At 46.1% G+C, this 144,179-nt stretch overlaps 1 protein-coding gene across 1 annotated transcript; it reads right to left on the reverse strand.

Moving 5' to 3' along the window:
* Nucleotides 1-40,299: 40,299 nt before the first annotated feature.
* LOC138796417 (vomeronasal type-2 receptor 26-like) lies at nt 40,300-99,157 on the reverse strand. Its single transcript, XM_069976014.1, has 7 exons — nt 99,100-99,157; nt 86,033-86,101; nt 85,862-85,886; nt 84,899-85,181; nt 68,992-69,771; nt 63,955-64,024; nt 40,300-41,207 (listed from the first exon to the last, which is right to left on the reverse strand). Exons 1-7 carry the CDS (start codon nt 99,155-99,157, stop codon nt 40,300-40,302), a joined length of 2,193 nt encoding a protein of 730 aa, XP_069832115.1.
* Nucleotides 99,158-144,179: the final 45,022 nt, after the last annotated feature.

Genomic DNA, 144,179 nt, shown 5'->3' on the forward strand with positions numbered 1-144,179 from the left:
GGGAGGTAGAGACAACACACGACAGTGAGCCCTAAGCTGAGCCCACTCACTGTCCCTACCTACTTGCCTTAAACATCCCTAGGTAGCCACGGACAACCACGAAGGCGGTCCCTGCTCTGGTATAGGTGTAACACAGAACAAGACAGACAAGCAAACACAAGAGAAAGTCCACAAGCCAAAGTCCAAACCAAACGGGCAACGCAGTACAAAATCAGTAAACAATCGGATAGTCAAAGGTCAGGCGGGAGGTCAGATAACAAGTAAATCAAGCAGAGGAATAAGGTACAGGGATCACAGGAATAGACAGGGGGAGCTGGGAAAAGGGTATGAACCTTAATGGCCAGCGCTGAGAGATTGGCTCAACTTTCTTTTAAGAGGATCAAGAGCACGGTCCGGATCCCGAATGGACCGGTGCTCTGATCCTCCAGGTTCCGGACAGGCAGAGGAAAAAGTCGATCAAAGGACTTGCTCAGCTGCAGTAATCAAGTCTAGCAGCGTCTGAGTAAATTCTGCATTGCCGGATGCTGAGAAGGAAATGGGGGTGTCCCACTAATGCAAAAACAGGCTTAGTTCACACCAGGCTACTGCACACTCCTGACATCAAAATAAAAAATCAGGCCTAACACAGCACGGCGGTGAGAACTCAGTAAACAAGGTAGATGAGGCAGGCGTGGAACCTCCCAAAAATTTGGCCTGACACAGCATGGCGGTGAGAACTCAGTGAACAAGGTAGATGAGGCAGGCGTGGAACCTCCCAAAAATTAGGCCTGACCCAGCATGGAGGTGAGAACTCAGTGAACAAGGTAGATGAGGCAGGCAAGGAACCTCCCAAAAATTATTATCTTGCTACTTGTAATACATGTAAATTGCAATATGTAGGTAACACCAAGAGGAAACTCAAGGTTAAAATTTCAGAACACATAACTGATATGAATTCAGCCACAAGAACATTCTCCAAAAAATCCATGTCGGGTTTATCCCAACACTTTAGTGAAATACATGGTGGGGAATTAACCTCCCTTGATGTACAGGACATTGAATATGTCCATAAACCATCCAGAGGAGGCAATTGGGTATACCTACTACAACAGCGTTAGGCGTTCTGGATCCTACACTTAGATACCATCTGGTTTAAATTTTCGTAATGATTTAGCATACTTTGTGCGATAAACTGCATTTTTATGTTTTTGCATTATTTTTCATGATGTATCTCTATGTACAGCGTTCACATGTAGTGTCAGATATAGCAAACTCTTTGCTTGTGGCACATGATGGGTTAAAGACAGCCGTACTTTCTGTAACCACACTCATACAGTATATGAATAATACCAAATTAAATCTGAGATTCACTAGCTCTGGAGCCAAGGATTGCACAGATTTTCTTGATCTAAAATTGCAAGAAGATATATAGAAAGGGACGGTGATCTCCTCAATTTATAGAAAATCTATCTCTTGCAATAATATCTCACATGCAAGAAGTTGTCACTCTAGGCATAAAGTGGCAGCTATCCCCAAAGGTGAATATCTGAGAAGAAAACCGGCATGCTTTAGGGACTGCCACTATAAAGATAAAGCTGCAAATATAGAAAAATGACTCAGAGCTAGACCCTATCCTACCGGGATGCTGGAAAAAGCTAAAAAAGAAATTGACGAACGGGATCATGAGTCATTGTTCTTTTCAAGAAGAAAAAGGGAATGATGAATTACAAAAATTAATATTTTCCACTTCATACAGTGATCAATTTTTTGCCATTAGAATTTTTTTTTTTTTTATAAATATTTACCCATTCTCCAACAAGATGAAAAACTCAATAGTATACTAAAGGCAGGTGTAAATGTGCTACCTAAGAGAGGGATCACCATAGGTAACTTAATCTCACCAAACTGAACCAAAAAAGAGTATTCATAACAAAAGGGTCTGGTTGTACGATGTAATATATGCAAAACAATATAAAAAAATTGAGAATTATGCAATTCAGTCCTTTATTAGCTGTAATTCAGATCATGTCATTTATAGTATGTGACAAATTTTATATTGGTTGCACAATGGGGAAACTGAAGGTGAGAATTGCTGAGCACTAGAGATGAGTGAACCTCGAGCATGAGTCCATCCGAACCCCGAACGTTCGAACTCCTAGTCCACGCAATTCATTATCTTTTTCTGTTAAAGTTACGCCGAAAACCTACTCCAGTCCTCCGCTGGCGTAGGTTCTCGGCTGTGCGCACCGGCGCGCACGGGATTTATGTAGAGGCAACATAAATCTCCGTAGCGCCGGAGCTGCGGGGGCATTTTTAAGTCCGGCACAGAAAACGCCGGACTTAATAAATGTCCCCCTTAGGTTCTAGATTTCCGAATGGATTTAATTATAAGTCTGGTCTAATTTATATTTATTAATTGCCTTTCCCCTGTCTCCGTAATGGACATCACCCTCCATACCACTAGGTAGCGCTACCTGTTGCTTTGCTAGTAGACTAGTTCAGCTGAGGTCCTTGACACGTTGAGATTCATTAGGCCTCACTGGTGTTTGCAACAGGTAAGCGAGATTTACTGCTCTAATTTTTGTATCTGCCCTTCATGTGTTTAATGGATCTCTATGTAGTGACTGAGACGTGTGAGACATCCAAACATGTTGCACCTTATACCTATGGAATAATTTTATCTGTGGTTTTCTAATAAAAGATATCGTTTTTACGGGATTGGACTTGCCGTGGATCCCTTTCTTTTCATTTATTGCAACTTATCCAGTGAGTCCCTAAACATCAGCCGCACCGCCCGAACCCCAACCATTGTATAGGGGTAGGTTCACATTTATATTCTGGTTAACCCCTCAGTGACCGCGGCACGTCTTTTCACGCCTGCCACAAATGGGCTTTATTCTGATGCATACGCCTTTTAACGGCGGCTGCATCTGAATAAACCGCCGCCCGGCGGCGGCAGCAAAGCCGGGGATCAGCTATCGCTGTAAAAGCTGCTCCTCCACCCCCCCACCCCCCCGAAACTGCCTGGAGCGGAGGATTCTCCGCTCAGGATAGTTTAACCCGTTAAATGACGCTGTCATAGCATGACAGCGGCATCTAACGGGTTCTGGTGGCTGCGGGGCATACTTACGTGAGCGTGATGTCCCGCGGCGCCGTCCGGTCCCCCAATGGTCTCCATGGAGATCCCGGGGGCCTAATGAAGGTATGGCCGAGCAGATTGCCTGTCAGCATGTAGCTGATACACAGACAATACCCTGCATTACACTGTATCAGGGATCAATGATCACTGATCAGTATTACACTAGTGTACAGTAATGTAAACTAGTGTAAAAGTGAAGAAAGTGCACCAAACACACAAAACACCCCCCAGCCCCCCTCCCCCATAATAAAAATGCATTACATTCCCCATACACAATAAAATGTTACATAAAGCTGATCAAAAACACAAATCCTATACATATTTGGTATCGCCACGTCCGTAACGACCCAATCTATAAAACTATATCAATAATTATATTGCACGACATACGCTGTAAAAAAAATAAAAATGAAAACAGTACCAGAATAGCTGTAATTATAGTGCTTGGAAATCCCTATATTGTAATCCGTCTTCTTCTTCCATTTCTTCTTCTTCTTCCATTTCTTCTTCTTCCAGCCATTTTTCTGCACGTAATACAGCCCGAACCGCTTTGCGCACACACTCCGTTCAAACTGCGTTTCGAAGCCCTCGGTGGTGTGTGGTGTGCTATCTATTTTTCGTTTCGATCGGATTTGTCGTTTTTAAAAAATTTAGGTTTAAAGACCCCAAATTTCCCATAGAAAATAATGGGCCATTGCAAATAATGGCCACACTCTAACCGCTGACAGCCAATCACAGCACATATGCAAATAGCTGAAATATAGCAGCCAATAGGAATTCTAAGGTCTCGTCAGGCAATGTATCACACCATCCACAGTCACATGTCCACTATTGGCCAATAGAAGATGTAATATATGGAAGGTCCTTAACGATTTTGTCTCACTGACATGAGTAAGATTGTCATGGTAACCGAGCAATGATCTTTACCATTATAAGTACTCAGATCGCTCTTAAAGGGACCCAGGTCGCCCTTAAAGGAACGCAAGTCGCTCTTAAAGGGACCCAAGTCTCTCTTAAAGGGATGGGAGCCATGTCGCTCTTAAAGGGACCCAAGTTGCTCTTAAAGGGACGGGACCCAAGTCGCTCTTAAAGGGTCGCATGTAGCTCTTAAAGGGATTCAAGCCGCTCTTAAAGTGACGGGACCTAAGTTGCTGTTAAACGGACGGGATGCATGTTGCTCTTAAAGGGACCCAAGTCACTCCAAAAGATATGGGACCCATGTCTTTAAGAGCGACCTGGGTCCCTTTAAGAGTGACCTGGGTCTCTTTAAGAGCGACCTGGTTCCCTTTAAGAGCGACCTGGGTCCCTTTAAGAGCGATATATGTCCCTTCAAGAGCGAAATATGTCCCTTTAAGAGCGACCTGGGTCCCTTTAAGAGCGATATATGTTCCTTCAAGAGCGAAATATGTCCCTTTAAGAGAGACCTGGCTCCCTTTAAGAGCGACCCGGGTCCCTTTAAGAGCGACCCGGGTCCCTTTAAGAGTGACCCGGGTCCCTTTAGGAGCGACCTGGGTCCCTTTAAGAGCGAAATGGGTCCCTTTAGGAGCGAAATGGGTCCCTTTAGGAGCGAAATGGGTCCCTTTAAGAGCGAAATGGGTTCCTTTAGGGGTGAAAATGGTCCCTTTAAGAGCGACCTGGGTCCCTTTAAGAGCGAAATATGTCCCTTTAAGAGTGAAATATGTCCCTTTAAGAGCAAAATGGGTCCTTTTAAGTGCGACCTGGGTCCCTTTAAGAGCTATCTGGGTCCCTTTAAGAGTGAAATGGGTCCCTTTAAGAGCAACATGGGTCCCTTTAAGAGCGACCTGGGTCCCTTTAAGAGCGAAATGGGTCCCTTTAAAATTGACCTGGGTCCCTTTAAGAGTAAAATGGGTCCTTTTAAGAGCAACCTGGGTCCCTTTAAGAGCAAAATATGTCCCTTTAAGAGATAAATATGTCCCTTTAAGAGCAAAATGGGTCCTTTTAAGAGCGACCTTGGTCCCTTTAAGAGCGAAATGGGTCCCTTTAAGCGTGAAATGGGTCCCTTTAAGAGTGAAATTGCTCCCTTTAAGAGCGAAATATGTCCCTTTCAGAGCAAAATGGGTCCTTTTAAGAGCGACCTGGGTCCCATTAAGAGTGAAATGGGTCCCTTTAAGAGCAACATGGGTCCCTTTAAGAGCGACCTGGGTCCCCTTAAGAGCAAAATAGGTCCCTTTTAGAGCGACCTGGGTCCCTTTAAGAGCAAAATAGGTCTTTTTATCAATGAAATTGGTCCCTTTAAGAAGACCTGGGTCTCTTTAAGAGTAAAATTGGTCCCTTTTAAGAGTGATCTGGATCCCTTTAAGAGCAAAATGGGTCCCATTAAGAGTGACCTGGGTCCCTTTAAGAGAGACCTGGGTCCCTTTTAAGAACGACCTGGGTCCCTTCAAGAACGACCTGGGTCCCTTTAAAAGCGAAACGGGTCCCTTTAAGATCGCTTCTAAAGGGACCCATGTCGCTCTTAAAGGGACGGGAACCAAGTTGCTCTTAAAGGGATGGGACCCAAGTCGCTCTTAAAGGGACGGCACCCAGGATTAAAGTTAAAAGGAAGTCACTGGTAAAGGGGCGCTCTTTTCAAGCACTATGTATTTGCAAATCTAGTTTAACAATTCACTTTAGAAAATACGTCATAAAAGAGATCAAAAAGTCATACACATATAAAACTTGGTATCAAAAAATAAGCAAAAAATAAGCCCAAAACCAGCTCTATCGCGCAAAAGATAAGAACGCTATGGATCTTGCAATGCGGCAACAGTTTTTGTGGGTTTTTGCTAGGAAGATATTTCTATTGCGCCAAAGTGGTAATAGTTAAAATAAAGTACACAAATGTGGTATCGCTGTAACCGTAGTGACCCAGAGAATACATGTATTATGTTATTAGTGACCGCCGATACAGATTTTTACGGCGATCAGCAATGGGCTCTATTCTGCTGCCATCAGCTCTTTATGGCGATGGCACAGAATAGTACAGCAGCGCCGGTAATTCCCGCAGCCCGGAGGTGGAGGAGAGCATGGGGCAATGATTGGAGACCACCCGGTGTGGTCCCAGAACAAGTGATCAGCGGCAGTAGTGGATTATAAAAGGGGTGTTCCGGTCGGCAGCCCGGAGCCCTGAGCTCCTGGGGGGCCCATGAAGACTTATACTTTCAGTGGTGTACTGTCTCCTGGCTACATTTCTGCCATGATTTGCAAAAAATCACAGCTTTTTTATGGCAATTTTGCACAAATCAGGACATCATGACATTATCTATCCTGTACTATGAACACCGAGCTAGTGCCGCCATAGTTACAGTGGGGTGGGGGGGCCCAGGCTTGGTGAACAGCCCGGGGCCTATGGTAAAGTGAATGCGCCCCTGTCAGTAGTGGATTATAATAGGGGCGTTCCGGGCGGCAGCCCGGGGCCCTGAGCTCCTGGGGGGCCCATAACCACCCAAAAAGACTTATACTTTCAGTGGTGTACTGTCTCCTGGCTACACTTCCGCCATGATTTGCAAAAAATCCGTTTTTTTAATGGCAATTTCAGGACAAATCAGGATATCATGACATCAGTGCCGCCATAGTTACAGTGGGGTGGGGGGGCCAGGCTTGGTGAACATCCCGGGGCCTATGGTAAAGTTAATCCGCCCCTGCGATCAGTGGTATACACAGTAGTATATACCGCTAATCGCTTGTACCAGGACCACACCGGGTGGTCCATGATCATTGCCCCATGCTCTCTGCCACCTCCGGAGATGGAGAGTAGGGATCAGCGAATATACAGTAAAGGCAGAGCGAAGCGCTTCGTTTCCTATCTGTATTCCGCTCATCGGGCTGCGGCGATCCGCCCTGCGCTGCTCCTCCGTAGGTGCTGGGAAAAGATAGATCCCGTTTAGAGCCCATTTGGAGATGGAGCCCGTTTAGAATAGAGCCCATTATTGACCGCCGTAAAAATCCATATCGGCGGTCACTAATAACATAATACATGTATTCTCTGGGTCACTATGGTTACAGCGATACCAAATTTGTGTAGTTTTTTTTTTAACTATTACCACTTTGGCGCAATAGAAACTATCTTCCTAACAAAAACCCACAAAAACTGTCGCTACTGTACATTACAAGATCCATATCTTTAGCTTATCTTTTGTGCTGGTTTTGAGCTCATTTAGTTTTTATTGCTACCAAGTTTTATATATGTATATGACTTTTTGATCTCTTTTATGACGTATTTTCTAAAGCAGATTGATAAAATACAGCTATTCTGTAGCTGTTTAAAAAACAAAAAAAAATTACAGCCTGTAATATGTGCCATATATTTAATTATATAGTTTTATAGATTGGGTTGTTACGGACGTGGCAATGCCAAATGTGTTTTTGATCTGTGTTATGTAACGTTTTTTTGTATATAGGGAAAATAATGCATATTTATTATTGGCCTTCATTAGGCCCCCGGCATTACTATGTAGACCATCGGGGGACTGGACAACGACGCGGGACATCGCGCCACTTAGATGCCACTGTCATGATTTCACAGCAGCATTTAACAGGCTAAATTACCCTATAAGTTTCAGAGAGATCAGCTGATCCCCCGCTCTGCCACTGCAGGGGGGCAGCAAAGCATTACGATATGTACGCCATTTTTTTTATCCCACCATGGGGACTTTACTGTAAAATTGCCTGATTACAGGCATATTGCATTACAGTGCTCATCAGCAGTGCAGTGCAATCTGCCTGTAATAGGCGAAGCTGATCAGACTCAACCTCAGGCTGAGCCTGACCAGCTTCCATAGCTGTGACACCAGGGGCCTTGGGGGAAGAACCATCAGGGCTGTGTGATCTCACCACACAGCCCCGATGGAAGACGAAGGGAGGACTCTCCATTCTTGCAGCACGATCGCACAGATCGCAGCACCTATAAGGTTAACTGCTGAGATCCGGGCTGCATGGGGTGCCCAGCTATCACTGACAGTTCCCCCCCCCCCCCGGAGATGACATGGGCGCAGCTCCTGTGCCCATGTCATCCCTATTACGTACCGGCACGTCCATCTGCCAGAATGGTGTGCAGATTTGGGCGTGCCAGTACATGATCCCCCGGGAAGGAGTAAATATCCTTGAGATAAAGTGACGTTGTTACATGGAGCTGGTGACAGCGAGCGCATTCCCCACACTTGTCCTCATATCCCTGGCTGCATTGTGCTCTGGACTGGACCTTGTGCACCTTCTCCTGCTCTCTGTTCTCTCTGCTCTCTGTGCTTTATATATGGAAATGGTTTTCTGGGGAATCATTTTCCATGCATACCTATGATTAGGCAGCTAGGGAAAAAAAACTCTCCTCACCTTCCCTGCTCACAGCCCTTCTGTACTGACAGGGAAAAGTCTGGCTGCACAGCAATTCCTGGTGTTGGTGGCAGTACAGACAATAGGTAGCCATAGCGGTGTTCCCCCTCAAGGACTGATCAGCTGACCCACCACTTCCCTGTACCGACACTGACACAAGGAAGTGCTGTACATCAGTACGGGGCGTCAGTGATAATGGGGGAGCCAGGACAGTGAGTATTCTTTATTTCACCTGACTGAGATTAGTTCTGCACTGAAATTAATTCCTAGAATATTCCTGTAATGAAAATCTGCACTTTCCACATTTTTACTGTCACAAACGATAAAACATTTTAGCTGGCAGTGTACAGTTCTAGTGCAGAATATATAGTCAATGACGGGAAAAGACATCCAACAGAATAAGTATAAAAAGGTAAGTTAGCGTAATAATGAGCAGAGATCAGGCCGGCCAGAAAGACGTCTCCTTCCTTGTAATATTCATATTCAGGCTCAAATTTACGCAGGCGGCATCCAGTATTATTGTCTCCATGAGATATTACAGGTAGTCAGAATATAGAGAGATTAAATACAATAAGAGCAGGAGAATAATTCATGACACAGACAAGGTCTCCGCATCCAGTAGATCCTCACAGGACAGGCACGGCAGGCAGGCTGCCGCTGCTTATATTCATTGCCGGGGACCGATTTAGACTCATACACAGCAGCGCAACAACCAGAAGCGTAAGAACAAAAAATTAGGGGTGGAGCCGGATGCCGTGCTGAGAGGACGTGTGCTGAAGAGCTCCGTCGGGGACAGCCACATTACGGGTGCTAAACACGCCTGGAGCCCACCGATACCACACCTATGGGGAGAAGAGGCACCTAGAAGAGCCAGGGAAAGGCTCCGGCCACGGGGGGTCCCGCAACTGGCCCCTTGGACGCTTATTTGGCCGGAGATCTGCCGGGATCCGGCACCAAGATGGCGCCGCCAGCACTAGCTGACCCACCACCACCCCACTCTCCTCCTTATACTCATAACACGGCGGGAAGAGACTCGGACCGGGCAGCTCCTCGGGACGAGGGGGACAGATCCATAGACGGCTCAGGATCCCCTGAGAGCAGCCAGAGTCTGCAGGACTGCGCCACAAAAGTGGCGGCGGCCATCTTAGACTGCACGGGAGTGGAGTCGGCCTTGCCACATGCAGCAGCTTCTGGTACAGCCTCGCAGCCCACCCCGCTGTCCCCTCCACTGCCTCCTAGACCCCCGAAGCAGGGGAAGTCACTATTAGCCCCACATCTCTCCAGGCCCCAAACCATGTTGCAGGACTGGTTCCTTACCGACACGGGGGAGAACACACACAACCAGCCTGGCCATACCCCGGAACACCTGATTGCCTGGGGGTCTCCCCCATCTCCCCCTCTGGCTATAATAGATGCAGACACTGCCCTGCCGCCCTCTGTGCAGTCGTACCTGGAAAATATTCCCACAAAAGATGGTTTCAAATCTCTTATCGAGGAGGTCAGAGCTGCGTGTAAAGGAGAAATTGCAACGCTGAGACTAGATTTGCAGGGCCTTGGACACAGGGTAGATACTCTAGAAACTGACCATGATACAACCAGAGCGTATATTGCCGTTTTACACACTACTATTCAGGCACAACATGAGGCTCTGTATGACTGTCAGAAGCATTTGGAGGATCTGGATAATCAGGGGAGACGCCACAATATTAGGGTCCGGGGCCTCCCAGAGCCAAACCAAGGGGAGGACTTGCGCAATAACTTTAACACCCTTTTCAATCAAATCCTAGAGGCTCCCCCGAACCACGTGGTGAAAATGGACCGAACGCATAGGGCCCTTAGACCCAAAGATGCTGGTGCTCAACCGAGGGATGTGATCTGCTGCATTACTGACTCTGAGCTCAAAGAGTCTATTATGCAAAATGCCAGAAATTTGAGATCTATATGCTTTGAAGGAGTCCAAGTACAACTTTTACCGGATCTCTCATGGGTTATGTTGCAACAACGTTGACTGCTGCGCCCCCTCCTGCGTACCCTGCAAGAGGCCCGTATTCCATATCACTGGGGCTTCCCCTTCAGCCTCAATTTACGCTACAATGGAGTCACTGCGACTCTTCGTCATTCTGCAGACCTTCCGCGATTTTGTGACACCTTGGAAATCCCTCAGCCAGACCTCCCGGACTGGAAACTGCTGCCCGCCAAACCACCTCCTCCCCCAGTGTGGGAACAAGTTCAACCCAGAAGACACCGGAACCTCCAGCCGCTTTCTCCGCCTAGTAGTAGTAGTGGTCGCAGGCGCCCCCGCGTCTGACTGTAACAGAGATAAGGCTCCATGACCATGACTCTAATGTTATTTTATAGCGGTTCTGTTTGCCTTCATATCTTGCTGGCTCCAGGTTACCTGTTCATATAATTACTGTTGTTTTACTAAATGCACCTTTCAGTTCTACAATCTTTATATCTATGCACTGGCTGTCCCTGTGGTAGCTAGACGGTTATTGTTTTATTGTCCCTTGAGTGACTCCTCACTCTTAGTGAGCTTGATAGATATTTCCAGTCTTCTCTGCGAGACATCTGCTCTGAACCTCCCCACCTGACAGGGTCTTTGTCGCTCCTGGGGAACCCCTTTGGTGTTCCTCCGGGTAGACATACCTCTCCCCCATAACAATGTATTTCCTATGTACACCCTGTCGGGGACTGTCCATACCTGGCTGACAGTCATATCCAGTTGGATAATGTTTGTTTTTAAAATTTTAATGTTATCTCTTTTTGTTTTTGTTTGTCTTGTCCCCCCCCCCCTTTCCTCCCTCCCATCCTGCAGTGCTGGTTCCCTAGGACCTTTGGAGATGCCCAGGCCTGAGTTCGCTCCTTGTTGGGAAGCCCAGACGCCTGACTCCACCGGGTCTTGGACAGGTGACTACTCTTTCTCCCCCCACTCGATGTTACCATGGTGCGTCTAGTATCTTTTCATGTAAAGGGGCTGAACTCTAACCTGAAGAGGCGCCTGCTCCGTAGGGAATTGAAATCCCTTCGAGCAGACATTGCATTTGTACAGGAAACGCACCATGATAGCACCAGCTCCTTTAAGTTCGCCCACTTTCAATACCCTACAGTTCATGCTGCTATATTAGATAAGAAGAGAGCAGTGGTAGCTATCTTAATTTCCAAATTATGCCCGTTGTCAGTTATATCCACTGAGTCTGATCCCTTGGGGAGATATGTAATCCTTAAGGAAACCCTACAGGGTACCCCAGTTCTCTTGTGCAACCTCTACTGTCCTAATACCGGCCAGATACCCTTCCTAACCAGACTCTTTGCGAAAATTGCCCGAGTGCGGTCTACCATGGTCTCCCCGATTCTTCTTATCGGCGGAGACTTTAATGTCCCCCTTTCTCAGACGACTGATCGTGCCGCACATAAACCTGGTCCCCTGCCTCGCACCCTAGAGCAAATGTCTCAGAAATTTCGCCAGTTGACACGGAAATATGACCTCTTTGACCTCTGGAGAGTGAAAAATCCCACTGCAAGGCAGTATACATTCTACTCGCACCCACATGCTACCCACACACGAATAGACTACTTTTGGGAAATATTCTGGGCCTACGCCTGACTGCGGGAGCAGATATCCCTGGCATCACGTGGTCAGATCATTCACCAATACTACTTGATCTTAAAACCTCGGACACTCCTCGTAGAGTCTGCCATTGGAGACTCAATGATCTGTTAGTTAAAAACCCGGCCAAGAGGGATTTCCTGAAGGAGTGTAAGCGTGATTATTTCTCCAATAACTTGGGAAGTGTCTCCTCCCCAGCCATGCTTTGGGAGGCTCGCAAAGCGGTTCTAAGAGGGCATTGTATCTCACTATCCTCTAAGATGAAAAAAGACGCGCATGCTCAGGCCTCAGATTTAGCGGCCCGGATTCGCTCTCTGGAGGACAAATTGGTAACTGCTCCCTCCACCTCAGTTCTAAGACAACTAGTAGAAACCCGCTCGCGCCTTAAGGATCTAGCTGTCCTGAAGGTGGAAAAACTACTCACCTACGCAAAGCATAAGTACTATGATAAGGCAAATCGAGCTTACTCCCTGCTGGCCTCACAGTTGCGCGATACAGCAGCTGCGGCCGTCCCTTCTGCTATTAAACGTAATGGAGGCGACTTGACACATGATCCCAAACAGATTGCAGAGACCTTCGCTGATTATTACACTTCCCTCTATTCCCTCCCCCCTTAGCTCCCGAATGACCCGGACGCGAGAGACCGGGACCTACAGGCATACCTTTCGAAATGCCACCTCCCCACAGTTGGAGCCGAGGACTTGGCCGCCTTGAATGCACCCATTTCAGCGGAAGAGTTGACAGACACGATTAAGGATCTGCCTAATGGTAATGCACCAGGACTTGACGGTCTGCCATACTCCTATTACAAAACTTTCCAAGACATACTGGCCCCTCACCTGCTCACCTTATACAATTCCTTTCTTCAAGGCTCCCCCGTCCCTGTTAGAATGTTAGACTCGTATATTACTGTAGTGCCTAAACCCAACAAAGAGAGTAGAGTAGCATCGGCTAAAATGACGGTCCTCCCCAAGCTCTTATATCTGTTCGAGACCCTACCCATTCCCGTAGCTAAATCGTATCTTAGGTCCTTCCAATCAGCCATACTGCGGTTTATCTGGGGGGGGGGGGGGGGAGGCGTCACCGCATTTCTGCCAAGGTAATGGTTTCCAGCACTTCCCGTGGAGGTCTTGGGGTGCCAGACCTGAATAGGTAGTACCTGGCGGCCCATCTGCGCAGGATCCCTTCCTGGACGACCCTATGGCCATACACGAAGTGGACAGCTATTGAAAAACTGTGGTTGGCGCCCTTCCCTCACCCGGGAGCACTCATCTGGCAACTTCAGGACACGGTCTCAGACAAGGCCTTACTAGGCCCAATGAGGCTTGCACGAGCAGTATGGACTGAAGCAAAACGGATGGCCTCTCTGCAGTCTGTTCCTTCTTTGCTTGGGTCTTTCCTGTACAACCCTCAGATTCCTGGTAGTTTAGATGCTGAGACTATAGCCCCATGGCTGGCTGTAGGTCTTTTCCAATATGCAGACTTAGTGGACCCATTTAAACGCACCCTCTTACCATTTCCAAAGCTGAGGGATAAGTTTTACCTCCCAGCCCAGGCCTTACCCTTCTATGAGAAAATAAGCGAAGCAGTCACAGCTCTAAGAGGAAGTGCCCCCTTCCCTAAACCCTCAGTTTTCGAATATCTCTGTAAAACGACCAAAACCACTAGAGGTCTCATATCTGAGATTTATAATCACCTATCTCCAATACCAGATGACCCAACGACAGCACATGCTTACATGTCCAAGTGGGAGACGTATGTGGGGCGACCAATTGCCTATAGCCTTTGGCAAATAATTTGGTCCCAGGCTGCAAAGTCTTCGGCCTGTGTTAGCTATAAAGAAAACCAATACAAGATACTCACACATTGGTATCATACGCCTGACTTATTTAATCGTATTTTCCCGTAGGTGCCTCCCACATGTTGGATATGCGAGCAGGATAGAGGGTCACTGCTCTACATATTTTGGGGCTGCACACTCCTGGCGCCATATTGGCAAGAGGTCCGTGGTCTCATCCGGAGCGTGCTCCGCATCGATATCCCTCTAGATATTATGACCTACCTACAAAATGTCCCATCCAAGCAACTGCGTAAACCTGCTGCTAGGCTTCTCCTCCATATGCTTACCGCAGCCAAATGTCCTATATCTGCTAAATGGAAACAGACACAGCCACCCACCCGAATGCAACCTTTCTGCCCTGAAGGTCAATGCCACTGACAAATTTCTAAAAGTTTGGGAACCCTGGGACGCCCACTTTGGAACCTCCACTGCTCCCTAATGTCTCTTCGCTTGTGTGTGTGTGTGTCTGTCTGTCTGTCTCAGTGTTGTTATATGTTGCGATTTTAGGTTTGGTTACAGTTTACTGAACCAGGTTGTTCTTCAAACCCATATATTGGCCCTGAGGAAGGCTCCTCCTATTTTTGAGCACACTCACTAACTACTGGATGGCCTTTTGAATCCGCCCCTTTTTTAGCTTCTGTTTTTTCCAGTCTCTTCAACACAGAACTTTCTCGGGCAACAGACTGGTCAGATGGAAACTCTACAAAGGTTATAACAAATTGCCCCAGTGTGTGCCTTATGATGTCTAGGTCACCAGGTTTCGAAAGAGGATGGACATTCTGTAAAATTAATGAGCCTACATATTGTATTTCATGGATGGCCGTTTCTTTTGTTTGTAGTTGTGCATCTTATATGTTGTACTGAATTGTTACATGTCTGGAAAAAAAATTAAAAAAATTGACATAAATAAACAGTTAAAAAAAAAAAGAAATTAAATAAGTAAAATTTGTGTAAAATTATCAGTGTTCTCTACAGAAAATGTGCTCAGGCTTTAACTCTTTTATGTGCTTGGTTTGAAGACCTTTCTCAGTGGGAATGCGAGTTATTCCTTTTCTGTGAGGTATCCTGGGGTTGGTGAGATCAATCAAGAACTACTCACATCTCCAGGTCTACAGTCTTGGAAAGTGCTATGGAAAGTGCAACAACAGCCGTGATTAATGCAAAAAATACATTGTGTTGAATCAGTGAAACCCCAGATGGAGTGTATACACATAGTACGAATACCAGCCGCAAGAAAAAAATAACATGTCAGTTTTGTGCGGCCGCTATTCATAGAATAGTGGCTGCACAACACTGACAGTTTACACAATGGAGCGTGCGTTGTGTATGTTGTGTGAACCCGGCCTCATAGTGTACACACATTGAATTGTTATTCTTAACGTCCTTATGGTTCCGACCCTCAGTGTAATGACAATATTCTTAAGACCCGAGAGGAGGCATCACTGGACTAAGAGAAACAGGTGTGGTGGCTGCTAACAACTTGGCCAGTGAAGTTAGTGTTGTGACGCCATCGCTTGTCCAGCACACAGGTGTGATGTTGGTACCTGTTTTGTTGTGTGGCCGGTAGTGCTCCCCAAATGGTCAGTAACCTGCTGGGTTTGTTCCGGTTGTCGTGGCAGACCTGAGTGGCAACTGACCCACACGGACTGTCGGTAACGGCACCCACAGAGAGGGGAAAAATAACCCAAGGAGTGCAGTGGTGCGTATAGGTGCAGGTGCAAGCAAAATATTACCCAGTTATATAAAAATATAGAAGTTTCACTGTAAAGTTGTTCAATAGAACAGTACACAGTTGCAAAAAGTGATCTTGACACACAGAAGTACTTGACCTTATTGCTTGAAGAAAGTGCTTTAGAAAAAGTGAGGAAGAGAGTTGTAGCGGTGCTTGTAGAGGAGAGGAGTTTACCCAAGGAGCCCCAACCCAGTGTAGCTGTGTACTCTACCAGAACTTTGGAGATATCTTTGTGTAATGTTACTTGTACTTGTGTATAGACACTGTCTTACCACCTTCTGCCTTGTCCTATCCAGGCTAGTTCCTTTCATGTTAAAATTCCCTAAGGGGACATAAAAAGTTAAAAAAAAAAAAAGTTTAAAAAAACATGTCATAGCCCCTCCAACAATAAAAGTTTAAATCACCCCCTTTCCCATTTTATAAATAAAACACATGAAAAAATAAACTATAATACTTATTTACAGTATATTTATACAGTATATTTGGTTTTAGTTTTTCTATTGTAAATGAAAAATACCAATATTAGGAAAAATGTGCTGTTTTAATTAAATATTAACTGTTACAGGGAGCGGTATTACTGCCACTAATACCGCTAGCTCCCTATAATATTTACTTAATATAGCATATTTTCCTTCTAATTATGTTTTTTTTTTTTTTGTTAAATAAAAAAAGCAAAACTGATGATTTACTTTAAATATAAAAATAGACAATTTAATTCATAAATGAAAGTGGTGCTGTCCACAGAGTGTAAGAGGTTGAGTATTGTTGTAATAGCATCACTACTTACCCTCTTGGGCTGTACAGTAAGGAGCACATGCCTCTTTACAGTACACAAGCAGGGAATCCCCTCCTAAAGCTGTGATTCCCTGCCTTACAGGGTCTCCCACCCAGAGGCAGAAAGAGTGGGATATTTAAAAACCTGGCATAGGAGTTACAGTTCCTAGGGCTTCAGCCCCTGGTAAGACTTTTCTGGCACTGCAAACACACAAAAACACAAAAAGTGCAACAGCTCACCGCTAATGGCAAGATACAGAGTGAATACAGATTTAAAAAAAAATAATAATTAATAAAAATAATAAGGCTCTTAGTTACCATTTGCAAATAGTGTAAACCTGGACAGGACGGGACAGGACCTACACTACACTGTACTTTGGCCTCTCCATATCTCTATTCGCTCTGTATCTTGCCATTAGTGGTGAGCTTTTGCACTTTTAGTGTTTTTGTGAATTTGAAATTCGTATGGACTACATTGATGACCAGTGGACTTTAATGTTTAATAAAATGGTCAACGAGGGGTGTGGGGGTGTTTTTATTTCAATAAAAAAAAATTCTAGGTTTGTTGTGTTTTCTTTCATTAACTTACAGGCTTAGTAGTGGAAGATGTCTGAAAGACGGAATCCATTACTAAGTTGGGGCCTGGTGTTAGCCGGTATGAAATGGCTAACACTAACCCCCCCAAATTTACCCCAGTACCCAATGACACCAGGAATACTGGGAAGAGTCGGGTGGCAGTTGTCCCGAAGCGTCAAAAATTGACGCTTCTGGACTGGGCGGCAGCAGGCTGGTATTATTAGGCTGGGGAGGGCCAAAATAAATGGCCCTTTTCACCCTGGTACTACTAGGCTGCTCCTGTTTGGTTTTTAACCTGGCTGGTTATGGAAATGGGGTGGGGAATCGTATGTGTGTTTTTTTTTAAATTATTTATTTAAAATAATAATAATAATAATAATTAAAAAAAAGCCGGATGGTAGTGGATGAGGCAGCCTGGAGGCAGTCCTGCCCTCTGTCAGTGTGGGAATGCAGGGAGGATGTTAAGCTGATCGGCAGAGGTACTTCTCATAATGTACTGTCTCCTGGCTGCTCTTTAGCTATGATTTGCACAAAATCTGCGATCTTTGCTTAAACCTAAACAGCAGCCAGAAGACAGTACAGTTACTGTCTCCTGGCTGTTACTGTAGAAGTTGAGGGACCTTGATATGTGACTATGATGTCACGGCAGGTCCTGTTTGTCCACTGCACTATAGTGGAGGAAGAAAGAAGATACAGGTGTGTGGGAAGGGGAGGACAATCAGGTGTGCCCAGTGTGGGGAGCAGGGTGAAGGGTGCCCAGCCTTGAAAGAAGGTACAGGGTAATCAGTCTGTGGAGGAGGTACAGGGTGCCCAGTCTGGGGAGGAGGTACTGGGTGACCAGTCTGGGGAGGAGGTACTGGGTGACCAGTCTGAGGAGCAGGGTGAAGGGTGCCCAGTCTGGGGAGGAGGGTGCCAGTCTGGGGAAGAGGGTGAAGGGTGACCAGTCTTGTGTGGAGAGGGAGGCAGGGGGTACAGGGTGACCAGTCTGGGATGGGGGAGACACACAAGAGAGTTGGGGTCTAGTGTCTATTAAGGGGTCTGGTTGTACATTGTTCTATACTTAACCCCCCAATTACTGTCATCTTTAAATATATATCACATTTATATAAACCTTATCTACTGTCAGGAACTTACCTGACCACACTCCAGCGACGTCCTCTCTGGCTGGATCGCAGTGCCGCCTCCCCACCCGGGGCCGCGTGACGTCACAGAGACCCGACGGCATCCCTAGTTACCGACGGCGCCGCGGCTCCAGTGATGTACAGCTGCCCAGCTGAGTAGTATAGTGCTCATCTGGCTGGCGTCAGTGTTTAGAGTGAGTGGTAGACGTCTTTTCCACTTGCTCTGTAGCACTGCAGATTACTGTGATCAGGACTTAAGAGTCCAGACCAATCACGTTCTGGTCCAGGCTCCTGGTCCTGTATTTAAAGAGCCAGTGGTCATTTACTGATCGCTGGCTATTAGGTTAATTCCCTGGTCCCAGCTCCCCTGTGTCTATTCCTACAATCCCCTTCCTAAATCCCTTTGCTTGCTTGACTTGTTATCTGACCTCCCACCTGACCTTTGACTACCTGTTTGTTTGCTGGATTTATACCGCGTTGCCCGTTTGGTTCTGACTTGGCTTGTGTTTTTGTTTGTCTGTCTATCTCATTTTGTGTTCAACTTACTCAGCATAGGGAATGCCTTTGTGGTTGTCCATGGCCACCCAGGGCCGATTGAGGCAAGTAGGTAGGGACAGTGGGTGGGTTCAGACCTAGGGCACACTGTCTTGTCCTGTCCATACCTCCTTGTCCTGACAGAATAGATAGCCTACTGTCATTTGCATGGACAACAGGACCACCATGACCAATATAGTGGACAACATGGTGCAGGAGCTGGCTGTAAGGGTTCAGGAACATGAGATGGCCCCTGGACAGTTTACTATGACCTCCCCAGCACCTCCTGAGCTGCCCGTCCAGCTCCAATAAAAATTTACGGGGGACAGGAGAAGCTTTTGTGCCTTATGGGAGGGATGTAAGTTGTTCTTTAAGTTATGTCCTTGCTCCTCTAGAGGCTCAGAGGTAAGCATAGTTATGTCCCTTCTCCAGGGGCCGCCGCAGGAATGGGCCTTCTCCTTGCCACCTGACTCTCCCGACTTACTGACGGTTCACCAGTTCTTTTCGGCATTGGGGCTGCTTTATGACGAACCTGACAGAGCAGCCAATGCCGAGCGTCAGCTGACAATGTTTAGACAGGGCAGAAGTCCAGTGGAGGACTACTGTTCAGAATTTAGGCAGTGGAGAGGCCCTTCCACTTGAAACGACTCTGCTCTCCGGTTTCAGTTCTGAGCGGGACTGAATGACAGTTTGAAGGACTTGCTGGTGGCTTATCCTACTCCTGACACTCTTGAGGAGAGCATGACCTTAGTTATTCGGGTAGACTGACATTTAAGGGACACACAGCAGTAGAGCGGTAACCCAGACCATCCCAGAACCCTCTTGTCTCCGGCCTCCTTCCCTAAACCTTCCCCTCCTGCCTTAACTATGCCGGAGGAACCTATGCAGGTAGACTCCACCGATTGCAAGGTCAGACGAGCGCACCATCTGCAGAACAACTTGTGTTTATATTGTGGAAAAGCAGGACACAGAGTTTGGCAATGTCCTGCCAAGTTGGGACCACCGCCAGAAAACTTCAGCACCTGAGAGACTATAAAGGGGGTCCCTCAGGCACACAGGTAACCTTCATCCAAAAGAATAAGTTACTTTTGCTCATTTCCCTGGTGTTGGGGAAAACATGTATTTCTGGGTATGCCCTGATCGATTCTGGGTCCTCGGCAAATTTTATTAACCCTATGTTTTTCTCTGGTTTTGAGGTATGTCCCCTGCATCTCAGGAGTCCAGTTAGTGTTACTGAAGCAAACTCTGCCCCCTTTGCCCAAGGGGATGTACGGTATATGACCCCCTGCCTGAAAGTCAAGGTGGGGTCTGTTCACGTTGAAAACCTTGATTTTCTTCTCATGCATAATTTGTCTTCTGATGTGATTTTGGGATTGCCCTGGCTGGAAGCACATAATCCTGTCTTTAAATTGGTCCAGCAGGGAACTTGTTCGGTGGGGGCCTAAGTGTGCTTCCCACTGTATTGCTATGTCTCTTGCGGAATGCTTCCCTGGGTAGGGGGAGATACCAAAATTTGTATCTGATTATGCGGATGTATTCAATGAAAAGGCGGTGAACGGATATAGTAATTGAGAGGTCATGAGAAAACATGTCTGATAGATTAACTTCTAGACGACCCTGGGCGTACCTGTACGTCCTGGGCCGCCTAGGGGACTTCAGAGAGGTGCCGCTCTGAACCACCGCGGTCCCGGGTGCCGCTTGTAGCCCGTAGAACCGCAGCTGTTAGCGGGCATGGTCCGATCGCCATGCCCGCTAATTAAGTTTTCAGATGCAGCTGTCAAAGTTGCAGCTGCAAATGAAAATTTACTGAAGCCATTCCCTGGTGTCCCCCCCTCCCCGCAATGCGATCGCGGAGGGGCGATCCTTTCTTGTGACCTAGACCGGGGTCTTTGCCGTAATGGCGCTGATCCCGGCTCGGCACTCTATTGTCTTCTGCTGCAGCAGCCGAAAGCAATTGAGTGCCGAACTCATGGATCTATGAAGTATAATTATACTGCATAGATCTCAATGAGAGATCAATGTGGCTATACTAGAAGTCCCCCAGGGGGAATAACCCTAACCCCAGGGGGAATAACCCTAACTCCAGGGGGAATAACCTTAACCCCGGGGGAATAACCCTAACCCCAGGGGGAATAACCCTAACCCCAGGGGGAATAACCCTAACCCCAGGGGGGATAACCCTAACCCCAGGGGGAATAACCATAACCCCAGGGGGGAATAACCCTAACCCCAGGGGGAATAACCCTAACCCCAGGGGGGACAACCCTAACCCCAGGGGGAATAACCCTAACCCCAGGAGAGAATCTAGTGTAAGTGTAAAAAAAAAAGTGTTGTTATTAATAAAAAGCCCCCTCCCCTAATAAATGTTTGAATAACCCCCTTTTTCCCATGTTATAAATAAAAATAAATAAACTTGTTTGGTATTGCCGCGTGCATAATCTCCCAAAATATAAATTTATTTAATTCCTGATCTCGCATGGTAAACGGCATTAGCACAAAAAAAATTCCTAAAGTCCAAAATTGCCCATTTTTGGTCGCATTAAATCCAGAAAAATTGTAATAAAAAGCAATCAAAAATTTGCATACGCGCAATTAAGGTACTGATAGAAAGATCACATCATGGCACAAAAAATGACTTCTCACACAGCCCCATAGACCAAAGGATAAAGGAATATTTGTTAAGAATGGTTTGAATTTTTTAAAAGCCATCAAATAAAATAAAAGTTATACGTGGTCCATATCGTTGTAATCGTAACGACTTGAGGAACATATATAAAAAGTCAGTTTTACCCCAGGGCGAACAGTGTAAAAATCCCCAATTTTCACCACACATTTAATTTTTTTCTGCTTAAAAAACTCACCCTGTCATTGCAAAGTACAATTAGTTGCGCAAAAAATAAGGGCTCATGTGGGTCTCTAGGTGAAAAAATGCAAGTGCTATGGCCTTTTAAGCACAAGGAGGAAAAAAACAGAAGTGCAAAAATGCTAATTGGCCCAGTCCTCTAAGGGTTAAGGTGCAAAAGTGCTACTTCAGGTCCCCAATGTGGTGAGTATCCGAGCACTTTACACAATAAGGAATAAATTTGTTTCCAGAATGAGCGTATTTTCCGACATGTTTACCATATATTGGATAGGGTACCAACTTCTCTCCAACAGAGATTAGAACGTGAGAGGTATATCTTAGAAAGCTTATGCGGCGTAAGATACCATCTATATAAAAGTTAATGTGAAGCTTCAAGGTGAGTAGCACAGTGAGAAAATTTGTTGCTATATAGGAAAGTAGCTGACCATTGGGTATTTGAGAATGACATCTGCAGATCCGATTCCAATTAATATTTAAAGGAAAATGTGGAGGATTTCGGTTTTAGAGCATTATATGCTTTGGAAATACCATGAAGAACTTGGGAGGTACTCTTGAATAATATTTCATACGTGCGCACGGGGGGGGGGGATGGGGGGGGGCTGGCTGAGTTAGTGAGTGAGGAAACAAAATGGCGGAGCTGTAGATATTTTAAGAAATCTCTGTTGGAGATGTTGTGTGACTGATCTATTTGGTTAAAGGAACACAATTTCCCATCAACTAGTAGATCCTTTAGAGTTCTCAACCCCTTACTTGACCAATCACTATAGTTTAAATTCAGAATGCAGGATTAAATGACCTCCATGGGTAAGTCTGCTAGCCTAGTTGGAATGAGATCATGGTTAGTTGCAGTAGTGGACCACACTTGGGTGGTTGCTTTAATAGTGAGGTATGGGGTAGTGGGTGCTAGGTGTTTTGGTTAGGGTCCTTTTCATTTCCACCCATTGTTTTGAGTTATCAGTGATACACATATGTTTTGCCTGGTCAAGAATTGTGGCATGGTAATATTTCACTAGGTTAGAGCAGCCTAACCCCCCTATTTTAAGAGGCACACAGAGGATCTTTTCGGAAACTCTCGCTCTTTGCCCATTCCATACGTACTGTGTGACATTAAATTGTTTTGCAGGCGACATATACGTGCTTTAGGAAGGGGGTGGGTAGTTTCTAAAATAATACAGAACTTTGGGGAATAAAATCATTTTCGTAACGGCCATACGGCCTATCCAAGATATGGGCATAGACGAAAAGTATTTGATGTCTTTGTGAAGGGATGGGGTAAGAGTATTGCCCAGATAGGGGATTTGTCTTTGTGACCAAGGGAAGGGAAATCGTTGTTGGAGAAGTTGCTGTGTGGGGTTTGGGATGCCCATGTTCAGGATAAGGGATTTTGTGCTATTTACTTTATAATAGCTATGTTTACTAAATTCTTCCAAAATTTGCATTGTTCCTACAAGAGATGATTCTGGTGATGACAAGCAAAGTATGACGTCATCTGCAAATAAATCAATACAATGTTCCTTATTGCCAATCATAATTCCCTGAATAGTATTTGTTTCTCTAAACGTTTGTGCGAGTGGCTCCACAACCATTGTGAATATCAGGGGTGACAAAGAGCATCCCTGATGGGTGCCATTGGTTATGCAGGACTTGTCAGATAGCTTACCCGAAGTGATTACCCTAGCAGATGGTGTGGAATATAAGGCCATAATTGCTCTGTGAATATCACCTTGTAGTCCAAACTTGTGAAGAACTAGACCAAGATAAGCCCAGCAAACTCGGTCGAACGCCTTCTCCGCATCAAAAGTGAGGAGCAGATGTTGTAGATGTTGTAGATGCTCTACAACTGATAAAGTAATTATTGATGAGCGAGCATGCTCGTTGGAGCTTGGTACTCGTTTGAGTATTAGGGTACTCAATGGTGCTTGTTACTGGGATGAGCATCTCGCAATACTCGAGACAATGGCATCTTCCTCTTCCATCATGTTTGGCGGCTTTTTCTCAGCCAATCATCATGCAGGAGACTTTTTGGGAGCTTGTAGCATCACGTGGGAACCCTACATGTCGATAGCAACGATTGGCTGGCCAGACCAGATGACCTGGGCATATAAGTATCTGGGCCGGCTGTGTTCACGTCAGACGCAGGCTGGAAGAGATTAGGGAGAGAGCTGCTGTCTGTCAGGGAGAGTGTTAGGCAGGGAATTAGCGTTCCTGTAGGCAGGGATACTAGAGAAAGAACCCAACAGCCCATGTAAGGGCTTAAAATCTTTATTTTTTTTATTACTCCAGACTGCTGGCTGGGACTTGCAGTGCAGCTACCACGATCTTAGCAGCACACTGTGGTGAACAACTGCTGGCAGAAAGGGGACAGCAGGTGCTGCATACAGACCCCAAAGAAGTCCTCAGTACTATTATATTTTTTGTGGCTGGTGCTGCTGCTGTTGTACATTGTATTGCTGTGATTTGTAGTACAGCTGCATAGAACCTCACTGCTGATTGTGCTGTGTAACAGGTGGCATACACCATATACCACCACTTACACACAGACTATGCGAAAACCTCCAAAAACTAGTATGACCAGTATATTTTTCATCTACAGCAAGTCAGCAGGGTTGCTTTATTATTTCTTAGTGCAGCAATATCCAAGCTCACTGCTGATTGTCCTGTGTAAGAGGGTGGCAAACACCATATAGCATACACCATATAGCAGCACTTACCCACAGATTCTATACGACAACCTCCATAAACTAGTGTGGCCTTTTTTTTTTTCCTCATCTGCAGCCAGTCAGCAGGGTTGCTTTATTTTTTAGTGCAGCCATATCCAACCTCACTGCTCATTGTCCTATGTAACAGGTGGCATACACCATGTAGCACCACTTAAACACAAACTCTATACGACTACCTCCAAAAGTAGTCTGAGTAATATATATTCTTGGCATAACACAAGATGCGGTTAGTGTAAGTTCAACTGCTAATGACTTGACGAGGTTAACCTATGTGGTGTCTATGCCTTAAAGACAATGGTATATTTAGTAAAGGAAAAAAGAAGAATCTAGGTCCTCTAGACAAGTCAATGAGTATGGTGAATAATTACAAATAGTGTGATATAGAGATATAGTTTACTGGTAGACAGGGGCGCCGCAATCATGAGGCGACCTGAGTCGTCTGCCTCAGGCGGCGCCACCAGCTGTCTTCATGGGGGGGGCATTCAGTGGCAGATTATAATATGAGCGGTTCGGGCGGCCGCCCACATTATAATCCGCCACTGATCGTACCATGTACCGGAGTCCCCCCGCGCCCGGACAGCATCTGTAATGAGATGCTGTGAGCAGGGGAGACTGTATTCATAAGTGCCGCGCTGTAATGAATCAGCCGCGCGGCGCTTATGAATACAGTCTCCCCCGCTCACAGCATCTCATTACAGATGCTGTCCGGGCGCGGGGGGACTCCGGTAAATGCATTCCACGTCCGTGATCCGTCAGGATCACGGAACGTGGGAATGCAGCCTTAGTCCCCCGGCTGATGTGCGGCTGCCGGAGGTGTCCCATCCTGTCTCCGGCAGCGCGCACATCAGAGAGATCCCCGTGCGCCGGAAGTCACAGCCACAGGCGCACGGGGAGCTCTCTGTTGCGCGCGCTACCGGGGACAGGACGGGACACCCAGGGCAGCCGCACATCAGCCGGGACCAGACCAGAGAGGCTCGACGGGGGAACGGAAGGCAGGTGAGTTGTGTGCTGTTTTTTGTTTTTGTTTTATCTGCTGTGCAGGGGGGGGGGAGAGGGGGACCATCTATAAGGGAGGGGGGAAAGAGGGGGACCATCTATAAGGGAGGGGGGAAAGAGGGGGACGATCTATAAGGTAGGGGGGAGGACCATCTATAAGGTAGGGGGAGAGGGAAGAGGGGGACCATCTATAGGGGGGGGGGGGACCATCTATAAGGGAGGGGGGAAAGAGGGGGACCATCTATAAGGGGGGGACCATCTATAAGAAGGGGGGAAAGAGGGGGACCATCTATAAGGGGGGGACCATCTATAAGAAGGGGGGAAAGAGGGGGACCATCTATAAGGGAGGGGCGGGAGGGGGACTGTCTATAAGGGGGGGGAGAGGGGGACCATCTATAAGGGGGGGAAGAGGGGGACCATCTATAAGGGATGGGGAAAGAGGGGGACCATCTATAAGGGGGCATCTATAAGGGAGGGGGGAGAGGGGGACCATGTATAAGGGGGGGAGGGGGACCATCTATAAGGGAGAGGGGACCATCTATAAGGGAGGGGGAGAGGGGGACCATCTATAAGGGGGGGGGAAGAGGGGGACCATCTATAAGGGGGGGGAGAGGGGGACCATCTATAAGGGGGGAAGAGAGGGAAGAGGGGGACCATCTATAAGGGGGGGGGGGGAGAGGGGGACCATCTATAAGGGGGGGAGAGAGAGGGAAGAGGGGGACCATCTATAAGGGGGGGGAAGAGGGGGACCATCTATAAGGGAGGGGAAAGAGGGGGACCATCTATAAGGGAGGGGGGAGAGGGGGACCATCTATAAGGTAGGGGGGGAAGAGGGGGACGATCTATAAGGGGGGACCATCTATAAGGGAGGGGGAGAGGGAAGAGGGGGACCATCTATAGGGGGGGAAGGGGACCATCTATAAGGGAGGGGGGAAAGAGGGGGACCATCTATAAGGGGGGGCCATCTATAAGGGAGGGGGGAAAGAGGGCGACCATCTATAAGGGGGGGACCATCTATAAGGGAGGGGCGGGAGGGGGACTTTCTATAAGGGGGGGGAAGAGGGGGACCATCTATAAGGGGGGGGAAGAGGGGGACCATCTATAAGGGAGGGGGAAAGAGGGGGACCATCTATAAGGGGGCATCTATAAGGGAGGGGGGAGAGGGGGACCATTTATAAGGGAGAGGGGACCATCTATAAGGGGGGGGGAAGAGGGGGACCATCTATAAGGGGGGGAGAGAGGGAAGAGGGGGACCATCTATAAGGGGGGGGGAGAGGGGGACCATCTATAAGGGGGGGAGAGAGGGAAGAGGGGGACCATCTATAAGGGGGGGGGAAGAGGGGGACCATCTATAAGGGAGGGGAAAGAGGGGGACCATCTATAAGGGGGGGGGAGAGGGGGACCATCTATAAGGGAGGGGGGAGAGGGGGACCATCTATAAGGGAGGGGGGAGAGGGGGACCATCTATAAGGGGGGGGGGAGAGGGGGACCATCTATAAGGGGGGGGACCATCTATAAGGGGGGGAAGAGGGGGACCATCTATAAGGGGGGGAAGAGGGGGACCATCTATAAGGGGGGAAGAGGGGGACCATCTCCTAAAAGATCAGCACCCTCCTCTCCTGACATCCTCTGTGCTGCTGTGTCCTCTCCTATAAGATCAGCACCCTCCTCTCCTGACATCCTCTGTGCTGCTGGGACTTCTCCTATAGGATTAGCACCCTCCTCTCCTGACATCCTCTGTGCTGCTGGGACCTCTCCTATAGGATTAGCACCCTCATCTCCTGACATCCTCTGTGCTGCTGGGACCTCTCCTATAGAATTAGCCCCCTCCTCTCCTGACATCCTCTGTGCTGCTGGGACCTCTCCTATAGGATTAGCCCCCTCCTCTCCTGACATCCTCTGTGCTGCTGGGACCTCTCCTATAAAGTCAGCCCCCTCCTCTCCTGACATCCTCTGTGCAGAAAGGGACCAAACATTATGTTTATTGGGGACAGCAGTGGGGGGGGGGGGGGGGGGGCAGTAGTGGATTATAATGTGGGCGGATTGACGGGGGGGGGGCATCATTCTATAGTTCGCCTCGGGCAGCAGAGAGGCTAGAATCACCCCTGCTGGTAGATAATCAGAATATAGTATATAGCATATAGCAAATGGCATGATAAAAAACATATATTATATAACAAATGACATGATAAAACACAAATAGGCAAAGGGAAAATATGTAAAATATATAATATATCATAAATGTATACCAGAAATGAAAAATGGAAAAAAAAAAATATATATATATGGCAAAAAAAAAAAATATCTAAAAATAAAAAATGAAAGATAAAAAAATGAAAAAAATGAAAAATGAAATAATTGTAATAAAATAAAAAGTGAAAAAACAAAAATATGAAAAGGATAAATATAAAAAGAGTTTATAAAAAGAGTTTATCAAATTGTGCACATAATTGGTATAATAAGTAAACACTTCCTAGGTCAATTCATCAATTCATCAGCATACTGTGGTAAAGTTCATAATTGGCTGTAAATCATATAGTTATGACAGAATTCATAGTATGAATTGATGGCGCTCATTCAGCACTTGGTTATGCCAAAGTTCATGAATGTGCACTACTTAGACTCAGTTGTAGAGTGATAGATGGTGGCATTCATGTGGCAAACTGTTCATACGGCAAGTGAGCCTGACATGTGGCTAGCAGGAACAGGCTGGATAATGATTATCGCACTTGTATAGCGGTGTGCATTCAGTTGCTAGTACATTCATGTGGTGTATATTACACCTCTCACCGTTCCTGCGAGATGGAGGGTCCCCGGAGCGGCTGACTTGTGCGCTCGGACTTGCTGGTCTTTGTTTGGCTGTTCCTATTGCTGGAAGCGTGTACTGCGCTCAGCCCAGGTATTTATGTAGATCGGAGCTCCGTACATGCGCAATGTGTTGTGTTGCCCGCGGGACCTCGTGCTGATGTTGGCGCCAAATAGATGCTTGAAAGGCTATTAATGCGGTGAGCCTTTGAGCATTAGTTTTGCTGAATGTTCATAAATAGAATGTTCTTAGTAGCTCGACGCGTTTCGATACTTTCTTAGTATCTTTCTCAACAGCAAAAAAATAAGTAATGGTATAGTCCTGGTATTAGTGGGTATATATGTGTAGCGGGTTGGTCCTGATTGGTTAGATTTAATTGCAATCTAGTGATTACCAAAGCCCGGTGTGCATAATATACAGGCAATTGTCGAGATCCGGTATGCTTTCATCCTGGATTAATTATGATTGATAATAATATGGATTAACCAGTAAAATGAAATTCAAACAATACAATAGATCTGTACATACACAATGCTTAGGATATAATGAATATATTTAGAACAAATATTTTACAACAAGGAGACGTAGCTACAAGGTATTGTTCTTATTGTTATAGTGCTCTAACCAATAGAATTTTTCAATGTGGATAGTCTAACCGTACATAGATGGTATACCTTTGGGCTGGTAAATACATACAGATGGTGTTTATATTATATCATTTAAAGTCTGTAACCTTTAATAAAAATAGTACAGATAGTTACAGTGTTATATGTATAATCATGTTGAAAAAGTGGTATGGCTTGCAAGAACATAGAATTGTGTAGATGATGTTGTGTATATATCTACGATGTGGATATTTTAGCTTCAAACTTGAGTTGTATATTAGGGATAGGGGAGGGCCCCTAGGGATCAATCCCAGAGCCCGTCACCGCGCTGATAGGCAGCCGGGCAAGTGACCGGCTGTGAGAGAGAGCCCCAGAGGCCGTGGTCTAGAGAAACTGAAGATTTCTAGTTCTGTGGGGGTGACTACATTGTGTCTATGTCCAGAGCAGAATCTCGTTTCATTTACGATTTTGAAACAATATCCCCAAAAGGCCTTAATGAAGAACGAGAAATCTTCAGTTTCTCTAGACCACGGCCTCTGGGGCTCTCTCTCACAGCCGGTCACTTGCCCGGCTGCCTATCAGCGTGGTGACGGGCTCTGGGATTGATCCCTAGGGGCCCTCCCCTATCCCTAATATACAACTCAAGTTTGAAGCTAAAATATCCACATCGTAGATATATACACAACATCATCTACACAATTCTATGTTCTTGCAAGCCATACCACTTTTTCAACATGATTATACATATAACACTGTAACTATCTGTACTATTTTTATTAAAGGTTACAGACTTTAAATGATATAATATAAACACCATCTGTATGTATTTACCAGCCCAAAGGTATACCATCTATGTACGATTAGACTATCCACATTGAAAAATTCTATTGGTTAGAGCACTATAACAATAAGAACAATACCTTGTAGCTACGTCTCCTTGTTGTAAAATATTTGTTCTAAATATATTCATTATATCCTAAGCATTGTGTATGTACAGATCTATTGTATTGTTTGAATTTCATTTTACTGGTTAATCCATATTATTATCAATCATAATTAATCCAGGATGAAAGCATACCGGATCTCGACAATTGCCTGTATATTATGCACACCGGGCTTTGGTAATCACTAGATTGCAATTAAATCTAACCAATCAGGACCAACCCGCTACACATATATACCCACTAATACCAGGACTATACCATTACTTATTTTTTTGCTGTTGAGAAAGATACTAAGAAAGTATCGAAACGCGTCCAGCTACTAAGAACATTCTATTTATGAACATTCAGCAAAACTAATGCTCAGACTTCCGGTTCCGGCACGGAGATGTGAGGACGCGCAGGAAGAGCTCCCTCACGCCATCCCAACAAATCGGCATTTATACCTGAAAACTGCCCTCGGGCGAGATTCCAGCTGATACCTACCTTCTCCTCTACACCCGGGGAAGCGATTTCTGTATGGACCGCTTCGTGACACGGGTCACTGCAGGCTCCCTGATAACTGCGCCACACCACGAGACCTTGCCTCTGCGAGAACAAACCAAAATGGCGGGCGCTACAGAGAGAGACGGGATACCAGCTAACCAGCAGGTACTATCTGATCTTAGACAAACAGATCAATGCCCGCAGATAAGCGAAGCATGTGAAGACCTTGTTCTTCTCTCTCAAGACTCCCAATTCCCATCTCTAATAGATCACCCAGGCATGGCTACTCAGGGACTGAACTCACAGGCCACTGTACTGCCTATAAACTATAAACAACTGGCCATCGCTGTAGCAGAAAGGCTAGCTCCTGATCTGAAGGAGACCATGGTCACTACGATATCTGCCTCCATGCAGGCACTGCAACAAGAAGTAGCCCGTAATACAAACCGCATAGGAGATCTTGAGCAGCGCACAATGCAGGTAGAAGATACTGCCTCCAGAATGGCTATACAAGTCAGAAATATGCATATTGAAACGTCCATGCTGAAGGAAAGAATAGAAGATCAGGAAAACAGGGCAAGGCGCAATAATCTGCGTCTTGTGGGACTGCCTGAAACTGTGAAGGCCCAACAACTTAAACAGCTATGTGAAAACGACCTACCTGAGGCTCTAGGGCTGACACCAGCAAGAAAGGTCGAAAGGGCACATCGCATGGGGCCTTACCTAAGAACACCGGACGTTTCTCCTGAACTAAATATGAGACCGCGACAGGTCATTATGCGATATTTAGATTTTAATGACAGAGAAGACATTCTCAAGGCATTTCGGGCAAAAAAGACTCCGCTGCTCTTACATGGAGCCAAAATACTCCTCTTTGCGGACTACTCCGCGGAGACCACAAAAAAGAGACGGGCCTTCAACATGGTATGTTCTACGTTACACAAGGATGGGATAAAATTCCGTCTGCAATATCCCGCCACGTTGAAAATTATACATACAGATGGCACAACTCGTTCATTTACTTCACCCAGAGAAGCGGCAATTTACATAGATGAGTACCATCACGGCGACCAACTAGTAGCCATGGATCAAACGTCTTCAGCATCCCCGGGGCCTACTGACGCGGCCAGCCCTGAGAAGAAGAGACGCCGACCGGCGCAGAGACTAGACACCTCCACACCGTAAATGATCTTGAAAGCTCGCAGATTGTGAATGCTAGCAACATGCTAGAGAGATGATATCCTCGATGAGTACATCGTGGACGCTCCTGGGTACTCCGGAAGGGCAAAATTCCCCCCCCCCCTCCCCTCCCTCACCCCCTCTTCCCCCCCCCCCTCCCCTTCCCCCTTCCCCCTTCCCCCTTCCCCCTTCCCCCTTTTTCCCTTTCCTCTCCCTGCCCCCCCCCCCCTTACCTCAGCTGATTCTTCTTAAGTGGATGTGCGTTTATGAGGGACAGTTCTCCCTCCGAAACAAGTGAAGTCAAGTGCGTTAATATGTTTGGGTCGGGTATCCTGCACCGACCTCCGAGCCATCTATTGGCGCTTTATATGTTTGTGTTTGTTTACCTCTATTTTTTTGTAGTTAAGGTCTCTGCTGCAATGATGATGACATCTCCTGTGACCAGGTATGAGCCATTTCGAGATATGCTCTCCCCCGTCATGTTTTTTTCCATACACACCTTGCTTTATTCTCCATTGAGAGTACTCTGTAGGTATGTTAAATTTTTCGGGAATGCTTTAGATCCAAAGTATACTAGTTTATGCATATAGTTTCTTGGAATGTTAAGGGGTTGCGCTCCCCCCAAAAGCGCATGATTGTCTTACGCCATTTAAAAAAATGTAAACCTGACATAGCCCTCCTTCAAGAATCTCACTTAGAGGAACCCGACTACTTTAGAATGCGGAAGCTCTGGGTTAAGGACGTCATAGGCTCCCCCTCAGTAGGCCGCAAAGCTGGAGTATTAATTTTACTGCACAAAAATTTTCAATACACCCTAATTAGCTCCCACAATGATCTTGAAGGAAGGCTATGTCACGTAGTGCTGGACACGCCATCAGGCAGGATTAGTATATATAATGTATATGCACCTAACGGTGACAATTCGGTTTACTTTTCCAGACTGGAGGCATCTCTCCTTGCGGATGTAAATGCCGATAAAATAGTTGGAGGAGACTTTAATTCTGCTTTACATCCTCAGGAAGACAGGTCTCGGACTGGAACAGGTTACACCCCTACCTTGCCTCCCCCTCGTGAGAGGGTACTCCCTAGGTTGTTGGAACACGCCTCGCTGGTAGACCCCTGGAGAGCTCTGAACCCTGCTGAAAGAGCATATACATTCTACTCAGCCACTCAGATGACATGGTCCCGTATTGACTATATACTGCTTAGTCACAACCTATACTCTCGACTTCTTCAAGCCCAGATAGAACAATTAGTCATCTCAGACCATGCCCCGATTACTGTAACACTTAGAGATAAATATCCAAAAGGGACGGATTGGCTGTGGCGTTTTCCAACAACATTATCCACAGACGGAAACTTTAAGTCGTTGCTACAGGCTTGGTGGCAGGAATATGCGTGGGCAAATGCGGACCACACCCGAAACCCCCCATTATATTGGGATGCCGCGAAAGCAGTTTTGAGAGGACGAATAATTTCATATGTAGCAGGAAAAAAAAAAGAAACCTTGAAAGCCTACAACGAAGCCAGTACAAAATTGCGTAATGCATATACTTTGTTCCTACAGATCCCGTCCCCAACCTCTAAACTAACGTGGGAATCAGCCAAGAGAGAATTTGATGACTGGGCGGCACAAAAAGAGGTATTTTATAGGTCTGAGATGGAGGCCACATTGCACCAATACGGCAACAAAGCCGGTAAACTCCTAGCTAATTTAGCAAAAGGACGCAAGTCGTTGCATCATATCCCTTCCCTGTACGACAAGGACAAAAAAAACCTTCTCACCGATCCAAAAGCCATCAGCGACCAACTGGGCTCATATTTTGCACAACTTTACTCTGATAGTGAGGCCCCACTGCCTCTTGTAACCCTACTAGATAAAGTTCCCCTCCCTCAGATAACATCAGAACAACTAGACAATCTTAATGCCCCCATTACTCCCCGAATAGTACTAGCCACCATAAAAACATTAAAAAACAATAAAGCCCCTGGCCCAGACGGGTTTGGGGGGGAATTCTATAAACTCCTAGGAGACCAAATTAGTGAGACACTATCCACCCTATACAATGCATTACTGCAAGGCACACCATTACCAATCTCATTCGAGACATCCTATGTAAAACTTCTCCCTAAAGACAACAAAAACTTACTTGACCCAGGATCCTATCGCCCTATATCGTTAATCAATACCGATTTAAAACTTATGTCTAAGATTATGGCCGATAGGCTCTCCGACATAATGCCCCATCTTATAGCCAAAGAACAAGTAGGATTTATCAAGAATAGATCAGCTGTCACAAATTTACGGACTGTCATAGCAGTTCTCGACAGAGTACATCTAACAACTTATCAAAAAAGTCACCCAACATTAGTCACCCTTGACACGGAAAAGGCTTTTGACAGCCTAAGATGGCCATGGATGAATAAGGCCTTGGATGCCTTTGGTATCACAGGGGCTTTCAGATCTCTTTTATCCCTCATGTATACCTCCCCAAAAGCCAGGATATATACTCCAGGCTATCTATCCCCCGTTATCCCACTAAAAAGGGGCACCAGACAGGGCTGTCCGTTATCGCCATTACTTTTTGACTTAGCCTTAGAACCGCTAGCGAGATATCTTAACTCTGGCGATGTTTTCACGGGTATTAAGGTCGGCAATATGGCGATACGGGCAGCTCTGTTTGCAGATGATGTCATTATCTTTTCTGACGACCCCTGGAAAGATATCCCTGGAATTATGACAACACTCAGTGAATTTGGGGCCTACTCAGGCTTTAAAATAAATAACTCAAAATCTGAAATACTACCTCTAACATCCCTCTCACAGACGCAATACGTGGCCTTATCACAACTAGGTCTGACAGTAGCCACCTCTCACATTACCTATTTAGGAATCAAAGTAGGAAGATCCCCACATTCATTATACGCACTAAATTTCCCCCCCTTAATAAAAAAAATCCAATCTGAACTCTATAGATGGAATTCCCTCCCCATATCCTTATTAGCAAGATGTCACCTCATCAAAATGGCTAGCTTCCCCAAACTCCTTTATCCCCTACAAACACTACCACTACTTCTCAAACGTTCAGATATCAACACCCTCACGTCCACATTCACGAAATTTATTTGGGCCGGTGGGAAGGCGAGAATAGCGCTATCCAAACTATTTCTACCTAAAGAAAAAGGTGGCATCAATTTCCCTGATATAAAAGGTTACAATGTGGCATGCCTTTTCAGACATATACTGGACTGGAAACACAATACTTGTATCCACTCCAACACACCTCTAGAAAAACAACTAGCGGCCCCTTGGGACCTTATGGCCATAGTACATGGCCCTTTATCCTCTCTACCGCCAGTCATCAAACACTCCCTAACCCTGAGAGACACTATCTTAGCCTGGAAAGCTACGCGCCTGAAATATGGCCTGTCGGTGAAATGCTCCAAACACTTCCCCCTCTGGAATGTTCCTGACTTCTCTCCTGGTTGCGAGAGTTCTATGTTTAAGACATGGAAAACAGCTGGGATTTCTGTATTAGGCGATCTCTTGCATCCAGTAGAGCGGAGGTGGTTAACTATGACTGAACTGATTAACGCACGTAAAATTTCCCCGACAGGCTTCCTGCCTTACTCACAAGTAATATCATACTTTTCTAAAAGGCTAACTGATATATCCTCAGAAGCGTCAGACAACGATTTCGATAGTCTTTTCCAATCACCAACCCCTAATTCTATTTCAGATCTGTATAAAATAATGGGTACAGTCTTTAGGTCCCCTCAGGCAGCCCAAATAGGCAAGAAATGGGTTACTGCTCTAAATTCTCCGCATATCCTATCACATATACCTACTAGTATAAGAGATTTTAGAAAACATATTGTCAATGAGAAGTGGAGAGAAACCCAACTCAAGCTATTACATCACGCTATATATGCGTTTGAACTCCCCCCCTCCCCAAAATTACCACACAGGAAAGCTGAATGTCCTAAATGTGGCAAACCCAAAACGGACCTCCTACATGGAATCTGGCAATGCCCACGCTTAACGCGATTTTGGGCTGATATATCCCACTTGCTGCAACAAATCTCTGCTTTCGCGACACCTCTGACCCCAGTGGAAATCATCTTCCATATCACACTTGATGAATCTGAGCCGGGGGAATCATGCAACCACCTCCCAGCAATGGTACATACTATTCTAATGGCAGCCAAACTACAACTACTGCAAAAATGGCTATCTAACTCTCCTCCGCTAGTTGATGAGGTCCTAACCTCACTCCATTCTCTTTTTCTCACTGAAAGGCGACTAGCATTACGTAATAAGGAACAACTAACTGCATCCCTATTCCGTAAATGGAGAAAATTCATATGTCAATTCCTGCCTATACCTGAGCTAAGAGATATAATGAGTCCTTTTCGCCAAACTACCTGGTACCTGGAAGCGGACCTAAAAGGTACTCTGGGACTCCTGAAGGTTGCATGACTCCCCAGAATCAGATAACATTGTGGACTGTAGCGGCTATATCTTCTGACAATGAGATACCTAGATTGTTGGGAGAGAGCGTGATGGCCTTCTGACCTTGCGAACAGGACATACTACCGGTCACAGGAGATTCTACTAACTCTACCTTAAGCACTTATTATCAAGAGACAGGTTATTAATGTTATTTGTTTATTTGTTGAGTTTTCAACTCTATACTTAGTCACAGGCATAATTCTGTAAAATGTATACACCAGCCTTGTCTATAGATAGATACGGATAATTGCACATGTGTCATGATATTATATATTTGTTCGATACAACAAATGGTGTAATATCCACTTGTATGACTTTGTAACTTGTGACTATGCAAAATAAAAAATTGTGATTCAAAAAAAAAAAAAAAATAAATCTGCTGCTTGAGATTTCAAAAAAAAAAAAAAAAAAAAAACAAAAAAAAAACTAATGCTCAAAGGCTCACCGCATTAATAGCCTTTCAAACATCTATTTGGCGCCAACATCAGCACGAGGTCCCGCGGGCAACACAACACATTGCGCATGTACGGAGCTCCGATCTACATAAATACCTGGGCTGAGCGCGGCACACGCTTCCGACAATAGAAGCAGCCAAACAAAGACCGGCAAGTCCGAGCGCACAAGTCAGCCGCTCCGGGGACCCTCCATCTCACAGGAACGGTGAGAGGTGTAATGTACACCACATGAATGTACTAGCAACTGAATGCACACCGCTACACTAATGCGATAATCTTTATCCAGCCTGTTGCTGCTAGCCACATGTCAGGCTCACTTGCCGTATGAACAGTTTGCCACATGAATGCCACCATCTATCACTCTACAACTGAGTCTAAGTAGCTCACATTCATGAACTTTGGCATAACCAAGTGCTGAATGAGCGCCATCAATTCATACTATGAATTCTGTCATAACTATATGATTTACAGCCAATTATGAACTTTACCACAGTATGCTGATGAATTGATGAATTGACCTAGGAAGTGTTTACTTATTATACCAATTATGTGCACAATTTTATAAACTCTTTTTATATTTATCCTTTTCATATTTTTGATTTTTCACTTTTTATTTTATTACAATTTTTTCATTTTTCATTTTTTTTATCTTTCATTTTTTTATATATATATATTTTTTTGCCATATATATATATTTTTGCCATTTTTCATTTCTTCTATACATTTTATGATATATTATATATTTTACATATTTTCCCTTTGCCTCATTTGTTATATAATATATGTTTTTTTATCATGCCATTTGCTATTTGCTATATGCTATATACTATATTCTGATTATCTACCAGTAAACTATATCTCTATATCACACTATTTGTAATTATTCACCATACTCATTGACTTGTCTAGAGGACCTAGATTCTTCTTTTTTCCTTTACTAAATATTTTCTTGGCATGCTGTGATCTGTAGTGCAGCTATCTCAGTCTCGACTGTGCAGTGTCCATAAAATGGTGAACCCCCGGGTATGTGTCGAGGACAAGGGTGTGGGTGTTGGGTTCCAAAGTTGTTTCATGTATCCAGTGTCCTCTTCTGGATTGTAATTTCAGCTTCCCCTCACCTGTATAGGTGTCAAAATTAACCCGAACATCTCCCATTGACTTTAATGGGGTTCGAGCTCGAGCCGAACTTCACTACTGTTTGAGGTTCGTCTCGAACTCGAACATTTTACTGTTCGCTCATCACTACCAGTGAGGGGTAAGATTATACATTGTTTTTCTGTTTGCTTCCTAGTCCCTCACTGTGTCTCTAGTATACAGTATGTGCATAGCAGTGGGACACTGTATTAGCGTGGCAGCAGCTCAAGTACACAGCTCGGCCATGAAGCTGATTCAGTACCTCCCACTAATACTACTAACCCCACATAGTGGCATTTGTCCTGCTTTGTCCATTGTGCTCTATACGCACTAGTTACTCTAACAATCTTGAAAATATTTTTTTTTGAAGGCCTTAGGGAAGAGACACTGGGGGGTGGGGGTGGGGGGGTGGAATGGAAATCATATGTCTATTTCTCACTTTTATTTTAACACTCCCCCCCCCCCTTCCTCATTGCTTTTTTTAACTTTCCAGAATCCAACCAAGGACAACATCTGCAACATGTTCTCTAGTGGGTGTGTGGGAGTTTTCTCCATGTTTTATCCTTCCACATTCTAGGATATTGTTAAACTTGTCTGCTGTATTTAAAAAAAGGCCAGACATGTTCACTCTTGAGGTATGTTAACCACTTAGTGACCAAATAATAAAAAAAAAACATTTTTAATGGTCGCCATAGCCATTTATAAGACAGGTTATGACTATTATATACTAGTCAACTAGTCAAAGTAGTCTACCTTAACATTTTTCTTTATTTGGAGAGGTAGGTTTTTATGCTATTAACCCCTTCAAGACAGAGCCCTTTGATGCACAAAAGTCCGGGTCAAATTAATGCAATGTTCCTCCTCCCCCTTTAAGAGCCATAGCGCTTTTATTTTTCCACCTACAGGGCTGATCGGGTGTAATTTTTTGCGCCATGATCTCTAGTTTTTATTAATTTCATATTGGTGTAACAGAAAAATTTTGATCGCTTTTTATTAATTTTTTTCTGATATATAATTTAATAAAATCATTAATCCTCTTGTTTGTTTGTTTTTTCATTTACGACGTTTACCGTGCGGGAACAATAATATTATATTTTAATAGATTGGACAATTCTGCACAGTACGGTATGTAATATGTTTATTTATTGTTTTTTTTTATATTTTTATTTTTATAATGGGCAAGGGGTTTTCTTATACTTTATACTTATTCTTAAACTTTTTTTATGGCACGTTTTTCCCACTTTGTTTCACTGTCAAATATGCAATCATTAGATAGCATATAGTGATCTATGCTATGCCATAGCATAGCATAGATCAGTGTTATCGGCAATCTATGTATAGAGCCTGCCTTAGAGAAGACTCTATACATGGATCGTCAAACCGACAGGACAGAGATAAGGAGTTTACCCCCGCCTGTCGCCACAAGCGATCGGGACCCCCGCAGCACTCAGTGACAGATGCTTGATCTGTCACTGAGCACTTTAAATGCCGTGATCTATAGCGATTGTGGCGTTTAAGGTGCTCAGTGACAGATCAAGCATAAGGGGTTAATGAGACGCAGCTGCGGGATAGCAACTGCCTCTCATTACCTTCGGCCCTGGACACACACTGATGTGTGTGGGACCGCTCTCACTGCAGTAATCTTGCACACATCAGAAGCCCCTCAGTCAGGAACGTATATATACATTCCTACTGCATGGGGTATGTGCAGTAGGAACGTATATATACAGATTGCTGACGGGAAGGGGTTAACCATGGGAAGAAAATAAACATTAGAAATGAAGTCTATATGGTCTCCCTGGGACTCCCACTTTGGTTCACATGCTACCGGGTTTGGGCTCCCCGGCCCCATTCGCCAGGTCAAAAAAAGGTTTTCTGTTAACAAAGATTCATTTGGAGGCCAGAAGCAGAAACCTACATGCCGGGCTTGGAGAGGTTTGCGGTGTCCTTCCATGGGAATGACATAGGCTTCAGATTTATATTCAAGATTGTAATTGTATCTCTTTTCTAGATTAAAAAATAAATAAATAAAAAATGGAAAATGAATATGTTTTATAAACGTCCTACAACCAACAGCTAAGTGCATTTTCTACCCTGGGTTGAGGGATTCCAAGAGGCCAATACCTTATGGAAGGGAGAAATTGATTCTCAGATATAGAATCCTCCTGGATGACATTTTTTTTGTCCAGAAGTTACCCTGAGGATACCCTATGTAGTGTGGTAATAGACAATGTTTGCTTGTAAACAATATACAGGATGAATAGGAGATTCTAATGGCAAACATAGGTTATAATATAGCGGACATAAATCGCTCACTGGACAAAAGCCATAATGGAATTACACACAGAAAACATAAAAAGTAAGCCAATCAAATATAAGGACAATGAAGATCTTCAGATTTTTTCTGTTACAATTTCTAGACACCATATTTCATTTGCTGATCCCCAGAGACAGTAAAATGGAAATCCCCAGATGTGACCTCATTTTGGAAACTACTGCTTCAAGGAATTTATATCCACCACTTTAAAGTTTTGCCAATGGAAAACTAGTGGTGGGCAAAGTCTAAATTCTTTAAGTGTAATCTTAAAGTGTAAATTCTTGTGTTTTGTTCACAGGAACATGTCGCTGCTAAGAACCCTCACTGATCAGGAGATAGAGCCAGGAGAAATGACTGGTAGCATATTTCACCCAATGGCTCTCAGCAATCTTTATCCCATCACTCCATTGTACGTCTATAGAGCAGCGGGACAGAGATGACTAACAATTGGAAATGAAGCATGTAACCGCAGGCTTCTCCCCACTTCTCCTTCTCCTGATCAGTGAGGGTCCAAGCAGTGAGATCCTTACCCTTATATACTTTTAACATAGTAATATATATTTTTTAATGGCAGGTACAATTAACATTCTAATGTGAAGATTATGTAATGTGATCTGTAGCATGATGAAACAGTTCTAGGCAAATTTTAATTTATGACTTGTTCTTCTCCATGATGATGTTCCTTGAGTTCATGTTTGGTTTTAAAAGAAGAATAAACACTTTAGGGAAAAATATACAACCAAGTATACCGGCACATGAGGTGAGTATAGCAAAGACCTCCACAGCCACCATGTATTTCCCCCTGGTGCTCAGATAAGCCGGGATCATGGCGATCCAGACACTGCAGAACACCAGCATGCTGAAGGTGATGTACTTGGCCTCATTGAAAGTGTCCGGTAATGTCCTCACCATGAAAGCCAGAACAAAGCTCACCGCTGCCAGGAACCCCAGATACCCCAACATGGAGTAGAACCAGATATCTGACCCTGCATTACACTGAATGATGATCTTCCCAGGATAAGTGTGATGGTCAAACTCTACATATGGCGGAGACACCAGCAGCCAAATAACACAGATGAGAACTTGTACAGAAGAACAAACCAAGACCACAGAATTAGATACTTTGGGTGAGACCCACTTCAACCAGACACTGCCCGGTTTGGTGGCTTTGAAGGCGATACAGACTGTGATGGTCTTGGCCAGAACAGAAGAGACACCAACAGAAAAGAAGATCCCAAATGATACTTGTCTCATCATGCAGGTGATGTCCACAGGACGACCAAGAAAAAAGAAGACACAGAGGAAGCTCAGCAAGATGGAGACCAGGAGGATGAAGCTCACAGTCCGGTTATTGGCTTTAACAATTGGAGTGTCCCAGTAAGAAATGAAGATTCTTAATGTGAACAATGTTATAGCAGAAAAAAATAAAGTCAGTGCTAAGAAAATATAAACCATAATGTCCTTCTCGTAAGATAGAAACTCGTAGGTTTTGGGGACACATTTCTCTTTCTTCTCATCAGGCCATTCTTCTTCAGGACATTGCTGGCAGGATTTACTGTCTGTAATTATAGGAAACAAATATTATTGAGAGAGTGAACATACAATATTGCTGCTTCACCGTACAGTGATTGCCACAGACAATCACAAATCTATCATATATATTACAAACACATTTTCACCCTAAACACTATAGAACATCCTAGAACACTGTGATGAAACACTCTGGAGATAAGTAGAATTATAGTCCTTACTATTTATTCATAGTTTGCAGACACATTATCAGCTCATGTAGAATATATAAAGTGTATTCATGATATCTGGACTGCAGGGTGTGTAGCTGTAAACCTTTCCGGGCACTAGACCAGCCTAGAACACTCACTGCTTATAAGCTAACTGTGTTGTTGGGACATTCCTGCAATAAGTAACAAAAAGCGTGGAGTTACATAGTTACATAATTACATAGTTAAAAAGGTTGAAAAAATACTAGATTCCATCCAGTTCAATGTATATCCCTACTGTGTTGATCCAGAGGGAAGCTCAAACTCTCACGAGACAGTCACCAATTGCCCAACGACAGGGATAAATATTCCTTCCCAGCTCCATTATGCCAATCAGAATAATCTCTGGAACAGCGTCCTATCACATGTAATCTAATGCTTATAACTTGTCATTTTATATTTTTTAAGAAAACCATCCAGGCCTCCCTTGTACTTATATAATGAATTAGCCATGACCACATCATGTGGCAGAGCCTCCCATATTCTCACTGATTTCTCCTCTTTTCAAATCCATTCCTGATTTTGGCTTAAAGAAATCTGTCAAATAATCTGTTGGTGTAATAGGGCCCTAAGATGTCCTTTATCTAAATACCCCAGAGTTTGACAACCTGTCTTGGTCCTGTAACCCCCCCCCCCCCCATTCCCTTAATGACCTTTATTGCCCTCCTCTGCACCCGCTCCAGTTCAGCTGTGTCCTTCTTATATACCGGTGCCCGGTGCTGTATACAGTATTCCATATGTGGTCTGAACAGTGATTTATAAAGAGGCAAAACTATGTTCTCATCCTTAGCATCTCGGCCTCTTTTGATGCACCCCATTATTTTATTAGCCTTGGCAGCTGCTGCCTGGTGCTGATAATTAAAGTTGAGTTTATTGTCCACTAGAGATGAGCGATTAGTGAAATATTTGAAAGTTTGAAATTCATTTCGAGTAGACTGCAAAGTTTGACTATTTAGTCGGATATCGAATCCCATTAAAGTCTATGGGAAATAATGCTCATAACTTGGTGATCTCCAAGTGGTTGAATAAGGCTTTCCAAGTCCACAATGGTAATGATGCAAACACTGCTGGAATGCAACTGGGACAGCAGGGGAAACATGACTGGGTGCATCTAACAAGCTCAAGTCACAGTCAAGCCACTACCACAGCCTGTATACAATACACTCCAAACACAATATAACCTCTATGTAAAGTGGAAAAAAATACATAGAAACCTTCTTTCCTCTACATTAGCATGGACCGAAGGCCACATTTTAAACAAAGGAAACATTTTCCTGCACCCCTTTAAATCACATTGCCTATGAAAACCACAGATGGCATAGGCAAGGAGGAAATCTAACAGCACCCACCGCTAACTGTCATTGGTGATGTGGTCAAACGCGTCCTCTTTAAAATTAGCTTCTGAAGCGGTGAGTGACCCGACCTGGCCCGGTGTCACATCTAGCCGTTATAGCTGTGAGGATGGTGAGTCATGCGTAGAACAGCAAAAGGTGGGAGGAGGCAGTGGGATGGCCAGACGTAGAGGACAGCTCACACGGAAAAGACAGGGTAGAGCCAGCAGGGCCGCAGCTTTTCCCCGTAGCAGGCCCCTATGCAAAACTTCCTCATTCTTCCTTGGTGTTGAGATATTTTAACGTGTTCGCGGACAACAAATTGACTGCGGTTTGCCCACTGTGCCATTCTAAGATGAGTAGGGGTTCTGAAAGTAACAACCTGGCCAACAGACCTGTGCCAACAACCTGTGCCAGCGGGTGCCCCCACACCCTTTTACCCTGTTTTGGGTGCTGGCACTGCAGTCCATACCACCAGATGGGACACATGCGCACATGCTGAATCTGCCTCCTTTTTTTTCATCTGCTCCATCGCTTTCTTCTTCCCCTTCACCTGCACCATTACTTGGCGCGTCCCTTCAGTTGCCCATCTAAATCATTCGATTGCAATCAGAAGTACACGTCCACTTAACCCCATGTGCAAGCATTAAATGGCCACGTTTCCAAACAGCTGGCCCTGGAGATGTTGCCATTTTAGGCTTGTTGAAACTTAAGCCTTTTCCTACCTGATGGTGGCTGCCCTCTCTTGCTATTTTGTCCCTAGCCATCACTTTTTTTCCCGCTGTGCTGTCCCGCCTTCCACCAGCAAGTGTCCCGTAACATGGGACAGGCCCTAAGTAATGCGGTCAACACAAAGGTCCACTTGACCACCGATATGTGGACAAGCGCATGGGGTAAAGAACCCTACATCTCCATGACAGCACACTGGTTTAACTTTGTGGAAGAAGGGATCAGGTCCCACCCTTGGCTAGCCTACTAATTAAACCCCCCACCCAAGATTGCAGGCCCTGGTTCTGTCAGAGTTTCCACAAACCTTTGAGAAAGCTCTGAGAACCCCCTTCCTCCTCCCCCTTAACGTGGCCCTCAGCCGCTAGATGGAAACGCTGCAACAATGGCGAGGGGAGATGTCAACAGGCTGTGCTGCATCTCGCGAGCTTTGGCAAGAAAAATGACAGCACCTCAGAGGTGCAACACGCCATAATGCAGGAGACTGAACTGTGGCTCTCAGTGCTGCAGCTAGGACCAGGCATAATCATGTGTGATAATGTCCATAACCCGGTAGCAGCTCTAGTGCTTGAAGAACTCCCATGCCTGGGCCGCGTTTTTAGCTTGTTGTTAAACTGTTTTTGAAAAAAACTTTCCTGAATCTGCCAGAGCTACTGTTGAAAGTGCACGACTTGTGCGGGAACTTTGGTAAGTCAACTGTAGCCACTACTAGCTTGAAGAAACTGCAGCAATGCTTACATTTGCCATCTCATTGCCTTTTGTGCATATTTCATATTGAACAGGGTTTGGGCGCAGTAAGGAGTATTAATGGAGTATCAGCTTCAAATCCTCCATGTGCATCCCGCTCAGCTTCCGCAGTTCGCTACCCATGAGTGGCCATGGATGTGCAAGTTGTTGCGCATCTTTAAGGAGTCAATACAAAGGGTGAGCTACAATGACACTATTGTAATCTTGTAAAATACCTGGGAAACATTCAAAATTTCTAAGGGACTGCAAGCACTAATAACCTGAAAATGACAACAGAAACAACAAACAAGCTGAAAAACAATGAACTGAACCTCAAAAATGACTCTAAAACCCCTAAAATTCACATAATACCCCACTGACCATGATGTGGTCTAGTGTGACCTGGCCCCTAACCTCATACCTTTGCGCTAGCCTTCCGCATTTCAAAAGTTTATATTTTTTAGATAAGGGATATATGTCCTGTGCAAAACTGCTAGCTAACAGTAGCATTAGCTAAGCAAACACTGAAGTATAGACTATATTTAGAAAAATGGACGTATGAGGCCAGCAGATACGTAGCCTTTTTTCCCCTTTAAATTCTTTCTTTCTTTTTTTTTTTTTTTTGCTTATTAATATGTGCAAGGCGCTACTGTATGTACTGCACTGCAACAATTTTGAACTAAAAGCAGCTAAGCAAACACCAGTGTATACAGTATAGGTAGAAAAGTGGACGTATAATGCTAGCAGATACGTAGCCTTTTTTTTCTTTAATTTTTGGGAAGGTTTTGTTTACTCTGCGTAGAGTGCTATGTACTGCACTGCGACAATTTTTAGCTAACAGCAGCTAAACAAGCAGTGGCGTAAACAGTATAGTTAAAAAAAGGCTACATATTTGCTGGCGACATGAGTCCATTTTATTTTTATTTTTGAAATATGCACAGAGCCCTATGTACTGCAACAATCTTTAGCTTACAGCAGCTAAGTGGCATATACAGTATAGGTAGAAAAGTAGACGTATGGCGCCATAAAATACGCAGCCTTTTTTTTTTTTGGTCTTTTTTTAATATGCACAGAGCGCTATGTACTGCACTGTGACAATTTGAATGTTTCACGTATTAGACCAACACAGGTGTATACAGGAAAATTATACACTGCCTGCCTGTTTAAGTAGCTGATGCCTGGTAATCTGTGCACTGTATGAATAGTGATTATCAAACAGTAAAATGTTTGTGTTCGAGTCGAACCTCGAACAGTAGTGGTGTTCGGTTCGAAGTTCGACTCAAACTCGAACCCCATTTAAGTCAATGGGAGATGTCCGGGTAAATTTTTAGTTCTATATATGATAGGAGAAGCTGGAATTACTATCCAGAAAAGTAAATTGGAAACATGGAACAACTTAGTGAAGAAAATTTGGCTCTAGGAATGACAGAAAATACTTAATTCCTTTCAATGGATAATTAAGGGAGCAGAGTTGAGATAGTGACATAGCAGAGTTGAGGTGGTAAGGTAGTGACGTAGCAGAGTGGAGGTGGCAGTGACGTAGCAGAGTTGAGATAGTAATAAAGTGACGTAGCCGAGTTGAGGCGACAGTGACAGCAGAGTTGCAGTGGTAATGATGTTTAGGCGATAGTAACGTAGAAGAGTTGAGGCGGCAGTGACAGCAGAGTTGAGGCGGCAGTGACAGCAGAGTTGAGGCGACAGTGACGTAGCAGAGTTAAGGTGGCAGTGATGTAGCAGAATTGAGGCGGCAGTGATGTATCAGAGTCGTATCTTGTATAGTAGTCAGTAAAATGGAGATCATTCAGCTTTGATATTGGAAAGATGGAAAGCTATGGGTGGGCTATGATTTTTTGGGGGATACCCTAGTGAAAATTACACTTTTTGCCATTAAAAAAAAGATTTAGCAAGAGAGAGAACTCTTTTTCCTGGATATATATCTGTATGACAATAACACACAGTGCATATATATATATATATATATATATATATATATATATATATATATATCTGTATGACAATAACACACAGTATATATATATATATATATATATATATATATATATATATATATATATATATATATATATATATTATATATATATATATATATATGACAAAACACACAGTATATTTGAATGGTATTTCACCCCAAAACTGGCAGAAATAAACTTTTATACACTCAGGAAAGATGTAACTGAGTAACTCCTATGTACGATTAATAGATTCTAGTGATGAGCGAACATGCTGGTTCGAGTATTAGGGTACTCGATGGTACTCGTTACTCAGACAAGCATCTCGCGATACTCGAAAAAATCTCATGATCCGTTTTGTGTAAGTTTGGGCGCAATTTCTCAGCCAATAAACATGCAGGAGACTCTTTGGTACATCCTGCAATCACGTGGGGCCCATACATATCGATAGCAGCGATTGGTTGGCCCGATCAGATGACCCTGCCATATAAAAATCGTTGCCACCGAGGCTCGGCTCACATGCATGCTGGAAGAGAATAGGGACAGAGCTGCTGCTGGTCAGGGAGAGCGTTAGGGAGGGAATTAGCGTTCCAGTAGGCAGGGAATACTAGAGGAAGAACCAAACAACCCTTGTAAGGGCTTCAAATCATTTTTAAATTATATTACTACAGACTGCTGGCTGGGACTTGCAGTGCAGCTACCATGATTTCAGCAGCACACTGTGGTGATCAGCTGCTGGCAGAAAGGGGACATTAGGTGTTGCATACAGACCCCTAAGAAGAGCTCAGTACTATTTTATTGGGACCACTGGTATATTTTCTGATTTCTGTATTTCTTACACAAGCCATGGGAAGAAAGAATATGCAAAGTAGCTCTCACACCTCTTAAGCAAAGAGATATCCCTTCAAGTCAAGTCTCGCTCAGTCAAGGAGCCTTAGAACATTGACTAGAGATTTTATGCCAAGCCAAACTATCTCTCCAAAAGGAAAGATTTCCCATCTGCAGATAGCTATTTCGGGTTTTTGACCCTCATCAGTGCAGAGCAGGGTGTTGGCTGGCTAGTGAGAGGTCTATTGACGTGGGTCAAAGGGGGTAATGACTCTCCTTTAGGAGAGCCCGTCTCAAGGACGTGTGGAGACTTACAGACCATTGCTGCTCCACTAGGAATACACAAGCCATATCTAAGTTCACTACTGCCTGCACAGTGTAAAGGGGGTGTCACAGAGTGTGTAGGTGCAGCCACTAACACATTGTATACCACAGCCCCCCAAAAACTAGTGGGACCCCTAGTATATTTTCTGATTTCTGTGGGACCACTAGTATATTTTCTGGTTTCTGTATTTCTTATGCAAGGCATATCTAAGTTCCATACTGTGCAGTGTCCATAAAATGGTGATCCCCAGGGGTAAGGGTCGAGGACGAGGGCGTGAGGTTCCAAGCGATGCAGTTGGCAGAGGCTGTGGTTCAGGGCAGGGTGACACAGCACCCGTTGAGGAGGGAGCAGTGGCACACCGCAGATATTCACTCTCTAGCTTCTTCGCCCAACTTACGGGGTCTCAAGGTAAACCGATATTAAAACCGCAGCAGTGTGAACAGGTGATCACGTGGATAGCGGATAATGTGTCCAGTAACTTATCAACCACCCACCCAGTCTTCCACGAAGTCCACCCACGCTACCCAATGGAGTGGAACCCTTGCTCCAGCAGCTCAGCCTCCTTCCCCACATCCTGGCCCCTCCAGGCAAAGAAGGGATTCAGATCTACCACCACCACCATGCTCCCAGAAACTCTTTTCTGGACCCTTCCCTGAGTCTGAGCACATTTATTACAGATTTATTACAAATTTATTACAAAATCGTAACAAAAACTGCACAGTGTTTTGCTCATTCTGGAAAGATGAAGCTCAGTGAAACACAACTCTGGAAATTGTCCAAAGGTTGCAACAATATCTTTCTCCTTATGGCTGGGTTCACACTACGTATATTTCAGTCAGTATTGTGGTCCTCATATTGAAACCAAAACCAGGAGTGGATTAAAATCACAGAAAGGATCTGATCACACAATGGTGAAATTGAGTGGATTGCCGCCATATAACAGTAAATAACGGCCATTATTTCAATATAACAGCCGTTGTTTTAAAATAACAGCAAATATTTGCCATTAAATGGCGGCCATCCACTCAATTACAACATTGTGTGAACAGAGCCTTTCTGTGTTTTCAATCCACTCCTGGTTTTGGTTGCAATATAAGGACCACAATACTGACTGAAATATATGTAGTGTGAACCCAGCCTAAGAGTGGATTATTGGTTTTGTCTGCCCATTCCCTGCCACAGGGGCCTGCAGAGCCTTGCACTGCAAGGAGATACATACTCCTCTGCCTGTGAAGGGGCAGAACATGGCAGAAAATTGCCTTTCAAAAACAGGGAAAATAAAATGAAGGAAACTGACCTTGCCCATCTTTCCAAATGAAATATGAGAAGGATCTTTACATAAAAATGTACAAACATGTGTTTCTTTTATTACCAAATAGTGCTACAATGTATAATGTACAACTTTGCTGTCTCATTCTGTGTTTGTCTCTCTCACTCTATTTTTTGTACACTTTTGAAACCGAGTGGCAAACTTTGTCAGTATTATGTTCTTAAGTGTGTGTCTGTATACAGACCTGTGTGTGTGTCCGTATACAGACCTGTGTGTGTCTGTATACAAACCTGTGTCTGTCTCCTGGCATAAAATGATAACAAAACAAAAGAGGATAAAGGGGAAAAAAATCAGACCCTGCTCAAACTAAAGAAACAAATGACAATTCTAGTTGTTGGGCAGCACATAATTAGTAAGGCAGGACCTCAAGTGATGATCCCTTTGCATTGCCAGATCCTCAAGGAATTAGAACCCAGGATGTCTGAGCCACATAAGTTCTGAAGTTATGTTGAGTATTGTGCTGAGACAGCCATACCCCATGAACATCACATGATGCAGGGAATGTTACCCCAACTGCTACAGTCATAGTCAAATTCAAACTCAAAACAGCGGTGGGGGGAGAGGTGGTGAGTCACATGATGCAGGGAATGTTACCCCAACTGCTACAGTCAAATTCAAAGTCAAATCCAATTTAGCATCCTTGTCCTGTCTATTTCGAACCATTTTATGTGTGGATGTCATCTTACGGGTGTCCTCTGCCGTATTTTCACCAGTACCTTCTACCTTCTTTGGATGTTGCTATGTTGTGTCAGGCAAAGTTTTTGGGTGGTTCATCATATGCTACCTCTGTTTTAATGGTTCCCTGTGTTCTCACTGCCATGCTGTGTCAGGCTGAGTTTTTGGGTGGTTCATATGCTACCTGTGCTTGAATGGTTCCCTGTGTTCTCACCGCTATGCTGTGTCCGGCTAAATTTTGGGGTGGTTCATATCCTACCTCTGTTTTTAATGGTTCTCTGTGTCCTCATGGCCATGCTGTGTCAGGCTAAGTTTTTGGGTTGTTCATCATATGCTACCTCTCTTTTAATGGTTCCCTGTGTCCTTACAGCCATGCTGTGTCAGACTGAGTTTTTGGGTGGTTCATATGCTACCTGTGTTTGAATGGCTCCCTGGTTTGGCATAATGGTGCGATTAGGCAGCCTCAGAGGCATCCATACACTCTGCCCCTGCTGTTTCCTGTCCATTTCCGTTGTGTTTCCATCAATTTCTGAGGTTAACAGGTTTTCACATGACCTACCCTCTACCAAACTTGGCTCCCCTTACTCGAAACGAGCACTTGAGTATCGGGAGATAATCGTCTCGAGTAATGAGCACCCGAGCATTTTAGTACTCGCTCATCACTAATAGATTCGTATGACAGATGTGGAAACAGTTTTTATACTATTATTCAGCTATGGACTTTTGGGCACTGAGTATGAATTAGCAAATAATGGAAGTCACCCAGCTTTACCAAACCTAAGGGTCCATTTACACAGAAAGATTATCTGACAGATTATCTGCCAAAGATTTGAAGCCAAAGCCAGGAATGGATTTGAAAAGAGGAGAAATATCAGGCTTTTCTTTATGACCTGATCTCTGCTTATAGTCTGTTTCTGGCTTTGGCTTCAAATCTTTGGCAGATAAACTGTAAGATAATCTTTCTGTGTAAATGGATCCTGTCTTGCTGTCTATGGAGAGAAATAGGCTAAGTCTATGCTTCTCCCTAAGTCCCTGAGCTTGTTACTAAATACCTGAGCTTGCTAAACACACCACTACCTACCTTCCTACCTACCTACCTACCTAAACTTAATAGTGTAAGCAAGCAGGCAGACAGAGAGCAGTCTGTACAGCACAGTAAGTGAGCAGAAAATCCAGAACACATCACAGTGAGATATATATGAAATGGTCATGTGATATTAGCAGCCAATCAGACCCCTATACATCAGCAATGACATTTCTGACACTCCTATATGCTCTGCCCTGATTGGCTGGCAGAAACACGCTCAAATGCGAACACTAATTCGAACGAACAGTAAAATGTTCGAGTTCGAAAAAAATCGAGATGTTCGAGTCGAACCTAACTATTCTTGAACAGTTCGATCAACACTATTTTTGAATACAGGTATATGCTGTGGCTCTAGCAAAGGGTTTTCGGGTCTTGCTTGTCTAAAATGTCTGCTCAACATAAGGAGATTAAAAAAGTACTACGTGATAACTGGGGGATCCTCATGAACGACCCCATCCTAAAAGATCTGGTGTTAGACAAACCACAATGTGTTTTCCGAAAAAACAAAACGATTAAAAACCTTATCGCTCCATCTGTTCCCAAAGTTCAGAAAAATAATTCCATACAAGTTACGAGGGGTTGGCTATCTGTACCAGGCAGCTACAAATCTGGTAGTGCACGCTGTAAGTGCTGCACTCATATTACACATAATAGGAGGAACATTGAAATCCCTGAGGAGGATACTCCATTTATTATCAAACAACATCTGCCGTGCAATTCAAGTTTTATAATATACATGATAGAATGTCCGTGCAATTTAAAATATATTGGGCGGACAAAAAACACGCTTAGACAAAGATTAAATAAACATAGGTTCAATATCCGCCATAATTATTTATTGCACGGCGTCTCAAGACACTTCTTAGAAGTACATAATAGTAACCATGAATTATTACGTATTACACCTATAGAGAGAATTTTCAATGAAGATCACAGGACTCTCTGCCACAAAAAGATGTTCGGGATTTTCAGAATGAATTCTATGAACCCTCACGGGTTAAATAAATCCTTGGAACAGGTATTTTAATTGATCCAATCACTACAGCTCCTTACGTCTAGTATATAGATAGAAGAGGATGGATGTGGGTATTGCGCATGTCCACATATCCACATATTAATCTGAGACCCCAATATTCATATTCCAGAGTTTGATTATATATATATATATATATATATATATATATATATATATATATATATATATAATCATCATTATAGTTATTTTACCATATTATTTAATTACATTTATTTAATATCATTCATGAGATTACCCCTCCTTATGTCATTTAACTTTAGATATAGTTATATAGTTAGGGGACTATTAGTTATCCCCCTTTACTGCTACATTTATAGCCCTATTCCATTTTGCATATATGGGATTGCCTTTCAAGCAATCACCTAAATAAATTTATCCTTTTTTTCTTTCAATTTACAGTAGTCTTTTTTGCTGTTTGTTTTTAATAAGTTTATTGATATCTTGTTAGAATATTTGATATTTGGGATTGCAATTTTAGCAAATTTAGTATGTTTTGAATGTTCATTATTAGAATATAAACTAGGTCTTATGCATTGTTCATTGTTTTGACTCCATATATTATTAAGAATGATTACTTTGTTTTACAACTACATATACGCTGTTATATATACGCAGTTTATTATATTGTATCCGGTCAACTTTTAGTTTTGGAGATACGTGTCCGGGGTGGAACGCATGATGAAACGCAGGGCATTTCCGGTCTGGCGTCTGAGGTGGAACGCATGGTGGAACGCAGGGCATTTCCGGTCTGGCGTCTGAGGTGGAACGCATGGTGGAACGCAGGGCATTTCCGGTCTGCCGTGCGCCGCGTCACTTCCGGCCCGGCGCGAGATCCATACAGCTCTCCGGTGATCATGTAAGCAATCATTACTATAAAAACTCTATGCGTTGTAAATACTGTTGGCTTGAAAAAAGGTGGAATTAATAGCCACTGAAACGCGTTGCCGTTCACATTTGGAATAAACCATTTCTTGGAATATATGCCTGCTATATGCCTTCTGATGCCATTTGATATCAAGCGTCCTGGAGGGGGTTAGGTCAGTGCCAATGATCTTTCCCCCACTGTGAAGTAAGTGGATTATATCGCTTTTGGAAAGTTTTCCACCACACTATACATGGACGAGTGTCTATCTCTGAGCGCTATCGTTTCTTTTTTGCGTTTTATTCTGTCCCACACAGCCGCGGCGCCGAGCAGGTAATGTATGCTCCAGGCCAGGGGCTGCTGGGGGTTATTCTGCTGTGAATATGTAACCCCATAGACCTTCACACTACATGGATTCGCAGCGGATCCGGTACGTGTGAATCCGGTACGTGTGAAGCTACCCTATATCTGAACAGAATGTACTGTGCTGTGTCTTCTAGGAGCCCTAACAAGAGCTTTTGTTGTCCTTCTGCCTAAAATCTGCTAAAACCTATCTCTCCCTGCTACACACACTATCCTTTTCTAGGACCAAGATATCATCTGACGACGAGCAGGAAATCCAAAGTTGTTATACTATGGAAGTCACACAAGTAAGGCAGCCAATAAATGGAGACCACTTGGAGGTCACCAAGTCCACCATGACACCTTAGAAAATGATGCCAACACGACTGGACTGATCCCTCATAAATCCATGCTGGTGCTGGGTTATAAGATTATTTTCATTAAGATACTCCAGTATATCATCCCTTACAAGCCCCTCAAATACTTTACCTACTAAAGATGTTAGACTTACAGGCCTGTAGTTTCCAGGATTCCTTTTTGACCCCTTCTTGGATATCGGTACCACATTGGCTCTGCACTAGTCATGTGGATTAATCCCTGTCTAACATAGTACTTAATTCCTACAAAACTCTGGGATCTGGGCCCGGTTACTTAATGAAAACTCTCACCAAAATGGGCACTTTGAGAGTTTTACAGGCATTATTATTGGGCGTGTATATATATAAAAGCTTATATAAAAGCTAGGACTCAAATTTCTCATTCCAAAGGGGTCTTAAAATAGGTAACAGACATTTTACGGTGCCTATACACCTTCAATAACTGTTTTCAAATGATCTCTTCTGTCTTCCCCATACAAATACGGATGTAGCCACTTTCAACATGATTCCTGACTCGTTAAACTTTTTAACGCGTCAGGATGTTGGTTCAGCATAGTGATCTAACTGTAATTCAACACTTTGCCAGTAGGTGGCAGTATAACAGCTAAAATGAAGGATTTAAGCCTGATAGGATCGCTAGTGCCGCTAAATAGAGCTCCCTGTAACACTTTACATTTAATTAAAACAGCAAGTATTCATTCTAATCATGCTATTTTTCATTTACAATAGCAAAACTGAAACAAAAGAGCTCAGTTCTTAGTCACCCTACAGTAAGTGAGAGGTTGTGGGGTCCAGTGGCGGATTATAATGTGGGCGGTTTGGGCGGCCGCCCGGGGCCCAAGGCTCCGGGGGGGCCGCGCCGCCCACATTAAGATCTTACATAGCAGCGCCAGCAGCACATCACTTTCGGGGCCCAATGGGCCCCCGAGTGATGTTCTGCTGTGGCGCGCTGTTGTCGGAGTCCGCCGCGGCACCGCCCCCTCTCTCCTTGCCGTCTTTGCGGTGCCCGTACTTCTCTCCTGGCGGCGTGATGACGTCACATCCTGCGCGCCGCCAAGCAGAGAAGTTCGGGCACCGCGGGGCTGCACCGTGAGCTTCCGGCCTGCTCTCTCTGCCGGAAGCTCACCCTGGCTCCCTGCCGCCCGACTATACCCCCTGCCACCCCGCTGTACCCCTTGCCCCTTAGCTGCTCTCCATGCCGCCCCATCTTCTCCCCCTGCTGCTACCCCCATCATCTTCTCCCCCTGCTGCTACCCCCATCATCTTCTCCCCCTGCTGATACCCCCATCATCTTCTCCCCCTGCTGATACCCCCATCATCTTCTCCCCCTGCTGTTACCCCCATCATCTTCTCCCCCTGCTGATACCCCCATCATCTCCCCCTGCTGCCACCCCCATCATCTTCTCCCCCTGCTGCTACCCCCATCATCTTCTCCCCCTGCTGATACCCCCATCATCTTCTCCCCCTGCTGCTACCCCCATCATCTTCTTCCCCTGCTGATACCCCCATCATCTTCTCCCCCTGCTGCTACCCTTCATCATCTTCTCCCCCTGCTGCTACCCTTCATCATCTTCTCCCCCTGCTGCTACCCTTCATCATCTTCTCCTCCTGCTGCCACCCCCATCATCTTCTCCTCCTGCTGCCACCCCCATCATCTTCTCCCCCTGCTGCTACCCCCATCATGTTCACCCCCTGCTGCTTCCCTGCCTTCCCAGCTTCCCCCCCCCCTCCCCGGCCTCTGTTGCCCCAGCTTCTCCCCCTGTCACCCCCAGCTGCCTCCCTTCCCCAGTCACCCCCAGCTCCCCGCCTGCAGTTGAGTTGGGGTTGGAGAAATCTTCATGATGCTGCGCCAAATAGAGAAGAAAGGAAAAAGTGAGCGACGGCAATCGGAGAAGACGTCACCTGTGAGTCATTAGTAACTGCACTGTAATCACTTATATAGTGTGCAGAGCCTGTGTACCATTGGGGTCTAAATGGGTCAGTGTTTTGTTTGCGGTAGTGTACTGACACAGCCCTGCGGTCACTACAGTACACTAGCACAAACTTTTAAACTAGAACCCAACTACAACTGCAGGCACTACAACTCCCAGCATATTATGAGGGCTGCAGACTGTCAGTACATGCTGGGAGTTGTAGTGCATGTAGCTGTTGTAGTTTGGTCCTAGGTGCATTATACACTGGATTCTTTGTGGCATATAAGAATACATAGATCTGTGGGGGCTCAGTGTAGGGAAGTGACCCCAGAACAGCACTAATAGGAGATAGAATAAAAACATCCCCCCTATCCCCTATTAGTGATGTTCTGGGGTCACTTCTATATACTGATCCCCCTCAGACCTCTGTATTCTTATATACCCCACACAGCCTGCTGGGGTGGCTGGGGGGGGGGGCCAGGTTGGGTGGACAGCCCGGGGCCCAGGGTACATTTAATCCGCCACTGGTGGGGTCACTGCACTTAGGTGCTTCACTGTATATTTTGCACTTGAACAAATAAAGTACAACTCTCTGCAACACGTGCTGGATTACCGATTTTTTTTCAAGAATTGTCAAGTCACGCATTGGCCAATGCGAATCCAGGCACCAGGGAGATACTAATCGGTGAGCTGACACTATACTTCATTAAGTATTATATCCATCACCAAGAATCCCTATTGATAAAAAAAGGCTTGCTATTTGGAACCACGAAATGTGACATTCATTAACTGCACTTCATGTACAGTCTGTGAGTCATAGAGAGAATGGGGGGAGTAGCAGTTAGTTTTTAATTATTTCCTCCAGAGAAGAACATCACTGTATATAGACTATATTCTGCACAAACACTGTGCAAAACGATCTGCAACTCTGAAGAAAGTAATTAAGAACTAACTACTTCTCCCATCATCCTCCCTACGCACAAACTGCAAATCAATTGCAAGAGTGACAGGCAATTTGCATGTTTAGTAAAGGAGTTGTGTTGGTTGAGTACATTTCACATACTGTACTTTAGGTCCAGAAAAGGATTTGAGATTGCCGCCAACTCAGAGAGATTCACTGCTCTAGCCTTGGTAAACCCGTAGAATTCGCAATACTGTATTTTTTACATTGCTCCATGTGCCACCTGGTGGTGAAATGTGAGCATTACAAGTAAAAACCTAGAATTTCCTTTATCGCATTAAAGTATCTTTGACGGAGAAAGGTTATACTGATGCTGGGATGCGTTAACGCGATCATGGTAAGGATGACTACATCTGTACTTTAAGTGTTTGTACATTTGAACTCTCCTGTGTTCTCTATGGGGAGTTGAAGCCGCAGCCATGGCTTATCTTTCTGAGAATGAACAGATCATAAACGTGAAAATCTGTCATGACATCACAGTGTCCCAGAGTGGGTGTAACACTGCTGTTTCTGGACCATTGTTCAAGGTATCTTTCCCTCAATTGTAGACCTCCCCGAGGGGTATTTATACTGAGGTAAAAATATTTTGGGGCATAGTATGCTCAGCGGATGAGTGGCCGAGGCAGGACCCCACTACAACCGCTGAATGGCTAAGTTGCCTTGAGATGTCACGTCTCAACCCGCAGCTCAGACCAGGATGCGATCCGGGACGGGAGAGCGGGGCGACACTATCCGGGACCTGGCACTGGAACCAAAGAGGTAAGTGAATGCCGGCCTCTATTTCTACCCCTTCCCCAGTCATACACTAAAAATAACCCCAGCCCAGAGAAATGTCTTGCCCTTAGTGGGTAAACTTAACCCCTTGGGTCCAGACTGTCACTTTTAGGTTAACCAGATACCCAACACTATTCCGAGTGGGGGCACCTAGTGTAGAACTCAAGTCTTCAACTGATTTCAATAGGGTTCATTTCTCATATCAATCAATCGAGTATTGAAAAATACTTGACTGGAGTAATGAACATTTGAGTATTTTGATGCTCACTCATCTCTTATTCTTACCTGTTATATTGGAGAACATTCCCTCAGTACACGGGACACAGTTATAGCAGCAGATGTGATATCCTCCATTAGGAGCTTTCCTGTATCCCGGAGAACATCGGCCATTACACCGAGACTGCGGCTTCTTATAGAAAAGAAATGTGAAACCATTAAATCAAATAAACATGATGAGAAGATAGAAGAATTTTCATATGTAAAGTAATTATTTCATGGCATTGGGTTTCCATAGTAAAGAAGCAGCTTCCTGTAAATAATGTAAGGAGTAACCAATCCCTCCATCTCATCCAATATCACTGTCTTATCTCACAGTTGCTCTGGGGAATAAATGGGTGAATGTTCTAAAATAACATCAGGATGAAATATATTGTATAAAAACAGATGATGTAAAATAAAAAAGGAGTAATACTCACCTCCCCCATCCCCTGCCGCTCCTGTGCTTTTGCTTCCCAAGTTCTTCACAAACCTTTGTTGATCCATCAATGAGAACACATGAACACTGCAGCCAATCACTAGGTGGCCACCAGTATGTCCGCCGAGGTTCTGCTGATGCGTAACACAGAATTCACATTTTACTACTTTTAGTAAGTAAGTTGATGAATGCATTTACATAAATCAAAAATAGGAGACACAAAGGTCGGAAAAAAAAAAAAAGATCGGTAATGAAGGCACAGCATAAAGTGAGATCACAGAGAACCAATAAGGAATAGAGAGCAGCTAAGATAAAAAAATATATATACTACTACTACTACTACTACTACTACTAATACTAATAATAATAATAATAATAATAATAATAATAATAATAATAATAATAATTTCAGATTAACACCAGCAGGAAAAAAAAAAAAAAAGAATTGGGACATGATTACAGATTCATCATGGTCGCAAGAGCCAACAGGGTTGCAAGAAAGGTGTCCAGAAAAAAAAAATTATAATAAATTGCCAGAATTACATTTGAAGTGACCTGGAACCCTTTAGTGCTCCGAGTGCTCAGAAGTACAAGGTTTTTGATGCACCAAGATATGGCCAAGGTAAGGAGTTGAACCATCAATACTGGGCCAAGAAATCTGTGAAGACCTGGGCCTAGGCCTGTGTCTGGATACAGGGCCATATTTGCCACTCCTGGTGCCTAGGCACTCTGTGAGGGTGGCACCTCCCCAGTATCGGTTATATTGTACGTATGATCGCTCACTAAAATAAAGTGTCTGGGAACTCAGCAATAGATTGAGGTCTCTGCTCCTGTACCCGGTCCAACAAGAAAGGGATTAAACCAGTTAACTTTCTTGCTGGGCTAGGCACAGTACACTCAGCCCAGCAAGTGAAGGACAGGAGGGAGCTCTTTCCTGCTGCGCTAGAGGTTGCCACATCCGGTTGTGAACTGCAGGTGTGTTTAAGGGACTGGTTTGCTTGTAGGAGGAGCTGGTGGGGTTGAGCCAGCCTCTGCTTGTCAGAGTTGGCTTCTATGTACTGGTGTCAGGCTCAGGCCCTTAGGCTTGTCAACAAGCACTTTACTGCTTCAACTCCATGGTCAAGTGATTGCGGCAGCCTACCATCCCCGCAGCCCTCACATTATGATGAAGTGTGGGAGGTATCCCCTTTTTACCGAGCTCCTGCTTACAAACGAGTTTTTACCATGATATGTTTCTCAGAAAGCCTTAAACTTTCACCTTGTCACACTCCATAGCAGTCTTCCCCTGTTCATGACACACTTTACCCCGTTCCGGATGCTTTAGACATCTTCTCATGTCCCACTCTTGCTGTTTACTCTCTTGGTACCATTTTTCATAGAACAAAAGTGGACTGGGGGGACAGGGGATGATGATGCTGGAGCAATTGCAAATCGGCCTTTGAGGGTTCCTTGAGGGTGCTCAAACAAGCATGACGGACTCAGTGCAACTGCTCAGGAAGGCAAGGCGGCCTCAGTCGAACTGTTTCACGTTGAGGTAAGCCAAATGACTTCAGTGGGACTGCTGAACCCTGGTTATGTGTCCTTTACATCTGCGTCTGTGCTCCATGTTGCCTTCCACTATGAAAGCGGTGGTGGATTGTTTGTGACTGCCTCCTCATTTTAGCTGGAATCCATAGCCTCCATGTAGCTTGGCCCCTGTGATGAGGGCACAGCTTTCCATGAATCTGTTTCCTCCTAAGGCCATCCCAAAGGCACTCGTGTATGGACCAACTGGTTGAAGGTTTCTATTGGTTTTTGGCATGCTTTTCTTTCTCCTGTTTTGACTTTTTGACTTTCTTTCTTTTCTTTTCATTTCATTTCCTTTTTTTTTTTTTTTTTTTTTTTTGGGGGGGGGGGGGGGGGGTCAAGAAGGGCTGAAGTATACTCTACACTTTATTATGTATTTTAGTATTTTCCTGGCTATGCCACTGTCTGCTGCACTGATTGAGCATCAAATCCTGAGCAGGGTACCTCACAGATCTTCCACCTCTGTCCTCCAAGCCTATCCTTGGCATGTGTAGTGTGTCTCCTGATGTATCTTTGCCCAATCAGACAGTTCCCTGAAGGGTATATATGTTGAGGTTTAGCTGGGGGCAGAATCCTCCCGTATTGAGTCAGAGAAAGAGCCTAGAGAGCGTGTTCCTGCTGAAGGGATTTTCCTGTGAAAAGGACAGTGAATTATTCTACCGTTCATTTAGGAAGTTTACAAGTAAAGTTGCACTTGTTTAGGTCTATCCGAGACTCTGTAGTTCCTGACAATACACCTGCACCTCAAGTAGACCTGTTCTACTTTAACAAGCCTGTGTCTGGTACCTGGGGAGGGCACATACCACTCAGGCCTCATGGCAAGAGCTGAAAAGATACACACCCACTTGCCCTAGCTAGCACCACCTGACTACCCTGAATTAAAACATCCTCAGTGTAACAGTGTCCATGTCCAAGAGAAATTACCGGCATGCTAACCTTCACTTGGTGAGTCTATGCCTCCGATGTCCTCAGTTCTCCGATGTCCTCCCTGGTTCTCACTGCACTGAGCAAGGATACACTGGTACACAGGAGCGGAGGGTTGTAGTGCAGGAATCATTTACAGAACAGCCAACACAGGTGGAGCTGGGCTGGAGAAGATGGTAATTGCCTCCAGGGTTGTAGAAGTCAGGTCTGCTGTTGTGCGGGTCACCAGTGTCAGTGAGAGCAAAATGATAGGAAACAGTGAAGCCAAGGTAGGAGCTCAGAGTGGTGCAGTGGTAACCCAGGGCAGCCAGATAGTGTTAGCCAGGGCAATGCAAAACCTTTTCTGTATACTTCTTAAAGATGCAGTACACGATAATAACAGTTCCTTTGGTTACAAGGTACAATATCAGTAGCTGGAGAGTTGTTTCCCTAAAATCCCTTTGTAATACTTCTTACACTTGAAATACTTTGGATTTTACTGCTTCTAGCAGGTATACTGGGGAATAATTTAGACTGAAGATAAATCCCTTGATTGTACTTTAGACTTGGTGTCAGTGGGATACCTTAAGGGGGGACTTATCCAGACACTCCAGTGCTCAGCTGTAGGGGCTTTAACCACCTTGAGTCTTTGGCAATAGACTTGAGCAGTTCCTGTATCCACAGCTGGGAAGTTCTGCCTAATGCTAGTCGAGGGTACTGACTGACACAAATCCAATAATACAAGCCCCACCTTGTGGGAAAAGATAGAAGCCAATTCAGCAGAATTATACCCCTCCAGGTGCTTGGACGTGTTGTCTTCACAGTGCAAACAAGAATAAAAGTTTTCCAACAATCACGGTAAGGTCCCAAGAGCTTTATTTCTACATCCCATAAAAACAGACTTCAGCAAGACTTCAGCCAGGCCCTAGAAAGTCCTTCAGCAGGGACAAATTACTTTCTGGCATTTTCATTCACTAACCCAGGATACTAGACCACCCCCATATACTCTATCACACCATATATAGGTCTGACATGTGGTGAAAGTGCAGATTACGTCTTCAGCTCAGAATACATATACCTATAATATCGACTTACACACATGCATTACAGCAGTGGAACATCTGCTCTCGGACGCTGCAGTCTGACTTCACTTCTCCATAGCCAGCCCCATTTCACAATTAAAATTGACCAACAGCAGTATAGTTCAGTAAAAAACTGAATCCTCAAAAATAGAGTTTACAGTTCTCTCTGTTTTAGGCTATGTTCACACTACGTAAGTCTCAGGACGTAGCGCGTTCCATGAATAAGCGGCCGGAGACTTACGTAGTTTGCGAACAATGGAAAGTATATGATGTACGGCGGCACAGTTCACACTATGTACGAACTTACGCCCAGATCGTACGCGGCGCCGTAAAAAATTAACCAGACCATTGTTTGAGGACGAAAATACCGTAACTAATGCCCGTAGCGTAACATGCGTCCCGTACGTAGTGGTGATTTCTTCATTTTTCAAGCTTTTTGTGCCGATCCAAAGGGTTCTGTGGGGTGTCCGGGGCTAGGCGAAGATTTCCAAGTAAAAGACCGCTGTCAGATCTCTACGTAGGGCGCTCGGGAAGCGTAAGTAGACTGCGGGTGTAAGTTCACGCTCCGTACGTAGCCGGCCGCAAGTAGCGTAAATCCCCGGCCGGAGTTTAACGCTTTTATGTCCGGCCACGAAAATATGCGGCCGGACATATACGCAGTGTGAACATAGCCTAAGGCTATGTTCACACTGCGTATGATTCCGGCCGTAGTGCGAACAGCGAATATACGCACGTAGTTTTGAGGTTGATGCGTTCGCTTGAAAGTATACGATATACGGCCGCACAATGGACACTACGTATGAGCTTACGGCCGTATCATATACGACGCAGTGGAAAATGAACACGACCATTGTTTGAGGACGGAAATGTTCCAATTCACGGCCGTGGATTTCCATGCGGTCCCGTACGAAGTACTTATTTCAGCCAAATTTAACTTGATTTTTTGTTCCAAAAGGTTCTGTGAGTTTTATTGGGCTGGGCAAAGATTTCCAAGTAAATGACCTGTTTCAGATCGCTTCGAATCAAGCTAGGAAAGCATAACTCTACTACGGGCGTATGTTCGCGGTTCGTACGCATCCGGCCGCATGTCTATTTTTCTCACGCCCGTAGTTTCAGCCGCACATGTATGTACGAAATGCGGCTGGACTCATACGCAGTGGAACATAGCCTAAGGGTAGCTTCACAAGTACCTGATTCACAGCGCATTTCAAGCTGCAATTTGCAGTGAAATCCACTGCGGATCCTGGTATAGTGAAGTCTATGGGGTCACATACCCCATTCCGCTGCAGATGTGTGACCCGGCCTCTTTAACCACCCGTTGCCCGTAGCTCCCAGCTCCCCTTGCTCCCCATCAGCCAATCAGTGCTGCCGTGCACTGTTTGGATGATGGGGAACGACAGGAGCTTCACACACTGAGCAGCCAATGTGTGCTCCGGGCTGCGGGCGGCGGGTGATTAAAGGGGCCAGGTCACACATCCGCAGTGGAATGACCCGCAGCAGATTTCACGCTGTGAGTTTCATTCAGCTGCAGATATGTGACCTGGCCCCCTTTATCTGCCCGCTGCCCACAGCCCTGGCCCGGAATGCTGTGGGCTGCGGGCAGCAGGGGGTTAAAGGGTCCCGGTCACACATCTGCAGCGGAATACCGCTGCGGGTATGTGACCCCATAGACCTTCACTATACTAGGATCTCCAGTGGATTTCGCTGCAAACTTGCTACATGTGAAGCTACGCTTAAGCCAAGTAATAGTTGGTCTAAACTGTGATTGAGATCAATAAGTCCGATAATCTGATGTATTCCAATGGTGCATTTTGATGGAACGATTATCGTTTAAATTTTCGTGATAACGATGGCATTTGAGCAATAATCGGCTCGTGTAAACACAGCGAACGATCCAGCGATGAGCGACAAATATTTCAACGTGATCTTTCACCACGTTCTCTAATCATTGTTGGTTGTTCGGTGATAATTCGCAGATCGCTTCGTCTAAACAGTCTTTCGCACATTCACCCTAATGTGTGAGATGGGGTTAAGTGATCTTAAAGCGGCAGAGAACCTGCTGATATGCTGCAGAAGCTGTTTATCTTCGGAGTATATTGCCATAAGTTTAACCCCTGTACGCCCCCGCATTGTTTGTAAAATCACTAAATGCTCTTATGCAAATTACCTGTTGGGCGTTGCTCTGGGCCGGAGAGGTCCCTTAGGGCGTAAGTATAAGAAACTTTATACTTACGTCTTGAGGGACCTCTTGCATAAGCACATTTAGTAATTTTACAAACAATGCGGGGGCGTACAGGGGTTAAACTTATGGCAATATACTCCTGAGATAAACTGCGGCATTTCAGCAGGTTCTCTGTGAAGAACCTGCTGATAGTTGTGATGATGTCACAACTTTGGGGAAAATACCTGTCCAGGCTGCTGAATCGGCCGCTCAGCGAATCACTGACTGGAGCGGTGACCCCCCCCCCAGTCACTTTTCATCAGCTGAGTCGTGACATGGAGACCCTGGAGATCCCGAAGCCCGGCGGGGGTCCCACAGCCACTCACCGTGGGCTTGAGGAGAGGTAATTACCCCTAATTAATTACTCCCCACTAAGATTTTAGCAACCGCTGAACTTGTCCTTTAATGACAAATAATTGTCATTATTTTAAAACATTGACAGTTATTTGCCATTAAATGACGGCCATCCACTGAATTTCAGCAGTGTGTGAACATAGCCTTTCCGTGTTTTCTATCTGCTCCTGGTTTTGGTTGCAAAATACTCTACTTTGTGGGAACATAGCCTCACACTGTATTAGAGATAATTTTAGTAAATCTGGGCCTTTGTGTATATGAATTGTTCAATATTGAATGTCGTTTTCTCTTACTCGGTCATTTTTCCATATGATTGGATATACATCATGGACCTTAAGTTTCCAATTTAATAACCCTTGAAATGAAAATCCGGGCCTCAGTTCAAAATACTTCATATCGGCATACGTAACCAGGTTTGCTATGTACCAGCGGCTGGGGATGTTACCTCTCTTATTAAAATAGATATTCCTTCCATCGGGATCGGTGTAACGAACGTGTTTCACATACTTGTACAACTGCAAAACAGCAAAATAGACAAAGAAAGTACTAGCACTATCATTATCATCATACACCGAGTCGTTTTCAGAGATCAGCAAAGTGAATCTTGCAAAGCAGTATTCCCAATGAATAGTTAACTAAGCAAAATTTTCCAGATTTGTTGACAAAATTCACAAAACGTGGAGGCCGCACAAGGTTTTGTGCGTTACAGTAAGTTGGTCGATGCAAGGGGTTATCTATAATCCCTTGAGGCCGTCGAATCAGCTGAAACGCTCGCTTGGCTTTGACACCCCCCAACACTACATAGGTCCACATATATTGGTGCCTTGGATTACGAGCATAATACGTTTCAGGACCATGCTTGTAATCCAAATCCACTCTTACACTAAAGCAAATGTTCCCATAAGAAATCATTGAAATGCAGCCAATTGGTTCTACACCCCAAAAATAAATGATTGTATATTCTGAATAACATGTAAAACAAACATTTAGAAAGAGCTGAATATGTCATATTATAAGTTGCTGTACAGTATAGTAATCAGCATGTGGTGTACAATGTGTAGTAACTGCATAAACCTGATACAGCAGCAGTTTGTAGATACCAGGAAGTGAGAATCACAGAGCTGTGCAGGAGGACAGTCACAGAAATTTTTCTATACAGCAGTGTATATAGCTGCCACCGTCTGTTCCCAGCAGATAATAAATGTTATTCTAGAATTCACAGCAGATAAAACAAATGTTTTTGTATTAGCATCCTTATGTATGTATCAACATCCTTATGTAAACAATTTTATTGACATTTAATCTTATTGTATCAAAATATCTCCGTAGTTATTCGTTCTTTTGAAGTAGATGAACGGTATATTGTATGACTTTGCATTACATCATATCCATTGGTTTTTTCCTGTATAAATAAAAGTGGGTTCTCAGAGATGGAACACACCAGACTTGTTGCAAGATACTGTGTCTGTGTCCTCATTAAGTGCATGGTGTGGGAGAGGGGATCCGGACCCATTCTCCAACTTAATTAGGAAACAGCCAACCAACAGTAGGCCTTCTTTGGGAGGCACCTCGACATATTGGCGCTTCGAAACAGGGACACGCCCATTACATCGGGAGATTCGGATGACCTACACTGCTGTACCAGGAGAGAGAGGGGTGAAACAAGGAGACCACAAAACCTGGCCAGGTAAGAGTAAAAATTTTGTTTGCTCTTTTCTGTGCTCTCCTCTTCACATCTTTCTTTACCTACTCTGCAGAGTAAGTTATCAAAGTGAACTCACGATAGGGTGTCAATTTGAACTTTGTTCTCCTCTTGTTGGCTATTCTATGTTTGTTTGTCCTAACCTGTGAGGGATAGTATATAGTAGGCGAAGAATTGCTCATTCAGGCAAAACTGTTACCCAGAGCCCGCCGTGGTTGTCACAGGTCCTCAGAGACACGGGAGCGTTGTGCGGTGGGAACAGTGCCAGTGCTAAAACCACTTTGGAATGAGCCTAGTAGCCTAACTATACAAGGACGCTGGACAGTAGTCTGGTTGTTCCAAGGGAAAGATCTGTAATATGCTAACTACTGTCCTCTGTATACTTGGGGTAACTTGTTTTGCATCTACATAGCAGACAAGAGTGTATTTCAAAACATAAGAGACAGAAGCTGAAACGTGGAATTCTAAGTCCAGTGTAAGTGCAGGCCAGGGCCGAGACAAGGAGTTTTGGTGCCCTAGGCAGAGAAGGCAAATAGTGCCCCCCAGTGTATAGCCCCCACATACCGTATTGCTTCCTGGGTGCCCCCACATAGTGTATAGCAGGGGTCCCTAAATATTTTACACAGGGGGCCAGTTCAGCGGTGGAGGGACGGACTATATGCTGCTGCTATATCCAGTCTGCAGGGATGAGAAGGTGGAGTGGAGGCTCATACTGCTCATCTGTCTCTGGTTCAGGAGAGGAGCATTTGGGGGAGGCTTAGGATGGTGGAGTTGTAGTTCTACCACAGCCACACAGGAGCATGCTGGGAGCTGTAGTTCTACCACAGCCACAGAATCATGCTGGGAGTTGTAGTTCTACCATAGTCACACAGGATAATGCTGGGAGTTGTAGTTCTACCACAGCCACAAAGGATCATGCTGGGAACAGTATTTCTACCTAAGACACACAGGAGCATGCTGGGAGTTGTAGTTCTTCCACAGCCACACAGGATCATGCTGGGAGTTGTAGTTCTACCATAGCCACACAGAAGCATGCTGGGAGCTGTAGTTCTACCACAGCCACATAGGAGCATTCTGGGGGTTGTAGTTCTACCAAAGCCACACAGGAGCATGATGGTAGTTGTAGTTCAACCACAGCCACACAGGATCGTGCTGGGAGTTGTAGTTCTACCTCAGCGACACAGGATCATGCTGGAAGTTGTAGTTCTACCACAGCCACACAGGATCATGCTGGGAGCTGTAGTATTACTACAGCCACACAGGATCATGCTGAGAGTTGTGGTTCTACCACAGCCACACAGGATCATGCTGAGAGAGTTGTAGTATTACCACAGCCACACAGGAGAATGCTGTGAGCTGTAATATTACCACAGCCCCAGAGGATCAGGTTCTACTATAGCCACACAGGATCATGCTGGGAGTTGTAGTTCTATCACAGCCACACAGGATCATGCTGGGAGTTGTAGTTCTACCACAGCCACACAGGATCATGCTGGGAGTTGTAGTTCTACCTCAGCCACACAGGATCATGATGGGAGTTGTAGTTCTACCTCAGCCACACATGAGCACTAACACACACCATTAGCACACAAATTCCACTAACACACACTCACACAAACACACATATATACACTCACCCACACAGCATTAGCAGTGGAGGATGACACTGTCTCTGGGCGGGGGTTGGGACATCTGTCACTATAGTTGTCCCTGCACTTCTCCCCTCTCCTGCAGAAAAGAGGAGGAGAGCAGGTGCTTGCCGCTGTGGGGCTGGAGGTGAAAATTGCGCCCCCAGTAATTCAGCAGGAGATGGCGCCCTAGAACATTACCTACCCTGGCCTACCCATTGTCCCGGCCCTGGCACATTATAGCAGGAATGGAGAGCATAGGAAACGCAAGGGCTGACAGAGATCAGGGAGCATGAAGGAATGAGTAGGGTATACAGTATGTAGGCACATAAATGCAGTACTCTGTCCGGGGAGAGAGGGGTTACAGCTATGAAAAGATTACCTTCACAGGTTAACTTCAGACATGAGAGCTGTGGACACGCAAAGTGACAAGACAGGAGCAATTTCACACCTACACAGCTTACACTACTACCCTCTCACTCTATCTGTCCCTGATATCTAACAAACTTCTATAACCCTCTTTAATCCAGTCTTTCCTTATATCTCTCTACCTAGTGTAAATGTATGGGTTTAGTGCACTGTACAGGAGCTGACTTTTCTGCGGAATCCCGTCTGCTGTCTGTTTCAGTGGGAGGGCTTGTGCACTTCGCTTCCCCAGAGAGCTGCAGAAGCAGAGGCGTGCGAGTTCTGCCATTGAAACAGACAGCAGATGGGATTCCGTGGCCGAGAGCTCCGCCGCAATTCTGCCGATTTCACTCTGTGTGTACTGGCCCTAATTGTCTCTATAGAATGAAGGGCTTACTTTATAACAGGATACTTTTCATGCTTTTTACTTCTTATCCTTTAGATTAAGTTAATCCCATACACTGTATCCAAAACAATTACACATTTGTCAATTCCCTCTTTCATTTCTTTTTATGTGTTTTTATTCAATTATATTCTCTGTTGTTTAATCCACCATTAGAGACAATCTTGAGCCCTGAATATTTTCTATTATATTTGCTCTGGAAACTAGATGGAAACTGGATACTAGAGTATATAATATGCTGGGGACTTGATATTGGGGGTCAGTTATATAATGGGGGCTAATACTGAGATATGTAACATGCTAGGGGGGCTTATACTGGGATCTGTAAAATGCTGGGGGCCTGATACTGGGGTCTATTATATGCTGGAGCTAGATACTGGGATCTGTAATATGCCAGAGACTTTATATTGGAGTCTGTAATATGCTTGAGACATGATACTGGGGGGTGAAATATGCTGGGAACCTGATAGTGGACTTTGTAATATACTGCAGACTTGATATTGGAGTCTATAATATGCTGGGGGACTGATACCGGGGTGAGTAATATGATGGGGGCTTGATACTAGAGTCTATGACTCAAACGGTCACAAAAAAAAAGACAATCTGGGAACATTTAAAGCATCCAGGAAGATCTCAATTAGAGATAAGCGAAGCAAATCTAACAAGTTCCGATTTGCAGCGAATCGGGCATTAAATTTGCTTCGGGAAGATTTGCAAATTCGCTTCGCACACATGTTAGCTTAGAGGAAAGCCTTTCATCGGGCGCAAAGGATTGTGTATAATCCATTGTGCCCATCCAATCAACTGCAAACCTCACTGTAATGTCAGCTCCTCCCCTCACCCTCTATATAAGGTGATTGGCTTCCTGTAGGCGGCCAGTCGGCTGTGTATAATGGAGAGCAGATGGAAGCAGGGAGAAAGAGATAGGGACAGAGAGGAGGGTAGAGTGTGGGTAGTTTTCAGTGGGAGCAGTGATGCCATTGTCCAGTATATCAAGTCATTGGGTGCTGGGTGCACATTATAGGAAGTCACAGTGAACATAGTGTCCAACTTAATACCTCAATGGGTGCTCATTGACTAATGTCCACTGCTGTCCTAGGGGAAAATTGATATTACACAACTGATCCACCAACGTCCACTACTGTCCGTGGCGGAAATTGATGACAGACAGATTGACATTTAAATTTTTCCAATTTTGACACTGTCACAGCAACAAACTGTTGGGGGGGGGGGGGGACTACTTTGTAATAGTCCCACTATTGTAGCTACTATTGTTTTGCCTGTTTTAATAAAAAAAAAATATTTGTATTGTTTTGTATTTGCGAATATTTGTTATCTCCTCACCTTTTGGTGTAAGTTGTGCAGGCTTGATTTATTACCATTTACCTTCATCATGTGTAAGGCCTGGGCCAGGATATACACGGCTATATATGTATAGTATGAGCGTGTTTGTTTATTTTCATACTTTGTTGCTGATAAATTATATGTCTCAGTGCAGTTCTTTCCTGGATATTCATAGACCCACTGGTAATAATTATTTTTCCCTGGATCTTTAGTCAGACAATCAAAATAATAAAACCAGATCTCTTCCAGCAGGGGATCATTTGGACGGGTGGATGGGGTGACACTACGAAGAGCTTCTGTAACCTTTGGTATTGTTCTTTTCTCAGTTGTAAAAACTAAACTGCAGTTGAAAAATGTATAATGTTGTAATGTTATCTTATTAGTCCACGAATCATGAAAGATTAGGGTAAGATTTCCAATAAAGTCCACATAATTGTACATGAATGGACTATAATCGGCTGAGTACGGTCCACAGACCAGCAGAACCTCCACAGTTGAGTTACAGAGCTCAGATATTTGCTTCTTCGCCTTCTCTTCATTGTTCAGATAAATGGTATCCATAACACAGATCTCATGCTCGGCCATCAGTCTACTCAACTCTATTGCTTCCTTTTCATCATTCTCCTCACCTGATGTAATAAGTCCGACCCAATTCCATCCAATGTGTTTAAAAAATACAACAATAGCCATATATCGAGCCCGGTCATCAGGGGAAAGTTTAAATGCTTTGGGGGATGGTTCCTTTTTATTCTGCATGAAGTCACCAATTCCATAATTGAGCTGCGGAGACAGAAACACATATAGGTGAGAAAACAAGACAATAGAAATACAAAATTATTTTTGGGTTTGTAGTGAATGAAAGCCGTGTGCAAGATTTGGAAAATGGAAAATATGTAAGGTTTTTCACTGTCAGTAACCACCTTAGCCAATTGGGAAAATAAACTGTAAGTAAAATGCAGCTATTTCTAATTTATCAACTGGACAGCAGTAGTACAAATATAAACCTCTTAAGGACGGATGAAGGTTTTTCAATATTAATAATTAAGAGAATTCCTTTCCCAAAAAAAAAAGTTTACATTAATCCCCCTTTCCCATTTTTTTTTAAATAAAACATATCAACAAAAAATAAGATTAACCCCTTAAGGACAGAGCCTGAAATGGCCTTAATGACAGAGACAAATTTTGTGAAAATGACCAGTGTCACTTTATTCATTAATAACTTCGGGATGCTTTCACCTATCCGGCTGATTCTAAGATTGTTTTCTCGGGACATATTGTACTTTACATTTCTGGTAAATTGGAGTCGATACTTATAACGAATGTTTATGAAAAAACCCAAAATAACATGAAAAACTGTAAAAAAATGCATTTTTCCAACTTTAAAACTTTTCTGCTTATACAGAAAATGGTTATACCACATAAATGATATATTAAATAGCAATAGCAACATGTCTACTTTATGTTGGTGGCATTTATTAAACTATCTTTCATTTTTTTTTAGACAATAGGAAGCTTAAAACATAAGCAGCAAATTTCCAAATTTTCTGTAAAATTTCAAAATCAGATATTTTTAGGGACCTGTTCAGGTTTATGCTGGGTTCACACTACGTATATTTCAGTCAGTATTGTGGTCCTCATATTGCAACCAAAACCAGGAGTGGATTGAAAACACAGAAAGGATCTGTTCACACAATGTTGAAATTGAGTGGATGGCCGCCATTTAATGGCAAATATTTGCTGTTATTTTAAAACCACGGCTGTTTTTTTTTTTTTTTTTAAACAAACAAACAAAAAAAAAAACACGGCTGTTATATTGAAATAATGGCCGTTATTTACTGTTATACGGCAGCCATCCACTCAATTTCAACATTGTGTGAACAGATCCTTTCTGTGTTTTTAATCCACTCCTGGTTTTGGTTGCAATATGAGGACCACAATACTGACTGAAATATACGTAGTGTGAACCCAGCTTCAAAGTGTATTTGAGGGGCCTGTATGTTAGAAAGCCCCACAAAGCACCCCATTTCAGAAACTGCACCCCCCCCCCGAACTCTGCAAAAGCTTTTATTGTAATCCAATATTTTTTCATAATTATAAACCTATTACCAGAGAAATGCACCCCAATATTGATTGCCCCGTTTCTGCAGTTTATAGAAATACCCCATATGTGGCCCTATTGCGCTATGTGACACAACCACAAGCCTCAGATACAAAGGAGTGCCTAGTGCATTTCAATGGCTCCGTTATATTTGGTCATTTCTGACTGTACCACTTCAGGTTAGCAGAGGCTCTGGGGTGCCAAAACCTAAAAAACACCCCTAAAGGGACACCATTTAGAAAACTACACCCCTCAAGGAATGTAACAAGGGGGGCGGTGAGCATCTGAACCGCACAGGTGCTTCACAGATTTTCCGAACAATATGGCGTGAAAAAAGAAAAATGTATTTTTTACACGTTGTTCTAGTCTTCAATTTTTCATTTTCACAAGGTGTTAAAAGAGAAAAAAAAAACACACAAAACATGTAGTGCAGTTTCTCCCGAGTACGGAAATACCCCACATGTGGACATAAAATGCCAAGCGGGCGCAGGACGAGCCTCCAAAGGGAAGGGGCGCCAATTGGCTTTTGGAAGCTGGATTTCACTGGAATGGATTTCAAATGTGGTAAAATGTGACGTGAAAGTGAAAATTTTCATTTTTTTTCACTTTCACGGCACAAATGTGCCCATCATCAAGGGGTCAATATCCTCACTGCACCCCTTGTTAGATTCCTTGAGGGGTGTAGTTTCTAGAATGGGGTCACTTGTGGGGGGTTTACAGTGTTTTGGCAGCACGAGGGCTCTGTAAATGCGACATGGCGTTCATCATCCATTCTAGCCAAATCCAGCTTCCAAAATCCAAATGGCGCTCCTTCCCTTCGGAGGCTTGCCCTGCACCCACATGGCGCTTTATGTCCACATGTGGGGTATTTACGGACTCGGGGGAAATTGTTGTACACATTTTGTGTTTTTTTTTTATCTTTTAACCCCTTGTGAAAATGATAAATTTAAGGCTAAACCAACATTGTAGTGTAAAAAATGTAATATTTCATTTTCATGCCACATTGTTCCACATTTGTGCCCGTCACCAGTGGGGTCCATATGCTCACTAAACCACTTGTTACATTCCTTGAGGGGTTTAGTTTCCATAATGGGGTCACGTGTGGGGGGTTTAAACTGTCTTGGCAACACAGGGACCTTTTAAATGCAACATGGCCCCTTGAAATCCATTCCATCCAAATCCAGCCTCCAAAAACCAAATGGCGCTCCTTCCCTTTGGAGGCTTACCCTGCACCCGCATGGCGCTTTATGTCCACATGTGGGATATTTACGTACTCAGGGGAAATTGCTCTACACATTTTTTTTTTTTTATCTTTTAGCCCCTTGTGAAAATGAAAAAATCAAGGCAAGATCAGATTTAGAGTAAGAATTTAAAAAGAAATTCACTAAATGTTGGTCTAGCCTTGATTTTTTCCATTTCTACAAGGGGTTAAAAAAGAAAACCAGTGCAGCTCCTCCGCAGTCATAGTGTGACGTCAGAGCATTGCAGTGAAGACACAGAGAACAACAAGGCAAGGGCAGGCACACCAGTAGTCTACATGGATGCCAGTTAAGGCCCAGCAACAATGAGGCAAGGGCAGGCACACCAGCAGTCTACATGGGTGCCAGGTAAGGCCCAGCAACAACGAGGCAAAGGCAGGCACACCAGTAGTCTACATGGATGCCAGTTAAGGCCCAGCAACAACAAGGCAAGGGCAGGCACACTAGTAGTCTACATGGATGCCAGTTAAGGCCCAGGAACAACGAGGCAAGGGCAGGCACACCAGTAGTCTACGTGGATGCCAGTTAAGGCCCAGCAACAACGAGGCAAGGGCAGGCACACCAGTAGTCTACATGGATGCCAGAGGTAGGCATATGGACCACAAACAATTTGGTACGAAATGGACAAAACAATGAGGCAAAATTAGGGACGCCAGTAAACTATAGGCCCAGCAGTAGTCGACATGGATGCCAGTTAAGGCCCAGCCAAAAGGAGGCAAGGGCAGGCACACCAGTAGGCAACATGGATGGGAGAGGTAAGCATACTGACCACAAATCATTTGGTTTGAAATGGAGAGAACCGAGGTTGACATCTGGCATTCCACAATGGCTCTGCATTGCTGGTAAACCCTGGCTACCATCTGGAAGGTGGAATTCCACCTCATGGGCACATCGCACAGCAGTCTGTGAGCCGGCAGTTGCAAGCGCCTTTGACTGCCCTAAGGGTGGCAGCATCCGTGGTTGACTTGCGGAAATGCGCACAGATTCGCCGCACTTTGGTGAGCAAGTCAGCCAAATTGGAGTAGGTCTTAAGAAACAGCTGCAACACTAGGCTGAACACGTGGGCCAGCAGTGAAGTTCTATGCAGGATGTACTACAAATCCCAGCAATACAGTGTAGTACCCACTAGTTTGGGGGGGGGGGGGCTGTACGGTACAATCCGGCTAGGCCAGCTGTCAGTCACCATCAAGGGTACACTTGATGCCTATCGACCGGGGATGGTGAGGCCCCGGCCACGGCTAGACAAGAAAAAATAAAATAAAACAGCTTGCTGGTTGGTGGTGGCGCGATCGGCGGGCCCCCGGCAACCAGTCCTGTAGCAGTTGGGGTAACATTCCCTGCATCACGTGACTCCCCACTCCTACCCCCACCACCTTTTCGATTTTCAATTTGAATGTAACAGTTGGGGTAACATTCCTGCATAATGTGACTCACCACCTCTCCCCCCACCGCTTTTTTAATTTCGAATTTGACTTTGATCCTTGAGGATCTGGCAATTGTCTCACCATTACAAGTGAGTGAGTAAGCAAGTGAGGCTCCCAAAACTAGGCCAGACACAGCAGGGCATTCAGCACACAGAGAGCCATTACAAGTGAGTGAGGAAGCAAGTGAGCCCACCCAAAAATTGGAGTGAGTCCAGGGGCTGGGATATGTAGTGGACATGAACCCGGGTGCTGACAGCTAACTAGCTAGGCCTGCTCTCACTCATCACTCACCATCATGAGTACACTTGATGCCTCTTGACCAGGGGTGGTGAGGCCCCGGCCACGGCTAGACCAAAAATATAAAATAAAACAGCTGGCTGGTTGGCGGGGGCGTGATCGGCGGGCCCCCGGCAACCAGTCCCGCTCCTTCGCAGACGTAGTGTGACGTCAGAGCATGGCAGTGAAGACACAGATAACCATTAGAATTGATATAGAAGCAATACAGTGTAGTGCCCACTATTTTAGGGGGGGGGGGGGCTTGACGGTGCTATCTGGTATGGGCAACAACTGTACACATTTTGTCACCCCAATACAATGAGCAGTGAAGTAAGCTCTATGCAGGATGCACTACATATCTCAGCTATACAGTGCAGTACATACTAGTTTAGGGGGGCTTGACGGTGCTATCTGGTATGGGCAACAACTGTATACACTTTGTCACCATAATACAATGAACAGTGAAGTAAGTTCTATGCTGGATGCACTACAACTCCCAGCTATACAGTGCAGTACACACTAGTTTAGGGGGGGAGCTTGATGGTGCTATCTGGTATGGGCAATAACTGTACAAACTTTCTGTCACCCCAATACAATGAGCAGTGAAGTAAGTTCTATGCACTACAACTCCCAGCTATACAGTGCAATACACACTAGTTTAGGTGGTGCTATCTGGTATGGGCAACAACTGTACACGCTTTGTCACCCCAATACAATATGAGCAGTGAAGTACGTTCTATGCGAGATGCACTACGACTCCCAGCTATACAGTGCAGTACACCACACTGAGAACTTCTTAGGGGTCTGTATGCAACACCTAATGTCTCCTTTCTGCCAGCAGCCGGTCACCACAGTGTGCTGGTTAAATCGCGCTAGCAGCACTACAACTCCCAGCCAGCAGTCTGTAGTAATAGTATTAATAAAAGCTTTTAAGCCCTGAAAAGGTCTGTTTGTTTGTATTGCTAGTATATACCCTGTCTACTGGAACGCTAAATCCTACACTGACACTCTCCCTGACCAGCAGCAGCTCTGTCCCTGATCTCTCACAGCATGCGTCTGAAGCGAGCACTGACTGCACCGAGTTTTATATGGCAGGGTCATCTGATCTGGCCAACCAATCGCTGCTATCGACATGTATGGGTCCCACGTCATCGCAGGATGCACCAAAGAGTCTCCTGCATGTTTATTGGCTGCAAAAAAAAGCGTGCAAACTTACAGGAAACGGATGATAAGATTTCCTCGAGTATCGAGTACCATCGAGTACCCTAATACTCGATCGAGTGCCAAGCTCGGTCGAGCACGTTCGCTCATTTCTAATAATTACACCTCAAATAGCCTCATAGACCAAAAAAAGCATTATAAGTTGAGATAAGTAAACCAAAATTTCCAACCCTGGAATTTGTTAACCGATTTAAAACATTGGTTGGATCATTGATTGAAATTAAAAAAGTTTTTGAAAAGTTTGCATGAGCCTGATCTAAAATTACATCACCTTACGTCAAAAGCCTAGGTGCAGAGGGTTATCCATAATCCCTGGCAGCCTGGTTACGGCAAGCAAGGCACCCCCCTGCAACTTCACACTTTCTCCTATCTATCTATTTATCTATCTATATTGGATCAAGTCAGCTCCTGTGAAGTGAACTGAACACATATGTTTACACTTGCTAGAGACAGATTTCTGTCATTTTGTGTTAGTACCCAGTGTTCACATCCCTCCTGGGTGAAGTTACCCTAGCGAATCCCCTGTTACGTTACGTCAGGTGTCTGGTTCAAAAACTGTGTCTGGCAGCAGCATAAATGTTAATGGCACTAATCTGACGGATGACTTACTGGGCTAACTTCACCCAGGAGAGCTCTGGACAGCAGTGGGAGCGAACCGGGTTCGGGTTCGAGTCGATCCGAACCCGAGCGATCGGCATTTGATTAGCTGGGGCTGCTGAACTTGGATAAAGCTCTAAGGTTGTCTGGAAAACATGGATACAGCCAATGACTATATCCATGTTTTCCACATAGCCTTAGGGCTTTATCCAAGTTCAGCAGCCACCGCTAATCAAACTATATATATATACACTCACCGGCCACTTTATTAGGTACACCTGTCCAACTGCACGTTACCGCTTAATTTCTAATCAGCCAATCACATGGCGGCAACTCAGTGCATTTAGGCATGTAGACATGGTCAATACAATCTCCTGCAGTTCAAACCAAGCATCAGTATGGGGAAGAAAGGTGATTTGAGTGCCTTTGAACGTGGCATGGTTGTTGGTGCCAGAAGGGCTGGTCTGAGTATTTCAGAAACTGCTGATCTACTGGGATTTTCACACACAACCATCTCTAGGGTTTACAGAGAATCAACCGAAAAAGAAAAAACATCCAGTGAGCGGCAGTTCTGTGGACGGAAATGCCTTGTTGATGCCAGAGGTCAGAGGAGAATGGGCAGACTGGTTCGAGCTGATAGAAAGGCAACAGTGATTCAAATAGCCAACCGTTCCAACCAAGGTAGGCAGAAGAGCATCTCTGAGCGCACAGTACACAGTATGGGCTACCGGTGCCACTCCTTTCAGCTAAGAACAGAAAACTGAGGCTACAATTTGCACAAGCTCATCGAAATTGGACAGTAGAAGATTGGAAAAACGTTGCCTGGTCTGATGAGTCTCGATTTCTGCTGCGACATTCGGATGGTAGGGTCAGAATTTGGCGTCAACAACATGAAAGCATAGATCCATCCTGCCTTGTATCAACGGTTTAGGCTGGTGGTGGTGGTGTCATGGTGTGGGGAATATTTTCTTGGCACTCTTTGGGCCCCTTGGTACCAATTGAGCATCGTTGCAATGCCACAGCCTACCTGAGTATTGTTGCTGACCATGTCCATCCCTTTATGACCACAATGGACCCAACATCTGATGGCTACTTTCAGCAGGATAATGCGCCATGTCATAAAGCTAGAATCATCTCAGACTGGTTTCTTGAACATGACAATGAGGTCACTGTACTCAAATGGCCTCCACAGTCACCAGATCTCAATCCAATAGAGCATCTTTGGGATGTGGTGGAACGGGAGATTGGCATCATGGATGTGCAGCCGACAAATCTGCGGCAACTGTGTGATGTCATCATGTCACTATGGACCAAAATCTCTGAGGAAGCTCCCAGCACCTTATTGTATCTATGCCACAAAGAATTGAGGCAGTTCTGAAGGCAAAAGGGGGTCCAACCCGTTACTAGCATGGTGTACCTAATAAAGTGGCCGGTGAGTGGTTTGCTGACAAGTGGTCTGAATAAGTGGAGTTGAAAAAAGGAGTTGTTGGTGATTCTGTGGGTTTGGAGTGACTGATATATTGTTGTTTTTGTGCAATTGTGTGGTGTGCATTGCTGCAGCGCATAGATAGCTAGTAGCATAGCTGCTTAGTTAAACAGGTCCAAACATTTTTTTTTTTTCTCTGGTCTGCTCTGCACCTGGGGGTGGGGTTAATTGATCTCAGGTGCTTAAATCAAGGCTCAGCACTCACTGTGTGTGCTTGCTCACTGTTGTGGTTTGCTGCCAAGTGGTCTGAATAAGTGGAATTGAAAAAAGGGTTAAAAGAAGGAGTTACAAGTTCTGGTAAGTGCTAAATCTCTTTCCTTTTCACTGTTTTTGTTGCACTGAGGATAATGGCTAGCGAGATGGAAGGTTTCATTCAGTGCGCAGTCTGCCGCATGTACGCACAACTGGAGCAGGTGTTCCAGGGTGAGTACCGCTGTGACAGATGTGAGCATGTTGCCCATCTAGAAGCTCGAGTTAGAGATCTGGAGAAGCATATTGCAACACTGAGGGAACTTGGCCACCTTGAGAGGGAACTTCGGCTCACTGAGCAGGAAGTTAGTGGGTTAGAGATGGAGGGTGGTGATATAGATCAGGAGGCCCAAGTAAGTAGCTGGGTTAATGTAGTTAGAGGGACCAGTAAGGGATCCAAGAAAAGGAAGGCCACTTCTCCTACTGTATGCCCAAGCAAAATTGCCAAGTTAGGTGATGATGCAAGGGCATCCGTGTCAGAAATGGCAGCTCTAGTGGAACCTGTTCTCCCTAACAGCCGGGGGAACAGTCCAACTAGTAGTGGGCGGGATGGTATTGTAGGTAGGACAACTAGCAGTGGGCGGGATGGTATTGTAGGTAGGACAGCTAGTAGTGGGCGGGATGGTATTGTAGGTAGGCCTAGACAGTTAGTGGTTGTAGGGGATTCTATAATCAGGAAGACGGATAGAATTATTTGTCGCCAAGACCGCCTCAACCGAATGGTTTGCTGTCTCCCTGGTGCCAGGGTTCGGCATGTGGTGGAAAGGGTGGATAAATTACTTGGGGGGGCTGGAGATGACCCAGCTGTCGTGGTCCATGTTGGAACCAATGGCAGGATACAAGGTAGGTGGAGGTCTGTTAAAAATAATTTTAGAGAACTAGGTGCTAAGTTGAAGGGAAGGACCTCCAAGGTTGTATTCTCTGGAATACTGCCTGTGCCATGCGCATCGCAGGAAAGACAGCGGGAGCTTAGGGAGTTAAATGCATGGCTCAAGTCGTGGTGTAGAGGAGAAGGGTTTGGGTTTTTAGAGCACTGGGCTGAATTTTCATTGGGGTACAAACTGTTTTCCGCAGATAATTTGCAACTTAATGGAAGGGGGTCCGCTTTGCTGGGGGAGAGAATCCTAGAAGGGGTGGAGAGGTTTTTAAACTAGGCAGGTGGAGGGAGGACAATGTAGGATGTAATCTAGTGGCAGATAGGTTAGAGAGGGGACAGAACAATGAGGAGGGAGGAGAAGGGTCCTGTGGGGGGAGGATAAGACCAGTGGATAGGGAGATCCATATGTTGCGGATGAACAGTGAGGATGATTGTAGCCACAGAACAGTAATAAATCCTATTTCTTATAATGAAGCGGTTAAACTCGATGGTAATATAAAGTGTATGGTTACTAATGCCAGAAGTCTAGCCAGCAAGATGGGGGAGCTGGAGGCCTTGGTTCTGGTGGAGTCCATTGATGTGTTTGGTGTGACTGAGACATGTCTGGACTCCTCACATGACTGGGCTGCCAATATTCAGGGATTTACGTTGTTCAGAAGGAGAGGAGGAGTATGTCTGTATGTCAGAAATGATATTAAAGTGAATGTAATAGATGCAATAGTGGGCAATGACTGTGATGATGTGGAAGCATTGTGGGTAGAACTACAGAAGGAGGTAAAGAGTGAAAAAATTATTCTTGGTGTAATCTATAGACCCCCCAACATTACTGACGAGGTAGATGGTCAGTTGAATAGACAAATAGAGCGGGCTGCCCGGGAGGGGACAGTAGTGGTAATGGGGGACCTCAACTACCCAGATATAGATTGGGGTCACGGTTCAGCTAAAACCACAAAGGGGAGGGAATTTCTTACCCTCCTGCAGGATAATTTTCTGGGCCAGTTTGTGGAGGAGCCAACTAGAAGTGATGCCTTGTTGGATCTGGTTATTTCTAACACCGCTGAGCTGGTTGGGGATGTCACTGTCCATGAACACCTGGGTAATAGTGACCACAATATAGTGACTTTTAGCTTAAAGTGTAGAATGAAAAACATGTTGGGAGGGCAAAAACTCTTAATTTTAAAAGGGCCAATTTTCCTGGGTTAAGGGCAGAACTTCAGGGCATAGACTGGGAGCGGCTGCTGTCACATACGGATACAGCTAATAAATAGGAAATCTTCAAATCCACATTAACTAACGGTACTGCCAAATATATTCCTATGGGTAACAAATATAAACGGTTAAAATCCAATCCCACATGGCTTACAACCGAGGTTAGAAGGGCTATAAATGAGAAAAAAGGGGCATTCAAAAATATAAATCAGAGGGGTCAGCTGTAGCATTTAAACATTACAAAGAAGTCAACAAAACCTGTAAAATGTAATAAAAGCAGCAAAAATTCACAATGAAAGGCAGGTAGCTATAGAAAGCAAAAGAAACCCCAAAAAATTCTTCAAATATATTAATGCAAAAAAACCAAGGTCAGAGCATGTAGGACCCCTAAATAATGGTGACGGGGAATTAATTACTGGAGATCAGGAGAAAGCTGAGTTACTTAATGGCTTCTTCAGTTCTGTATATACAAAAGAAGAGGATGGAGCTGTGGTGGGTGGGGCCAGTACTGAGGTGGGTGGGGCCAGTGCTGCTAACACATATAATGTACTGAACTGGTTTACTATAGATATGGTCCAAGATAAATTAAACAAACTCAATGTAACCAAAGCTCCAGGGCCTGATGGATTGCACCCCAGAGTTCTTAGGGAACTTGGTTCTGTAATTTCTCTACCCTTGTATGAAATATTCTGTGATTCTTTGCTTACTGGTATTGTGCCGAGGGACTGGCGTAAGGCAAATGTAATGCCGATCTTCAAAAAGGGCTCTCGAACTTCCCCAGGTAACTATAGACCTGTAAGCTTAACGTCCATTGTGGGGAAACTATTTGAGGGGCTGATAAGGGACTACATCCAGGAATATGTAGTGGCTAATAGTATTATAAGTGATAACCAGCATGGTTTTACTAAGGACAGAAGCTGTCAACCTAATATGTTTCTATGAAGAGGTAAGTAGAAGCCTGGATGGCGGCGCGGCTGTGGATATCGTGTACCTGGATTTAGCCTGGAGAAAAAAAGGTTCAATCTCCGGAGGCGACAAGCCTTCTTTACAATGAGAACTGTGAATCTGTGGAACAGTCACCACAGGATCTGGTCACAGCAACAACCGTAGAGGGCTTCAAAACCGGCCTAGACAAGTTCTTAGAGCAAAATAATATAAATGCATATGGATAGAACCTATCACCCCTCCCCCTTCCCTGTATCCATCCCCTCCTTGGTTGAACTTGATGGACATGTGTCTTTTTTCAACCGTATTAACTATGTAACTATATATATATATATATATATATATATATATATATATTATATATATTTTTTTTTAAAGAAAATTCTTTTCTCTAACACCAGTATAATAAAAATCAGGCGGGAAATGCTGTCATGACATGTGATTGACTTCCTGACATCACTTCCTGGCCTGGCCACAATGCACCCGGTGAGTGGGGGTGACAGACGGAACGTGCACCGATTAGCCACAGGTGATTAGTAAATACCATCTGCGAGTGATTGGTGGGACTGACCTATATCATTCAGCACTAGATGGGACGTCATTACCCTCAGATGAAGGCAACGAAACGCGCGTCAGGGTGGTGGCGTCCTGGAGGCTTTACATCACTAAAATGTTCTTAGGAAATCGTGGGGTTAACTACTAGAGGGCATTTTTTTGAGCACACAGTCCATCAACATAGAAGTTATGATATTTGGTATGCACTAGCACTTTATTAATTGTTATAATATATAATATTGTGCTCAATGGATTTTTAAATATTTATTGTCTGCCCGTTTATGTATATTGCCTTGCCAGGGATTTTCAGCACATGTGATTATAATAGGATTTTGTTGTTACTGCCCCCAGGATAGCCACCGTTCTTGTTAATGTTTGGTTCTCTCTTAAAATCATGTTTTTATATGTAATTAATAAAGATTTGTTGAGCCAAATTCCAACTCCCACCTTCGTGGTTATTGTTTCTGAGACAGGCTCATTCCTTCTGTAATGCCAGGTTATCGGATCTCTCCAAAGAGGCAGCTGCACATACTCTTGATGGCATTATAGGGTCCGCACCTCACAAACCCTCTATATCCTCACTATATACTGCTATCCGCAATGAAGTACATACTAAACATCCTGACAAAACATCCCTTTTCAAGACCTGGGCGACCTGGACACAAGACCCTGACATGGCGGACACAATTTTGGAGGGGTGGGCCAGGGTCAGACAATGCATTATAAATGAGAGATGGCGGGCGTCCTACTTTAAATTGGCTCATGGGGCCCTTTATGGGTTTAACATCCTGCCATCTCCTTCTTTCCCAGACGGGATCACCGCATGTCCCAAGTGTCAAATGCCGTTGACTAACTTGTGGCATGGGGTGTGGAGCTGCCCATTCACTTCCCAGTTCTGGCAACAGGTGACAGATTATATTCACACCCACTGGAGGATACGACTCCCACTAACTCCACAGGACCTATTGTTTCACCAACCCCGCCCCCCAGATGACAGTGACGCCGTTAGTTATACCCCCCAGTTAGTGCATGTTGTACTGGTAGTAGCTCTCCGTTGTTTACTATTTAGTTGGCTGTCTTCTTCACCTCCGGACATCCCCATGGTCATAGACCAGCTGAAAATCTTTCTAAATGTAGATAGGGTTGACACGGAAAGACACAAAAACAAATCAACCAAAAAGTTTTTCCAGAAGTGGAGGGTCTTTATTTACAACACACTATGACCAACGCTCTATAGCAGATATAATGAAGCCGTTCCGCTTCACTGAGTGGTATTGTAAAGCTGATCTAGCAGGCACTCTGGGTCCGCTGAAACTACCGTAACTGTAAGACCCATGCCAACACCTATCTTTTGGGGGAAATAGAAACTTGAGAATGGAAAATTAAAATGTACTGTCTCTCCCTTCTGGTCAGGCTCGAGAGGGCCCACCCTGATGCTGTTAACTCTGTAATGATTGGTGTATGTGCACTGTCGGATGATGGTGAACCACTGGCAATGTTTTCTTGCAAATGTTATTTGTATTCCTGTTATGTCTTAAAAATGCAAATAAAAAGATTATTCAAAAAAAAAAAAAAATAATAAAGATTTGTTTGCTATGTAAATTCAGCATTTTTTTCTTTTTCTGGTGAAAAAAAGTGCTCTCTGCTGACATTTCTGGCCGAGACAGGAACTGTCCAGAGCAGGGGACTTTTTCTATGAGGATTTATAGAAAACCGAGACAAGAGTTCCTGTCTCAGTTTTCTATGAATGGATGGATACACTGGATTGATAGACTGCACTTGATTGGGGAGAAATGCCTTTCTCTTATTTCTTATACACAAGATATTGTATTTTATTATAGATGATCCGACCACTGAGACCCCCAAAATCTGAAGGGAGAAGACAACAGTCTAACATCAGACATCATGGAGCTGCTGGATGTGCATCTATGGAGCAGCTCCACTCATTGTCTATAGGAGCATCAGAGATAGCCAAGTGCTGTATTCTCCCGGCTCTGGTGACCCACTGCTCCATCCCTGAGAACATTGTTTTATAATCCTTAGAGGTCGGCCACTTTCCTTTCCCATCCGTCACATGTGCCAGGATACAGAAGCAGAATATGTAGTGCCAGACATCCCTGTGATAATGACTCTCTTGTTGTGTCCCGGTATGGGTGTGCCACTAAGTCTTATACCACCTGTCTAAGGTGTCACACTCTGGGATAATCAGTGTCTTTCCGCACCATCACAACTTGGTGTCTTACTCTCCCAGCTAAAGTGCAAGGGTTAACTGATTGGTTTTTCTGTTCACTGTTTTGTCCAGTCACTGGTGCAGGTACCTCACACACCATCCACCTATTACACTTCTTACTTCTCCTTTCTTTAGTATGTTCATCACCAAAAGGAGGTTAGACCCATTCACCCCAAAAAAACTAGTTAGTTCCTGGTGTGAGGGTCTTCTTTAAAGGATGACAATCAGAGAGTTTCTGAGGCAGTTTATATCTGGGCCTGGCCCAGGGCCAGAGCACTTGTCAGGAACCACAGCTATAGATTCCTTATGAGAGACTGACAAGTAACTACGCACTACTGAACCCAAAGGTGGGGTAACTATCACCTGGGTCAACCTTGCCTACGCCTGGGATCCTTCTTATCAAGTCAGGACAATCTAAAGTCAAGGGATTGACTCTCAGTGGGACAAAGGGCCTAAGCCAATGTTATCTTCGCATAGTAATTCAAGCCTTGGACTTGTGTTACCGAACGTGGCAGTCTCTGGGTTGGTTTGGCAAATGGTGGTCTTCTATTCAGTACTAACCGTGAGTATAAGGATTTTTTCTTACACTATTCCAGGAGAGTACTGCACTAGTAAGCACAATCCCCAAGACAGACCCTGTACCTATCTCAAGTCAAGCTAAACTTCTTTCTGCTATCAGTCACTACCTCAAGCACAACCTCTTCCTGTACCTGCACCTAGCAAGCTGTTATTTACCTGTCTCACAAAAAATGACCTGTAATACTTCAAATTAGATGTAAACCAGTTGACTGAAGAAGTATAAAACAGAACTTTAACACTTTGAAAATATTGTTTAATATCATACACTTTACCCAAATTAGACCATAAAAACATAAATGGGTCCTGCCACTCCACTCAATAACGGATGATAGACACAAGAGGGAGGGAAGGTTTCCATATGGCAATCACCAGCAGGACTTGTCTTCAGTCAGCTGTATACCATGTTAAATATCAAAGCCGGACACTTGACCGGGATGAACTTGCCCGGTGCTCAGGGATGACGTAAAGAGCCGGTGTTGATTGAAAACCAATGGAATCTTTGTTAAACAGAGAACCTAGTTGCTGTGGACAAGTGTTCGGCCTCAATTATGATCACGGTATACAGCTGATTGAAGACAAGTCCTGCTGGTGATCACTATATGGGAACCTTCCCTTCCTTTTGAGTCTACTTATCTACTTATCGATATTTTAAAAGTGTTTAGTAAAAATTATGTTTTATACTTCTTCAGTCAACGGATATTCACCTGCATTGCACTGAACTTCTCAAGTAAAGCCATTCCTTATGTAAGTGCTGAGTTTTGTACAAAATTTTCCACCGCACCCACACATTGGGGGTAACACCACTCCTGGCCATTGTGATAAGTGCCTAAATGCCCCAAAGAAAACACCAGAGTACATCTACTGAATATTACCTAAGCACCCCCGGGCCATGGCACACTTACCTGCATGTAGTTGTATAGCTTGAATATTGGTACTATGTTGTTGGTGTTAGAATCCCCGACAAATGCCGCCACTTCCCCGTAATTGACATTGCGGTAGTTAGGAGCTTTATTGTATCTTCCGGACAGGATGTTAAACACAGCGTGTAAGCTTTTCAATGAATCTCCACATGTATCCACTATATGATACCCCAGAGTGATATTGGGCAGAAGGTCGGGGTCCTTATTAATCTCATCCACAGCGAAGATGAAGGACAAGATGCTTCTATAGTTTTCATATCGAACACTGAAAAGGTGGAAATGTAAAATACTTAATAAGGGTATTTTCACACAACATACAAACAATGGCCATTGTTTTAAATAAAAATTGCATAGAAGTCTATGGACAGCGGCCGCAAACAATTGACATGTTCATTATTTTTACAGCTCTGTCAAACAACAGCGGTTGTTCAGTACATTGTGTGAAAACAGTGGTCGTTGTTTTCATAAAAAAGTATGTTGTGTGAACATAGCCTAAAACTGGATTAACACATTCACTTTGTTTAAAGGGGTACTCCAGGTTGGGGTTATTTTTAGTGTACGGCTGGGAAGAGGGTGGAAATAGAGGCCGCCGGTCACTTACCTCCCCGGTTCCAGCGCTGGTTCCCAGATCGCGCCGCCCCGTTCTCCTGTCCTGCTGCCGCTTCCTGGTCTGAGCTGTGGCTTGAGACCTGATGTCTGAGCCCTGATTCAGAGGCCAATGTGGGACCGTGCAGGACCCCCCAGGAAGCAGCAGCAAGATGGGAGAATGGGGCGGCGCGATCCGGGAAGCGGCGCTGGAATCGGGGAGGTAAGTGACCGGCGGCCGCTATTTCTACCCCCTCCCGGCCTTACACTAAAAATAACCCCAACCCGGAGTACCTCTTTAACCTCTTAGACGTCAATGATTATGCATTTTCATAGTTTCTTAAATGCAAGGTGTCTCACTTTTCAGCAGTCTCTTGACCATTGCCTGTTGTCAAGGGAAAACTATCTCAGAGCAAACAAAAATCATAGGGGGTGGGGCTTACCATGTGTTATGTGTAGGAGAGAGAAAGCAGGCATGAGAACCCCTGTGCTGTGTATCTGCAAGCTAAGCCAGTAAAAGATGATACTTACTGTTCCTCAAAGGTAAATCAAGTTTTCCTTCTAATCTCTTACTAGGTTTGTTGCGGTATTGCTGCCGCCCTTGTTAAGGGGATTGAATGGTAGCTAGCCAAGGCCCAGAACACACTTTGTAAATGTTCCTATTACTACTTTATACTAGTTGTTGGTGCAGGGCAAAATCAGAAGTTGTTCAGCTATAACTTAAGAACAGTAAGCCTTACTGGAAAAGTTCTTTAAAGGTGCAGATACAGAATACAGTCACAGTTCAGCACATACAATCTTTGAGAGTTTAGCTTGGGAGCCGCTCTGGCAGTCAATTTCCCCTTTAGATAACTCGGATTTCTGTGTTAGTGACTATACTAAAGTTTTTATTAGACTTTAGACTTTGGGCTTTAACAAAGTTTTAGAGTAGTTACAGGGTAGACTACCAAGGTGGGAACTGTCTACTGGAGAGAGGTCTAACAGCTTTGGATAGGTTGCAATGATTGTAGAAAGACAACCATTACTTACGGTAAAAGAATCTGACCTTGCAGCAGTAATAAAATGCCTGCTGCTCCGGATTTTTGCTGCCCCGGTTTTGCGAGCCAGATGTGGCTCTTTTCATAGCCGCATCTGGCTCGTAGATCGCCGCTGCTGCCCATCCTCCTCACCTACTAGCTCCCCAACATAGCACCTGGACATGCTCCTCCAATCCAATAAGGGTGAGAGCGTGGTGCTGCAGCGGCTCCACGCTCCCACTCTGCCCTGATTGGATTCATGGAGCACGTCCGGGCACTACGTCGGGCAGGCAGTACCTGACACTACCGTTGCGGCGCCCATATCGCAGGTGGAGGTGAGGAGCCAGGGGGGATGCAAGTGAGGAGACTGAGGGGGAGGCAGGGGGGAGGGAAGGGAGGAGACCGAGGGGGAGGCAGGGAGGGGCAGGTGAGGAGACCGAGGGGGAGACAGGGGGAGGCAAGTGAGGAGACTGAGGGGGAGGCAGGGGGGAGGGAAGGGAGGAGACCGAGGGGGAGACAGGGGGGAGGCAAGTGAGGAGACTGAGGGGGAGGCAGGGAGGAGGGAAGGGAGGAGACCGAGGGGGAGGCAGGGAGGGGCAGGTGAGGAGACCGAGGGGGAGACAGGGGGGAGACAGGGGGAGGCAAGTGAGGAGACTGAGGGGGAGGCAGGGGGGAGGGAAGTGAGGAGACTGAGGGGGAGGCAGGGAGGAGGGAAGTGAGGAGACCGAGGGGGAGACAGGGGGGAGGCAAGTGAAGAGACCGAGGGGAGGCAGGTGAGGAGGCAGGGGGGAGGCAAATGCACACACTTGGCTTGCTGGTGCTATAAGATGCATAAGATAATGTGTGTGAGGGGGGGATCAGGTGGGGTAATATGTATGTGAGATCAGGTGGGGCAATGTGTGTGTGTATATGTGTGTAGGGGGGTCATGTGGGATAGTGTGTATGTGTTTGTGGGGGGGTAAGGTGGGGTAGTGTATGTGTGCGGGGGTCGAATGGCATAGTGTGTATGTATGGGGGTCAGGTGGGTAGTGTGTGGGGGGATGGGGGTCAGGTGGAGTAGTGTCTGTGTGTGTGGAGGGGTCAGGTGGGGTAGTGGGGGGATGGGGGATCAGGTTCAGTATTGTCTGTGTGTGTGAGGGGGTCAGGTGGGGTTGTGTGGGGGGTTGTCAGCTAGTGTACTGTGTGCAGGGATGGCGGTCAGGTTAATTGCAGGCAGGAGGGGAACTTTATTACTATGGTGGGTACAGCAGGTGCATTATTACTATATAGGAGGCACAGCGGAGTGGGCATAATTACTTTATGAAGGTTACAGCAGGGGGCATTATTACTATATGGGGGTACAGCAGGGGACAGTATTACTATATGGGTCACAGTAGGGAGCACTATTACTATATGCAGGGTAAAGCAGGGAACAAAATTACTATATAGAGGCACAGCAGGGGGACAATATTACTATATGAGGACACAGCAGGGGACATTATTACTACATGGGGGCACCGCAGGGGACAGTATTACTATATGGATGCACAGCAAGGGGACATTATTACTATATTGGGGCACCGCAGGGGACATTATTACTATATGGAGGGTACAGCAGGGGGCATTATTACTATATGGGGTACATCAGGAGCATTATTACTAAATGGGGGTACAGCAGGGGCATTATTACTTTATAGGGGGTGCACAGCAGGGGACATTATTACTATGGGGGTGCACAGCAGGGGCATTATTACTATGGGGGTGCACAGCAGGAGGCATTATTATGGGGTGCACAACAGGGGCATTACTATGGTGGTGCACAGCAGGGGGCATTATTACTATATAGGGGGTGCACAGCAGGGGGCATTATTACTATGTGGGTGCACAGCAGGGGAATTATTATTTTGGGGGTGCACAACAGGAGACATTATTACTATGGGGGTGCACAGCAGGGGCATTACTATGGGGGTTCACAGCAGGAGACATTATTACTATGAGAGTGCACAGCAGGGGACATTATTACTATATGAGGGTGCACAGTAGGGAACATTTTACAATGTGGGGTAACACAGCAGTAGGCATTATTACTATGGGACACAACAGCGGAAATTATTACTATATGGGGGCACAGCAGAGGATCCTGCATACAGGGGACACTTACCTACCTACTCACTGACACCAAGCAGTGGAATTACTACTGTAGGGGAGCCTATAAGGAGGGAAAAGGGAAGGAAGTTGAAGGAAAAGTGAGGAGCCTAATATGTTTGTCTGGCAGGTTCTGAAGAGATGAATTGCAGCTGGAAGAAATCATCATGGTGGTCTGGGCCGGATGGAGGAAAGGGAAAGAAAACAACTCAGATCAAAGAAGACGTCACCGGTGAGTCACTGAATTAGGTTTTTGCATTTTGTAGAACGTTATCTGGTAGGAGTTCCCCGAGGTAGAAAAGGTTGGGAAACACTGGCCCAGAGGATAGGAGTTAGGGCAGACCTCCCAGAAGCTGTGTGTACAGGGGGAGCTGTGAAGGAGCTGCCTGGGCAGTGGTGTGCACCATTACCGATGAAAGTGACCCTGACAGGAGCCAAGGGCGGGTGGCTGCCTGTGTCTGCTTAGCCGCAGTAATTATTAGTGGCGGCAATAGAGCTGGGCTAATAAAGTGGTCATTGGGGTTACAAGCTTCTGCACTGGGCTCCTTCACTATCCGCATATGACGACACTCAGAGGGCCCGGGCCCCGGATGTTTTAGGACCCTAGCAATGTCTCTGCCCTGCAGTGATGAGCACGTGGAACGGCACTCCCAGGAATACTTGGTATCAGCTTGTTAGCTGATAGGAGACAACCCATTTGCCAGAAAGGACTTGGCAAAAGCAGAGGGGCACTTTATCAAGATGCAGGTTATCCAACCACTGACTTGACTTTACTTATTGTGGAATGCAGGACTTTATTGAAGATTAGAAACTGATGATTCCTTTTTTGAGTGGACAACCTGGATTCTTCCGGTGGCCCTTATGCAGTGTCCCAGAACCCAACCCATGTGCCACTATATATGCCGTATCTTTGCTTTATGGGACACACTTTTTTGTGCATCTCATAAATTGAAAGGGGTAGTTGGTGGCATTCTAATTATTCCGATCACCCTCCGCCTAGCCAATTTCCAGCAAACCCATGTCAGGCTAGTACTCCTTGGGTGCCGCTACTGCTAAAAGGGAACCCTCAACCTTTCCAAACTAAGGGGCTATCCTGTTCTTTCCATGCCCTGAATTCTTCAGGAGATTAAGTCTTCAGACAACAATTTGGAGAAGAGCAATTATACCGACGTGCCTCACAACAAACAAAAGAAATACAATTAAACACACAATGCCCCATGGCCCACATTACAATTGATTAATTTGGGGGGGTGGGAAGAACACATATTAGGTATCGCGACATACAACGGTATATTTCTAGCAGTAACATTAGGCTCCTGACTGGGTATCACAGCCAGACTCCTGCTGCTTGATCTCATGGACTCAGTGACTGTGCTGCTCACTCCAACAGTACACTATTGTAGGAAACAACCCCGCTTTTCATCTCTGTATCCATTTAGATGAGTCCAAATCCGAAATACTCATCCAATTAAAAAAAAAATAATGTTTTGTCACTAAACCAGTTAATACTTTGGATGCATTTTTAAATTATTATTTTTTTCTTTTAATATTAATAAAACCTGGTCTGATGGTTATAGACAATTGAAACCATTAACTCCCATTCAGATGTTCTGTTCGTGTTTTCATTGAGCACATTGGGTAAACATCTATAGTGCAGGGAAATAGAAGGCCATTCCTTCATACAAATGGCTTTTAATACCTCAATATTTCCCAGATGCCTTGTGTGCACAGCCCTCTCACAATTATGTCACAATATCTTCATAGTGTGAGGGTCACAACTTTGACCTAGCCAGAACTTTGTCTAACTGTGTATCTACATGCATCTAGGTCTTCAGGTTTTGTAGCCTTTCCTGGAATAATATGTCACTATAACACATGACATATCCTATGGTGTATGAAACGTGGCTGCCATTCAGGCATAGTTCATATTAAGCAGTTAGCAGCCAAGCTTTAAAAGTATATAGAAAATGTTAAAAGTTCCGAAATGGTGCTGCTATAGTATAAAATGTTTATTAAAGCATAAAAAAAAACAGCAATATGTTTCTTTTTCGAAATGGTCCCTTCATCAGGCCAAAAAATGCTTCATATAACCTAGCCTTGCGAGCCTTTATTCGATTGGCAAAGCATCTTTATGGCAGATGATTTTGAGGGGTTTGTTTTCTAGAAAGGGAAACGTCTAGTCAGAAAAAGAACTGCTTTCATCTTTTGGATAGTAGTGTGTATACCATGGGTGCTAGGAACTTACCTGGTTGTGCTCCAGCGACGTCCTCCCTGGCTTGAGCGCAGCGCCGCCTTTCAAGCAGGGGCCACATGACGTCACAGTTACCCGACGGCGTCCCTGGTTACCAGTGGCGCCGCGGGCTCCAGGGACACATGGGCGCTCAGCTGAGTGGTGTTGTGCTCAGGCTGAGTGACAGACGCTGCTGCCACCCAGCCTGCAGCTTCACGTGTGTGTTGGATCAGGACTCAGGAGTCTGGACCAATTGCGTTCTGATCCGGGCTCCTGGTCCTGTATTTAAAGAGCCAGCGGTCATTTTCTCATCGCTGGCTATTAAGGTTCAAATCCTGATCCCAGCTCCCCCTTTCTATTCATGCGATCCCCATACCTAATCCCTCTGCTTGCTTGACTTGTTACCTGACCTCCCGCCTGACCTTTGACTACCCGTTTGATCTCCGATTTTGTACCGCGTTGCCTGTTTGGTTCTGACTTGGCTTGTTGACTTCCCTTTATTGTGTTTGCTTGTCTGTCTTGTTCTGTGTTGCACTTATTTAGTATAGGGAACGTCTTTGTGGTTGTCCGCGGCTGCCTAGGGCCGATTGAGGCAAGTAAGTAGGGACAGTGGGTGGGTTCAGACCTAGGGCCCTCTGTCTCGTCTTGTCCCGACCTCTCCGTCCTGACAATTGGTTTCCAAACTGCGGCTCTCCAGCTGTTACAAAACCACAATTCCCATCATGCCTGGACAGCTAAAGCTTTGGCTTTGGATTTGGATTTGGCTGTCCAGGCATGATGGGAAATGTTGTTAGTAGACTCATGGTGTATACTATTGTCAGCAAAAAAGTGTAGCACTGTATACAACTGAATAAACTCACTGAGAACCATTAGACTGTTGCTCTATGACACTGGTATAATACTGGAACTGTGCTGTATTGCAGATGTTTTTTTTTCCTAGTCCTATAAAGGACTCTTGGATATTGAGGATATAACTGTTTGTGGTTTGTTGAACCTAATCGTCTGCCTGAATAACCACAGTAAGCCTACACCACCTTTTTCCCTGCTCCAGCAGCTCCACCTGACAACTAACAGAGTACAACTGAGTCATGCATCTGGATATCTGGGTCTATATACCCCAAGGTCATCTGATCCCTCCGGCCAATCATTGCTTAACAGGATCTCCAGGACCTTTCCCTGCCTGTTTAGATGCTTATTAAAGCCTCCAAACATCCAGGAATGAGACTATCAATTGTATTCAAGCTCCAACCGGTATTTGAGTATGGAGTACTTCGGAGTACACTGATATTCAAGCTGGAATGAGCATGTTTGCTCATCTCTGGTCCAAATCAATTGATCAGCTGTTAATCAGTTCCCCAAAACCAATTAATAAAGAGAAGAAAGCGAGAAGTATATAAGTAATAATTATTGATTGAAAACACCCTTGAAATCATCAATCACATTTTATTAGTAACCAATGAAGAAATCCAGGTCATTTGGAAATATTCTGGTACTTTTTCTTGCATTTGTTATGGTCACATTAAGAGTAGAAGCCACACAGGTAGATTCTGAAACCTTCAGGACTGAGTTACTAGACATTTGGTTTGTATTATTGCTTTTCTCTCTTTACTATCAGTGAGATAAAGTGACCTTGTTACATGGAGATGGTGACAGGGAACGGATTCCCCCGCACTTGGTGTCATATCTCTGGATGCATTGTGCTCTGGATCGGACCTTGTGCACCTTCTCCAGTTACCTGCAGCAGCCACATTTACTGCTCAATAAGGGTAGGTTCACACTACGAAATCCGAGCAGAGAATTTCCAACGGATTCCATAGCTTGTACCTGTTGACGGCCGCGTGCCTCTCCGCCCGTGCCGTAGACGGGCGGATTCCGCATTCCACCGAAAAAATTGACATGTCAATTCCCTTGGCAGATAGCGGAATCGGGCTGCACATACACTAGAATGTTGTCTATGGAGCTGGCGGAAAGGTGCGCAGCCGTGAACTGGTACGAGCTATGGAATCCGTTGGAAATTCTCCGCTCGGGTTCCATAGTGTGAACCTACCCTTAGTCAAGAAAAGCAGCTGAGAGTTTTCTCTGCTCTCTGTGCTTCATACCTGGAAATGGTTTTCTGTGGAGTCATTTTTAAGCATAACTGTGAACAGGCAGCTAAAAAAAACGTATACTCACCTTCCTTGCCCATGATGCCCTCTGTACTGACAGGGAAAGGTCTGGCTGCACAGCAATTCCTGGTGTTGGTGTCAGCACAGACAGTAGGTAGCCATAACGGTGTTCCCCAAAAAAACTGATCGGCTGACCCACCACCTCCCTATACCAACACTGACACCAGGAAGTTCTGTGCATCAGTACCGGGCTCAGTTATAATGACAGCAGTGGGGGAGCCAGGACAGTGAGTATTCTTTATTCCACCTGACTGAGATTAGTTATGCACAGAAATTAATCCCTAAAAAATCTGAACCTTCCACATTTTCTCTCCCACAAATAATAAAACATTTCAGCCGGCAGTGTAAAGTTCCAATGCAGAATCTACAGTCAGTGATGGAGAAAATACTTACTACCAACAGAACATGTATAAAAATTTCAAACTGTCAAACTTTGAAAAAATCTTAACATAATAATGAGCGGAGATCAGGCCGGCCAGAATGACGTCTCCTTTCTTGTAATAATCATATTCATATTTAGGTTCAAATCTACGTAGGCGGCATCCAGTATTATTGTCTCCATGAGATTGTACAGGTAATAGGAATATAAAGAGATAAAATGCAGTAAGAGCAGGAGAATAATTCATGACACAGACAAGGTCTCTGCATCCAGTAGATCCTCACAGGAGAGGCACGGCAGGCAGGCTGCCGCTGCTTATATCCATTGCCGGGGACCGATTTAGACTCACAGACAGCAGCGCAACAACCAGAAGCGTAAGAAAAAAAAAAAAAATAAATAAATAAATAAAATGTGTGTAAATTTACCAGTGTTCTCTACAGAAAATGTGCTCAGGATTTAACTCTTTAATCTCTTTGATCTGAAGGGTGATTCCTATACTGTGTGAATGTGGCTTATTCCTATATTGTGAGATATCCTGGGGTGGTTAAGAACAATCTGAAGCCAAAAACTACTCAGATCTCCAGGTCTCCAGTCTCATGGTGTACAAACATTGAATTTTCATGGTCTGAATGTCCTCCAACCCCAGGGTAATGACAATATTCTAAGGCTGCATTCACACGTTTCGTGTTCCGCACAGAACACGGCCGTGGAATGCCTGTAACGGACTTCTCCCCTCGCCCGGGCAGCATCTGTGATAAGATGCTTGGAGCGGAGGAATTGTGGGAAAAAGTCCGTTACAGGCATTCCACGTCCATGTTCTGTGCGGAACACAGAACATGTGAATGCAGCCTAAGACCAGAGAGGAAAGATCATTGGACTAAGAGAACCAGGATGGATGTAATGATTTGAGTCGTAGATCCACTGGACCACCGCTAGGAATGGCATAAGCCACTGCGGGGAGCAAAGTCTAAGGGGCCTCTGGTCTTCACCAGTTCCCACTGCAAGACAAGTCGCTACCCCTGGCTTGGCTTGCTATTAGCGGCGGATGAGGTGTAGCAGGAAACAGATAGGCAGGCAGGAACACAATAGGACTCGCGAAAAGGACCGAGATAGCTGTCACAGGCAGGATCTGCAGATGGCAAGAATCACGGGCAGGAATCACGGAGAGCTGGGACCACACACTATGGGAAGCATGCAGGACAGGTGCAATTAATTATATCAAAGGTGATTAGGTGCAACCAATCAGGGACGCACTGTCCCTTTAAATTCAAGCAGAGCCAGCGCGCGCCCTAGGAGACGGGGACACGCACGCCAGCTGGGAGAGGAGTAGCCGTCTATAGGGGGCCAGAGCCCGCCGGACCGCCCAAGCAAGGACGCAGGCGCAATGGGGGAGGGAGCATCCGGGGACCACAGTGCGGCTGTGGCAACAGGTACGAGCTGCAGATCTGACAATGGAGGTTTTCATGAATTGTTGCCTTCTAGGTTGTTCTCACCAAAATGTTAGGAAGTGTTGGTGTGGTGTAGCCTTGTGTGAGGGGGATGTAGGTTCTGAGGTGTTATGGCTCCTACTGTCAACCGGTCACTCGGTGGATGATAGAGAGTGACGCCACTGCAATGGTGGTTGCCAGTGCCAGGAGGACACACAGATATAGGGGCACATCTGCTTTTATTTTAAGAGGGTCGGCTGTGCTGTTTCCCCCGTGATCAGTGACCTGCCGGGTTGCGAGGGGGTCCCTTGGGCACTTGTCATGGTGGTCTGGCGTAAATTTCTGACCCGACCGGACTGTCTGTACCGCCACCCACAGAAAGGGGAGTTAGCCCAATGTAGTAACAGTGGAAGAATCAGTTACCATAAATAAATGTTCTTTACTTAAATAAATTCTTTGTACAGCAGTTGATAATAAACTTTTTGTTATTTTGAGGCAAATGGTAGTGAGAGCTGGAGAAAGGTAGAGGACCGTGTTGAGTAGAGTAGAAGAGGTTTCAGAGTAGCGGAGAGGAGTGTGTCATGAGAGCCCCAACCCAGTGTAGTACTGTGCTCTGCTGGAACTTTCGGTGAAGAAAGTGAGAAGAAGTACTTGAGTGAAGAATATTTGTGCCGTGTGTTGACCATGCTCTACCTGTTGTCCTGCAGTGTCGGGGTACCCATCCTAACAAGGTGACACAAGCCCCAGTCCTTTGTTACCTGAGTTGTGCAGAGTGTCCTGACATGTTCTGGTCCATCTGCGTTGCGAGATAAAGTGCCTAGGCTTACTTTAGCAGCTTTGCCCTATCCGCATCAGTTCCTCTATATTGGGCAACTGTCCTGCACTGTTAGGACTTGTTCATGGTGTGGGCTGGGGTGATCTCTGACTTTATCCTCCTGTAGAAGTGCTTAACACTGCATCGTGGTCCTTAGTGTTACTGAAGTCTCTGTGTCTGGCATCTGTGTCTGCTCACTTCGCTAGACAACCAACAACTGACTACTTGGTGTTCCTACACTTCCTCTTCCCGTGTGACTACTTCCTACAGGGCGTGTGTGTAACAACTCCTGTGAGTGGTGGGGTAGAGAGTGTGAGAGAAAGAAGGATAGAGATAGGTCAAAAAGAAATTCCAGCTCTGATAGGTAGAGAATAAACAACATAATAACCCTTTGTGACCTGCAACTGTGCAATACACGTAAGTAGAATAAAGAGCGACATCTAGTGGTAAACACACGTATAATACATACCACTTGTTTCTAGTTCAGACTTTTGCGAAGGGTGTAAAGACTAAGGAACACCCGTGGTGGGACAACACATACTCCCCCACTTGAGAAAAGCTATCCACGGTGTAACATCTAGAGTAAAAGGCTGGATGGAGAAGGTTAAGGCACAGCAAGGGTTATGACCTGAAAAACATTATATAAATAACAATTGAATACCTTTGTAACAATGGAACAATAGTGCAAAAGGCAATAGTTAAATCGTCCATTGTACAAACAACTGGTCATCAAGAGTACTTGAGAGCAACATATGTACAATAGGATAAGTCCATTAGTCCATGGCTTTTTCATAACATCCCTAACTATCTAAACTAAGCAATCCTAACTACACTATCATAAAATTGGGCTGGTGGTTAAGTTGCAGGGTAAGTAGAGAGGTTTAGCACTGAGGAGCACTTCTCCTATGGAGGGCAGAGAAGCTGGAGCAGGATATGTTCTGGAATCTTCAGTAACTGTTGGCTGGATAGACAGGTCTCGGTCACCACACAGTTTCAGCCTGTTGCAATGGACATTAAAGGGGTATTCCCCTCAAAAGCAAAAAAATGTAATGCCCCCAAACCTAGTTATTCTTACTCACCAAGTCCCCCCGAGTATTTTGAGCCATCTCCCATCTTTCTAGCTGCTGCCGTTCCTGAGTTACAAGTTTTTCTAAAACATGGTCTATAATCAAGATAGGAAACTACATTTCCCATCATGCAATGCTTATGTCTGATGATGGCAATGTAGCAGAGCTGAGATGGTGATGGCATAGCAGAGCTGAGATGGTGAGACGGTGTAGCATAGCTGAGATGGTGATGGCATAGCAGAGCTGAGATGGTGATGGCATAGCAGAACCGAGATGGTGAGACAGTGTAGCAGAGCTGAGATGGTGATGGCATAGCAGAGCTGAGATGGTGATGGCATAGCAGAGCTGAGATGGTGATGGCATAGCAGAGCTGAGATGGTGATGGCAGAGCTGAGATGGTGATGGCATAGCAGAGCTGAGATGGTGATGGCATACAGAGCTGAGATGGTGATGGCATAGCAAAGCTGAGATGGTGAGACAGTGTAGCAGAGCTGAGATGGTGATGGCATAGCAGAGCTGAGATGGTGATGGCATAGCAGAGCTGAGATGGTGATGGAATAGCAGAGCTGAGATGGTGAGACAGTGTAGCCCCCCCCCCCCCCCCCCCCCCCCCCCCCCCCCCCCCCCCCCCCCCCCCCCAGAGCCCCCCCCCCCCCCCCCCAGCAGAGCAGAGATGGTGATGTAATAGCAGAGCCCCGCCCCCCCCCCCCCCCCCCCCACCCCCCCCCCCCCCCCCCCCCCCCCCCCCCCCCCCCCCCCCCCCCCCCCCCCCCCCCCCCCCCCCCTCCCCCCCCCCCCCCCCCCCCCCCCCCCCCCCCCCCCCCCCCCCCCCCCCCCCCCCCCCCCCCCCCCCCCCCCCCCCCCCCCCCCCCCACCCCCCCCCCCCCCCCCCCCCCCCCCCCCCCCCCCCCCCCCCCCCCCCCCCCCCCCCCCCCCCCCCCCCCCCCCCCCCCCCCCCCCCCCCCCCCCACCCCCCCCCCCCCCCCCCCCCCCCCCCCCCCCCCCCCCCCCCCCCCCCCCCCCCCCCCCCCCCCCCCCCCCCCCCGCCCCCCCCCCCCCCCCCCCCCCCCCCCACCCCCCCCCCCCCCCCCCCCCACCCCCCCCCCCCCCCCCCCCCCCCCCCCCCCCCCCCCCCCCCCCCCCCCCCCCCCCCCCCCCCCCCCCCCCCCCCCACCCCCCCCCCCCCCCCCCCCCCCCCCCCCACCCCCCCCCCCCCCCCCCCCCCCCCCCCCCCCCCCCCCCCCCCCCCCCCCCCCCCCCCCCCCCCCCCCCCCCACCCCCCCCCCCCCCCCCCCCCCCCCCCCCCCCACCCCCCCCCCCCCCCCCCCCCCCCCACCCCCCCCCCCCCCCCCCCCCCCCCCCCCCCCCCCCCCCCCCCCCCCCCCCCCCCCCCCCCCCCCCCCCCCCCCCCGCCCCCCCCCCCCCCCCACCCCCCCCCCCCCCCCCCCCCCCCCCCCCCCCCCCCCCCCCCCCCCCCCCACCCCCCCCCCCCCCCCCCCCCCCCCCCCCCCCCCCCCACCCCCCCCCCCCCCCCCCCCCCCCCCCCCCCCCCCCCCCCCCCCCCCCCCCCCCCCCCCCCCCCCCCCCCCCCCCCCCCCCCCCCCCCCCCCCCCCCCCCCCCCCCCCCCCCCCCCCCCCCCCCCCCCCCCCCCCCCCCCCCCCCCCCCCCCCCCCCCCCCCCCCCCCCCCCCCCCCCCCCCCCCCCCCCCCCCCCCCCCCCCCCCCCCCCCCCCCCACCCCCCCCCCCCCCACCCCCCCCCCCCCCCCCCCCCCCCCCCCCCCCCCCCCCCCCCCCCCCCCCCCCCCCCCCCCCCCCCCCCCCCCCCCCCCCCCCCCCCCCCCCCCCCCCCCCCCCCCCCCCCCCCCCCCCCCCCCCCCCCCCCCCCCCCCCCCCCCCCCCCCCCCCCCCCCCCCCCCCCCCCCCCCCCCCCCCCCCCCCCCCCCCCCCCCCCCCCCCCCCCCCCCCCCCCCCCCCCCCCCCCCCCCCCCCCCCCCCCCACCCCCCCCCCCCCCCCCCCCCCCACCCCCCCCCCCCCCCCCCCCCCCCCCCCCGATCCCCCCCCCCCCCCCCCCCCCCCCCCCCCCCCCCCCCCCCCCCCCCCCCCCCCCCCCCCCCCCCCCCCCCCCCCCCCCCCCCCCCCCCCCCCCCCCCCCCCCCCCCCCCCCCCCCCCCCCCCCCCCCCCCCCCCCCCCCCCCCCCCCCCCCCCCCCCCCCCCCCCCCCCCCCCCCCCCCCCCCCCCCCCCCCCCCCACACGCCCCCCCCCCCCCCCCCCCCCCCCCCCCCCCCCCCCCCCCCCCCCCCCCCCCCCCCCCCCCCCCCCCCCCCCCCCCCCCCCCCCCCCCCCCCCCCCCCCCCCCCCCCCCCTGATGGGTACCTTGCCTGAAGTAGCTTCCATTTAGAGAGATCATGGCGAGGGTCAGTCTTGGGGCCATCTTCGCCCTGTTTGCTCAAAGCTATCATCTCTTAGTGGGCAAAGCAGTCGTAGAAAGGAGGCATCTCAACATATTCCCACTGGTCTTCACAAGATGGTTCTTCACCAGTTTGCAAGTGGGATAACGCATCAGCATTCACATTGGTCTTGCCACTGCGGTACTTGATGATGAAGGTAAAGTTTGCTAGGTGTCAGGCCCATCTCTGCTCCAAGGCAGCTAGTTTAGCAGTGTTGAGGTGCGCCAGAGGGTTGTTATCTGTTTACAGGCCCGTCTCTGCCATGAGGCGAGGTGAAGTGTTCGCCTCAGGCGGCAGATAACACAGCCCTTGAGGGGGGCGGCATCAGCGTCCTGTGTCCTTATCATTACAACTAGTTACGGCTCAGTGCCCGGCCGTGTTTCCTGTCAGTTGCCTCATGAGAAGCGCTGAGGAGGCACTGGAAGCCTCGTATTCACAGGTATTCACATCACATAAGGCATAGATATAGTGTCTCCTGCTGTTAACCCTTTCAATAATGCAGAGTTATTATACTCTGCATCACTTACACACTGTAGAAAAGGAAAAGTTAACAGCAGTGGGGACGCTATATTATGTCTTCTCTGCACTGCCGACCTCCGAGCTGACCTCAGCATAGTGCAAGAGCCGGAGAAGAGGCATAAAAGTCATGTTCTGCTCTGCTGTTAACTCTTTCTGTATAGTAGAGGCCGGACGTAACGTAGTTTAAGGGAGGCCGGCATGACAGGGAAAATGGCACATAGTGGGTTAAAATGGAAGGTTCGGCTAGGGCGGGAGTTGCTAGGGGTGGAGTTGGTTGGGAGGGGAGGTGTTATAGGCTCCTACTGAGCAGGGTTACCACACGTGAGGGAGCAGTGGAAGAGTGTGGACGTGTGACCCTGTGAGAAGACAGAGAACTCCTTACCCTGATGGCGCTGTCGGTTCCTGAGCTGCTGCAGCACCTGAGAGAGGCGGCGGTGGCGTTCCCTGACCGAGCCTGGCTGGATACACAAGTGCAGGCTATCCTGGCCACCCCTGCTCCTTCATCGGCGGCTGGCTCCCCTGCTCGGTCTGCTGGGGATCTCTCGGCGGGCGGGTCTCTTGATCGTGGGCCCTCCATGGACTGCTCTCCGGAGGTGGAGGTGAGCCCCCCCCTTCCTGCCCGGCAGAGGAGCTCGCGGCGCTCCAGGCCTCCAGCCCGCCTGAGCCCTTCTTCTCCCCCTAGCTCCCGGCGCCGGCGCAGGAGCCCCCGCGGGGACCCCCCAGGGCGGGCTTCCCTCCCCACCACCCGGGGTCGGGCCGCCCGCCCTGTGAGGAATCCGAGAGCGCGGCCGGGTGCTGCGGGCCGGGGGAGGTCTCCGCCCCCATCCTCGGGCCTCCTCCCCCTGCCCGGACGTCGTGGCCAGCTGAGTGCGGCAGGCGCCCCCGGTGATGACCTGGCCGGGCCGTCTGCCAGTCCTGCCCCCGGCCTTCTGATGTCCCAGGTTCTGCCGCGCCGGCCGCAGTCGGTGGCCGGGCGCTCTAGTGATGACGTCATCAGCGGCGGACGTCCTCGCGCTCCCATGCGGTCCGCTGTGCACCTGCCTTCTAGCGGCCAGCTTGCCGGGGGGGAGTGGGTCTCTCCTGCCTCTGCTTCCTCTTCTCTGGCCTGCAGTCCTGAGGTGGTGAGGGATCGTCCGGTGCCTGGTCCCAGTGGTCGGATGCAGCCTCAGCGTATGGATCCGGAGTCTCCGGCTGTCGGGCCCACAGCACCTGGGCAGCCTGGTGAGTCTATGTTATCTGTGTCTTTGCCTGCTAGTGTCTGGGGGGGGGGAGGTTTGAGTCAGGGGGCGCTTGCGACTGGAGTGGGTCAGGGGGGTTAGGCCCTGGGGCGGGTATGGGACCAGGCTGGCTGGAACTCCTGTCGGGCCTTAGGGCGATTGTTGCGGGGGGTGTTGGGGGTCAAGGGGGGTCACCTGCGCTGGCTGTAGCGGGTCAAGGGGCGGTGGGTCCTTCAGGTGTGGCGGGGTCAGTTGTTGCGCAGGCGCCAGTGGCTGCATGGTTGGGGGTTCCGGCGGTGTCTTCATCACCGGCTGTAGTGGGGGGAGCCGCTGTGGGTGAGCCGGCAGGGGTGGCGGTGTCGGTTCAGACCGATCGTGATAAGGAGGTTGATTGGGTGCGGCTTGACGATAGGGCAAGGGGTGAGGTGTACGTCTGTTTTGAGGGGCCGTTAGGGGCCCATTTGAAACAGGACGTTAAGGACAAAATCTGGCGGGACGAATATGTGGAGATTTTCTCCCTGCTCCCGCTGGAGAAGTTCAATTTGGATAAGGGTAAGCGTTTTGAGTCGAAAAAGGAGGAGGAAGAGAAGCGCCGGTGGCGGCTGATACCTCAGTCGTTCGCCAACTGGCTCCAGGCGTTTGCTATTTTGGCAAGCGTGATTGGCGAAAAGGCTCCGGCTAATTGCTCGGGCCTTTTTTGTTATCTGGACTCTATTGGGGAGGCATACCGGGTATACGGCGGTCAGGCGTGGCTTCGGTATGATGAACAGTTCAGGCAGCGGAAGGCGGTGCGGCCGAGTATAAAGTGGGACCAGAAGGATATTGGTCTTTGGTTGCGGGTTATGGGGCCTTCGCGGCAGGTGCAGCCCTTTCAGGGAGGGGCCGGCGTGGCCGGCCTGTCAGCGTCGCAGGGGCAGTCTTCCCAGTCGGGAGGGGGGGGGGCGAGCCGGCATGTGCTGGCAGTTTAATGACGGCCAGTGCAAGTACGGGACGGCCTGCAAATTTAGGCATGCATGCGGGACGTGTGGAGGGACCTCCCACGGTTCTGCCCGTTGTTTTCGGTCAGGTAAGGGACGTGGTGCTAGACAAGGGGGTGACGCCGGTGAAGGTGGGCGCGATGCGCCCCTTTCTAGACAGGTATCCGGACAGGGTCAAGGCGGAGCTGCTCGTTAGGGGTTTTTCGGACGGTTTTGTTATCCCGGCTCCTCCGTATGCGGTTCCCTTCTCGTTGCGGAACTTGCGGTCGGCCTATTTGTATCCTTCGGTGGTTTCTGAGAAATTGGCGAAAGAGGTGTCCTTGGGTAGGATGGCGGGCCCCTTTTCTGACCCCCCTTGGGGGGACCTGGTTGTGTCCCCACTTGGGGTGGTCCCCAAAAAGGAAGCGAATAAGTTCCGGTTGATTCACCATCTTTCTCACCCGCATGGCAGGTCGGTTAACGCTGGTATAGATCCGGAGCTGTGCTCCGTGGTTTACACCTCGTTTGATGCGGCAGTGGCGTGGGTGCGGGAGTATGGTCAAGGGGCGTTGATGGCGAAGGTGGATATTGAGTCTGCTTTTCGTCTTCTGCCTGTTCATCCGGTTAGCGTGCGTTTGCTGGGCTGCTACTGGGAGGGCGCCTTCTTTGTTGATAGGTGTCTTCCCATGGGCTGCTCCCTTTCGTGCGCTTATTTTGAGGCGTTCAGTTCATTTCTTGAGTGGGTGATTCGGGATCTGGCGGCGGTGAAGTCGGTTATCCATTATTTGGATGACTTCTTGTTTGTCGGGCCTACGGGGTCGCCCATTTGTGGTACTCTGCTCGGGACTATGGAGTGGGTTGCGGGTCGGTTCGGTGTGCCTCTGGCCAGGGAAAAGACGGAGGGTCCGGCGACGGTGCTCCAATTCTTGGGAATCACTATTGATTCCGATCGGATGGAGTGCCGGTTGCCTGATGACAAGCTTGAGGCTCTGAAAGTCGAAGTGCGGCGAGCTCAGGTCTTAAAGAAGATCCGGTTACAGGAGCTTCAGTCACTCCTGGGCAAATTGAATTTTGCCTGTCGCATTCTGCCCATGGGGAGGATTTTTTGCCGACGTCTGGCGGGGGCGACTGCGGGGGTGTCGGCGGCACATCATTTTGTCCGTCTGACGCGGGAATTGCGGGAGGATTTGGGGGTGTGGTCTTCCTTCTTGGACACCTATAATGGGAGGTCATTGGTTATGGCCCCTGTGGTGGATAGCTTTGATTGGGAGCTTTTCACGGATGCGGCTGGAGGTGTGGGTTTTGGGGCCTACTGCAGGGGTCAGTGGTGCGCTGGGTTGTGGCCCACGGCGTGGGTGGAGGCGGGCCTGGTGCGGAACCTGGCTCTCCTGGAACTTTTTCCCATTGTGGTTGCGGTGTCCGTTTGGGGGGACAAGTTCCGGGACAGAAAGGTGCGTTTCCACTGCGATAACCAGGCGGTGGTGTCGGCCATCAACTCAGGTTCGGCTTCTTCCCCTCCGGTGATTCGTTTGCTGCGTCATTTGGTCCTGAGTTGTCTGGCCCTTAATTCTTGGGTGGTGGCGGTTCATGTCCCTGGGGTTAGTAACTCAGTTGCGGATTCTCTTTCTCGCCAGCAGTGGGATCGATTCCGGTCGTTGGTCCCGGAGGCGGATACGGACGGGGTCGTTTGCCCGGAGCATCTGTGGAGGCTTGTCTGCTGAGGGCGGGAGAGCTTGTGCGGTGTTCCCTGGCGGAAAGTACCTGGAAAGCATATTCGTCAGCATGGGAGGAGTGGCGGGCCTGGGAGACTGGTTGGGGTGATGTGCGATCTGATCAGGAGCGAGTGTTGGCGTTGTTGGGTTGGTTGGGCAATGCAGCGGTGGTGGGCTGTTCTGTGGCTCGGGTGAATCGCTTTGTGGCGGCGCTTGCTTTTGGTTTGAAGTTGCGGGGCTGCGTGACGTTACGAAGGACTTCATGGTGGGCCAGGCCCTTAAAGGTTTTCGGAGAGGTAGAGTGCAGGCGGATAAGAGGAGGCCTGTGTCTTTTGTTTTGCTGGAACGGCTGGGGGCTTGCTTGGGGTCTGTGTGTTCATCGGTGGGGGAGGTTTACTTGTTTAGGTTGGCTTTTTCGTGGGCGTTTTTTGGGGCTTTGAGGGTGGGGGAGTTGGTGTCCCCGTCGGCAAAGAGGGCTGGGGGGCTGTTGCGGGAGGATGTTTGGCTGGGGGAGAATAAGGTGGTCTTCCGGATTCGTCGTTCAAAGACGGATCAGAGGGGGAGAGGGCGGGAAGTCGTGTTGCATGCCGTAGGTGAGTCGGAGATGTGTCCGGTGCGTTGCTTGGCGGCGTTTCCTTTGTTTGCCGGAATGGGGGCTGGTCCCTTGCTGAGGCATGATGATGGTTCCTATCTGTCCCGGTATCAATTTTCGGCGGTTTTCCGGCAGTGTTTGGGGGTTCTGGGGCTGGATGGGTTGGATTTCGCTCCTCATTCCTTCAGAATAGGGGCAGCGACTGAAGCGGCGGGCTGGGGGTTGAGTGCGGAGGTGGTGCGTCGTATTGGACGGTGGGAGTCTGGGCGGTACAGGTCATATGTTAGGCCCCAGTTATTGACGGTTTGAAAGGGGGTGTGTGTAATTTCAGGCTGGTGGGGTGGTTGCTGTGTCTTTTCCAGTGTGTTGTCATCCCCCCCCCTCTTTTTATTTTCTTGTCCTGTTTTCTTTGTTGTTGCAGGGATCGGCTCCGCTCTTGTGTGGATCATGGGGCATTCTTATGTCTGCAGGGGTGCGCAGAGGGCGGCCATGCGCCCTGATGGGCGGCAGCTCGGTTTTTCCAGGAGGACGGCAGTCGTGCGGTGGCTGGGGAGGAGCGGAATGGGGTGGAATCGAGTATTGTCTGAATTTACTAGCTTTGCGCGGCTGGACAGGCCCCCGGATATACTGGTGCTACACGTGGGCGGCAATGATCTGGGGGTCCGTCCATTTCGCGAGTTAATTAGAGACATTCGATATGACATGTTGCGACTCTGGAGGACTTTCCCGGGGGTGTTGGTTGTTTGGTCCGACGTGGTGCCAAGGCGGACATGGAAGGTGGCTAGGTCGGTGGAGCGTTTGAATAAAGCGCGGGTGAAGGTCAACCGGGCGGTCAGTTCCTTTGTTTCTCGGAATGGGGGAGTGTCTGTGCGGCATCGGGATCTGGAGGATTGCGCCGAAAATTATTGGCTGGGGGATGGCGTCCACTTAAATGCGGTGGGGATCGATTTGTGGATGTTGGCTCTGCAGGAGGGTATTGAGAGGGCCCTGTGTTTGTGGAGGAGCTCGCACATTTGAGGTGGTCAAAAGGTGCTCGTTGTGGCGGGGTAGGGGGTCCTTGGGGTTGGCTAAAATGGATGGAAAGTGGTACACGAGGAGTCGTGCACCCTCTGTAAGTTAATGGATCATCGGGTTAATTGGAGGATGGTGGGCTCCTGGCAGGGTGGTGTCCCGGGGAGTAGGTGGTGTTATACATAATCGGCCAGGTTAATTGCAATTGGGCTCCTGAGCCTGGGGTAACCGGCTGGGGGCAGTATCTATAATGTTATAAGTATAGCACTAATGGGGAGTGCATTGCTGTGGGTGGCCGGTTTAATGTTTTTAGCTTCAAGGACCCCCTCCCGTGTTAGAGAAGTTGGAATAAGGTTAGGAAGCATATTTATTGCTATTGATATTGTTTACTGTTATATTATGTTTGTATTATGTTAATAAAGTTGGCTGCTGTGGCCAAATTTATCCAAAACTGGGGTCAGTGTTTTATTTCATATGGGCAGAGTATAAATGGAGGGGGAGGCCACGGCGGGATCATTTTTCCCATGTCAAGTAGAGGCCGGACGTAACGTAGTTTAAGGGAGGCCGGCATGACAGGGAAAATGGCACATAGTGGGTTAAAATGGAAGGTTCGGCTAGGGCGGGAGTTGCTAGGGGTGGAGTTGGTTGGGAGGGGAGGTGTTATAGGCTCCTACTGAGCAGGGTTACCACACGTGAGGGAGCAGTGGAAGAGTCCCACCCACCCTCCCTTTATGTTGGTTGGAGGTTTTGGGTTGTGTGGTTTGAGGAAGAGGGCGGGGGTGTGTTTTTTATACACTTGTCACGGCAGCGTGGCGGGGTAGGGGGTCCTTGGGGTTGGCTAAAATGGATGGAAAGTGGTACACGAGGAGTCGTGCACCCTCTTTAGTTAATAGATGATCGGGTTACTTGGAGGATGGTGGGCTCCTGGCAGGGTGGTGTCCCGGGGAGTAGGTGGTGTTATACATAATCGGCCAGGTTAATTGCAATTGGGCTCCTGAGCCTGGGGTAACCGGCTGGGGGCAGTATCTATAATGTTATAAGTATAGCACTAATGGGGAGTGCATTGCTGTGGGTGGCCGGTTTATGTTTTTAGCTTCAAGGACCCCCTCCCGTGTTAGAGAAGTTGGAATAAGGTTAGGAAGCATATTTATTGCTATTGATATTGTTTACTGTTATATTATGTTTGTATTTATGTTAATAAAGTTGGCTGCTGTGGCCAAATTTATCCAAAACTGGGGTCAGTGTTTTATTTCATATGGGCAGAGTATAAATGGAGGGGGAGGCCACGGCGGGATCATTTTTCCCATGTCATGCAGAATGTAAGTGATGCACAGTAATACTCTACATTCTGCAGTACTGAAAGAGTTAACAGAGCAGCCTGTTTTATGGCTCTTCTCCGACTCCTGAGGTCAAAGGTACGCAGTTGCAGATTGTTGTTTGTTTTGAAGCTCTCAGGGGGGCCCATAGTGGCTCAAACTGTTAAAAAATCTGGTCATGCATGGCGCACACTGTTATCTATAGTGCTGTCCCATACAAACTGCTGCACTGTGCCTGTCCTGGATCTTCTCTCCCTGACTATTGCTCTGAGGTCCCTGGGTCGGGGGGGGGGGGGGGGGGGGGGGGGGGGGGGGGGGCGAGGGGCGCTTTGTCAGTTCTCGCCTCAGGCGGCAGAAAAGCTAGAATCGGCCCTGTCTGTATACACAATGAAGTTTAAGGCCGCCAAATAGTCTCTAAACTTTTCAGTCACGGCCCAGACAAAAGCTAAGAGTACCAGCTTGAAGGAGCTACAATTCTGATCATTCTTCTGACTTTCTCTGAGGCCTGTCCTGGCATAGGCGATTACCCACTCTTTGTTATGTTCAACTTTTGAGAGGACAGCTGCGAGGCCTTGATACTGGCATCAGTAAAGAGCCAGAATGGCTGAGTATAGTCTGGGTAGGCCAGAATTGGAGGTTGGGTGAGGAGAGGCTTTAATGCTTGGAAGGCCTGTTCTTGTTCCTGTTGCCAGATGATGTGCAGTCGCTTGTCAGGAAGATCTTTTGGGCAGACACACAATAGCTCTGTCAGAGGAGCGGCAATTGTGCAAAGTGTGGGATAAATACCTGGTCGGGTTGGATAGTTCAGATTTCTTATCGCTGCTATCTTCAGCAACCAATAAACAATTGCATAATGTGATAGCCTTGGCAGACTTCTCAAATACGTGCCGCAAGTTTTGCTCCAAATTTCTGCCTTTGCGCACTTCTTCTTGGATGGATGATTAAATTTCCATGCCCATGCTTCCTCCAAAATTGTTGTTTGTGATTTACACCAAATTATTAACACCCCCTATATCCTACAGACCGTCTTATAGCTATGCTTGGGAAAAGAATTTGGGGTAACTTTTTCAGCTAAAGGTGTCACAGCACTGGCCTTCCATTCCCATGGGTTTTCAGGCTGCGTAAAACTGCAAGCTATAAGCTATACACTAGATGGTATAAAACCCCATGCTTCCTGTTCAGATCAGGTCTATCCCCTTCATATCTATGCTGGAGGTGCTCCCAAGCGGCTGGCACATACAAGCACATATGGTGGGACTGCCACCCCATACAATCTTTTTGGAAACAATTTAATGCGATTATAGTGAAAGTGACAACTGATAGTATAGAGCTCACGCCCTCTCTGATCCTACTCTGGCTCCCGTGCCCGACATTTAACCCTAAAAATAAAGATCTGGTGACTCATCTCATCACTGTAGGCAAATTATTGGTTCCATTACATTGGAACTCCCCAAATCCCCCTACCCTTCCGGAAAGGGAGGCAAGATTTGACCAATTGGCGTGGTTAGAGGAACTGGTCAGTTGGGAACGGGATGCAGGATTAATATCTTTGAACTTTTGGTGTTCCTCAAGGCTCTGTACTCGAGCCTCTTCTCTTCTCTGTCTATACATCTGGCCTGGGACATATCATAGAATCCCATGGTTTCAGGTACCGCCTCTACGCTGATGACACTCTGATGATCTACCTCTCTGGTCCGGATGTCACCTCTTTGCTATCCAGGATTCCAGATTGTCTGTCGGCCATTCTAAAACTCAATATGAACAAAACAGAACTAATCATTTTCCCCACATTCCTCTCCACCCTGCCGTCTAATCTGTCAATCACTATCAATGACTGCTCTCTGTCCCCTGTCCCCCAAGTCCGCTGCCTTGGGGTCACCTTTGATTCTGCCCTGTCTTTTAAACCCCATATTCAGGCCCTGACCACCTCCTGCCGCTTTCACCTCAAAAACATCTCCAGAATCCGCTCTTTTCTCACCCCTGACTCCACCAAACTGCTGGTCCATGCTCTCATTATTTCTCGCTTGGACTACTGTAACATCCTCCTCTCTGGCCTTCCATCTAAATCCCTTGCTCCCCTCCAGTCTATCCTTAACTCTGCTGCCCGACTAATCCACTTTTCCTCTCGCTTTACCTCTGCCTCTCCCCTCTGCCAATCCCTTCACTAGCTCCCCATTACCCAACGTATTCACTTTAAATTGTTGACTATGGCGTACAAGGCCATCCACAACCTGTCCCCTCCGTACATCGCTGACCTGATATCCCGCTACCGTCCCTCGCGCAACCATCGATCCTCCAGTGACCTCCTTTTGTGCTCCCCCTTGTTTGTTCCTCACACAACCGCCTCCAAGACTTTGCCCGAGCCTCCCCCATACTCTGGAACTCGCTATCCTGACACATCCTGCTCTCATACACCATCAAGTCCTTCAAAAGTAACCTGAAAATTCATCTCTTCAAAGTTGGCTATAACCTACAATAACTCTGCATCACACTTAACTGGCTGCACTTTACCTCCTGTTTCTCTCCCCGCACCTTATAGATTGTAAGCCCTTGCGGTCAGGGTCCTCTTCCCCCATGTACCAGTCTGCCATTTGCCTTCATGTAATGTGTTTTGATCTTGTAATTTTCTTGCTTGTTAGGCTACGTTCACACAGAGCAAAAGGGGCGGATTACGCGAGGAAATATTTCCGCCTGAAATCAACTGACGCTGAATTCCGAGCAGAATATAAGCAGAATGTAAGCAGAATCCGCTAGGAAAGTGTTCAGCTCGTAATCAGCTCTTGCCAAATTCAGCGCGGAATACTCGAGGAATCCGCGCTGAATCCGCATGCATTCAGCGCTGAAATTCAGCGAGTATTTGGCGAGTAAACTAGACTATACCAGAATATATACTAGAATCCTCCTCCCCCCTTTTTTCCCCATTTCCGCGAGTAATTTCCGCTTGTATTACGCTTGTATTCCGCGCTGAATACGCGCGTATTCCGCGCTGAAACAGAAAATCAGAGCCCCATTGATTTGTATAGGCTTCCGCTAGCAGAAGAATGAACATGTTCATTCTTCTGGCGGAAAGCGGATTCGTTCCGTGCGGAAATTCCACCCTGTGAACTGCAGAGCAGAATTTCCATTTAACACAATGGAAATTAGCTCTGCACCTATTTTAACGGCTGAAATTTCAGCGCTGATTCAGTGCAGAAATTCAGCTGCTTTTGCTCTGTGTGAACGAGCCCTTACCCCTGTCGCCTGTATAGCGTTCTGGAATTAAGGGCGCTTTATAAATAAATAAATAAATAAATAATAATAATAATAATAATAATAATAATAATAATAATAATAATAACTTGGCAACCATGGCTCAGTTAACAGGGCCTGACACGTTGAACCTGATAAAAGAGAAATGGAAATTTATTCTATCTAAATTTAATGTGGACAACACTGTTCGTTCTAGTTTGTTTATAGTATGTGACCAATGGGAAGCTGGTTGGTTTTGTTACTGTTGACTACTGTTACTCTTTTTTCCTACCCCCACCAAGGCCCCATTCTCTTTCCCAACTTTATTCCCTTCCTATATCATCCCTGACTCATCTCGCCCTCCCCCCACCACCACCACCACCACCTACAATCCTCTGTAGAGGATGTTGGAGGTACAGAGAAGTATGTATCCACCTAGATATGGTTAGGAGTAATGTATGGAGCAGCGCTCATCCAATATAGACATACACAAACACAAGATAACACTCACCCGGTGTTCGTGGGTATTACTCAGAACACCCACAACACCTAGAGCCAGGAACGTCAATGGTCATACATCCACACAGGGAGAGCGCAGGTCCAGTGCCCGAGTGTAGTTTTCCACACCGGTGACAAGAACAAGAAACAAAGAACAAAATCTGAAGGATTGCGCTCACAATGAACCAAAGTGTCAGGAATAATTAGTAAATCACACCTACTTCACTTGGGGGACAGACAGCCAGCGTCTAATCCCCCTCCAAGGAAGCCAGTAAACGGGATGTCCCAGTCTATGCAATCCCACATCACACAGGCAGCCACCGGGTAAGTAATAGGAGTTTTATTTGACAACGCGTTTCAGTGGCATAGCGGCCACCTTTCTCAAGTCAACCAAACATAATAACAGATAAAAATAAAAATAATACTAATCATATCAAAATTTTAGAATCCAGACCCACTATACCTACCAGTACAATAGCAAGCACGGTGGTACCCCCGCTATCCACTAAATATATTACCTCCCCTTTTTCCTCAGAGACTCACATTCAGGAGAACACTATCTGTGCTGTTGGCCTATTGCCTGATCTGACCGAGCCTCCTAATGATTGTACATCAACCACTATCGGAGGAGACCCAGCCAACCAACTTCCACTCAGCCCATCCATTATAATAGTTACATCCACTGGCCTGGAAGAAAAAGATAATAACTCGACTTTTTTAGAAACAGCAGCCTCCATCTCTTCCCAATTAGATCCAGAAATCTGTCCTCCCAAAACCCCACCCCTTACCAATATCACTATAATGGAAACACTAATCCCCCCAGTCAACATGAGGTGCACCACTCCCCTTCTAGTAACATCAAAGATCACACAGTTCTACAGTCCGATAGGATTGTCCAGAAAAAGACAAAAAAGAACAGAAGAAAATGCAGAGGAGGAAGGAAACATAAAAAAACTCAAATTAACAATACAGACACCCACAAACAGAGAGACAAATCACACCAAGGAGGTATCTTCAACCTCTCGCGACAACAACTAACTACTGATGAGATCAGTGTCCTTAATAAAGGACTCTCCTTTAGTCCGACTAGTGGGGCCAATCTATTTGAACTTTTTGTTGATCTTAATCATTTTATTCGAAAATTAACAATTAAAAGACATTTTGCCATGAAGGAAGTGGCAAAAAAATCCCGAACTAATACCGATTGTAACCAACTCTGAGAATGATATAATCCCAGTAGTAGACATTAATGAACTGGCAGATATAATTATGGAAGAACGATATCCACAACACTAAAACCGAAATCTTTATTCTATCCCCTTGAGAGTAAAGGCCCTATAATTGAAACATTCTATAAAAAAGTTATGTCAGATTTGAAAAATATGACTAAAGAAAAAACTAGATTCACAAAAAACTTAACTTTGGCACAAAATATAGCACTAAAAAACTTGATGAAAATAGAGAATTAGTAATCAAAGTGCAGATAAGGGGGGAGGGATTGTCATTATGGACCAGGAATATTACCATAATGAAGCATTGAGGATCCTATCAGATCAGAAATACTATTGCAAGTTAGATATAGATCCAACCCGGGAATATAACCACCAGCTCCAACTACTCTTGGAGGAGGCCCTGTCCAATCAATGCATTTTAAAAAGGGAACGTAATTTTATTTACACATTGATTCCCAATAAACCTTATTTTTATTTTTTGCCCAAAATTCACAAAAATCTGACAGCCCCACCAGGACGACCGATTATAGCCAGTATGGACTCAGTTACTGGAAATTTATCAGAATATATTGACCACCAACTGCAGAGATTTGTTATTAATTTACCAGCATACCTCAGGGACACTACCCATCTTCTTTCATTGTTAAAAGATATTAAATGGGATAATGATTATTTATGGGCCACACTAGATGTTACCTCGCTATACAGTAACATCCCACACGACCTAGGGATTAGAGCCATCCATACATTTTTGGATGAAGATCCACTTATGCCACAGAAACAAAAGAAATTTATTTTAGACGCCACTTTATTTGTATTAGAACATAATTATTTTACTTATATGAACCAGTTTTACCTACAAACCTGTGGTACAGCTATGGGTACTAAATTTGCACCATGCTATGCCAATTTGTTCATGGGGGCTTTTGAGAGATCCATGTCCAATCCCAACATTGTATTTTATAAACGTTATATAGACGACATTATTTAATTTGGAAAGGGGATTATAGAGTCTTTAAAAGGTTTTATCGAGTCTATTAATAATAATGAATGGGGTATAGAATTTACGAGCCACATCAGCAATACTGAAATTGTCTTTTTAGATCTTAAAATTTATGTTGAAAAAGACGCTATTGAGACAGCTACAAACTTCAAAGAAGTCGATGCTAACAGCTATCTAGACTTCAATAGCTGTCACCTAAAGAGCTGGAAGAAAAATATACCTTTCGGTCAAATGAAACGGATAAGAAGAAACTGTAGCACTAATCAGACATGTGAACAACAACTCACAGTATTAAGTGAAAGGTTTAGGGAAAAGAATTATCCAGAGTCCCTGATTAAGGGAGCGAGACATAAAGTCTCCGCACTTACTCAAACCGCTAGCATGGTACCCAACGAGAAAGATGATAAAAATCCAGACAGGAGGTTCCAAACGGCTTTTATCACCCGCTATAATACTAATCATAACCGAATTAAGAAAATAATACAAAATAATTGGAAAATTTTGGGGAATGACCCGTATCTGTTAGACCATATCACAGAAAAACCGACATGTATTTTTAGAAAAAATAAAACTTTAAAGAATCTTTTAGCTCCATCAGTACCCAGGTTTGAGAATGTAAGGAAAAATATTAGCCAATCAGCGATAAGTGGGGTATATAAATGCAGTAAACCACGATGTAAATGTTGTAGCCACATTACACATAAAACTAAATATATAAATATTAAAGATGGAGAAAAACCGTTTCTCATACAACAACACTTAACATGTGAAACAAAATATTTAATATACATGTTGGAATGTCCATGCGGCCTACGATATGTGGGTAGAACCATCAACCCACTCAGACAAAGGCTAAACAACCATCGCTTTAATATTAAACATGGCCATATGAAGCACAGTGTCTCTAGACACTTTGCACAGGTTCATAATAGAGACTGCACTTTATTAAAAGTTACCCCTTTAGAAAAAGTTAATCAAGAAACATATGGGAGTTTGTGCAACAAAGAGATGTTCTGGATATTCCGTTTAGATAGTTTACATCCCAACGGGCTAAATGAATCCTTAGAACAGATTTATTAAACACTTAGTTAGGATACTAAATAAATTCATTTAGCATTAAAATGAATAAATGCAAAGGATTTTATTTTGTGTCCCTTCTCTCCTTTATATACAATTTTATTCTGTATACTGTATATTTATCTGAATATGTAGATATAGTTTTTAGATATTTATAATTAGATTTTTTAGAGTTGTATAGAGTTTATCTATCTATATAAGGAGGCATGTTTTATGTAAATAGGAATTTTGTGTTGTGTGTAATGTTTTACATTATGATTATTCCATGTGCGTTCCAAGCTGGAGCGCATGGATTATAGTGACGCCATCCAGATGCGGCGGGCGCGGGAGGTGACGTGACCTCTCTTCTCTGCGTTCCACAGTGGAACGCGCGCGGCGTGCATGCGTACCTAGCGCCGCGTCGGCCGCGTCCGACGTCCATCGACTCCGTGGGACAAATGGCGCGGCGGATATGATGCGGCAGATGGGATGAGTGGCGCGGCGGAAGTGATGTTGTGCGGTTCAGCATGACACGCACGCGGCGTACACTCTTGGAAGTTGCAGGGGGAGGGCGCCGGTCCCACACCTGGAGGCACTTGTAAGTTATTATTTATATATAAAATGGTTGTCTGTTATTATGTTTGGTTGACTTGAGAAAGGTGGCCGCTATGCCACTGAAACGCGTTGTCAAATAAAACTCCTATTACTTACCCGGTGGCTGCCTGTGTGATGTGGGATTGCATAGACTGGGACATCCCGTTTACTGGCTTCCTTGGAGGGGGATTAGACGCTGGCTGTCTGTCCCCCAAGTGAAGTAGGTGTGATTTACTAATTATTCCTGACACTTTGGTTCATTGTGAGCGCAATCCTTCAGATTTTGTTCTTTGTTTCTTATCCACCTAGATATGGAATTTATGATAAGCCGTGTAATAGTAATGTTTATTTCCTTGAATTTTATTTCCTTGAATTTGTGTGCACCCAATGTACTATCATTGTTTTTTCTGTATGTCTTATACTTAAAACCAATAAAACTTTTTTTAAAGAAAAATAAATAAATACATAATAATTATTTATTTACTGTGTACCTGGAATGTTTTTTTTGTAATGAAGAATAAATATCAGGTAGCACTTGGCTCAATCATCATTTTCATCAGTTATTCCCTCACCAAATTCAAAATAGAAATAATTTAGAAAAATGACTCTTGTATCCAGTTCAGCCTGATGGTCACTGTATATACAGCTACAGGTACATCATAGATAAATCCCCCTGATGGTCACTGTATATACAGCTACAGGTAAATCATAGATAAATCCCCCTGATAGTCACTGTATATACAGCTACAGGTACATCATAGATAAATCCCCCTGATGGTCACTGTATATACAGCTACAGGTAAATCATAGATAAATCCTCCTGATGGTCACTGTATACACTGATACAGGTACACCATAGAAAGTGCTCCCTGATGGTCACTGTATATACAGCTACAGGTAAATCATAGATAAATCCCCCTGATGGTCACTGTATACACTGATACAGATGTATTACAGATTGGTGTAAGGAACCTCGGCTCTCCAGCTGTTGCAAAACTAAAACTCGCATCATACATGGAAAACCTAAGCTAAAGCGTTGGCTGTCCATGTATGATGGGAGTTGTAGTTCTGCAACAGCTGGAGAGCCGAGGTTCCCTACCACTGCAGATAGTAGGTAAGGTTTATATACATGTGATTTATTTGGAGAGGGCAGTTATTAAGGGGTTAAGTATAGAACAATGTACAACCAGATCAGATCCCTAAATAGACACTGGACACTCTCTTGTGTGTCTCCCCCCTAACCCAGACTGGTGTCACCCTCTACCCCCCTCCGCACTCCAGACCGGGCACCCTTCACTCTCCTCCCCAGACCGGGCACCCTTCACTCTCCTCCCCAGACCGGGCACCCTTCACCCTCTTCCCCAGACTTAGCACCCTTCACTCTCCTCCCCAGACTGGGCACCCTTTACTCTCCTCCCCAGACCGGGCACCCTTCACCCTCTTCCCCAGACTTAGCACCCTTCACCCTCCTCCCCAGACTGGGCACCCTTCACCCTCCTCCCCAGACCGGGCACCCTTCACCCTCCTCCCCAGACTTAGCACCCTTCACTCTCCTCCCCAGACCGGGCACCCTTCACTCTCCTCCCCAGACCGGGCACCCTTCACCCTCTTCCTCAGACTTAGCTCCCTTCACTCTCCTCCCCAGACCGGGCACCCTTCACTCTCCTCCCCAGACCGGGCACCCTTCACTCTCCTCCCCAGACCGGGCACCCTTCACCCTCCTCCCCAGACTTAGCACCCTTCACTCTCCTCCCCAGACCGGGCACCCTTCACTCTCCTCCCCAGACCGGGCACCCTTCACCCTCTTCCTCAGACTTAGCTCCCTTCACTCTCCTCCCCAGACCGGGCACCCTTCACTCTCCTCCCCAGACCGGGCACCCTTCACTCTCCTCCCCAGACCGGGCACCCTTCACCCTCTTCCCCAGACTTAGCACCCTTCACCCTCCTCCCCAGACTGGGCACCCTTCACCCTCCTCCCCAGCCTGTGACTGGCGGATAATATGGCCAGTCACCTTGCCACAACACACTCTGAGATAATGGTTCAAGAGGCATTGAGGAAATTGTGTCCACCGATCCACTCAAGTGTTGAGCTTCCTATATATCAGGGTAGTGAGGAGGAGCTGGATGAGGAAGCGACTGGTCCGACTAGTAAGCCGACTGAACCCATCAATTTAGAGGGGGAGGGATCTGCCGCAGAAGCTGAAAGAGGCAGTGGTGTGGCCAGAAGGAGAAGGTGGGCCATAGCAAGAGGTCCTGCAAGGTTCCCCGGGGCTCTCAGTTACGGAGAGGCAGATCTTCTGCAGTTTTGGATTACTTCAGTGAAAGTCCCAAAAACAAACAATTTGTTTCTTGTTAACTGTGCCGTGCAAATATCCACAGGGGAGACACCACCATCAGGCTGACCACCACCAGCATGTCCCAGCACTTGTTAGCAAAGCACCCAAAATATTGGGATTAAGGCTGTGCTCCTCAATGAGCACCTGCGGGTCACACCACTGCCTCTTGCCTTGCACCAGCCCCTCTCACCCACAATTTTCACTCAATAGTCACTCACCTCCACAATTTTTTGGAGGGTCAAAAGAGCCTCTCAACCAGAGTTTTTTTTTTTTTAGAGGGAAACAACTGTCTCTTATCCATAATTCTGAGGCTCACAACAGGTTCTTATAGAGTATTAGAATGAGGGTCACAGCTGCCTCTTATCCACAATGATAATCAGGGTCACAACCTTCGCCTATCAAAAATTAGAATGAGGTGTCACAATCGCCGCTTATTTACAATTATATATACACCTGCTGTATAATATATATACACCTATACAAGGGACAACAGGGACAACCAATACCTATACCTTTTAATAGTGTTGGTTATAATGGTTATAATGATCATTTTAGAACATTCGAACATGCAATGTACGCAATTGCGTTTCCTCCCACCAATTTGAAAGAGCCAATGAATGTGTGGGGAAGGAAGGGCACATCAGGTCATGTAGTAGCCATGTTCACCACTGGCATTACTGTGATTGGCTGTACGATTAGTGTCATTGCGCACGTTACGTACATGGGATAAAAACGCGATGCTGAGGCAAATTTTCTCACAGTCTTTCCTGATTCTTGTGCCGTTCCGTAGGGAGAGTGACACGAGCAGGGACAGAATGTGAATTTAGTTAGGCAGCGATATTCACTGTGGTAGTTAGTCAGTGTAGGCAGGGAGAGCTGACCGTTTTGGACTTAGAACGTTGTGAAATGGTCAGTGTAGGGAGGGTGACAGAATCCAGCATTTAGAACTATAAGGATTCATTTCTTAACCCTGTAGTGACCAGGAATCCTCTGTGAAAAAAAGCTTAAGAACCAAACAGTCCTCTTTAGGGCTAATTCATATATATATATATATATATATATACGCACGGGCGAATAAAAGATGCGATAATGCTATGTAATTGCTTCGCTATTATAAATTTTACAATTTGCATCTGATAATCTGTACACATGTGCGTAATGTTCGGCGAATGTTCCTGAATGTTCGGCAAACACGATCATGATCATTTGATTTTTATATATATTCAGGATCCGAACTGAACATCGGGATGTTCACTCATCACTGGTTGGGATCTAAGGGCCCTTGCAGGGCCGGCTCCAGGTTTTTGTGGGCCCTTGGGTGACACAGCCTCAGTGGGCCCTTGGGTGACACAGCCTCAGTGGGCCCTTGGGTGACACAGCCTCAGTGGGCCCTTGGGTGACACAGCCTCAGTGGGCCCTTGGGTGACACAGCCTCAGTGGGCCCTTGGGTGACACAGCCTCAGTGGGCCCTTGGGTGACACAGCCTCAGTGGGCCCTTGGGTGACACAGCCTCAGTGGGCCCTTGGGTGACACAGCCTCAGTGGGCCCTTGGGTGACACAGCCTCAGTGGGCCCTTGGGTGACACAGCCTCAGTGGCTTTGTGGAGCACTGAAATCATCTGGAATCTGATCAGCTATTTCTCCTGCCGAAGCCCTGGGAGGAGACAGTGGCCTCCTGTGGCAAAAGGCAGAATGCCGGACACAAGACTGACTGGCACGGCACTATAAGTACACCCAATAATACATACAGCACACGCTACATGCACTATACGAATACCCCACAATACACACACTATACACCCCATAATACAGTATACATTGCTTGCACTTTATACATAAGCGCAGACAGAGCACCAAATACTGTATACACTACATATGACACACAGAACAGCACATAATACATACACTAAATATAGTATATACTCTATTCCATGGGTAGGGAACCTTGCCACTCCAGCTGTTGCAAAACTACAACTCCCAACATGCCTGGACAGCCAAAGCTAAAGCTTTGGCTATTCAGGCATGATGGGAGTTGTAGTTTTGCAATAGCTGGAGGGCAGAAGGTTCCCCCACCCCTGGTCTATACACTACATACAGCATACAGTACAGAACATATTATATACACACCACTCCTTGTTTCAGCCCTCCTACTTCCCAGAGCTGGAAAGTGTAGGACCTTGATCATGTGACTGTGATGTCACAAAAAGTCCTGCACCCTCCTTGTACAATGTAGCAGAATGTACTACAAATCGACAGTGGTTTTGCTGTGTTTCTATTAAAATTTTTGCCGTGATTTACATAAAATTGCGCTAAAACTTCAGTTTATAAAACACTGCTGGTGTTTTTTCCCCTAGTTGAGGAGTCCTCGGTACCATGGACACACTGACCTGCAGCAGCCCGTGGATCCAGCTCACCTGCTCCTTCCTCCCCCACGGTCCTGTAATGCAGCGGTCCCATACTGGCTTCTGTGTTAGCCTGCGGCTGGTGAGCAGGATCACTTACAGGCTGTGGCTTTGCAGGGCAAGGGTGTATTAACACCTGCAGTCACCGCAGGAGAGTGTGGATAACTACAAGGGCCCCCCTGCAGCCCTGTGAAATCTTCCTCCATTCATTTTATATAATACTCAGCGGATGAGTGCTGCCCCTGCTGGGCCCCTAGGGCCCCGGCACTTGCCCTAGTATGCCGGGTGCTGACGCCGGCCCTGGGCCCTTGACTACTTTGAGTCCTGTGACAAGAGGTACAGTGGTACCCCCACACCTCACACCCCTGGGTTTTTCCTGTTCTCTATTCTTCCTTCAGTTATCATGTATCATTCTTGTTCTATGTTATACATCTGTTTTTATACTCCTAAAAACACCCTCACCCATCCTAAGTTCAGCACTCGGAAGCGTTTGGCTGCCCCTTAGAGAATGAATACAGTTCAGACTGCAATGGTGACACAGGCACAGTGAGCGCTCCAGTTACTGCAAGGACGATTGAGCCCACATTCATGAGATTCATGGGGGATGGATAGAGAATAACAAGCTCATATGTGAATAACCCTTTGAAGTGGTTGTCTGGGCAAATCTTAAACTTTCCCACATGCCTACCCTTAAAATAAATCATCAAACAAGATTTATCCTTTGTCATGATACGGACATCACTGGACAATTCTAGTTCAAATAGGAAATGAAGTGACTCGTGCTGAAGAATAGTCAGGGCTTATTATTAGAGTTGATCAAACTGTTCGAGAAAAATTAAGTTTGAGTCAAACATCTCGATTTTCTCTAACTCGAACGAACCAGACATTTTACTGTTTGTTCGAGTTAGCGTACGAGTTAGTGTTTGAGTGCCCTTTTTACCAGCCAATCAGTGCAGAGCAGAAACGTCATTGCTGAGGTGTAGGGGTCTCATTGGCTGCTAAAATCACATGACCATATTACATAAAAGTCACGGTGCTGCATTCTGGGCGCCATTTTCTCCTCATTCAGCCTCATTTATGGACGGCAATCTCAGTGTACCATCGTCTGCCTGCATGCTGCCATTTCCATTAATCACTGTGCTGCGTTCTGGGCGCCATTGTCTCCTCACTCACTCACTGTGCTGTACAGACAGATATCGCAGTGTATCACCTGCCTGCATGCAGCCATTTCGAGTAGTCCCCATGTTGCGTTCTGGACGCCATTTTCTCCTCACTCACTTTTCTGTACAGACAGCTATCTCACAGATAGGGAGTGAGATTAGTGATATTACAAAGATAGGTGTTGAGATTAGAAAGATTAATTGGGTGTTTATCAAGGTTACACTAGCATATTTGCAACAAGCATTTCCCGGTCCATAGACACCATTGCAGCCACAGCAATACTTAGATTTGGGATTACAGGCTGCATATTGGATTTGCCAATTTATATATAGTGCCCAAAAGTGTATTTTGGTCTGCTCACATCTGTTATACATTAATTAAACGTACATCTCATGTGTGTACATGCATTTGTTTTGTGATTACAGCTGTATTCCTATAAACTGAAAAACGTCCTCTGTCCGTCAGGAAAAATGCGAAATTGTAGACCTCTGTTATACAGTTATTAAATGTACATTTAGTTTGTGTATGTGCATTTGTTTAGTTATTACAGCTCTATTCCTATAAACTCAACTGTGAACTGTGCATTATTAGACTCCTCCACACCTACAGCCCTCCAACTGGTACTGTAGGATTAAATAATTATTAATATGTGCTTGGATGATTTGGAGCATGTTAGAAAAATATGCAGCAAGGTGGATGATAAAAAGGAATGAAAAAAAAAATAAAGACAAACACTGCATACATAAAAAAACACTGCATTTCTGCAAGCTCAAGTTGCAGGCCTCTCAGCAGGTGACTCGCTGCATAAATGCGGGTGGACATGCGCCAGCAGGCTGCCTCCAATTCAAAGTCGGTGGGTATTTCTGTTGAAGTACAAAAAAGTTACATAATTCGTATGATAAACTATAATTTTCAACTCTTTCATGGCCTTAATTAACCTGCTAAAAGTTTTCTGAAAGCATCTACTACTCTTTCCGTAAAGTAATATTTCCTCACGTTGCTTCTGATCTTTCCCCCAACTAACCTCTTGTTCTTGAGTTCAGTTGTTTCCCACTTGAACCTAATTTTCTCCTTTAACATATATAAAGATTTCTTATAATGTCCCCCCTTTCCCTTCTTTCCTCCAGACTATATAGTTTCACATCCTTAAGTCTTCCCTGGTAGGAGTTATGTCTGACACCCTCCACCATTTTTGTTGTTCGTCTTTGGACCCATTCTATTTTATCAATATCCTTGTTTAGGTGAGTTCTCAAGAACTGGGCCCAGTATTCCAGATGTGATGTCACTAGAGCTCTATACAGCGGAATCACAATCTCCCTTTTCCTACTGGTTAAAGGGGTACTCCGGGGTTATTTTTAGGGTATGGCAGGGGAAGGGGTGGAAATAGAGGCCGCTGGTCAATTTCCTCCCCGGTTTCATCGGCGGGTCCCAGATCGCGCCGCCCCATTCTCCCATATGGCTCAGCTATTTAGTGGCTGAGGCAGGACATTGCTCCGACCGCTGAATGGCTGAGCTGCCTTGAGACATCACGTCTCAAGCCGCAGCTCAGACAAGGAAGCGGCGGCTGCAATGAAGCACTTTTCATGTGGGAGGGGAATGGGGAAAAATATTTTTCGGCGCACCACTCCTTTAAGGCCATTTTACAATTGGTCATTAGGGGTTAAATATACATATATTTACACTTAACAATAAAGGAAAACGTTGGTCGGCACTTCCAGGAGTAAAAAAAGTTTTCTTTTATTGTAGTTTTTAAAAATCCATGTCACAAATCCAAGAAAAAACACACAAAGGCACGATCTGAAGCGTTTCTGGCTCTCAGACCTTATTCATAGATCTATGATTAAGGGCTGAGAGCCAGAAATGTGTCAGATCGTGCCTTTGTGGGTTTTTTCTTGGATTTGGGACATAGATTTTTAAAAACTACAATAAAAGAAAATATTTTTACTCCTGGAAGTGCCGACCAACGTTTTCCTTTATTATTCATTGTTGGAGTTGGATTCCTTCAGGTCGTCGCACCCATCAAATGAGCTGGATGAACTCTTGCTGTTTATATCGTTGCACTTACCAAAAGGTGTGGGCAGAGGATCCACCTGTCTTGAATGCTGCCTGCGTTGTTGGCGTCCCTCTACAAAATAAATCAGTACCCACATGTCAGAAGTTGTTTTATTACACACCCCAGTATGAGGAACCAGCATATTACACACCCCAGTATAAGGAACCAGCATATTACACACCCCACTATGAGAAACCCAGCATATTACACACCAAAGTATGAGGTCCACATCTGTCTTTATGCAGCTAGTCACCTGCTGACAGGTCTGCAACTTGAGCTTGCAGGAATGCAGGCCAGCATTGGCAAGGCAACGCCAAAGGCCCAAATCTGGCCCGTGGTACCATTATTTTTTGCCCGCCATGCTTTTCCGTTGCTGTGTTAAATTTGGCCCACCTGACATTGCAGCAGATAATAATATGGGTGGTCCGTAGAGCTGCCTGGACCACTCATATTAGAATCTCATAGGATGCAGGCAGATTGTAGCCCGTGGCCTAGAAGTAGCTCAGTAGTGCCCCAACGCTGGCAATGTGGTGCATTGCACGCATTCTTCGACGGCCACCTCTGGAGCCGCAGGAAGGGTGAACAACTAGATGAACAACTACAGTAGGGGCTGGCTTCTATTTTAGAGACTATTCTTGAGGACTGGCTTCTACATAAGAGACTGTTGGGGAGGGCTGGCTACTATATAAAACTTCTAGAGAGGGCTGACTACTATAAAAAAAACTACTGGGGAAGGCTGGCTACTCTATAAGAGACTATTGGGAGGGTTGGCTTCTATATAAGAGACTATTGGGAGGGCTGGCTTCTATATAAGAGACTATTGGGAGCGCTGGCTACTATATAAGACACCATTGGGAAGGGCTGGCTACTATAAAATACACTATTGGGGGCTGGTTAGTATATGGTACACTATTGGGAGGGCTGGCTACTATATTGGGCACTTAGGAGGGCTGGCTACTATATAAGACACTATTGGGAGGAATGGCTACTATAAAAGACAATATTGGGGGCTGGTTACTATATGGAATACTATTGGGAGGGCTGGCTACTATATTCTGCACTTAGGAGGGCTGGCTACTATATAAGACACTATTGGGAGGGCTGGCTACTATATTCTGCACTTAGGAGGGCTGGCTACTATATAAGACACTATTGGGAGGGCTGGCTACTATATTCTGCACTTAGGAGGGCTGGCTACTATATAAGACACTATTGGGAGGGCTGGCTACTATATTCTGCACTTAGGAGGGCTGGCTACTATATAAGAGACTATTGGGAGCGCTGGCTACTATATAAGACACCATTGGGAAGGGCTGGCTACTATAAAATACACTATTGGGGGCTGGTTAGTATATGGTACACTATTGGGAGGGCTGGCTACTATATTGGGCACTTAGGAGGGCTGGCTACTATATAAGACACTATTGGGAGGGCTGGCTACTATAAAAGACAATATTGGGGGCTGGTTACTATATGGGATACTATTGGGAGGGCTGGCTACTATATTCTGCACTTAGGAGGGCTGGTTACTATATAAGACACTATTGGGAGGGCTGGCTACTATATTCTGCACTTAGGAGGGCTGGCTACTATATAAGACACTATTGGGAGGGCTGGCTACTATATTCTGCACTTAGGAGGGCTGGCTACTATAGAAGACAGTATTGGGAGGGCTGGCTACTATATAAGACACTATTGGGGGCTGGTTACTATATGGGAGACTATCAGGAGGGCTGGTTACTATGTAGGTCTCTAATATTTGGTCTGGCTGGTATGTGGGGCACTATTTGGGGTGGCTACTACATGGGGCACAATTATGGGATTACCTACTGCTTGAGGGATATAATGGGTCTGAAAAAATTACTTTAGGATAGGCAGTGCCAGGAACGCTGCACGCTGCTCTGACAGTGCCAGAAATGCTGCATGCAATCATCATTAAATATCATGGTTGGCCCGCGACTTTTTGGCCCACTGTGTATTTGAGTTTGACACCCCTTCTCTATGAGGTACTGTACACAGGGAGCAGCTATCAGTATATACAGTGAATACACTTACTATTACTATACACTGACCTATTTTACTAGAAAGTGGCCAACCCCTTTAAAAATGCAGTGTATGCAGTGTTTGTGTCAGGGAGTCCTGGGGTCCCCTGTCCCTGCCTTCTTGCCCCCCTAGGCTAAACCCTAGGGCAGCAACTGGGCGACAGTCCCTAGCCTAACTAGGGACACGGGAGCGGAAGGCAGAACACACAGACAGGTATACACAAACAGGTCAGGCAGTCCGAGTCAGCAACAGGAGGTCACGGCCAAATCAACAAACAAAGGGTAAACAGAGTCCGCTCCAAGGTCAATCACAAGAGGTAATGCAGTACAGAGGATGAGGCAGAGGCGAAGTCCAAGTCCAAGAGTCAAATAACAAATAGAACAATAAGATACACTGGCAACTACAGTGTGTAATTCACCAGCTTAAATGCTACCAGAGCTCCCGCCCCAGCCCCTGATAGGAGCAAGGAGTCTGACAGCAGCATTAGACACCAATAGCAGCCAGGGAGCCCTCCCCTGTACTCAGACAGGAGCAAGCCTCAGGAGCGATTGCAACACCTTAACCCCACGAGCACCAGAGAGGAGTCAGGAGAGGTATGACGCCGGGTGTCGGCTCCCTGGCAGCACAGTATGAAGTGTGTGAATCAGGTCAGAGGGATAGGGTGTCGGCTCCCTGGTTCTTCCAGCCGAATTCACACACAGGGAACAAACTAACAGTTTGTCTTTATTTTTTGCATTCCTTTTTATCATCCACCTTGCTGCATGTTTTTCTTTATGGGACTCCCCAATATATCACACACCTCAGTATTAGGCTCCCAGCATGTTACTCACCCAGCGTATCTCAGATCTCTCTCAGCCGCTCTTTTGTATTTTTTGGCTTTTGTATTTTAGGTCACACCACTTCCTTTGGATCTGCCCCCGATCTCTTCTGACATTGAACTTTTTTCGCAAGCCACGTATTATTTTCCAGATTTCTTTTTTATGCAGGTTCAGATTTTGCACTGATCCCTTAGTAAGATGATAATCCATGTTATCCATCATTGCGACCAGATATTTGGCTTCTGCACAACCCAATGGGGAGGTTCTGTGGGCCATCTTTGCTTGCACCTCTGTCAATACGCAAAGGCCTTGCATTCATCTTGTGTATTGCGTCATATATACGCGCGAGCACGTAATGTATACGCTACTATTACGCACCACATAATACGTATGCAAGTAGTGCTCGACCAAAACTTACACTTCTACTTTACGTTCATGCACCCTGGCATGCTTCCCATGCTGTCCCATATGCATTCCAGAGCTGTTGGCATCATTTCCTGAGGTTTCATTGTACCCTTGGTGACCTCCTAGAGATCGAATATTAATTTACAGGTCCCAAGTATTTTTCTCCCATAGACTATAATTCTATATTCGTACGAATATCGGGAGCTATTCTATTCGAATTATTAAATATTTCACTATTCGTCCATTTCTTTCATTCTTAAAGCCAAATTTCAGGCTATAAGTTGTTCCATGTTTCCAGTTTACTCTTCTGGATGATAATAACAGTTTCCCCTACTACATATAAGAGTCAAAATTAACCCGAACATCTCCCAATGACTTTAATGGTGTTCGAGTTCGAGTCGAACTTGAACATTTTACTGTTCGCTCATCACTAGTAATAATAAACTGTCGGGGGGCAGTCTCCTGCTCTTGGACCCTTTCAGCCAGCTCCTGAACCATGGTTTTGAGCTGCTGCATGTGGTCCACTATGATGGTCATGGTGTTCATGGTGACCGTGAGGCAAAACCAGCTGTCTGACTATTCTGTCAGGAAGGGGAAGCAGGGACAAGACACGGCAGTGAGCCCTAATACTGAACCCACCAACTGTCCCTACCTACTTGGATCAAACAGCCCTAAGCAGCCGCGGACAAACACAAAGACATTTCCTGTACTGGATACGTCACATGCACAGAGAACAAGACAGACAAACAAACACAACAATGGATAGTCAAACAAGCAAGGTCAGAACCAAACAGGCAGCATAGTACAAAAATTAGGTAACAATCGGATAGTCAAAAGTCAAGCCAGAACAAAGTAAAATAAGCAGAGGGACTTAGGATGGGGATCGCAGGAATAGACAGGGGGAGCTGGGACCAGGGTGTGAAACCTAATAGCCAGCGTTGAGAGACTGGCTCAGCTTTGTTTTATGCTGACCAAGAGCCCGGTCCAGATCCTCATTGGACCGACGCTCTGATCCTCCAGGCTCCAGACAGGCAGCGGAACAAGTCAGTCAAAAGCCACTCAGCTGCATAATCAAGTCCAGCAGAAATAAGCTTAACTCCTGCACTGCCAGGAAACTGAGCAGCAAGCGGGTGTGTCACACAAAAGTAAAAGCAGGCCCAATTCACACCAGGCTACTGCACAGTCCTGACAATACCAGATGTGAACAACTTTTTAAATCGCTGTGAAGCTATGCTATGTGAGCTGATAGAAATACAGCTGTAATCACTGAAAAAATGCATCCAAGATGAGTTCAAGTTGCAGTCTGCAATGCCAAACCTAACTATTGCTATGACAAGAATGATGTCTATGGGCGGGAAAATGCTTTTTGTAAAAATGCTAGTCTAACTTGTCCCTAAACTTGCTAAACACCCCAATAATCTCACTAATCTCACTACCTATCTTACTGATCTAAATGGCAGCATGCATGCAAACAAGCAGTCACAGAGCAGTCTATACAGCAAGTGAGTGAGCTGAGAATGGCGTCCAGAATGCATCAAACTGACTTTTATATGAGATGGTCATGTGATTTTAGCAGCCAATCAGACCTCCACACCACAGCAATGACGTTTCTGACACCTCTATGTGATCTGCACTGATTGGCTGGCAGAAAGGAGCTCGAACTTGAACTCTAACTCGAACGCTTACTCAAACGAACAGTAAAATGTTCAGTACGAGAAAATCGAGATGTTCGACACGAACCTAACTTTTCGCGGACAGTTCGATCAACACTAATCCCTGCTCTCCACACACACACACAGTCCCTGGGTAAATTGTTAGTTAGCCCTGTGTGGACAGAAAGTCTAGTTCAGTTCAGTTTACAGTCATGGCCAAAAGTTTTAAGAATGATACAAATATTAATTTTTACAAAGTCTACTGCTTCAGTTTTTAAAATGTCAATTTGCATATACTCCAGAATGTTATAAAAAGTGATCACCTTAACAGCAATTACTTGCAAAGTCAATATTTGCCTAGAAAATGAACCTTATCCCCCAAAACACATTTCAACATCATTGCAGCCCTGCCTTAAAAGGACCAGCTAACGTTGTTTCAGTGATTGCTCCATTAACACAGGTGTGAGTGTCGATAAGGACAGGGCTGGAGATCAATCTGTCATGATTAAGTAAGAATTACACCACCACTTTAAAAGGAGGCTGGTGCTTGGCATCATTGTTTCTCTTCTGTTAACCATGGTTATCTCTAAAGAAACACAAGCAGTCATCATTGCACTGCACAAAAATGGCCTAACAGGGAAGAGTATCGCAGCTAGAAAGATTGCACCTCAGTAAACAATCTATCGCTCCATCAAGAACTTCAAGGAGAGAGGTTCCATTGTTGCCAAAAAGGCCCCAGGGTGCCCAAGAAAGACCAGCAAGCGCCGTCTCTTAAAAGTGTTTCAGCTGCAGGATCGGGCTACCAGCAGTGCAGAGCTTGCTCAGGAATGGCAGCAGGCAGGTGTGAGGGCATCTTGCACTGTGCACTGTAAGGCGGAGACTCTTGGAGCAAGGCCTGGTCTCAAGGATGGCAGCAAAGAAGCCACTTCTCTCCAGAAAAAACATCAGGGACAGACTGATATTCTGCAAAATGTACAGGGAGTGGACTGCTGAGGACTGGGGAAAGTCATTTTCTCTGATAAATCCCCTTTCCGATTGTTTGGGACATCTTGAAAACATCTTATTCGGAGAAGACGAGGTGAGCGCTACCATTAGTCTTGTCTCATGCAAACTGTAAAGCATCCTGAAACCAATCATGTGTGGCGTTGCTTCTCAGCCAAGGGAATCGGCTCTCTCACAGTCTTGCCTAAAAACACAGGCATGGATAAAGAATGGTACCAGAATGTCCTCCAAGAGCAACTTCTTCCAACCGTCCAAGAGCAGTTTGGCGATCAACAATGCCTTTTCCAGCATGATGGAGCACCTTGCCATAAAGCAAAGGTGATAACTAAATGGCTAAGGGAACAAAACATAAAGATTTTGGGTCAATGGCCTGGAAACTCCCCAGATCTTAATCCCATTGAGAACTTGTGGTCAATCATCAAGAGACGGGTGGACAAACAAAAACCAATCAATTCTGACAAAATGCAATTAAGCGCTATATTAAGCACTTTCAAGTATCTCTGTAGCACAGACCCGGTTGAGCACTATTACTTGTACAAAGATTATCTATCTGCTGTCAAAGTGTTCTGTATTATTCAGAGACTGCACAGTAAAGCTGTTCTATTTTATCTTCTTTACAGATTCATCTGCCATCAGCCGCACATCACATGTGTAGGTGGCGATGTGAGCCCGGCGGCCGGAAGTCCTGTGTTTTCCATGATAAATAAAAAATAAAGAAATAAATTGCAAACTTTCAAAATCAAAAGAGAATGGGATATAAAGCATATCAGAACAGTTTAAACATGGCATGGTTTAAAATGATTAAACTGCATGCTGTTGTTGCCATCCTTCATCAGTCTGCAGGCGTATATGAAATCCAGAAATTTTGGAGATCTCTACAAGCTGTGCATCATGAAAGATTAAAATTCTGCACCCGCGAAGAGGTGTCTACCCCATCTGCTTCTCAGCAACAAGTTGCACCAACTCTTGCTCTAGTGGTTGAGCCTATACAAAGAATGTCTTCTGGCTCTTCTGACTCTTTTGGCCACTTGGTTTAAAGATACAGGATACTGTTAGTTCTTTTCTCCTCCAACTGCAGCTACACCTCCTTCAGAGCCACCTCTGCTCTGCGAAACTTTCACACCAGTGCCAGAAAACTCTGCTATCTCTGCTCCTCCTCCAGCAGAAGTTCAGAGTGAAGACCCAGAGGTCAGCCTTCTGCCCGTTATAGAGAGTAGCATGCTATATTCTTTTGGTGAATAAATTGCTTACAGCCTTTCCATCTAACAACACTAGCAGCAGAGGATTTGCTTCTGTGGGCAATGAGGGGAGGAGATGAGAGGACAGGCAGCAAGTTCTGGAAGATGGTGAGGTAGTATGTAGTGGACCGCTAAATATTGACTGTTTAAAAGAAGATAGATAATTACTTAGATAGATAAAGCAGTAGTAAAGGAAAAAGTGTGACATTGGGGGGGGGGGGGGGAGGGGGCTTCCAGTCCATTGCCTGGCTCTCAGGCATTGCGATGGATCACCCCTTGCACCTGTGATTTTCCTGTAATGTAATGTACTATGTGCAGCTTCCATTTTGAACTAACTTTGTGTGAACTTTTGTAAAATTTGGTTTGTTCCCAATTTTAATTCTTTGCAACGATCAGAATAAATCTCAATGTGGAAAGTTCAGTTTGCTCATCTCCGCTTATAATCATTTTTTTTTTTTACTAACTACCCAAATACTTAAATGAGAACATTGGGAAAATGTTAAAAATGTCAAGGGTATAGGCTGTTGGGAACAATTAAGGCATACTTACCCATCCTCAGCCCCGTAGCAGCAGCGCCATCACTCATAGTCCTCAGCCGATCCCCTGGATCTTCTGTTGTCAAAAATGCCTGCCCAAATGCCTGCAAGTCAGTAACATCTTTGCAGTCATTGACTGGTTGAGTGGTTGTTTCTGTGGGATTGTGATGACAAAAGAAGCTGGGAGAACCAGAAAACCAGAGGGTAACAGTGAGTGGTGGCACTACGGCTGCGAGGGCAAGGGAATGGGTAAGTACAATTTCTTACATTTACCTGGAATACACCATTAATGTTTACTGTACTATACAACAATGGTGTATTGGATGAATTTGTAAGAACTCTAAGACTTTTTTTTTTTTCAGTACTAAAAATAGAATTATTAATGCAATTAAATTTATTTATATCAGTCAGAAAGTTCAGTTATTAAATATTTTTCACAATTTGTCTACTTGCTTCAAAGTTAAAAAAAATCACTAAGTGACATCTTCCAAGTGAGCTTATTGCCCGGGTCTTGATAATATAAGTGTAATGTTCACAATAAATCCCTATTATCAGGCGGCGTGATATTTCCCAGTCATTCCTTCCTTTTCCCCAGCAGGTCAGTTTTTCTATTCATTTCAGATCTAAATAAAATGATAAAACATTTGGGGAGAAACACACATCCTAACAGTCCAGCACTGGACGCCATCACTGCAAAGACCTCCACAGCCACCATGGATTTCCCTGTGGTGCTCAGATAAGCCGGGATCATGGCGATCCAGACACTGCAGAACACCAGCATGCTGAAGGTGATGTACTTGGCCTCATTGAAAGTGTCCGGTAATGTCCTCACCATGAAAGCCAGAACAAAGCTCACCGCTGCCAGGAACCCCAGATACCCCAACATGGAGTAGAACCAGATATCTGACCCTGCATTACACTGACTGATGATCTTCCCGGGATAAGACTGAGTGTCCAGGTCCTGGAATGGAGGAGAGGTAGACAACCAGATAAAACAGATTACAACCTGAATGGATGAACACAACAACACTATGGTATAGGGCAGCTTCACACTCAGCCATTTCCTCCAGGGGCTTCCAGGCTTGGTGGACTTAAAAGCAACACAAACCATCACAGTCTTGGCGAGAAGTGAAGAGACGGCAACTGAGAAGAAGACTCCAAAACTAGTTTCCCGTAGTCTACAAGTGACATCACTGGGACGACCAAGAAACAAGAAGACAGAGAGGAAGCTGAGGATGATGGAGACCAGGAGGAGATAACTCAGGTTCCGGTTATTAGCTCTAACAATAGGAGTGTCCCGATAGGAGATAAATATTCCCAATATGGAGCCGGTCACAAGACATCCGAAGAGCGAGACACAGGAGAATACAGAAGCCATTGTGTCATTGTGGTAAGAGATGAAGTCCAGGACTTTGGGCAGACATCGGTCTCTCTTCTCATTCGGCCATTCATCACTTGGACATTTATTACAGGTTTCAGAATCTGTAGGAAGATTTCATAACATATTCATATCAAAAGCATAAACTATCTATCTATCTATCTATCTATCGATCGATCGATCGATCGATCTGTCTGTCTGTCTCTTCCCTTATGATGTCCCATAACCATAACTATTGGTGAAGCCATCTTATGTAACTGGATTATGGGTTAGAAGTTAGTAGGTAAATCATTGCTGTTGGTGTCTGGATTTAAGAAGGGATTCAGTAGCCGCCTCTCCTGTAGTTCCATAAAGCTAATAATATATTTGTGCGTCGCCTAGACCAAAGACCTCACCATATTCCTATCACAGTGTAACATCATATAGAAGAGGATATAGTGTAATACATTTTGTCTTTCATGAGATTTTTTGACAAGGAAAGGGATTCTGGCAGTAACAACTCAGCAAGATGAACTGTGCAATGGGAGAACAAAGTCCGCACACGCAATTGGTTTATTCAAGACTTGAGGCGACTGAAGAAGAACCATTTGGTGGAGTTGATTGCTGCTTAAGAGGGAATTACTTTTTCTCCCTGCACTATGAACATTTACTCATTGTGGCCAATCATAGACATGAACAGTGCAGCTGCTTGAATGTTATAAGTTTGTCAGACCAAATTTCATTTGTGATCATTGCAGGAAGCCAAAAAGATTCAACTTTTTGAATAAGAGCAATAATCTTTCATCCCCACTAGTATAAGCAGTGTTCCATATTAACTAGAATCTCTCCATTTCTAAATTTTAATTTCCTTTGTTTTCAGGAGAAATAAACATTTCTATATTTGAAGGTAAATTATTATTACATACAATATTAGTTTTTAGTTTTTGTCATCTTGAGGAGCCTCCATTGTTCTCATATCTCCATAGCAATGTATTGGTTGTGATTAGGGATGATCAAAGTTACAATACTAGCAAAATGCATGACTTGTCAGCCGGCTGCCTTTGAACTTAATGCTGCTCCGAGTTCCGGGACAGCATCCAGCTTTTCCAGAGAGGAGTGACATTGAGTTTAAAGGCAGCCGACTGACAAGCCGACGGCTTAAACTGGTGAAGTGTTTCGCTAGTACTGTAAATTCACTTATTCCTAGTTGTGATTGTTTACTGACTCTTGACCATTATATTCCAACCTGGTAACATTGTACTATTACTCACACTACTATATACTCTACCTGATATATTGGATATCTCTTCCCCTGAGCACAGGACACAGTCATAGCAGCAGGTATGGATGGATGTTGGTCTTGCCTTTTTCCGGCTTCCAGGTAGACATGGGTCTGAGCAGCGGGATACTGGGACCTGAATGAAAAGTCAAGAACCTTTACAGAATAACAAAGACTGAATGTACATGTGTGATAAATGTAATAGTGACCTAGGAGGGTGTATACTACAGGAGGTGATGTGTCCATTCATATGCAGTATACTATCGCTGCCTCCAACTTCAAATGCTGAGCACTCAGGTTTGGAGAATTTCACCAAACCCGAACAGTTCCTCTGAAAACTTCTCATATAACACTACGCACCAGGTCTCAGTGGGAGCAATCGCTAGTTACAAGTGGGTGACACACAGTAGGGCATTGCACTCCCTTTCTACTCAAGCCATTATAGTCTGTGGCGTGAATCAGATCTTGAGAAAAAAAAAAATTCTGAAAATCACAGCTCCAAAAAACTTTCTAATCTTTTTTCGACATGTTAAAAACTACATACAAAGTGAAAAAAAATTACGCCAACGAGTTTCGGGAACCGTGGTACCCATGATTAAGGGATGTTCCTAAAACACATCGGCATTATTTTTTAACTTTGCATCCACTTTTTAATATGCCACAATAAAGATTAAGGACGTTTATGGAGCTGTGGATGTTCTACAATTTTTTCTTTGGACTCTGACGGTGCCCGGCCTGCAATACCCATGTGATCCTACATGGAAACCTTTTTTAAATTCAATAAAGTCCAATATTGTAAGCTGACAATTTACCTTACTTGCTAGTCCGATCTTGTGCCTAACTACTGTGAGGATGAAATGTTACAAGTACTATTGCTGATGATTGGATCAGTGAAGAGAGGGGGCAATTCTACTTGGGTAAAGAAAACACATAGGTAATCTGTTAGGAACCGGACAGCAGGACAAGACAAACAGTGAGCCCTAAGCTCAGCCCCGCCCACTGTCCTCTACCTATTTGCCACAATCCGCCCTAAAATGGCGGCGAGCAACTGGGCGGCAGTCCCTGCGCTGGCTAGGTGGGACACAAGGACAAGACAGACAGACAAAACACAATAACGAATGGTCAACAGTCCGGGTCACAACAAACGGGCAGCAAAAGTACAAAATCACAATCCGAAGGCAAAGTCAATATACAGGCAGTATGGTCAGGGGCAGGCAGCAAACAAGAATGGTCAGAAAGGCAAAGCAGGGTCAGAATAAACAGAGCAAGAATAGAAACACAGAACCAGGCAGAGACAAGCTCAATATCCGGCAAAGATATCCCAGACTGAGGTAGTTATATAGGAGGCCAGGGTTCTGATCCAGAACATAATTGGACCATCCCCCTGATCTCCAAGCACAGACACCTGAGAACAAAACAGATCCACTGGCAGGAAGACCTGTCAGTCACAGCAGAACCAAAACACAGATTAACCCTGACATGGCCAGACAGAACTCAGCAGGTGAAGTCGGGTGTGTCTCCCAAAGAGAGCAAATAAACCAGTGTTCAGACACAGCAAAACAAAACACAGAACAGAATAAGAGAATATCAGCGCCTTCTCGGCCGCACAGCACGAGCAGAGGGGCGCATAATGCTCTGCAAAGATACAGTCCTGACAGTACCCCCCCTTTTATGAGGGGCCTCAGGACCCTCACAGGACTCAACCTCACTTAGAAGATTGCCATCTGACTCCCATTCATCAGAAGAAGAGTCCATGGCATGGAGAACAGGCTTACTGACAGGACGAGCAGAACAACATGTTAAATTCACATCAGATACAGGCAAATCAGGTACAACAGAACTAGAAATATTAATTTCGCCGGAGGGTACCTGTGCGCCCAAGTGACCTTCCTGGGAGTCACCTGGACGCCGATGATCTGGGTGCAGGTTTTCTTGCCGCTTGGGCCGCTTGTGGCAGAAACTGATGTAATGGCCACTGTCACCACAGTAGTAACATAGACCATTGTGTCTCCGGTGTTCTCGCCTGGTCTTGGCGTCTAATAGTCCCAGCTGCATGGGCTCGTCCTCAGGAATAGTAGGGGTAACAAGAGGGGTTTTGACAGAATAGGAGACAGGGTGTTTAGAAGAGTCAGAGTCTACTTTCTCCCTATGTCTGTCACGGAGCCTGCGGTCTATACGAATAGCCAAATTCATGGCCTGCTTAAGGGTGGAAGGTTCTGGATGCCCTGTCCAGGCATCCTTAATGCCATCAGACAACCCCTGCTTAAACTTGCATCTAAGTGCAGGATCATTCCATCCGGATGGAACGCACCACTGGCGGAACTCAGCACAATACTCCTCCACCGGTCGCTTGCCCTGTCTCAAAGTAGTCAACTGCCTCTCAGCTGCTGCTGCCCTGTCAGGGTCATCATACAGTAATTCCAATGCAGAGAAAAACTGATCCACAGAAGATAACTCAGTGGCATCTGGAGGCAAAGAAAAAGCCCACTCCTGCGGAGGTCCTTGTAAGAGTGACATAATAATGCCCACTCCTGCGGAGGTCCTTGTAAGAGTGACATAATAATGCCCACTCCTGCGGAGGTCCTTGTAAGAGTGACATAATAATGCCCACTCTCTGGCTCTCATCCCCAGAGGACCGGGGACAAAGTCTGAAAAACAACTTACATCCCTCTCTAAAGATTCGAAAGGCCTTTCGTTCGCCTTTGAATCTATCAGGAAGCTGCACTGGAGGTTCTGGGGGAGCAGCAGCAGATAGCATGGCATTTTGGCCCAGGAAAGACTCTACCTGCTGCACCCGTTGCGTAAGGTCCAGAACAAGCTGGTTGAGACTTTGCATTTGCTCAACCAGAGCTTTCATGGGGTCCATAGCAAGGGGGAGAGAAAAAAAAAAAAAAAAAAAAAAAAAAAAAAAAAAAGTATGGCCGGATATTCTGTTAGGAACCGGACAGCAGGACAAGACAAACAGTGAGCCCTAAGCTCAGCCCCGCCCACTGTCCTCTACCTATTTGCCACAATCCGCCCTAAAATGGCGGCGAGCAACTGGGCGGCAGTCCCTGCGCTGGCTAGGTGGGACACAAGGACAAGACAGACAGACAAAACACAATAACGAATGGTCAACAGTCCGGGTCACAACAAACGGGCAGCAAAAGTACAAAATCACAATCCGAAGGCAAAGTCAATATACAGGCAGTATGGTCAGGGGCAGGCAGCAAACAAGAATGGTCAGAAAGGCAAAGCAGGGTCAGAATCAACAGAGCAAGAATAGAAACACAGAACCAGGCAGAGACAAGCTCAATATCCGGCAAAGACATCCCAGACTGAGGTAGCTATATAGGAGGCCAGGGTTCTGATCCAGAACATAATTGGACCATCCCCCTGATCTCCAAGCACAGACACCTGAGAACAAAACAGATCCACTGGCAGGAAGACCTGTCAGTCACAGCAGAACCAAAACACAGATTAACCCTGACATGGCCAGACAGAACTCAGCAGGTGAAGTCGGGTGTGTCTCCCAAAGAGAGCAAATAAACCAGTGTTCAGACACAGCAAAACAAAACACAGAACAGAATAAGAGAATATCAGCGCCTTCTCGGCCGCACAGCACGAGCAGAGGGGCGCATAATGCTCTGCAAAGATACAGTCCTGACATAATCTTCATCTACTTCCCCTCCTCTTCTCTAAAGGGACAAGAGGTTAAATACTGAAAATAAAAATGGAAATTTCAATATGAAAAACATATCACTTTTTTTTTCTTCCTATTTTTTTTTCACCTTTGGGATTGTATAACGGTCAGCTTTGCTCTGATTTTTTTATATTATTCTTTTCTTCCTGAATGTAAAATTAAGCAACTGTATAATAATCTTTTGAAATTTCCCTCAAAAATTTCCTACCGCCTACATAGGGTGTAGAAAGGAAAACAATGGAATTAGCTGAGATTAAAAGGGAGACTCTGCCTATTCTCCCTGGGATAGAGCTTGAATACCAGACTTGGGCATGAGAAAGTGATATCTTAAAACTGGTTCCCTGTAGATTTCTCAGCAGTAGATTTTACTTTTTATGAGTGCTTATGTGGTATCCCACCACGGGTGTTAGTTGTCTTTACACCCCTCGCAAAAGCCTGTACTTCAAAGTATTAGTGGTAGTGAAGTAGTACCTATGTTTTACCACTAGATTTCGCTACTATATATATTGCATGCCTAAGTATTGCACAGCTGTAGGTAACTAAAGGGTTATTGTTTCTGTGATTTGTGCACCAATGAGAGCTCTTTCTCTTCTCTACCTATCTCCTTTCTTCTCTTGCACTCTCTTCTCACCCACTCTCAGCACATATTACAAATGCTGCAGGAAGTTCTCACATGTGGAGAGGAAGTGTAGCCACACCTTAGGGAGTCTTACTCTGGTTTCTGTAGAGGATGGACGCAAGCCAGAACGGTCCCTACAGCAGTCAAGTTGGGTCCTGGCTTATGCCTTGGGTGTGGTACTGCACAGACGCACATGGAAACAGACACCTGTTTCTTGAATGTAGCATTTCTACATACTATGCAGTGCTAAGTATTTTTAGAGAGGACAAGTCAGGGATCATCCCAAGTCACCCGACACTGGTGGGTAATAGGTGGTGCAAAGACCAAGGAGTCAAAACTAGAGATGAGCAAACCCGTTCGGCCGGTATGGGATCCGGTTCTCATTTTACCAAAAGTCCAAGTCCAATTGGATTCTGATTTTTGGAAGTCCGCTCCTATTCCTTTTCTTGCTTTCTAAAATGGCAGCCGCCATTTTGGAAAGCAGGAAGTGTTCCGGGCGGGAAAAGTGTTTTCCCATGATGCTCGAAATACACCCAATCAGCAGGGATCTTTCACTAGCCCCCCCCCCCTGTGTGACGTTAGTATTGCTTTATGAGGAGAGAGAGAGAGAGGGAGGAAGCATACTGTTATGAGTGCACAGAGCTTGTCATTGACAAAAAGTTACTGGTGCTGCTGTACTACTGACTACTGAGAAGCAATTGTATAAAAGCAAAGACCAAAAGTTTAGGAAAGCGGAGAAGACAAAGATCTAGTGATTGAGAGAGAAATATAGAAAGGGCAACATGTTATCCTGACAGACAAATATACCTGGTGCATGTGGGTAGCATAAAACTCTAAAACAAAAATTGCTATACAGACAGATTTGTCCCATACTTGGAGCCTTGTGATACTGTCTATCATATACGTGTTATCCTGACAGACAAATATACCTGGTGTGGCTTCACTCCATTCTTCAGCTGGTGGCCCCTGTGTTGCTAGCAGTAGGCAGCCTGGCATCATGGAGTCCCTATACCGGAGGCAGACATATGCACCCAGCAATCCCGCAGCAGTCAAGCTGAACGCCCACCTGGCCAAGTTGCTGGTGCTCCAGGCTCTGCCGTTTAGAGTTGTCGACTCTGCACCTTTCCGTGAACTGATGTCGTGTGCGGAGCCACGGTGGAAGGTGCCGAGTCAACACTACTTTTCCAACACAGCTATACTGGCCATGTATAGCTTTGTTCGCGAAAAGGTTGCTTACTCGCTGAGCCATTCAGTGAGCAAACATGTAAATTTAACTACAGACATCTGGAGCTGTAATTATGGGCAAGGGCAGTATATGTCCCTTACTGCTCAGTGAGTAAATGTAATATGGTCGACGGATCCCCAGCAACTTGGCCAGGGAAGGGCGATGACACCACCCCGTTGTCACAGCAGAGGTCTTCCAGTAGGTCCAAAGCCTCCTCAACCGCCAGTGTTCCTCCCTTGTACCACTTGGGTGTAGCACGGAGGTGTCACGCTGTGCTGCACCTAGTCTGCCTGGGTGAAAGGAGACACGCAGGGGAAGAGCTGCACCACCTGCTCGAGATGGAAATCCTCTCGTGGCTGACTCCACGCTATCTTAAAGTTGGGCCAGTGGTGATGAGTCACGCCGCGTGTATGGCACATGTTTTAAACCTAATAGTTACACACTTTCTAAACTCTTCATCCCATTTACAGACTGTGCTGTCAATGGCTCGAAAGCTGTGTAACCATTTCAGCAATTCTGTTGCTCTCACCACATCCTCCTCGACCCGCAGTGGAGGAATCATCTTCCCAACCATCTTCTCATTTGCGATGTAGCCCCGCGGTGGAACTCCACCCTCCACATGCTGGAGCGGCTCTATGAGCAGAGGAAGCCCTGACTGATTTTGTCTTGATGCAGGCAGGCATGGCAACCCCCCTGTGTAACCTGGAGCTCGGACAGTGGCAGCTCATGCGTGACACCCGCCGCTTGCTACGTCCCTTTGAGGACGCCACCTTTCTGGTCAGTGGGCAAGACACAGGATTGAGCGCCAGCATACCCATGCTTCATGTACTGGAGCTGATGCGACTCAGTGACGAGGGGGAACAGGTCTTGCCACTGTCGCCGCCTGGGTCACTGGAGGAAGGCTAGGCAGAGGAGGCAGAGGAAGTTGAGGAGGAGGACCTGTACGCACAGCAACTCTTAAGAGAGACGGGTGGAGGAGAAGGAAATGAGCCTTCCTGCCAGACCAGAGGGGGGCCAGAAGAGGATATGCAGGGCTAGGAGGATGATGGAGAGGATGGAGGCAGTACCCATTGGCAGTATGCTGTGGAGATGGAGGCGGGATCTCCTTAGCCATTTCCCTGGTGGAAATGGCTAAGCGCATGTTGATATGCTTTCGGGCTGACCCACGTTTGAAACGGATTTGTTAAGGGGACGAGTTCTGGCTGGCCACACTACTGGACCCAGGGTATCGCAACAAGCTGTGTGAACTCATTCACCCTTCCCAATGGAAGGAAAAAATGAATTATTATAGAGAGGAGCTGGGTACACAGTTAGTGGCAGCCTTAGGAACACGGCGCTCTCATTCACGCCATTCCCACCATTGCCACACCAGCAGCACTGCCTCCTCCACATCCTCCTCTAGCAGCTTGGGTGGCATGAGCAGCGGCACCAGTCTAAGCCTGATGTCCATGATGCACGCTTTCATGCAGCCACAGGCCGGGGTAACAGGAGCACCCGCACAGCAGCAGGACATGACGGCACACCTCAAACAGCAAGTCCAGGTGTTTTTATACTCTACGTTGCCACCTAATGTCCCTGAACCCCTGGACTACTGGGTGGGAAAATTAGATGTCTGGCCACAACTCTCTGAATTTGCTTTGGACATACTCTCCTGTCCGGCCAGCAGTGTGTCATCCGAGCGAGTTTTCAGCGCAGCAGGTCATATTGTCAGTCCCAGGAGAATCAGATTGTCCTGTGATAGTGTGGAGCGTCTGACTTTCATCAAAATTAACGACTTTGTGACACCTGCTCCTGATACCACAGAGTAGGATTTGGACCTGTTGTCACCAAGATCTAGGACCTTTTCTGCTTCTATTACGGCCTATATGTGAACTAGGCCTTACTGGTCATTCCACCATTCCTGCTGCTGCTTCCCTGCTACCTCTCGCCTGTCCATGGACCTCATTATTCTGCTTCTACTGCTCATGTCACCCCATTACAACTGCTACTCCTGCACTGGCCTCCATGTTGGCTACTGCCGCTCCTGTCCTGGCCTCCATGTTGGCTACTGCTGGGCCTTCACTGGTATCCATGTTGACTACTGCTGTGCCTGTCCTTGCCTCCATGTTGGCTACTGCTGGGCCTTAACTGGCATCCATGTTGACTACCGGTGTGCCTGTTCTTGCCTCCATGTTGGCTAATGCTGGGCCTTAACTGGCATCCATGTTGACTACTGCTGGGCCTTAACCCCTTAAGGACAGAGCGTGAAATGGCCTTAAGGACAGAGACAAATTTTATGAATATGACCTTTGTCACTTTATTCTTTAATAACTTTGGGATGCTTTTACCTATCCGGCCGATTCTGAGAATGTTTGCTCGTGACATATTGTACTTTACATTTCTGGTAAATGCATTTTTCCAACTTTGAAACCTTTCTGTTAAACAGAAAATGATTATACCACATAGATTATATATTAAATAGCATTAGCAACATGTCTACTTTATGTTGGCAGCTTTTATTAACCCCTTCCCCCAATATGACGTCCAGGGACGTCATGAAAAGCAGTGCCAGAACGCATCATGACGTCCCTGGACGTCATGCCTTCTCTGCCTCCCCCCTCTGTCCCTATCTTAGATCTGGCAGCGGGAGGAGGCTGTGACACACAGCCTCCTCCTCCTGCCACTGCTCGGAGGGGAGCGGTGCTCCCCCCCGGGCAGTTAACCCCATAGACGCCGCGGTCATTGCTTCCGCAGCGTCTAGGGAGAGATCTGCAGGCTCCATCACCGATCGGGCAGCAGGAGGAGGCTGCGGCACATTGCCTCCTCCTGCAGCCACTGCTGATATCCTCCCCAGCCCCCCTTCCTGCTCCATCTGCTCCCCCCGTGCTCTCAGCCATACCCGCCCCCCCCGCCCGGAGCTTCCAACCCCCCACGCCACCCGGAGCTGTCAGCTCACCTTCTCATGGAGCCGACCCTCTGCCCGAAGCCTCCAGCAGCCGCTCCCCCCCCCCCCGGAGCCGGCCCGGAGCCTCCAGCACCCCCTGGACCGGCCCTCCGCCCGGAGCCTCCAGCAGCCCCCCCCCCCCCCGGAGCCGACCCAGAACCTCCAGCAGCCCCCCAGGAGCCGGCCTCCGCCCGGAGCCTCCAGCAAGCCCCCGGAGTCGGCCCGGGGCCTCCAGCCCCCCGCCTCCCCCCGGAGCTTCCAGCCGTCCTCAGAGGTTACCATAGTAACCCAGACGCTACCCGGTGCGTCTGGGTTACTATGACTGACTAGTAACGATCAGGTCCCTACACAGGGATCTGATCGTTTGAATGAGCAGTCAGTGTGAGACACTGACAGCTCATTTATTATATAATGCAGTACAGCACAGATCAGGTGCTGTACTGCATTATATATGCCTGCAAAAGTAAAAGTAAAAAAAAAACACACAAAAAAATACGTACATAAATAAATAATTAAAACAAATTAATTAAATAATTAATTAAATACATAAATATATAAATAAATATACACATTCCCCATCCCCCTTAATAAATGATCCCCTATAAATAAGATACATATATTTGGTATCGCCGCGTCCGTAATGACCCCGTCTATTAACCCATTACATTAATTATCCCACCCGATTAACGCCATAAAAAAATAAATGAAAAACTAACCAAAATTAGATTTTTTTGTTAATCCCGCCCCCTAAAAAAATAAAGAAAAAAGCTATCAAAATGTCACATGTACCCAAAAGGTGAAACACTAAAAGCATCAGCTTATGCCGCAAAAAAAAAAAACCCTCACATAAGTCCATTATATCACTGTAATCGTACTGACCTGACGAATAACAATAACATGTCATATGTGACGTATGGTAAACAGCGTACAAAAAATGGCTTAAAAACAGCTGCTAAATTGTGTTTTTTATTCGTACCACCTCATAAATAATTAAATAAAAAATTATCAGGGTGTCACATGTCCTCCAGAATGGTACAGATGGAAACGTCAGCTCGGCTTACACTAATATTTTGGCACCACAAGGCCTCTGTGACATGGTGTAATGACTAAAAAAACCTGAAATAATAAAAGGCCCCAAAATTCCCTAGGTCTCTGTCATGTCTGAGGTCTGTGGTTGAGTCAGGTGACGCACCTCGGCCACATATGGGGGATTTCTAGAAACATTGAAACATGGGGAATTAATATTGAGTTCCATTTCTAAGTTAGTATTTGCTGTGTTAGAGGAAAAAATGGATTAAAATGGAATATTTGCCCAAAAAATGAAACTTTAAAATTTTCCCTCCAACTTGCTTAAATTTCTATAAAACACCTAAAGGGTTAATACTCTTATGAAATGTTACTTTGAATACTTTGAGGGGTGCAGTTTCTACAGTGGAGGGATTTATGGGGGTAACTAACATACAGGCCCCACAAATCCACTTCAGAACTGAACTGGTCCCAAGAAAAATGAGAATTTGAAAATTTCCTGAAAATTTGAAAAATCGCTGCAAAGTTTCAAAGCCCTCTAACATCCTAACAAGTAAGAGGACGTTCACAAAATGACGTCACCAGAAAGTAGACATGTTGTAGATGTTGCATTAATAATTAGTTCATGTAACATGACTATCTTTCTTAGAACAAGAGAATTTTGAATATAAAGAAACTTAAATTTTTCTAATTTTTGCGCAAGTGTTGTGCTTTTTACAAAAGACTACTGAGTGTATCAACCAAAGTATACCACAAACATAAAGAGGAGTATGTCAAGAAAAAACAATCTCAGAATAACGGTGATAGTTAAAAGCATCACAAAGTTATCACTACATAAAGAGAGACAGGTCAGATTTGCAAAATAGGCCCTGGTCATTAAGGACAAAACAGGGTGCGGAGGCAAGGGGTTAAACTATGTTCCATTTTTTTTTAGACAATAGAAAGCTTAAAACATTAGCAGCAATTTTCCAAATTTTCAGTAAAATTTCAAAATCAGATATTTTTAGGGACCTGTTCAGGTTTAGCTATGTTCACACTACGTATATTTGAGGCTGTATGTTTGAGGCTGTATAGCAAACAAAATCAGGAGTGGATTGAAAGGCTCTGTTCACATAATGTTGTAATTGAGTGGATGGCCGTCATTTAATGGCAAATATTTGCTGTTATTTTAAAACAACGGCTGTTGTATTGAAATAATGGAAGTTATTTACCGTTATATGGCGGCCATGCACTCAATTACAACATTATGTGAACAGATCCTTTCTGTGTTTTTAATCTACTCCTGGTTTTGGTTGCGATGAGGACCTGACATGAGGACCAAATACAGCCTCAAATATACATAGTGTGAACTTGTATTTGAGGGGACTGTATGTTAGAAAGCCCCACAAAGCACCCCATTTCAGAAACTGCACCTCCAAAACTCTGCAAAAACACATCCAGAAAGTTTTTTTAACCGTTTAGGGGAGTCACCGAAATAAAAGCTAAGGGGGAGATTAATCAAAGGGTGTAAAATTTAGATTGGTGCAAACTACCCACAGCAACCAATCACAGTTCCTCTTTCCTTTCAGCACTGCCTAAAGCTGAGCTGTGATTGGTTGCTGTGGGTAGTTTGCACCAGTCTAAATTTTACACCCTTTGATAAATTTCCACCTAAGTGTGTAAGAAATTTGAAAATTTTAATTTTCTGTGCAGAGATTTTATTGTAATCCAATATTTTTCAAAATTATAAACCTATTACCAGAGAAATGCACCCCAATATTGATTGCCCCGTTTCTGCAGTTTATAGAAATATCCCATATGTGGCCCTATTGCGCTATTTGACACAACCACAAGCCTCAGATATAAGAGAGCGCCTAGTGAATTTCAACGCCTCTGTTATTTTTGGTCATTTTTGACCGTACCACTTCAGGTTGGCAGAGGCTCTGGGGTGCCAAAACCTAAAAAACACCCCTAAAGGGACACCATTTAGAAAACTACACCCCTCAAGGAATGTAACAAGGGGTGCGGTGAGCATCTGGACCCCACAGGTGCTTCGCAGATTTTTAGAACATTGTGGTGTAAAAAAGGAAAAATTCTATTTTTTACACTAAAATATTGTTCTACCCTTCATTTTTCATTTTTACAAGGGGATAAAAGAAAAAAAAAACACCAAACGTGTAGCGCAGTTTCTCCTGAGTACGGAAATACCCCACATGTGGACATAAAGTGCCAAGGGGGGCGCAGGACGAGCCTCCAAAGGGAAGGAGCGCCAATTGGCCTTTGGAAACTGAATTTCACTGGAATGGATCTCAAGGGTCATTTCGCATTTACAGAGCC

The sequence above is a fragment of the Dendropsophus ebraccatus genome, chromosome 7, assembly GCF_027789765.1.
Source record: "Dendropsophus ebraccatus isolate aDenEbr1 chromosome 7, aDenEbr1.pat, whole genome shotgun sequence".
Classification (NCBI taxonomy): Eukaryota; Metazoa; Chordata; class Amphibia; order Anura; family Hylidae; genus Dendropsophus; species Dendropsophus ebraccatus.

Coding starts and splice junctions, on each gene's coding strand:
- LOC138796417 (XM_069976014.1), bottom strand. CDS start 99,157: ATGGCCCCAAGACTGACCCTCGCCATGATCTCTCTAAATGGAAGCTAC. Junction 69,772..84,898: donor AGCTATACAACTACATGCAG/GTAAGTGTGCCA, acceptor CTGTCTCCGCAG/CTCAATTATGGAATTGGTGA. Junction 41,208..63,954: donor TATCTATTTTAATAAGAGAG/GTAACATCCCCA, acceptor CTATAATTACAG/ACAGTAAATCCTGCCAGCAA.